Source organism: Gavia stellata, chromosome 4, assembly GCF_030936135.1.
Source record: "Gavia stellata isolate bGavSte3 chromosome 4, bGavSte3.hap2, whole genome shotgun sequence".
Classification (NCBI taxonomy): Eukaryota; Metazoa; Chordata; class Aves; order Gaviiformes; family Gaviidae; genus Gavia; species Gavia stellata.
The window spans coordinates 51649585-51793763 of NC_082597.1; the positions used below are offsets into that span (position 1 = coordinate 51649585).

At 39.0% G+C, this 144179-nt stretch overlaps 3 protein-coding genes across 4 annotated transcripts in view; 2 read left to right on the plus strand and 1 right to left on the minus strand.

Annotated features, from left to right (window-relative positions):
- Positions 1-9757: 9757 nt before the first annotated feature.
- VEZT (vezatin, adherens junctions transmembrane protein) lies at positions 9758-58988 on the plus strand. Of its 2 annotated transcripts, XM_009820687.2 has the most exons (12): positions 9758-9808; positions 16720-16854; positions 24214-24303; positions 26716-26891; positions 29704-29979; positions 35579-35728; positions 43490-43637; positions 46670-47001; positions 47650-47843; positions 52154-52254; positions 53452-53659; positions 57596-58988. In XM_009820687.2, exons 1-12 carry the CDS (start codon positions 9758-9760, stop codon positions 58162-58164), a joined length of 2430 nt encoding a protein of 809 aa, XP_009818989.2. In that variant the 3' UTR covers positions 58165-58988. The 2 variants fall into 2 exon arrangements, with proteins under 2 accessions (XP_009818989.2, XP_059672961.1); XM_059816978.1 differs by lacking the exons at positions 9758-9808; positions 16720-16854; positions 26716-26891 and having other exon boundaries at positions 24233-24303.
- Positions 58989-114432: 55444 nt separating this feature from the next.
- Positions 114433-132214, plus strand: METAP2 (methionyl aminopeptidase 2). The gene is made up of 11 exons (XM_059816358.1): positions 114433-114613; positions 115471-115572; positions 119408-119473; positions 119811-119913; positions 124516-124677; positions 126414-126595; positions 126680-126774; positions 126861-126957; positions 127467-127570; positions 130047-130162; positions 131424-132214. Exons 1-11 carry the CDS (start codon positions 114433-114435, stop codon positions 131674-131676), a joined length of 1461 nt encoding a protein of 486 aa, XP_059672341.1. The 3' UTR covers positions 131677-132214.
- An 8182-nt stretch (positions 132215-140396) lies between these two features.
- Positions 140397-144179, minus strand: part of USP44 (ubiquitin specific peptidase 44) — a 14824-nt gene continuing 11041 nt past the window's right edge. The window contains exons 2-5 of the mRNA XM_059816354.1: positions 142673-142871; positions 142094-142202; positions 141083-141288; positions 140397-140708 (exon numbers count right to left, since the gene is read on the minus strand). Of these exons, the coding sequence (XP_059672337.1) occupies positions 140509-140708; positions 141083-141288; positions 142094-142202; positions 142673-142871 (714 nt within the window). The 3' untranslated portion in view covers positions 140397-140508. The remainder of the gene's footprint in view (positions 140709-141082; positions 141289-142093; positions 142203-142672; positions 142872-144179) is intronic.

Here is a 144179-nt window from a genome sequence, read left to right on the forward strand (position 1 = left end):
TCCGCAGGGCGCCCGGAAGCGGGCCCGCGCCGTGCCTTCTGGGGGCTGTAGTTCCCCCCTGCGCGAGGCAGGGCCAGGCCGGGCGGGGAGGGGAGGGGCCGCCGGCGGGGCGGTGGACTCCGTTTCCCAGAGTGCCCGCAGGGGGTGGCATGGCGGAGAAGGATGACACCGGAGTTTGACGAAGAAGTGGTGTTTGAGGTGGGCGCGGGGGCGACCCGGGGCGGGTTGGGCCCGTGTCTCTCCGCCCCTCGCCGGGCGTTGCGCCGCGGCCCCGGGGCGGCGTGCGAGCGGCCCGAGGTGACCGTTGGGCGTGAGGCGGGCGCGGGGCCCGGCGGGGGGCAGCGCTTGCCGCGGGCAGCCGGCGGCGAGCGGAGGAGGGCGGGAGCCGGCGGGACGGCGTGGGGCGTCCCGCGCTCCAGAGCAGGCTGGGGACCAGTGTGGCGCCGCGCCCCTCCGCGCAGGCCGAGGGCGGGACCGCTGGCGGGAGAGGGAGCCGGTCCGGGGCAGGCTCAGCCGGGGAAGGGGCGATCCTTTGTGTGGCGGCCCGCCTGGGCTGCGCGGCTCGGCGGCTGCCGGGCTGCCTGTCCCCGCGCTTCGGGCGGCCGGCGTTGCGATCTCGGTGAGAAGGAAGCGCGGCGGAGCGGGAGGCCCGCGTCGGCGGGCGTTCCCTCAGAGCCGCCTGCGCCGCCCTTTGAGGACCGTTGGGGGCTGAGGAGAGGGGTGGACGGCCGGCCGGGGCGTCGGCGCAGTGTGTGCCGGCGGCACCTCCTTGTAACTGCTGGTGCAGGAGGCACCGTGCGCGTGTGAGGCTTCCCGCCGCTCTGCGCTGACCACTGGACTGTGGGATCGGGGGCGAAGACAGTAAATCGCTGTGTAGCTAATAAACCCTGCTTTTAAGTCAGTGTCATTCATTTAAAAGATACGTTTCAGCACGCACCTAACTGTGTAGTAAGTACTGAAACTACCTTATCTTTCTAGTGTTTGTATTACTTACAGGATTTGCATAAAACCTTTACAATTGTATTGCATGTCTTGTTAGATAACGGGGCTACAATACCATGTTGGCCTCATTTAAAACAATGGTTAAATATATCTGCTATTGCAGTTCAGTGACAAAATCAGATTGGTTTGCAGCAGGTGAATGTAATCGCATCTTTATGGAAGGTACACCTCTTTTTGCAGGTGTACAGAGAAAGTGGTTATAGAGAAATACTGTCTTTAAAATGATTATTAGAATAGTAATAAGGCTTCTCGTTCTACCAGGATGCAAAAAGTAGTTCTTCACAGTTCTTCAGTTCATGCAGCAGTTACCGTTTTGATTGAAAACGTTCTGCTTCGTAGGGCATAAAAGATCTCCCTGCATGTGCATATGCACTTCGCTGTTTTCTTTGGGTTTGGGGAATGGATTTCCATCACTAGTACAGTAATGTATCAAACAGCCTTTATCAAGTGTGTGTGTGTATATATATACACAGACACTTATAGGTATACTGAGTGACATATTAACGTATCTTTCGTATGTTAGGGTACAGCTATAGCATCAGATAAGCAACGCTAAGAAAAATTCAGGTTTATTTGGTTTGCTGATTGGTTGGGGTGCAGAGCTGGGTGAGATACCCACTGATAATAATGGGTACCTTGCAACACTGCAAAAATTGTCTTCAGAAGTGCTCAGGAGTGTTCCTGCTATTGTAAAATGAAGGCTTCACAGAGAACTATGCACATCCTCCACACAAATGAGCCAGAGATGGGAATTAGCAAGGAGTGGAAAAGCATCTGGGCAGTTAATGCTACAATGTATTTATTTTTTAATTACTGTTTTAATTTCTTTCTTGGGCCCCAAACTCTCCCCCTTAATCATCTGTGGTTTCTGGGAAGCGGATATGTTTTTTCTGCACCTCAGTAGGTCGCTTCCCATGTTTTTCTTCAGCGGTCACTGTTGCAAGGAGGCCTTCAGCATATAGACCTAGGTTACTGTGAGCAGCTATTTTCTCTGTGCTTTTGGAGCTCTTGTGAACAAGGTATCGTCGAATATTATAAGCAGTAGTGGTGTGCTAACAAATGCATAATCAGGAAAGAAGTGGTCCTTCATGCTTTTCATGCCCAACAGGATGGGTAGGAGAGGGAAGAGAAGCAAATGGGGTATGCTTTACCTGTTCCACATCACAGTAATGCTCAGTGTTACTTTCTGCACATTTTTCAGGGCATAGCTCTGTACAACAGGCCCTGAATACACCAATGACAGCTCTCTGCATTACAAATTTTGCAGCATCAAACAGATGATGGCCTGCTGATAGATATTTATAAGCTTCCAAGGACCAATCATTTTTCTCACTATCAGAGTATCTTTTACATTATCTCTGAAGGAAGGGAAGCACAAACATGGCATCACTGCCCTGGGAAAGCAGTGTTTTCCAGTTCAAGAGCCATTGCAGATCATTGTGATTGAACAATAATGAGTGATGGTCATTTTACTCTATCCAATAGGTGCTGCCACGCTTTATCCAGTTTATAAATTAATTCCTACAGCAGCCAGTGGTTTTCATTCACCAAATGCATAGTCCTCAGCACTTCAGTTCTTGCATTTGTTACAACCCATTGCTCTTGTAATTAAAATGCTACAAATATTGGGGGGAGGGGACAGAACCCAAAAAACACAGAGGTGCCCCTGATATGCTTGGCCGGGGCTCATCTGCCACCAGTGTGTCAAATTAAAAATTGTTGCAGTGTACTAAAAAATGGAGGAACAATGAATGACATTCTTTATTAACATCTGCCTTAATTTGTTAAGGGAGATCATGAGATACGAAATTTGATGTTAAGTTACTGGAGATCAGTTTTTTACAAAATGGGCTAGAAGACAGAATGCTGTAGTTACAGTGTAATGTGCACTGCAGTTACAAGGTACCCCAGAGTCCTCTGGAAAATTGCAGTGTTTTGTGTATTTTGATATGAGATTGGAATTGTGTTAGGTTTTGTTGTTGTTTGGACAATGAAGTATCTTCCTTGTTTTCTTTTTCTTTTTTTAATGTATAAATTAAAGAAGCTTCTTGTTCAAACTGGCTAAATTTCTGCATTGTTATTCCAGGACTGTGTCAGAACTTCATTGCTTTAATAGTTAATAACTGCCATCTAATTTCTGACTTGAAATTTATTCATGGCTACTTCATAGCTACTTGCACTTCTGCTAATATTGTCCATGAGTACATATAGTTCTTTTATTTCTCTGAAATTTATCTCTCCTAATGTATTCACAGAAAGCAATCTTATCCTGGCTGGGATTGTTTGTTTGGTTGGGTTTTGGTTTGGTTTTTCTTGTTCTGTTTTTTTTTTTCCCACATCTACTTCAGTTTGAGTTCATCTTTCTTTACCAGAGCTTGCAGCATGGTACTTCGCATTCTTGCAGTGGTCTTGTGCAACTATTTTCACTTGCTTCTGCTGGGAATACTTTGTTTCTTGCATCCTACACCTATGAACAACTTTTTCAAGTCTTCATACCGTTTGACTCGATTGTAATGTGATAGGGTAACCATTCATATCTGTCCTTATTTTTATCAACAGCTTCCATATTATTGGAGAGATTTTTTTTTTTATTAGTACCTCTGTGTAAGTTCTTGCTGTTGTCTACTGTTAAATTGCAGGCCATTATCAGTACCTACTCAAGGTGATCCAGTTCTTTTTGTATGATGTTTCCATCCTCTTCTGCACATATGATGTTACTCAGTGTTATTGGGAAATTTCATTAGCACGCTCTTTTGGTATAGGATAATCAAGGAAAATTCAAAAGCTTTAACCAAGGACTGATTCTTTAGGAACTCTGTTAGTAACTTTATTCTGATCTGACAGCTTTCCGTTCAGCAAAACCCATTGTTATCTCTGCCATCTACATATTCGGTTCCTTTCCCACCTTTTTAATCTTAACTGATGCGGCACAGTATCAAAAGTCCATATCCCATATGGCACAGTATAAAAAGTCCATATAAACTTCCTGCATTTTCTTTATCTAGAAAAATTAGCTGTCTTGTCAAAGAAGGATGCCAAGTGAGCTTGGCACAATCTAACTCTGGTGAACTCATGTGATATCTTCTTTGATGATCATCTGTTTTCTTCTTTGTCTTTGAATTTTGCAAGAAAGAATATTCTCAGTAGCATGCTGGCTTTTTATGAGATTCATGGGCCTGACATATTCCTGATTGCTTTTGTTCCTTGTAAATATAGGCACTATGTTTGCTTTTTTTCCACTTGTGAGTTTATAGATTTATTAAAAATCCTTTCTGCTGGGTCTTTGATCTCCTGTGCCCATTCTCTCAGAACACTGGGATGAAGGTGATCCAAACACTGCTCTTTAAATGCATTTTCAGCTCCCAGGTTCTGCTTCCAGCTAAGTCATTTGTCCTATATTTTAAGGAGCTTGTGCAAGGTTGATTTTTAACATTTGGGTAGATATTACAGCTATGCTGACAGAATCGCAGAATGATTGAGGCTGGAAGGGACCTCTGGAGGTCATCTGGTCCAACCTCCCTGCTCAAGCAGGGCCACCTAGAGCTGGTTGCCCAAGACCATGTCCAGACAGCTTTTGAATTCTCTCCAAAGATGGAGACTCCACAGCGTCTCCCAGCAACCTGTGCCAGGGCTTAGTCACCCTCACAATGAAAAAGTGTTTACTGATGCGCAGAGGAAACCTCCAGTGTTTCAGTGTGTGCCCGTTGCCTCTGGTCCTGTCACTGGGCACTACTGAAAAAAGCCTGGCTCTGTCCTCTTTGCGCCCTCGCTCTTCCCTTCAGGTATTTATATACACTGATAGGGAGTCTCAGCCTTCTCTTCTCTAGGCTGGACAGTCCCAGCCCAGTTGCCTTTCCTCATGTGTGAGATACTCCTTCATTCAGGTTTATCCAGGCGGTTGTTAGAATCTAATCCCAGAAAGTATTCCTGACTCTGCTATATGGTTCTGGTGAAAGGGCTGGAGCTGACTTTTCTTGTTTTAAATTCTAATGCTGTGTTTGCAGAAGAAATTTAATCCATGCAAGATTTTTCACCAGGTTGCCAAAAAAATGAGATTTTTACACCCTCAGTGTCAAACTGCCATCACCTTAGATTTTTAAGGTCTTTTTCAGACACAGATTGCAATAAACACTTCTCTTCATTTTTTTTTAATTTTACTTCAGAACAGAAAGTCTTCTTCACTTGAGACATTGTTGTAACTAACTCATGAGTTTTGTGCCATTCCTACAAACAGTTCTGTCCATATTATTTACGTAATGTTGCTATTCACTAGCTATTTCAGTACTAATGGAAATATACATTAAAGAATAGCCCCAATAAAGGTTGGCTTAGTGTCATGATGGTAGTGTCACTGTTGAATCTAAGCTTATATTCTAGATCTAGAGGATGTGATCATTAGTATGACTGCAGACTTTTAAAATCTGGGATTTGTTTGTCCCGTTAGAAATCCCAGACTGAAAAATACTATTTACATTGTATATGTGATCTTTCCCAACTTCAAATTTTATTTTATGCAAATGGGAGAATAATACCTAATGAACAAAATGAGACTTTCTTTGGTTCCCCTATCTGCATCAAATCTCACAGTCCATACTAATCTGTATTTAAAATGAAAACAAACTGCATATGAATGCGAAGAAAGTAAAAAATCTCATGTTGAAATTAAGAATTTTGTAACTATGTAAAGTATTGAACACACTTCTACTGAACCTAGAATTGGAACCCACAGCCTCAGAATAAAGATTTTTGGATGTGTATCAGGTGTTCTCATTTCACAGCGAGCCCGTCCTTGCTCAAGCAGTCATATTCCCATCACTGGGGGAAAACCCCACTGCACAGAAATGGAATTACCCTTTCTGCAGTTTGGAGAGACACGGTCTGTGTTCTTTGGCTTCTTGCTGAAGTGGAAGAAGCTAACATGAAAAATGAGTCCTGAAAATAGTGGAGAAGTGCTTTACAAGCAGCATGCCATGCTGAGAGAGAAAGGAAGCACCAGGGCTCAGCAGAGCTGGCAACTACATGGCACTGGGTCTGGCCTGTGTGGGGGAGAAGGAAGGAATGGTGGAGTCCCTTTAGGAGGGATGTGGGACAAAAGTGCTTAGGAAATATTGGCAACATCATACTGCGTTCAAATGTCAGGTTCAGAAAGACAACTTGCACTGCTTATTTAGGCAACAAGCCAAGATGCTGCTTGGTGCTGAGGGGCATGGAGGATGCCTTCATAAAATGTTTTAATATACAGATTTCTGTAAGATTTAAGAGAGATTCCAGCAAGAGGCACCACCCTTTCCCAGCATAATACAACTATATTCAGAACAGCCTTTAACTGATGTGTTCTCTGCATGCCTAGAATAGTAAAACATGTCTAAAATACGGTATTTCTTTGCTTGGAATACTGGTGCATCACTAAATTGAGATGTTCAAATCCTCATCTGAACCCTTTTAAACCAAATGTAGCTTTTATCAAAACACTCAGTGATGTTTGTTTTCACAAATGCTTTCACCACCCGAATTGAGCTGTTCTAAAATTATTTTGTTTAAAAAATGAAACAAAAAGAAGTTAAAACCCCAGGAAACCTAACCTCAGAAACTTTCTGTTGGAATGAAAATTCTAAGTCACATTCATTCAAAAACCTGAAAATTTTAGGACTTGCAAAGTAATGTGATATTTGTCAATCATCAGGCATGTAAATGTTGTATTCTAAAAAATAATGTCTCAAACGTTATAAGTTAGGAAAAAGAAGAAGCTGAGAAAGAACATTCACACAACTTCAATGGTAGTGTCAGTAATGGTCCCTCAACAGGATTTTTCTCACCAAATACTGTGTGGACTAAAGATGTAGTAATCTCATTTTATACATATGCATGAAATAAAGCCAGTTTTAAATACAAAGTTCTGTCAAAACTGCAGTTCACCTGTCGTTCTGATGAGCTCTGAGAGTTCTGATGAGTTCTGAGACTGTGCTTTGTCTGCCTGAAGTGTGGGCTGTTGCCAGAAGAGGTGTTGGGTCTTCATTCTTCTTTTCCTGCTTATTTGCATCCTCTGCCTTAAGCTGGCACCTGGATTTGTTGGTGATGCTGTAAGCTGGCTCCGGAGACTGATTTGACTATAAACTAACCTGGCTAAGAGAAAAAAAGAGATGGATTTTATTCTTTTTTTTACAATCAGATCAGTTCCTTGTTCCATCTCACCATTTGGCCCTATAAACATTACCATTAGTGTTCTAAAATGGTACTGCAGCTTTCATCTGCACCCACTGGTAATGGCAGATTAAATTGACCATGTAACAGCAGCCTGGGGAGATCCCTCTGCTACAAATTGCCATGTACTGTAAAGGAACCTGGAGTAGTGACGAATGGACTATTTTGGATATCTTGCTTGTCAGCAGTCTGCTAAGGGGAAGGGGAGGACAGGCAGTGCTCCTTCATATCCCATGACTGGGAGGCAGGTGATACTGGAGAGAAAAGAAACTGCAAGCTTAAAACCGTTTAACGAACAGTCTGGGTGTTGAGGAGGCCACGTAAACTCATCAGGCATTTTTGGATAACCTATCTGAATGCATGGATAAAAGTGTTCTATGGGCCGTATGGGGTGTGAACCCATATTGACTTTATTATTTTTAATAGAAAATTTGAAGACAAAAGTACATGATGGTCCATAGTAAATTTTGAGGCCTGTTGGTCCAAAATTTTTTTAATCCTCCTCTGTATTAATTACTCTGGGGTCATGTTTATGGCAGGGTTAATACTGCAGTACTGCTCTTACAACTTCAAGTCATGAATCAGCTTCGTTGAGACAGTTAAATAAAAAAAATGTACTTTTCTTCTAGTCTTTAGCATGTGACTGTCTCTTGTTTCTTGGATGCTTTTCACTTCAGTAAAGATGTTTGCTTACGGTGTATTGTCATTAGGAGTCAGAATTAACATGATTTATAATGGATAAACAAGTTAATTCTTTGGAGCTGGTGTTTTAAAGAGATTTCCAAAATGTTTCAGAAATACTCCACTAATTTACCAGTCAGATGCATTAATTTCATTAATTTAGTTTTGAATGTAAATGACAGGTAAAATCCGTGAGTTGTTAGTAACTGGTATAAAACAAACTGGTTTTCCTGTATCAGCCGAGTCCGATGAGCTGCATTATCAGTGACTTCCCACCCAACGCTCCAGGTACAGAGTCTGGCTGGCCTGTTACTCTGTCCTCCAGGGAAGGTAAAGTTTACTACTTCTACTTTCAGTTTTTCAGGTGTTTTTCATTTCTGTCCTTGTCAGAAAGGTCCTGCTCAGCTTTTCACCTGTATTTGCAGGTCCACTTTTGAACGGGTAAATAATCCAAAGCTCTCACTGAGTTTCAGGGCTTTGTCTAGTACATAATATTTCTTTCCAAGACTTTTCCATGGTGGCAGTAATGTACAATCACCTGCTGAAAATGCAAAGGAAAGAGCTTTCCCATGTCACATATCCAGTGATACAGAACTATACACAGGCTTTGAAACTTTACTAACTCTTCAGGACACATGGGTGCAGGCAGAATTAGATATATATTGTGCATCAGAAAATATCCAGGAAATCCAGTAATAGATTAATGGCTTCAAAGTAGTTCTTGGAGCCTGCTTCTAAATCAGATGATACAGTACTGCTGGAGAAATCAAGGTCTGTGCTCCTGTGGTGGTGAAAGCAGAATAGGAAATTTAAATTACTTTTTCGCTGCCTTGAAGTCATTGTCTAATATTAGCCCTGTCAAACCGTAGCTCTTTGTCAGTCAGAGCACAGGAGGAGGTAGTTACCAGCCAGGAGAATATGACCAAGGCTTTTAAATACTGTTGCTTGGAAAGTCTTATTAATGGCTGCATATAAGATGGATGTGCAATAATTCTTTCAAGCAGTATCTTTTTAAAAGCCTTTAGCAATCTGTCATCCTCATCTCCCTCCCCCCAGTTAGAAAGCCACATTAGTCAGGAGAAATCGCACGGTCTTGGGAAGTTTCAAACTGCATCCGCTGATGCCATCAGGAAAATGCTACTGTGCAGGAGCAGAGGTGCAATTACACAGACGGCTGCTTCTCGTCCTTGGCTCGGATCATCCTGGAGGGACAAGCGGAAAGAAGTGGGGAGGCGAGCGAGATTCTGTCAGGTGCATGGGAGCAGTACCGAAGAGAAAAATGGAATACCCTCTTCCAGGAGACAAAGATTGCGCTGTCTGTGAGTGTTAGTTTAGCTTCTTCAAATCTGTGTTTTGAGGGGGGGTTGATTTCAATACTGTTTATTTAGCTACCTGTTCAGCATATCTTAGCCTTTGCTGTCACTGTGGTAGAAATGCTTAATCTTTTTTTTAACTGATAATTCATAACTTGTAGTTATTTTGGAGGTGGTTTAAGCTCCCACAGTGGTTTTGGAACATTGGAAACCTCAGCTTTGGAAAAACATACCCGTATTTTAAGAAGATATCTTTAAACCTTTCATTTTGTGCAATGGCATTAAATATTATTTTTAAGGTTAATGTACTCCATTAGCTATGGTTGGAAACTAGACCAGGGGTTTACTAGGTAGTAAATTTTATCATAGTAAAGAACATTGGGTGTGGGAAGCTCCTGTCTCTAATGGAGAAATGCTGAGTCATTTACTTCATGATGCATCAGCAAAAATAATTTGGGTGTGGCTTTGATTTTCAGCTGCTATTGTAACAAGACTATGAAAGCTAACAGTGTCTTAATCTGATTTGTGTTTGCAAAGGTTTTTATCAGAATACACAGAAAATGCCTCACATATTAAAGTGCAATATCTGTGCTTGCAAGGCTGCAATCGATGTAAGTATTTGAGTAGATATCTATCAAAAGTAAGTTCTTTTCCAAAACTAGGGAATTCTCTGCTATAACAACCTTTCCATCACATAGTAGTAGGTAATGTTATATATGTTTGATTGTCTTTTAACGTTTGGCATGGTTTTGATTTTTTGGATTTATTTTTACTGTAGACTTACAGTTGCAAACACGATGTTTAGTCTTCAGTTTAGGTAATGTTTTTTTCTAACCAAGTCAGTGCTATACTGCAAGTGGCATTAAAATGCGCATGGGGAAGGGGTTAAAGAATGAAACTAATTTAGTGGACTGTTCTTCAATCCTGCATATTATGTCTTGGGTTTAGAATGAGACTCAACCACTTTCAACAATGAAAAAAGGAGATTTGTAATTAAACATATGTATGTGAGTGAAATAATTTTTAGTAGTATGGATCTAAATATATATGCTCAGGGAGTTACGAATGAAGAGGAAAGGATTTTCTTTCTTGATTCTGGAAACAGGAGTTAATATAAACCTATACTATACTATAAATGTCTAGTTACAATTGAATGGCTTTGCAGTATGACTGACTGTAGTGAATTAGAAAAGTCCTAGAAAGATAAGTGGTTTTTTTGTTGTCAGTCTCTGCCGAGTCTCCAGAAAACTCAAATTCTTAAAATTTTAAAAAAACTATGATCCTACTCAGTACCTTGCTTCACTTATTAAGAAGATTTTTCCATGTATATAATCTGTATGAAGTGCACCAAAGAGTAATGCCATTTTCTTTTCTGTCTGTCCTGGAACTGTTTTCAATTTCCAACACACATTTTTGGACAAGTAGCATAATGAAGAAATGCCCTGGCTGTAAATAAATGCCCGTCTCTTCTATCTGGGTGGTCTCAGAAAGTGACTTAGAAGAAGAAGAAACTTAGAAGAAACTTCAGAAATAAATACAGCATATTCCTGAAAAACCCTATCTTGGTATTGTCACTTACTTTAGATAGTATTTCCCATCAGTAAGTGGTAGTATGATGGTAACATAACAATAAGCTGAATTATTAAAATTTTTTTCTTCTCTACTTTGTAAATGATTCATTACCATGTCATTCTACCAGCGACAACTAGAAATAAAAAAACGAACCTGACTGTCAAACATGAGTCGTGCTGACTATTCTAGTTATTATCTAAGTTGAGAGTGGTTGAAAGTAAAGTTTCAAAAATACATGGAAATAGATTCCTCTAGAATAATATGATGCTGTATTAATAGGAAGATGAGATTTTATATTTTAAATTTCCTTTTCATGCCATCCACTGAAACAACCTTGCTGTCCCTTTACTTCACATTCTAACGTAAAAGCTTTCTCTCAAGCCTAAATTATATTTTTTTTAAATTACAACCTATTACTGCTTGCAAGGATAAACTATCTGATACGTCCTGAATTTCTTAAACTAAAAGTGTAGTATCTGTAATATATGCAGAAATGTAAAATCAGTTGCTCTTTGTTTTTTCTTTAATGTTGGACTGTTGAAGAAAGGAATGCATGAATTTTGGGCAAAGAAAATTAGGAAGAAAAAAGGCAGATCCCTCCTATTTTCCCCAACCAAGAAGTAGATTTTTTTTAATATTATCATGGCATTTGTTGGTGAAAACAGCTGAGCCAGACAATGCTGATGAATGACAGCATGAATTGAAACCAAGGAACTTTTCTCACAGTTAGAAGTGCATGTGCAAGAATATGTGCATATCTGTGATTCTTTTTTATGGGAAAGAAGGCATTTAGGAGTGAGAGGTTTGGATAAGGATGTGAACTAGAAATTCAGAGCTATAATTTGTGGGACATCAGACACATTATGAGATTTAATTATTGTTTTTAAAGCTTTGTGAAGATGAAAAATGTTTTGTAAGCATTAAGTATAATACTTCTGTCTCTTGTATTGAAACAAGCGGTATATAGAATAGGATATTTTAATGTTATCATATTGCAATTCTGTAGTTGCGTAATTAATAATTTTCTGTTTCTTTGATAATATATGAACTTTTATGTGAATGTTCACATACATAAAATCTACCCTTAAGCTTTTAAAAATTCTTTTACTGGATTTTCTAGTGATTACTTACGTATGTCATGGGAGAAATTTGCTATAGACTGTTGGAGACATCCTCAGTGAGTTATACAGACCACACAGCTTTACAAGTGACAGGCTTGCCAGTATCATTTAAAGTTGGGCAGTATCTCGGACATGAACTATAATAAATAAATAAATAGTGTGTGTTTTTATCTTAGCATAGGCTAATGTATGTATGCCATCAGTGAGATTTCTAACAGAAGAGGAGTGTAATCTTCAAATTTTCTAAGCAAAATGTAAAGCTGAGTGTGCTACACAAGAGACCTCACTTAATGGAAGAATTTTATGATCCGTTCATTAAGGTTCTTAATAATCTAATTTCACAAGGGCCTCTACGCACTTCTTACTCTGTGCTTTCTTTACTCACATCTTACATGCTACTAATGGATTCAGAAAGGTGGTTTTACTTATAGCATAAGAGATTTTAGTCACAGCATAGTTCTTGGTCATTTAAGTTAATAAAAAAATAGGTTTTCCAATGTGCACTTAAATTCTGCTAATAAACTTTTAGAAAGGAATGGAAAAGAGCAATGTGGAGTGAGAGAAATGTGTTAGAGGAGCGTTCTTGTGGCCTGAGTACTTTCTGAGAAATTTAAAGAGGAGAACCCTTACCTACTTGAAGGAATATGTGATAAACATTCAAGTTAAATTTTAATCAATTATCATTTGCTAACTCAGTAATCAGAAAACTGATTTCCAGTTCTGAGCAGTGATAAAAAATTGCAAATCTACCCATAACGAGACCCTGTAAAAGCCTTCAAAAAGTTGATCAGAAGGAATTTATGTAAAACTGTTGTCCTGAGAAGAGGGATCTCTACCCAGTGTGCAAGCCAACCCACACAGGGTCAAGGTATTTCTTTATTACAGATTTGTGCAAAGCCAGGAGCTAAGTGATATTTCACAAAGCTAGCTCTGCTCCATACAAAAAATACAGCATATTTATCCTGTTACATGATTAGCAGGAACCTGCCTGAGTTTACACTCATTGGTTAGTGATTAACACTACATTTGTTATTGGCTAGTCGCATTTAAATTAGCGCGCATGCCCCTTGAAGGTGTGTGAGGCGGTAAGTCAACTCGGTCTTCAGTTGCGTCGGTGGTTGTGATTTTCCCCCTACTGTCTTTACCTTTCCCCCAGTCACTGCTGATTTCTGCAGACTTTACACTTCTGTGGCAACTTTTCAGCTTTGTGACCTTCCAGAGCAAGAAGTTCCTCTTTATCAGCTTTCTCCGTTCCTCCTCAAGGGCTTTAAAGACAATCGAAGCTTGCAAGTTTATACAAGATAGCTAGTTTTACAATAGGCCTGTTGGTTTATCTTATCAAAACCTAGTAAAGTGCTTGTATTCCACTTTGATTACAAAAACAAATAAAATTATTCATCCTAGCTAGGGGCTAAAGTTTCATTAACATTTGGAGAGATGGTGTATTTTTTAATACTTCTGTAGAGTAGAAAATGTACTAATTAGAGGTAGATGGAAGGTTTTGATGTTGCCAAATACCCAGTAAGAGGGAAGAATTGGGCATTCTTACATCTGTGCAATATTTCACTTACTCAATGTAGCATTCAGGATTTTAGCTAATTCTCTCTGTTTTCAGTGGACAGAGTCTCTGTCTCTGTCTCTCTCTGCCTTTCTTCATCCATTTTTGTGAGGAAATGGAACCAATCTAAACACCATTAGACCTGTTTTCTTGATCAGCTTTTAGAAAATTATCTCATCATGGATCCCAAAGTGAGGTGCACCCTGAGATATTAGTGGAAAAACTCCTTGGTGTATTTGGGTTATTTTGCCAGTTGTCTGCATGTAAGTGAGTACCAATAAAGTACAGGAATAGTCATGTGTCAAATGATGGGTGGCCTTGTTTGTGAAAAGTATGATCAAGATGATGATCAAGATGATGGACTGGTCTGGTCAAGATGATGGACAGTTCTGCCAAGAGCCTAGATACGATTTCCTTGGAGGCCTGCCTGGAGTGAGCATCAAAACTATGATTTTGAATAAAACATTCTCTGTTCACCCACTGTTTTGTCTATGTGTCTTCATCTAAACGGGGAGAATTCTGGCTGGTTCTGACTGAAACCTCCATACTACCCTAAAGCCTCTTGTGTGGGGATGTTCAGGTTGTTCCAGGTGTGCTTGCAGTGCACAGCCTGGCTCTGTATGAAAAACATTTTAAGAAGACAAGGTTATGTATATCCATTCATATTCTGGGTTTTGTCCTGAAGTTATTAAGCCAATTTAACAGTGTCTTAAATAAGAGAAGTATTCTAGTCTATTATGTTTTCTTTTCCATTTTAATTAAGTAATTTTAGTAAAGTGGCATGTTCTACTTAGAGAGAAACATACTTTCTTTCCAGCCAGTCCAGAACAGCACATTGTTTAGTTAGAGTTAGATGCATTTGAAAAAGTACTCAACCATGGAGAAAGGGTACTTGGAAAAAAGATAGGACTGAGTTGTCATACTTGAAAAATTCCCACAAGGAAACGAGTCATTAACCTATCCTAGCCTTTTGCACAATCGTTGTCATTGTGGGTGAGGGGCATTGTCCGTACCTGTGAGTTGGTACGGATCTTTGAGTTTCAGGTGATGACTAGACACTGAATCTGTTGTGAGTAACTCAAGCAGAGCATGCAAAAGTATGAATTTGCATGCTTTAAATAGGTAAGAGTGATCAAAATAGCACTTTGGTGATGGTGTTAAAAAAAATCCCTAGAGGTAACAAGTTAATTTGTTTAGCTAATATGAATGATTGCTTCCAAGTTTTATTGTATGGCAAGCAGTCATTTGAGATTTGGCCATGTTAGTACATGGTCATAGTAGATGGGCCGCCTTCACAACTCGCACCAGCAAGTTAATGATAGTTAATGTAACAATTTGTAGTAGATGTTCTGTTGGTGGTTGTTTCTGCAGACCTCCACAACGGTGCATTATTTACTGTAAAGTCTTTAATTTTTATTTTCAGTATTTTTATTATCTCATTGATAGTATGTTATAATTCTTAAAATGGTTTGTGTTCTTCCTATGCAGTTTGCTAGTGTTCATATACTAGTGTGGGATGTTGATAAAATTTCTCAGAGGTCAAAATGAATCTCTAACTAACTAGCCTGTTTAAGACTGATTGCTGAGAGGTTTTCTTAAAAACAAAGTCTCTTTAGATATCCTGAGTAGAACTGGAGTTACCATAAATATCCTTTCCATCAAGTCTATCCTAGGTACTGCTATATATGTGGTTGTAAACAGAAAAATAAGAGCTAAGTAAATCTAGATATCTGATGCAGATGACAACAAGAAATTTCAGAAGTCTATAAAGATAAATATCTAAACATGTAAAAACTCACTCTCTGGCGATCAGAATTCCATACTTTCTCTAAGAAGTTTTATTAAGGACTTTTTGTATATTGGTAGTTTTGCCAACAGCTTAAAAAAGTTGTGATGGGGTTTTTTTGTTTCGTTTGTTTGTTTGTTTGTTTTTTACATAACTGTGATACTCCTTTGCCACAAGTGCTAGTACTATTCTTGGAGAGAGCAGAAGCCTTTTTCTAATTTGTTTTTCCATTTCTGTAAACCACTCTGTAGGTACCTAATCAGGTTACACTGAGGCTTCATTTATTGAAGTTTGAAAAGTGCTCTAGTTTTAAAGTTTGTTTCACTAGAAGTGGTTGAAAGTATAATCTATTCAATTTTTATAAACTTTAGGAAAACAGTGTCATTAAATGTTCTGGAGTCATACAGTAATATTTTAAAATATATTACCAAATACATAATTTATTGAAAACATGTGGGTTATAAGCTAAAGAGTCCTATCAGGTAACCTAGAAAAAATATTGCTGTGGGAAAGGTTGATTGGTTGCATGCTTATTTCTCATCACATTGTTCTGTATGTTGACTGTCTTGCAGCGTCTTTCATGATGGTGAGGATAAAACTTAAGGGAGATATTTAAAGCAAAATTTTGGCTTCTGTGCTATTAACTGTGGTGGTTTTTTTCCTGTTGTATAGAATCACAGAATGTTTTGGGTTGGAAGGGACCCAAAGGTCCCTTAAAGATCATCTAGTTCCAAGCCCCTACCACGGGCAGGGACACCTTCCACTAGACCAGGTTGTTCAAAGCCCCGTCCAACCTGGCCTTGAACACGTCCAGGGATGGGGCATCCACGGCTTCTCTGGGCAACCTGTTCCAGTGCCTCACCACCCTCACTGTAAAAACAATCTTCCTTATATCTAATCTAAATCTACCCTTTTCCAGTTTAAAGCTGTTTCCCCTTGTCCTGTCACTGCAGGCCTTGGTAAAAAGTCTCTCTCTGTCTTTCTTGTAAGCCCCCTTTAATTATTGAAAGGCTGAAATAAGATCTTCCTAGAGCCTTCTCTTCTCCAAGTTGAACAGCCCCAACTCTCTCAGCCTTTCCTCATAGGAGAGGTGTTGCAGCCCTCTGATCATTTTCGTGGCCCTCCTCTGGACCCACTCTAACAGGTCCATGTCTTTCTTGTGCTGGGGACCCCAGAGCTGGACGCAGTACTCCAGGTGGGGTCTCACCAGAGCAGAGTAGAGGGGGAGAATCACCTCCCTCGACCTGCTGGCCGTGCTTTTTATGCAGCCCAGGGTATCACTGGCTTTCTGGGCTGCGAATGCACATTGCCAGCTCATGTCCAATTTTTCACCCACCACTATCCCAAACTCCTTCTCTGCAGGGCTGCTCTCAATCCATTTGTTGCTGGTTGTGTGGTAGCTGTATTCACAGTTGTGTTTTGTGGGAAATGGGGAATGATTTTAACATCGTTTTTTCTCATTTTTCTTTTTTAACTCTCTTTCAGAATTCCCCACTCTACCAATATCTGCAGGATTTGGGACACACAGATTTTGAAGTATGTTCATCTGTGTCGCAGAAGACAGAGCAATGTGCAGCAGTGGAAGGCCAAAAAGAGCGGACTGTGTATGCTGCCCAGAAAGTGAGTGCTGTCCTGTTCCTGAGTATTTATCTTCTCAAAAGAGAACAGCATTATTTCACAAATAGGCAAAATCAGAGGGGATAAAGATAAATCTCTTATTGTATTTAAAAAAAAAAAAAGAAAAAAAAAGATAAAAAACACCCAACATATCTTGTCTGCAAATGTGTTTGGAAACGCATGGTTTGCTAGTATACTTTGGAGTGTTTCTTTGCACTTATGTAAGCTAGGGAAGCAAGAGACTTTGATAATGAATTTTTTGAGTGTTGTACATTATCTTATTTACTGGATATTATTATGTTAGCTTAGCATGACATTCTGGGAATAAACCCTGTAATTTTCTGGAGCAGAATATTTATAGTTCCCAGCCCTTCTCAGGCACTCAATTGCTAAATGCGGCTAACTCTGTGACAAAACATATTAAGAAAGAGGATTTCTGGGAAGTATAAATACAATAACCAATCTGAATGAGATAGTAGAACTGTGCTTAGATTATGGCAATTTTCTAACAGTAACAGCTGACAAGGATCATGAACTGATTAGCTCAGACTTATTATATCTTTATCATTTTAAGTAAAGGCTTGTGGATGTTTTTAAACATTTTGATATTAAAATTATGCTTGAGAATTTGGCCATTTAACACCTACTATGTCATACACAGTTTTTGTTTTCCATATGAAAAAATAAATGCTATTTTACTGTTATTTGTAGTGTACAGGCAATGTGACTCAGATGAAGAGTTGTAGTGTGGGTGAGGAAATTCCTCTTTCGAGGCAGCTAATGTAGGAATCTCTTTCCAACAAATATATTGAAAATTCAGTAGTTGGTCTGTCTTCTCCTTAGTACCTAGATGGAGCATGCAAAGAGCAGTTATTTTCTGCCTACCTCTTTCACTTCCACAGTGGAGAGTTCAATTTTCAGTGGACATGCTCCAACTATGTGCTAAGCCAGGAGGAGAAAGGCCTCTGTGCAGACTTCTCTGTCCTAGCCATTGCAGGCTGAGGTGGGCAGCGCCTCACAGGTAAGAACCCAAACCAAGCATTCATGAGTCGATGCGTTGCCTCTGAAGAATTACTATTTCTTTCTCCTCTCTCCCCACCATCTACGGTAGCTTCCATCTTTGTGCACCTTAGGTCACCTGATTCTTGCCTGCTGTGGCTTTTAACCTTCCACTGAAGCTTAGTTTTCCTGTTGTTCATTCCTGCTTTATACCTCTTCAGCCATCTTCAAATCAGAGGTTTACAAGCCCTTTCCCCTTGTTTGTAACCTTGGGTGCTTCCCTGCTCCACCGTGTTCCACCCTCCCAATTAGCTTGCAGTGAACTGGGGAGAGCATCCTATTTTTCCCAAACACAGGCAATATGATATGAGTGGCCTTGAGATCTCCAGAAGGTCTCCCTGCAGGTTTTGGTGGGTGGGCGATCATATGGCAAATAAGGAGAGCTGATGCTTTTCTTAGGATCTTTTCGCAAATAATGGCATCTTGACGTATATCTGCTACTCAGTTCTCAGATGCTTCAAGGAATTAGCCAAGTAGTAATCACAGTTCGTTAGGTTTTATTTCAACAAATTTTTTTCAGTTTTATAAGTGTCCCGCTTGTTCCTCCTTTGTTTTAGGTCAGAACTGTTTTTTTTTTCTTGTGGGGTTTTTAATCTGTTCTGCCCTGTGTAGGATCTTAGGTGGGGTAGTATTTGGAAGTGTATGAATTGATGTGAATAACATCAGTGAATGTTTTTCTGATCTGGGGGAAGAATGTGTGTTTTTTTGAAACATTTGCAATAGTATAGTTTACTTGCAAGGACTAACATGCACAGTCCTTGAAGTGGAAGTTTGGAAGTTGCAGCGTGAAGCTTATTCATCTAGCAGTATTCAGAGAAGTGTTGATGGGTCTTATTTTCATATAGTGATATTCATTTCAACCACTCTCTGTATAGACTATATAAGCTTCCTCATACACTCATGAGTCCATTTGAAAAGACAGGATAATAAAATGTGAAACGTTTTGCTTTGATCTTCAGTCCTGTTGGAGTCTGTCTTCATGGATAGATCGGTCATAGCTTGTGTTTACCTGTTGGGCAGGTGCACTGTGCACTTTGCTTCACAGCCTCAATCCCCAGTTTCTGAGACTTGTAGTCCTATGAAGTGTGTCATGTCTCCCTTCTCTCATGCCCCACTTTCTGATCAAAGATGACCATGTAGATACAATGCAGGGTTCATATACATTAAGCAGACCAGTAAGTACCACTGCGTGCCTAGCATATGGATTAGACAGAGCCTGTAAAAAATAGTCATACTATAATAAGAATCCCTAAGCTTAGTACTGTTTCAGCCATGTTCTTGTAGAGTTTACAGCTTTTCAAAGAGTTTAGCAATCATGTAGAAAAAAATTACAAAGGAGCTTCATACAGAACTCCAGTCTCGTGTGCTGAGGATTTGTAAGCCCCAAGAAACAGATTAACTGAGGGGAGGAGGAGAAGTGATTCTTGTAGTGTCTCCATGCTGCTTTGGCTGGTTTCTCTAATGTAAGATTATTTCAAATTTAATGAATAAATTGATTTCTAGTTACTATTGATGTGGATAGCTATTGCATTTGTGATAATGATTGCTTCTATCAATGGTCACAAGGCAAGGCTGAATTTAATTCACGGTTTAACTCACAATTTTTTATACTTTAATTTACACTACTTTTAAAAGTATTCGTGGAAATATTAGGTCCACTACCCTTACTTTTCAGAATTGTCAGCTGGCACTCAGCACAACCCTCAAGAACCCCCTGAAAATATATTTTCCTTTCAAAGCTATTGGCAGTTTTATGCTACATTTACATTGAAGATACCTATTCTGGCTTAGTGCAGTCAATTAAACCACTGTTAACTGAAAATTAGGGTGACATTTCATTGGCTGATTATCTGTTCATTGCTATGAAGTAATGCATGGACTATCGCTTGTTAGCTGCATTACTTTATTTTGCGTAATTACTTTTGTGGAAGTTAGTAAAGCAGTATGATGCTGTATTCATGTATATAATTTTCACCAAATTTGATACAAACATGCTGTGGGGTTAAGAACCTCAAAAGTATTCACATACACTGATTTTAAAAGCATCAAGTATTCTGTTTTTTCCTCTCCCTTCCCCTCAAGCATTTTACACTTAATTTTATTGTGTTGGGAGCAAATCCTCCAGTGTTGTGTCAGATGTAGAAGTAATTCGTCATGGTTTGCTTTGCAACATGAAGGGAGTGGTTGTGTGAAAATGGGCTGTCCATTTCTTACAAATACTAGGATGACATTCACATTGTCTCATCTCTGTCTAGACAAGGATATGTAGTGGAAATAAGGAAGAAACCTGTGTGTCATTTCTAGTGATAAAATGTCATAGGTTCTTCCTGCTGCTGTTCCAGTACCAGCTGGAGAACATCAACACTTCCCTTTGCAATCCAATGTCAGAAAGTCTGGTTTTGTCATTTGATTTCTGTGTCCCATCTTGGTAGGGTGTCTCAAAAGGAAAGAGAGTGAGGGAGAGGCAGCTGGCCACACATATAAAGAAGTAGACCGGTTTTAGGAGGTTCTGAGGCTTTGTATGACATACGGGCAAATCATTTACATTCCCCTTCAATCATTTCCTCATTTTTACATGAGACTATTATCACTTCCCTTCTCTCAGCCTTCGCTGGCCTAGTCTACTGAAATTATAAAATGTCTGGGAAACAAGTGGTTTCTGAGTCCTGAATATGTACCTACCCACAGTCCTAATATAAAATTATCTTAGTTGAGGCTTAGTGTAATGCGAAATACCATCACAGGGAGTAGATCATGTTCCATGCTGAGTGATGCCTGGTATGCGTGTATCATTTTCCTTCTGTTCTGAAAAGCAAGTTTGCATATGCCATAAACACTTTATTAAAATAAAAATAGAAAAGCTGCAGTATTGCTTTGTCTTTGACTTGAGAATGTTTACTCCTCTTGTATTCAGTCAAGTAGGAACCCTGTGCAGATACAGTCTGGTGACATGTAGCAAGATTTTGGCAAGGCAAAGATCTAGTTTGGGATCCTCAGGGACTGAAAAAACAAATCTGGAAAAAAAAGAGGTTCCTAGTGACTGATACAAACGTTGCTGCTGTGTCTTGCTGTCCTGCCAAGCAGAGCGTATGGTTCAGGCTTAATGAAAGGCAGAGGCATCAGCTGAATTTGAAGCACATCTTAAATAGTTCTCTGTTTGTGTGGTTTTGGTGGGTTTTTTTAATCGGAACATGGTCTTAACGAATATTGAGCTGAAAAGCTGTAGAGATGCTTCAAGGTTGTGTTCTGAGGGCTGATGAAATGCCAAACTCCCATCTGAGGGAGTACAGAGATGTGATCTAGCACCTTAATTATAGGTGCAGTGTTCCTGGATGTACCAATCTCTGGAGAAAGTTACAGCTGGAGTTCTGGTGTCATGATCACTTGATACTCAAAAGCACTGTTTGCAAGAGCTCCTAGACCTGTTTTCTGGAATTCAATTCCATTTGGGTAATTCTGCTTGATCTTTAAGGAATTTATTTCTTCCTATTTACATTTTTCCTTTCTCAGTCATTTTCTTAGACTGCTGTGCATATCTGAATGTTTAAATTGATTTTACTGTCACACCTTATGCCATCTTAGATGTGATAATAGATCATCACTAGAACAGGGCTGGTGCTGGAGGCAGCTACTGAGGATTGTGTTGGGGCTAGACCTCAATAGCTGTGCAGGTGTCCTGATGTGGAAAGGCAGAGGGACCAGTCCTTTGTCTTTGTCTAGGGCTCCCACCCACTTAATGCTAGCTCTGGGTAACTGGAAGGTATTTAATATGTAGCATTATCTTCTTTCTTAAGTGCACAGAATTGAAAGGTGCCAATGTGAATGATGATATTTTAGATACCTGCTAGTTTGCCATTTCAGGTTCATCCTGTACAAAAGAGAAATAGTCCTTAGAATTTTATTTTAGATTCAAATGAATGTACCTAAAATATGCATGTTCTATGCTATTTTTTTAAAATGTTAGGAGTTATACATCTTTGTTATTCAGTTTACAGAGAGTTTGACTGAGTGGTGTTCTAAAATTGTAAGAAGAATACTCCAGAAGCATTGGCAACATGACCTGACTTGTGTGTTGACGAAAGTTGTTTTACTTGTCAGTAGCACTCCCAATGGGAATGCAAACTGTGAGACACTGTTCCAAGGATCTGAATAATTTAATGTGTTACTGTACTCTACTGGGTCACAGCCCAAAACAGTGGGTTGTCTTGTTTTGTGTTTTCAAGCACTGACATGCCTGTTGAGTGTTTATGCAAGCTCAGATTTTTATTTTTAAACTAAAACACAGAAAATAAACCGAAAGATTACTTACATCGGACACTAGTGGGGGGGGGGGGGGGGGGGGGTTCAGTATTTCCACAGTCTAGTTTAGTCAGCTGGTAGCAGTTTAAAATTATCCTTGGTGTAGGTTTAAGTGTTCATGATAAAAACCCAAAGACTTATGAAGTCTGAGCAGTTGAAAATGGTAGGCTCCAAGAAGCATAGTTTTAAATAGTAAATGGACAATTCCTTCTGTACTCTGCTTTCAAAGTATGGGGAGAAGTACTACTGAATGAAGTATCTGTCTGCAACTCAAATGCAGAGCAAGGACCTTTGTTTATTTAATCTCAATTTTCCACAAATAGTAATCGGAAAATTTTGTTTTATTTTGCACCACTTTACAAAAAACTTGGAGGATAATCTAGTGCTGCAGTTTGTGACACTCTTCTCCTCTTTCAGCTTATGTCAGTGCCCTTGAGCAACATCAAAATACAATCACTTGGATTTATTCCATAGTCTAAGAAGTGTGGATTGCTGGGATAGCTCCTCCTAATAAGCCACGATGATGTCTGTGTATCGGGAAGAGCTATCATTATGAAACCCCTATTATTGGTTTGTCTCTCCACTGACCTAAAAACACTTCCTTTTGGCATAGGTCTGCAATTCTAACTGTACACAGAAAGATGAGACGTTTGTAAAGAAAAACTTTAGTTAGGTTACCTAAATGGACGCCAAAGTAAGTTATTTAAAAAATTGTTGAAGCATAAGGGCTTTAGGGTGACAATTTCTGATGTTACTCGAAGCTGTTCTCCCCTGGCTTGCTGCATCAAACTTCAGTCACACTGCCTTTCAGAGGGCTGTTAGGCTGATCACAGGGCTGACTGCAAAGCTCCAAGCTCCTGTTGCTTGGTTTTACTCTTCTATTTCCCACCTTATAGTTGGGGGAAAAAAAAGAAAAAAAACAAGAGGGGGGAAAAAAAGGGAAAAAAAAAATTGAGATAAATGGAAGAAGCTGATGTAATGCAAACACGCTTTATACATTAAGCTATTGTAATCTGTTTGGGTTTTTTTTTATTTTGAAACAGTATGCCACAAAATGTAAGTGCTCCACAATTAATTTTTTTTTGCATACATTTCGTTTGATTGTATTACATGTCAGCAGTCTGAAGATTAAGAGGTAGGGCCTCAGGATTCATGAAATATATGTAAGTAAATATTTTGAAAAATACTTCCTGTCAGTTCAGTCTGAGGAAAGTAGATATACCGTGTGTGTCAAAAGCTCTATTTTTTTTTCATTGAGTGGCTGCAGAGTGAAGCAAAATTATGCATCTATTTAATTATGATCTTTCATGCATTGTATTTTAGGATACATGAGCAAAATGTGTGATGACCAAGCGGGAGTCCCTCTAATTATGGGCGTTCGAAGTTATGTTTGCAGCTCAGACGAAAGTGTGGATTTAGGTTGCATGGGAAGCAGCATGGAGACAAAATACCTGATAGCACGTGCTAGTTGGGACAGGAAGTTTCTGGGACAGTTCCTCTTCTTACAGTCACTCTTCCCTGTCTCCCTTCACAACTCCTCCGGAGCCTTGTCCTCAAGCTGCGGTGGTCTGCCAAGGAGAGGTTGTTCCTCTCCTGGTCTATTACTTTTCTTCAGTCCCTGTCAGCCATTTAACTTCACTGCTTTTTTTATCCTCAAGGAGAGAGAGTGCCTTTCATATCAATGCAGTAGCTGCCAACTTGAGACCAAAGTAATTCTAGCTGTAGTTATTTTTAACAGTACAACATAACAATTCATTATGCTCCAAATAGGTGGGGTTACTGAAAGCTTTATTTCATGCTCTTGTGTACAGGCAACTGACGGGAAGCAGATGTTCCCTTAGCTTACTCTGAAGTTAGGCCAGATGCAGTAAGCGAAACTTCCTTACAGGTACTTGGGTCTGAGTTAACAAGAAAAGTAAATGCAGAGATAAAGGAATTGTCTGTTGTTATTTATTTATTTTTGGCTTTGTTTTTTTTAATTGGCATAATTTCTGTTCCCTTCAGCAAAGCATCCTGTCAAAACTAGTTGAGTTCTTTAGAAGTTGGTTTCCTTTTCCACAGTATAAGAAAAACGATGACATACTTCACCGACTGGTAAGTGATCACTTTTTGTATTTTTCCATTTCCTTTCCTAATCCACAAGTCTTCCTCTCCTCTGTACCTCATCCTCAGAGCACCATCTTTGGTCTGTGTTGTTGGTTTTGGCTCTAAGAGTTTTACTTATTCTTCAGATAATACTGATTCTGGTTTTCAGAGTTACTGTGCCAGGCAAATTGCACACACAAGAACAGGAATAATATCAGTAGCCAGGTTGAAGATGTTAAAAATGTGGAAGAGAAATTAAAACAAGTTGTGTGAGAAATTAAAGAAATCATTGAAAGCTGTTAACCTACAGTGTAGCTACCCCCTTCAGTGGAAGGCAGTGTAGAGATGCTGACTGAGAAAGTCTGTATGTTGCAGCCTAGTGCCTCGCAGACACAGCTCAAGACAGAAGGCTGAAGAGCTTCATCTGAGTATTGCTCCACCCTCTGTTTCAGCTTGTTAGCTCAGGCATAGCACAAATGCTGTGCAGCTGTTACTACCCCTGGACGCATCCTGGCCTATTTGTTTCTGCACTGCTGTCCACAGTGCTTCTGCATTTGGGAAGAGCGAAGCAAACTATGGCACCTCTGCTATAGTGCTTCAGAACAGTGTTACGCATTAAGAGCAGACTACATCTGTGCAGCGGTCTGGCTGTAGGGAGAGGCAAGAACAGTTCTCTGTACTACCTGTGTGCTCTCATCTCAGCAGTTCAGAAGCAGGTTGGGTGTCCATCTGCCTCACCAGAAGTTGTATTCTCCTACTCCTGGACCCTGCAGGAACTTTTAGGGCCCAAGTCAGCCTGTGTGGGATAGACCTGAAAGGTGTTAGTTTTACCCCAGATAGTCAAAAATAGTTTTATGCTGCCTTTACATCTGTTCTCTGCCGTGCCACTTTCTAGGCAGTTCAGTCTGTAGCCTGGGCTTGTTTGAGATTTGCTTTAACTTACACCCAGCAGCTTCAGGTTCCTAGTCGGGCTTGCAAATGTCACCCTAGTCAGACTGTTCCAGGATCTAAAAGTCAGAATTTCGTTTTATTTTTTTCTACTATGATGTAGGGATGATGCCTTCAAATGCAGCTTCAAAAAAAAAAAATGTTGAGTAACATGAGAAGTTAGGCGTTTCCATTTCTCAGAGAGTTCTGCCGAGTCCAACTGCTATCTCTTCGCCCTTATATCAAGAGGACAAAATTTCCCCTGAAACCTCTCATTATTGATCTTTGGTTGTCTTTTTTCTTCCTCCCTCTTCCCCTATGAATCAAAGGTATTATCTTAACAGCTTTTTTTAGCCTTACTTTCTTGAGATGGAGACACAGCCAAAGAATGTGGAAAACATACTTCTCCTGCTGCATGCTATAGTAGGGTACTGAAATGACACAGGATGCATCGGAGGAGGGCAGAGTTTCCTCTTGCACATAGTCCTGAAACAAATGTTTTCCATTAAAAGTAGAACGCGAGTTATCTCAAATGACATCAGTGAACTAAACAGATTTTGTACTGTGAAATGTCATACTTCTGTTAACAGCTTCTATTAGAGGGGTTTCAGAAATATCCTCCTTTCCCTCCTGTAATCTAGCTAGATGCAAAGATGCACACGTTCAGTGTTTGTTGGATTTTGTTATGACATTCTTAACTTGAAGTGTTTTGTAATTATAATTTGGTGCAGTATGCAAATTAAAATTTTAGGGGGCTTCTCTGAGGGATATATTTGTCTTCAAGAGCTGTGTATTTGTCTTGAAGAGCTATAGTTGTAGGGAAAATAATAGCAAATGCTTATCATGGGATCAAATCCACAAGTAAGTAACTCCCTGAAGTTTGCCTGGAGTTTAGCAAGTGTGAGGTCTTCAGAGTCCCATGCTGTTTCATGTTTGGATTGAGTTCCCCTGGAAAAGGCACAGAATCCTGCAAGAGAGGACTTCACTGCCTTGGCTTGGGGCTTGAGTCCAGTGCATTGACCCTACTGTTATTGAGTGTCCACAGGTGACTTTTTGTTGACTAATTTTATAATATCGCTCTCTTTCTAATTTTTGTTTGTTTGTCAATTATGTAAATTATGTCATGACATTTAAAAAAAAAAATGTATCTTCTGATAGATATAGTACCTCTCTGATTCTTACGCAAATATATTGGCATAGTATGTGGCATGTTTCCAGGTATTGTTACTATCTAGGTCAGATCACAAAGTCAGTGCGATGCATCCTGCAAGTCTGAACTGTTAGGTAGTATGTGAGTTTTTAAAGTTAAGCAAGTTTAATAAAAATGAAGTAGCTACTTGTGATACATCTGAAACATTCCTGTAGTCTTTGGGAACAGATTGTTGTCAGTAAAGTGTAGAGTGTCTGGGTGTTATTCTTGTTCTGCTAACTTAATTTTAAGAATTTGCAAATTCTTTACTAATGCCTGTTTTTCTCCTGCCCGTTTGTGGTAAGGATGTTGGATTTCGACTTGATACACTCCGTACCATCCTGCAACAGGAAGTTCTGCTGCAGGAGGATGTGGAACTGATTGAGTTCCTTGACCCCAGTATCCTGTCTGCAGGGCAGTGTAAGCAACAGGAAAACGGACAGCTTCCAACACTACGCTCCCTAGCAACTCCTAATATTTGGTATTGTACAGAGAATATCTACCACTATATTCACTGAGAAACTAACAAAAAATATATTGTGTGTTCTTTATATAAAACGCAGCAATAAAGTAACTACTTTTTTTCTCAGGTCTTTGAGTCTTTGATCCACTAGTCCCCAAATTTTTGTACAAGCCTGTTTTTTTCCTTGGGCATTTTATTCAGAGTGAGTTTTAATCTGAGATAGCTACATGAACATGAATGGATACTTCCAGACCCTAATATGTGCTATAAGGAAGAACTAACATGGTTGATTAATTAATTAATTTCTAAAGCTATACAATGGTGATTTTGATAAGTGAGACATGATTATGAAGACTGAACTGAAAAGTGTTTTCTTTGCTGTCGTCTTCATAAAATATGTTGGGGGAGGGGTGCACAATTAATTTTCGGATGTAGAATACCAGAAGAACAGACTAAAGAATATTTAAATAAGATACATTCAAGTCAACAGAGGCTGGTGAAATTCACCCTAGAATACTGAAGGAGCTAGCTGTAGCAGTGTCTGAACAGCTACCATCTGTATTTGAAAAATAACAAGTATGGTGGTTGTTCTGACAGAGTGACTTGTTCAGAAATGGACAGGAATCAGTACATAAAAATATCTCATAACACAGCCCAATGCTATGTTTTCGTACATATGTTAGGAAAATAGATAAAATTATTATAAAGCCACAGCAGGTTAAAACCCCCAGTTGTTTAAGTTGTAATATGTCATTATTGATGCTCTCTGTCCAACAAGAGAACTTTCAAACTAGATTTTTCCCAGTGATTTGTCCTGGTCCTAGCACTATTCATTGTTTATTTAATTGTTCAGATCATAAAGTACACTTACAAAATTTGTGAATATTGCTCAGCTTACAGATGCACCAAGTTTGTAAGTGCTTTGGCAGAATAGAGTTCAAAAGTAGCTTGGAGAAATATCTTGAAATCAATAGAAAAGTCAATAAAGACAAAAGTCTAATGCTACACTTGAGAAGGAAAAATCAAATTAACAAACACAAAGTAGTGAATAATTGGGTAGGCAGTAATACTTCAGGAAAGGATCTGCACATCGTTGCAGAGCATAAATTGAATGCATCAGAAAATCATTCAAAAAATGGCAAATGTCGTCCTGGTGTCCTTGTTATATGCAAGGGGGTTATGTAAATGGGGGTTTACTTTTCTGTCTGTTTCCCTAAGCCTTGTGTTAGACTGCAGCATCTGGTTTTGGATGCCACACTTGGAGAGGCATAGGTGATTTAGAGACAGTCCAGAGCAGCTCAAGAATAATGAGTTTAGAAAATACAATCTTTCGGAAACGTAACAGTGTGCTAGGATTGTTTGGCCAAAATGGAGAAAATTGAGGTGGGATGGAACAGTGTTACGATGTGTAGAAGGTAGTTAATAAAGTGGTGATCACTTGTTGTTTATTCTGCTCAGAAGAGGGAAGGATATGAGGAAGAACAATGAGATTAATTTGCCAATGATTCAGACTGGGCTTAGGGGAAATCTTTTGAACTCTAAGGATACTTACGAGTTGGAATAGCTACCTGGGTGGGTTGTGGAGTCTCCATTTTCTTCTTCAGTCTGTCTGTGGTGATCTGGATTAACCAGAAACTGAAAATGGGCAAAGTGAGCTCTTAAATACCTTCCAGTCTTTCATTGTTGTGATTCATTTTTTTGTGTGTGTGATTTTTTTTTTTTTTTTTTTTTTTGTACCAAACCCCAAGGAAGTTATAGACTGTGTGTCTGTCCTTTTTAAAGTTAATTACATACCTGGAATATTTTAACCCTGGACCTTTACTGAAACCTATCAGTAGCCCTGAAGAGTTAACACTTGTAAAGCTTGTTGAAATATGACCACAAAACTGTCCAGAAAATAGAAACCCAGAGATCATGTCTTATTTTAGAAATGGGAAAATATTCCTTGTGAATACTTCCAAAACTAAATACAGCATACGCAGCTTTAAGGGGTGAAGAAAGTTAATATTTTCCTTTCAAAAAATTCTGCAAAAGTAAAGTTGTTATACACCTTGAAGCCCATATCCCATCCATCTCTGTGAAGACTGTCATAATTTTACAAAACTACAACTATAAAACTATATATGAAACACAGTGTATTTTCTAGCAGTTACTTACTTTTGCTGAATTTTTCTAGATGAAAATAACAGCTTTATGAAGTTTTTAAAATGTCCTTGAGAAATAACTGAACTAGTAACTCTATTCTTTAAGGATTTTCAAAAGCTGCCAAATTATTTAAAATGGTTATTCAAGCCATCTTTATAAAAACGTGTTAAAAACTATTGGTGTGTTGGTGTCCAAGTTAAATGAGTCAGACTCTGGAAAAAATAAAACTGGCATTACTTGAGGGTTTTGTTACCAAAAGAAACATGCCCTTCCCTACTGTACTCTTGAACCTGGAAGTACAGATACTCCAGTTCGTACCCACCCTGACTTATAATGCTGAGTAGTCAGGTTTATTTCTTTTTCTATTTTCTTTTCTTTTCTTTTTTTTTTAAAGTCATATCTGTAGGAGGAACTGACCTTTCAAAGTGGTACGTTATTCTTTTAGTCGTGCCATAAAAAAGGCAGATAAATGTTTCCTTAGAGTATACTGACCAAGTAATATCATGTATGTATACATCTAAATCTGCCATTAGGAGCAGTTTTCTGTGTTTACAGCTCCCGTCAGGACCTACATAAAAGCCCCGTAATAAGATGTCGTAATCTCAAATGTAACTGAAAGCTTCATGATTTTCCCACTTGTTTGACCTCAGGAATCTGTGGCTGATGATACTTTCTCTGTTTGCAGGGATGTCTCGCTGTTGCTTGCCTTTGTAAGTGCACTGCTTATGCTTCCTTCGTGGCAGAAGGAATTGTTGTGGCTACTGTGGGGACTAGTTCTGCTTGTCTATGCAGTCTTTCGAGTATGGGGCACATGGAGGACAGCCAAGCTGCAAATGTCCCTGCGAAAATACTGTATCCAGCTGGAAGAAACAGTGGCGAATAGCCGAGCTTTTACTAATCTTGTGAGGAAAGCTCTACGACTCATTCAAGAGACTGAAGTAATTTCTAGAGGATTTACCCTGTGAGTCTATATTTCACTTCATTTAATACACAGATCCATTCAAGCCAGATGTCTTCTAAAATTGTCTTGTTACACTGTCTCCCATAACAAGTGGAATTACTGAAAAACATAATACTTACAGCTTTTCATTTACATAAAATAGTTTACCATTCATACTAAAAGTATGAATTCTAACAACTCAGTGTTAAAACCCTGCATCCTGAAGGAGAATTAAGTCTCACAAAACTTGTATGCTTTTGAAATCTCCTCCTCTGCTAGCAATGAAATACATGAAGAAATGGATTTTGAACCAATTTAGAATCACAGAATCACAGTATGGTTTGTGTTGGAAGGGACCTTAAAGATCATCTAGTTCCAGCCCCCCTGCCATGGGCAGGGACACCTTCCACTAGATCAGGTTGCTCAAAGTCCTGTCCAACCTGGCCTTGAACACTTCCAGGGATGGGGCATCCAGAACTTCTCTGGGCAACCTGTTCCAGTGCCTCACCACCCTCATGGTGAAATATTTCTTCCTAATATCTAATCTAAATCTACCCTCTTTCAGTTTAAAGCTGTTTCCCCTTGTCCTATCACTACATGCCCTTGTAGAAGGTCCCTCTCCAGCTTTCTTGTAGGCCCCCTTCAGGTACTGAACGGCTGCAGTAAGGTCTCCGGGGAGCCCTGTCTTCTCCAGGCTGAAAAACCCCAACTCTCTCAGCCTGTCCTTATAGGAGAGGTGCTCCAGCCTCCTGGTCATCTTTGTGGCCCTCCTCTGGACTTGCTCCAACAGGTCCATATCCTTCCTATGTTGAGGACCCCAGAGCTGAATGCAGTACTCAGTACTTAGTTAACTATTTTGGAGAGTCATTTAGAGGGTTGGTTGGTTGAGGGGTTTTTGTATCTTCTATTACCCAATCTATGTAAGTAAACTGACCTGCAAGTAATCATTCATATTTTAGAAAACAAGATGACATTGAAAACCATTCTATTTTTATTTAACAAATAACAGTCTGAAGTAATGAGAACACAGCAATCAGCAAAGGCCATCAGAGGTCATTTCCCACCTCAAATAAAGTTTACGTTACTCTGTGTTTAGATTCTTAAATTATTTACTGTTGAATTTGCCTCTGGTCCACTTAAGGGATGTGAAAGTGTTCCTGGTTATTTAGCTCTTGTAGCTATTTGATAATTTTTGCTTATTTGTTAACGTGAAAGGACATAAGAACATGTTCAGTGTATGCTGTGATCCCAAAGCCAACAGGGACGCTTCTGTGCACTCTCATTGCCATGTATGCATTTCCCTTGTAACAACCTATGGTTAGATATGTACCTGTGCCAGTTAGACTTAAGGTCAAAGGAGGTGGGAAACACCAACAGCTAAAATCCAGTCGACTTCTTTCTAAAAACAATAAAAAATTCCCTTGTGTGCACCAAGAAATTGTTTGTTCATGCCAGATTCTGCGCTCAGGCACATGTTTTTACGTGCAAGTTTGAAACTGTAGACTTAACATTTTGAATTAATTTTCTAGCTTGAGATACCTTCAGTATGCTTCATTAAAGAAATGTTTTATTCTCCCTTTGGAATGCATAAGCATGTCTTCAGTCTGCCTAGCTATGTGTTTTGTTTTGGTTTGGTTTTTTGCTGAAGAAGCATATAGTTAAGCAATAGGCAGTCTTATCTTTGCAAACGGGTTCTTAAAAGAAATTATTGTTAGGGCTTGTCCAAATTACAGATGAGAAAAACATTTGGATTTTTTCCTAAGTTTAAGCAAATGAACTTGTGGTCAATGTCTAAATTGCTGGTGCCTTGTTCTTTTACTACATATCTTAGATAACAGATTAACAAAAAACAGACTAGTATTTAAGCTGATGCTTGATCTAATAGCCTCTTTACTTAAAACTTTGGCAAGCTTTTCAAAAGACTTTGGAGTATGGATGGAGTGGGAGAAGTCTGACTGTGCCAGCATCCTTACTGGAACAATTGTTCAGTATGAAGAAGTCAGTGCTGTACAGGTTTTGGTTTGGTTTAGCCTGGAGGAAGTTCTAACTCTAAAGTGTCCTTTTTTGCATCCACATGTGCAAGACATGCTGCTGCACAGGGCACCATGAAATTCTTTGCTTGAGATAGTGCTTCATGTATGATCCAAAAAACTAGGTACCCCTTTTTTTCTTCCAGAATTTTGCTACAGTAGACCTTAGCAGAACAATTTTAGTATGTTGTCCTATAGCAACCTTGTCAAAGTCTTAATGCTTGTTCAGAAAGAGTCACATGGCAATAGAAATGTTGCATCTGAAAAGTTAATGAGTATCTTCTTGTATCATTTTACATCCTTGAAGGAATGGGATTTCAACCAGGTAGCACAGCGCCCTGTTCAATGATATGTATGCTGCTGTTTTAATATACTGCTAGCTCAGCATAGTTTGGACTGTGCATTAACCGTGTTGTGAATGGAAAGATACTGAAGCTGACATTTAAATAGTACTGAGTTCAGATTTTGGCTAGCTGTACTTAGCTGAACTCTGATATGGCAAGCCCAGGTCTGTAGCTTTTGCCTGAAGTTCCTTGCATTCCACCGCTGTTTTTTCTCCCCATTGCACCATCCATTGCTATGTTCTTGTGGCTAATTTACATACGCTTTAAAATATCTATGGCTTTGCTTTATTCTACCCTGTTTGCCCCTTGTTAGTTAATATTTGACTGTTTCTGTAAACGTTAAATTAATATTGATGAGGTTTTAGTCAGTTGTCCACTGGTTCACTGGTTTACTACTGTGTGGTAGTGACTGCTATATGCTTAACCAATTCAAGCATTGTTTTGCCTTCGTTCCACTCCCACCCAAAAAAACCCACAGCAGCCACTTAGTAAAGGAACTAAGAATCCTGTCAAGCCTCTCTCATATTAGCTGCTCTCAAAGTCAACTGGATATTCTGATTTCAGAATGGCCTTCAGAAGTGTTTAATGCTGCTGTTGGCATTTCAGGTATGTCTGCGTGGTACAAGCTCTGTGATGCAGAGATGGCTGAGACCTCACCAGGGTAGTTTGGATAACAGAAATTGTGTAGCCAAGGTAGGGCAATGCTTGACTCAGGCAGAATGGCAGCATTTCTGTCTAATTGCTTCATTTGCAATTAGACAAATGAAGCCTGATCATAGGTTGCAATCTGGAATTTCCGCTAGGTAATAAAAGTATGTCCATTGTCTTGCACATTATAAAATGAAAACTGTAGAAATACGTAATGAAAGGCTGCAGCAATAAGCAGCAAGTAGTTATTTCCTTGTCTGTCACTGAAATAATTAGCTTTTCTCCAAAATGCTCCCTTTCTACTATATTTTAAACTAGAATCAAGCTCTACGAGCACATATTGGTGTATATAGTATCGTTATAGAACTGCTTTCATGTTGGAGTGCAGTAATAGGTTTTTATTAATGTGTCTATACAAGTTTGTTAAAAGTTGAGAGCCTATTTAAAATTTGGCTTGTGAGATTAAGGGAGAAATAAATCACTGTTCTTTACAAGTAAAATGGGTTTGGAGCAGTAGGAAAGAGGAAATTCACCCTTAACCTTTTTTTCTTCTTGCTATTTGTGGCTGATATGCAAAGCTGATAACATTTTGTAAGTCCAATCAAAATATATAGAAGATAAATGGAACATTAGGAAGTTAGGGATATGGCATGTCTGGCACATAAACATTTATAGCAAGTTATACTAATCTAAGATTACTGGAATAAAGAAGAATTATTTTATAAAAAACACTGAAACAAGCCTTCCCAGAAGGAAAGCAAATTATTTTGCTGAATACTGGCAGTACATGCTGTGCATGAGCTGTGCTATATTTGTTCTGTATAGAAGCTGGAAATGCTTACATTCCTGTAGCAAAACATACATTTCTTTCTCTTTTTCACGGTAGAAAAATTTTGCTCCTTTTCTTTGAGCTTGCTTCTGACAATTCACCCAGGGCTTGAGTCTACAAACTGATGTGAGAGTTTGTCCATAAACACTTCCAGTTGTTACCTTCAAAAGCCAGGGAAACATTAGATTGGCATGTACTACATTACATGCTGTGTTCCCTAGTGAAACGTATGGCAAGACTAGCATTTTAAATTTACATTTCGAAATTGAAATTAACACAGCTTGTTTTTATTTTATTCAGATTTTGAAGTACTTTATGAGATGAAATATAAACCATTTTAGTATTACTCATATAATTTAATATGGGACGCAGATATTTTAATATGGTATTTCAGCTAGCATGTTCAATGTACTGCAGTATTTGGCATGACGCTCCTTGTGTTAATCATATTTAACATACTGATATGGGTCCAGCCTTGCTCACTGGGTGGGCTGCATTGCTTTTCATATTTAACAGTGAAGGTGATAATCTATTTCCCCTCCTGGTCAATGTGCAGCATGGTCCAACTAAGCACATGCAGTAGGACTGACATTATTCCAGCAGGATCAGGTCTACTGGCTTAGTCAGCTCTTCAGTCAGATGGGCTACAGAAATAGTTACCAATGCGGCAACCCACCTCAGTCTTGCCAGGTACCCTGTATACTTTTCCCTTTTAAGTGACTGTGGACATGAAATCACCTCCTGACCATGCCCTGGGAAAGGTGAGAGCAGAAGCAGGCTTCCAGTCCCCAAACAATTCATCACAATTCATTGTCCTGTTGTCCACACTACATCCATTCCTGAGTTGATTCTAGTAAAAACAGTCCCAGCAAGTAGAGTGCACCTAGGCTATTTTTAGTGTCTCAGTCATAGGTTTGACATCAGACTGTACGTGAATAGATATAACTGGATATTAACCTTTTTTTCCCTTTCTACAGCTTAATGTTACACAGACATGTTTAACATTCTCCCAGTTCACAATTCAGTTTATTTCCAGATGAGACAATTTCTTACAGTTCTAAAGCCATTCTGAAATATATTCTAATAGACAAATGGCACAGTTTCTTTTAAATGGTATATTCACCTGAATATGTGGACACCAAAATATATTTTCAAATAGGCTTGTATAGTTGCATACATTTCATGTGTTTACCTGTCAGAGACTCCCACAAACACAGGTGTCATTCATTGCATGATGATAAAATCTATGTCACCACACAAATATTATTTCTGTTGACCTAGAGAAGATTCTACATGGAGAAGGTTGAAGGAATATAGTGTTTTGCATGAAAAACAATATGTAGTATCACATTTTTTCTGCAAAAATTATTTAAAGAACAAATTTGCATATAAAGAGGTATATGTTACATATCTGTGCATTAAAACTTCCAAAGCTTACAGTGGGCTTGTGATAGTTTTTTATCAGATATAATGTTATGGCCTGTCTACCCTTAGTGTATCATTTTGGAAAACTTTGGAGAAAACATAATCTCAGGAGTTCTGCCATGGCTCAGACGAGAACAGAATCAGGCTGTCTACTGAGGAATCCTGGTTGCTTATCTGAAATTTTGATTGAATATATCATTGATATGATGAATATTTTTTTTGCTCTCATAGTTACTGAGTTTTTTTAAGAAGTTTTCTAAGTAATGGAATAAGAAATCTGATGTACTGTCTTTTAAAAATACTTTAGGACATCTGTACAGTTGTATCACATTTTACTTTTCAAGTTTGCTTGACAGGGTCAGTGCCGCTTGCCCATTTAATAAAGCTGGACAGCATCCTAGTCAGCATCTTATTGGTCTCCGGAAAGCCGTTTATCGATCTGTCAGAGCCAACTTTCGAGCTTCAAGACTGGCTACTCTTTACATGCTGAAAAAATATCCTTTTTGTAAAAACCCACAAGTTCAGATATTCCATGTTACCTACCTGTAATTGTGCCAATGTTTAGAGTTAGTATGTCTAGAAACATACAGCATCTAATTACATACCTAAACAAGATAAAGAAAGGTAGCATGGTAAATTGGGGCTTATGCTTGGTTTGGAACATTCTTAAATTTTTTGTCTTTTTGTGTACTGTGCAATGTGAGATCAGATTCGGTGCACTGAAAACATTGTCCCAGTTACTGACACCCACACCTTTGGTGATGATGTGTTTCAGAGTTCTTCAGGATTTTGTTTTATAATTCCTCTCAGCCATCTTTTTCCTTTGCACCAAAATACCCTCTCCTCTGAACAATATGGCCTTTCACTCGACATCCCCGTGTTCAAAGGTAAGTTGATTTCCTGCTTCAGACAAGCTGGGTGAAACTCTGATTACATTAATTAGCCAAAAGGCACATGTAAGAGTGAAGAGTTTCTACTCTGAATCAAAGCAGAACACTTAGTTCAGATTGCATTTTATGAAGTGTCATCTGTATTTCTTCAGTGAATTGTATAATTTCTTTAATGGCATTAGCATTTCAAGGGTTTTTTCTATGTTTATTGTACTTATTGTACTATATAGGAAATAACAATGTCTTCACCCTGTATGATAGCAAAAAATAAAACAGATATATTCCTGGTCTGAAAAAACACATGCAGGGAAGCAAAAGCTGGTGGTAATGCGAGTATTGAAAATCTGAGATGACAAATTACTTGTTTTGTCTTCCTGGAACATAATATTTGACTAATATATATTGCCTGGCAAATGGATGGATATATTGAGTGATGACATGTACACACACAGAGGCACATACAAAGCTACGACGGTGTGCATTCACTTTGAAGGAAATGAGTATTTGTTTGCAAAATAATTACTTGTGTAGGAATAGGCATCCTCATTCTGGGCTCAAGACTTCACCCTTAGCTCTGAGGGATAAGGTGTATTTGCTATGTAAGGAAAGTAAGTAATACTCTGACTGGTTCAGACATGTTGACGAGAGCAACTCATGCCTAGCTTGGAAATAATCAAGAATCGGTTCTAAGAACGTGGGAAGAGATCTGAAAATGGGATCAGTTAACATGGTATTCCCAAATATCCTCCAGCATGAAGAAAAAAAGTCCAGCAGTGGTTATGACAGGTGTGTAGATTGATGCTGTGGCTGGGGAGTTTGGAGGTTCAAGGAATATTGGTGTGTATTAGACTGTCCACTAGTTTTCTAACTACTAAACTTAAGGAATGGCTTTTAAACTAAGGAACAGGAGGGAAGGAAGTCTTTTGTTTACTTGGGATAATTTGACATTGAAATCTGTCTTTAGAAGATACTTAGGATGGAAGTTCCATTATACAAAATTATCATGCAGGTATGACAGTAGTAAGGGCCAGCAGAAACAAATAGCCAAAAATTTATTGAAATTGCATGTGTATAGTTTCTTGGCAAATGGAAAGAGTAGCATTATATTTGTGTGGAGCGTAGTGGCAAAAACAGTGGCAGCATGTGAGCTGAGATGTAGGCTGGGCCAACTCTGCAGTGCATGAAAACTGAAAGTAAGGAATTTAAATGTAAGAAAGGTGAGTAAAGGACTCTTCCTCCCCACCAGGATAATTAACAACAGCTATAAGGTAGTTCCAAGTTGCCTTAGTTTGATTTTTTCCCCACATATCGTGAATGCCTGAAGATGTTATGTGTATTATGTAGGCATTGATGGCAAGGAGCATCTTTCAAATAGATTTCACTGCCTTGTACAATTAAATAGTACTTTTATGCTGGAGGGGCCAAAGATTCCTTCATGCTGAAAGCATTCACAGCTGCCACTTGTGACAACTTTAATGCCCTTGTCCTCATCAAATTGTTAGCACAAATCTGGCCTACAGCAAGGAGAAAGAAGAACTGGAGACATTAAATAAAGAAGTGAGGTTATAAATTGAAGGAAAGGAATGCTGATAAATTAAAGGAAAGGAACTTCCATTCGAAGTTTGGAAATGAGTTCTTTTTTGTAAGCTGTGCTGTGGAGAAGATAGTCTCAACTTTATCTCCACTAGGTTATCGGAATATGAACTAATGAATTGCTATTTGAAATTTGCTTTTTCTGAGTATTGCAAGAGACATGAATCCAGTAGCATTATTAGTCATTTACACTGGCAACAGCAAAACAAAATGCTTTTTTTAGAGAAAAAGAATATTAGAGAAACATTCCAAATATTTAACATTTTTATTAATATTACAAAGTGACATAAAAAAACCCCAAACCCTATTTTTCCTGGTTAGTCATAATACTGCTTAAATAAACATTTTTTGGTTTACTGGATATTGCTTTGTTTCTTTGTAGCAGAGCAGATGCATCTCTTTATTTAGGCAAGTGAAAAATGGAATAATTTTTGCTCAGAACAATTTTGAGTAGGAATTTAATATGCAAAATGCCTCCTAGTCTCAAGGACAACAAAATTTTAATCTTCCCAGCTAATACACTAAGAATTAAAGTTTAGTACCATTTTAACTGATGGCTGATCATTCTGTAGGGCCATTTTTCTCTTTAAAGAATAAGGAAATAGTAATTCCTTAATAGTGTAAGCAAATGTATAGGACAAGCACTGCTTTGAACCATGGAGTGTGCATTTCATGGAAACATTTATGTATGTATAAATGGGCAATAAACTTCCATATTACAGTTTGCTTTCCATGGTTGACGGTATTCAGTTGATACTGCTACATGGGCATGATACTCGTCATTCAACAACAGTGGTGAACCTTTGACTCCAGAGATCCTTTCTGTGTGTTGTCCAGTTATCAAAGTAAGGTCCTAGTCTGTTACTGGGCTTCCTGAGTGGTATACTCGGTACAAAAGGAAGATAGTGTGAAGTATGCCCTATCTTCCTTCATCCTTGTGTTTCTTATAATGAACCTGGAAATTTGAGATTGAAATTTATAATGCAGTGAAGATAATTGTTGCCTTAAGGCTACGGTAAAAATGCCTTGAACTCAAACATGTCTATTATTACATATAATGGTTAAAGTAAGATAGAAAATGGTATTAAATTTACTAATGTAGTAAAACATATACTTTAAGTTAAGCTTTCATTTAAAACATTCTTATATATTCAGAACTTACTAGAAATATCTGTAGCTGAATTATTTTTCAATCTTACTATGTCAGAATATCCCTTTCAAAAATAATTTGCAACAAGATCAATTTACTCATTTGTGGCTTAATAAGGGCTGATAATTTTCTCTACTTTGAAAATATGTATTTATATGTGCCTAACAAAATCAGCAAAACACCCTCTTAAAGGAACTGTTTGCTAAGGCAGGTTGCATGTACGTAATGTTAAGTCAAAAAAGTGTTCAGAAATAAGCAAAATCTATCTCAATGGGGCAATTTTTTCCCAGAAAAAGTAATTTCAGTGAATACAGACATATGTTTGAGCTAAGTTCTACTGTGGATTTCCATACTTACATTGTTTTAAATTTAGACCTTTAAAACTATACAGTTAAATACATAAATGTTTAATCTTAAAAACTTTTACAGATTTGTATCTCATTTTGTCAACAAATGCAAACTGCAAAGCTTATTGTTGCTTTATTTTACACTGCCTTGAGAAATTTTTTTGTTAGTAATCTTAAGTAGGTTGCTAAACATATACTTCAATGTATTTAATTATTTCTGAGATAAGCATCAAATTCATACTTTGAATCAATAAGACTAATCCTATTGGAAGCCAAAGGGAAACTGCTTTGAATTTAAGCTGCTTGCTTTATGTGCAACTTCAAGAGAGACAAGGAAGAAAATATACTTGAGGGGCTGAGCTGGTAATTGTTGGGCTGAGTCTTAAAAACTGGCTAATATAAGTATTAATCTAATTGTAGGCATAAATGAGTGACTAAGTAAAAATAAATTAGTAAATACACCTTAAACGTTAAAGGATATCTTGATCTATGCTAATCCATTAAGTGTAGATTTTATAGCCATCAGTATTATTTCTCCTACCAAAATATCTGCAGCAAATTAGGCTTTTATGCTAATGTGTATCTCAAATGTGTTAGAGGGAGATCTGTCTGATGAACCTGTTACAGAGAATTAAAAATCTTAATTCACAGTTTCATTCATGGCAATACAAATTTCATAACCCTGATATGTTATCATTACTCACTTCAGTAAGACTAGAAGTTTAGCAATATTTGCTTGTGGCTAGCGTGCCTCCTTTTAGCTAGACAGCTCCTTTCAGCGAGTAGAATTAATACCGTCCTAATTAAAATTTGTTCCCATGTAAAAAATATACAGTTATAGTTTAGCCCTATACCAGATGGTTGTATCAAACTTGGTGGGCCAGTAATATTTCATGAGATGGAAAGTCATATTCCTCCCATTTTATGTGAAATGACAGTTGGGTGCTTGCAGAAACAAGCAAGCATTTTCTCATGCTGTTCTTACTCTGATTTGTTTGTATCAGGAAGAGTTCATTGCTCAGAATCATAGAAGAAGTCAGAAGGGAGAGAAGAAAAGAGTATTTCTCTTTTAATCTGGAAGATTAGAGTATAGCAGAATGCAATGGCTGAAAGGTTAAGCTAGAAATTAGATATTTTGGGTTGAGTATGTATAGGATGTTGTGCAGACCAGTGACTACTAGCTCAACAAACGTCTGCACTATACTCCATCGAATTATGTAATAACTCAAGTAATACTTCAGCTGGTGTGCTAGTTGCTTTATGTTTTATAGTTCAGAGCCTTGTGGTTCTGCGTCATGGGAATCTATGATTTATTCACTGATTTAATTATATTCAAGCTGGATGGAGGAGGTTTTGTAGCTTATGTTACTGGATGATGTTAATAGTCTCATCCTCAACTGATGCAAGATGGCGTGATACCCCGTTTCAATTGAACTGTATTGATAGGTAGGACCTGGAGGTTGGACCATATAAATGCAAGCAACATTAATTTCTTTGTAAGTGTAAGGTGTCATTCTCTGATGGCAAGGCATAGTGTTACAAAAAAAGACATTGGATAGCAGTATTTTAAACTGAATGATATCTTACCCCATTAAGGTGGAATGGATATAAAATGCATTCTGTGTCTTTGGGAAGCACTGAGCTCAGGGAAACTTACAAATGTCCTCTAGTAAATCTAGTAAAAAATTGTTCCTTCTCCTCTGTAAAAATTTAGTTATTGCATCATGAAATGTTAGAAAAACACATACCTTTTAACTTGGGAAAGAGAAAGCTTACACAAGAAAACAGTAAGCTAAACAAAAAGTAGTACCCTCTTTGGGTCATAAAAGCCTAAATCAGAAATCCAGTGCTGCAAGGTCTGAGTAAAGATACTTGGGCATTTTTCAGTGCAATGCTTCTTCCTTGACCAGCCAGTTCATCACATGCTTAGCTCATCATTTCCCACCTGCTGAGCAGGTAAGAATTTTATAAAAGACCAGCTTGGATTTCTCAGGGATATTGTGAGGCTCTGCTGTTAGATCTTTAGATGGGAATGTGCTTTTGAAGAGGAAAGTATGAATATTAAATTGTTACATACAGGGGTACGTTAGTGTTCTTGCTTTTCTATAGGTAAATAAGATTGGCCTCCTGACAGAGGTTAGACATTCACTGTACAGATATTTTATTCTGGATTCAACAGTTTATTATTAAGTAGCTTTGCCTTCTCTTCTTCCAGGCTAATAAGGAATGTAAGTTAAACAGATGAATGAAATATGAAATATTTTCACAAAGGCAACCTAAGGTTAGTTACTGTATTTTGGCTTTAATAGAAAACATTAGCACTAAACTAAATGCGTTTTAAAGAAAAGCACATGAAGGAAGTGTGTTTGTGTGTATGTGTGTGTTTGTGTGTATGTGTTTAAACTTTTTAAAGGTTTAGTCCTTAGGAAGCTAATGGGGGCATGGGATCAGTTCTCTGCTTTCATCTATCAGGTAGAAATGGGAGTGGGAGGGCTGCAACAGAGGAGGGCAAGGCAGGAGGTGCGAGAGTCCACCGAGAATCCCTTGCTGAGACATAGTGTTGATAAGTGGCTCCTTTGGTCAAACCACTCATTTGAGATGTTGTCTGGAATTTTTTTTTATCGTGACTTAGAAATTCACATGTGTCCAAACTGCTTTTTATGGTGTTCATGCTGTTGGAAATGTCTGTGGGCAAAGATTAACAAGGAATATAATTAGTCTCCTAGATAACAGGTCCTGAAGGGTTTTGACAGGACTTTTCAATCTCTGATGGAGTTACCATCCTCATCCCGTGTGCTCCATCTGCTGGCCACGCTGTCAGGTTAACTTAGAACAGACACCATTTATGTGAGGCAGCTGCTGGTGTCAATAATAATATTCTGTTCCTAATTAATTTGCATTGCACGTTTTTGTCTGAACACTTAATAGGCTTCTGTCTTCCTGGACTTTGGGGAGAAATTAGGGAGAAATGTATTTGTTTGTTTAGAGCCTGGACGCTTAGCATTGCTGTTTCCTGGGACACAATATTATTTTTTTGGCATTGCAATGTTCTTCTACTCAAGTGGTAAAAATTTTCTTGAGCAAATCACTTTGACAAGTTCAATCCTATGAGAATTTAGCATGTGGAAAATTTGGGAGTGAAAGCGGGTGGAACTTGTAGCTTCCCCAGAAAACACACTAGTTGGACAAGAGACAAGTGCTTCTAATTGGCTTTATGTGCCCCAAGAGATGAGAGCATTCAGTTTTTAAACTGAAATATAAATTGAAAAACCCATGGTTTAAATTAAAGCCTTATTTTCATGAATGCTTTACAAATATTTATATACATGTATATTTCCATGGAACAAATGTGCTTATGATCATAAGTTGTAAGTTTCTGTTTTAAAGCAAATTTTACTATTTTGTGACTGGATAACTATCCAAAATGTGTAGAAATCTTGAGCTGCACCTCCTCCCCCTTTCCCAGCATAAGATTAGCCTAAAATTAGGGCTATTTTAAAATAAATGATGACTAGTATATGAATTATTTTTATCTGCCTTCTGGTATCAGTTATATTGTGCTTGCTTCCTACTTTTTAAGCGTTCTTGAGGACTGGAAATTTTCCTACTGAGAATTTAAATGTGCTGAATAGTGTTGATAGATAACAGTTTGCTGCTGTTCCTGCCAAGATAATGGTGGCTTTACAGCGATGTAATCAGTAAAATTAATGGTATGACAATCAGGGAGCTCCTGTTCTTCGTGGTACTATCTGAAATGTCAAAGAGCAATTATTGTAGAGATCTCTGAGCAGTCTCTCCACAGACAGAACTCACAGGGAATTCCCATCATCTTGAGTTTGGTCTACAACATAGGCTACCTTTGAAACTTAAAATGGAACAATTGTTCTCCTCTTTCCTCTGTTAAATATATTATTTTTGGTTTAAGACTGACATCAGCTACTTCTTGGAAACTTACAATTTAAAGATGGGATATTTTCCTCAACAGAAAGGGATGCAGGGATTTTTCATCAATCTGTTTTACTTCTTTTTATGTGTTTGTATTTAGATGTAGGTGTTTTGTCGATGTCTTACCGCTCATCCTTCTAAGAACATTTAAAACTTGTGCTCTGAATAAGGATTGCAAAACGTTCAATTCTACAGGATTCAGGTGGATTTGGGTGGAATGTATGTGCTTTCATCCAAATTGCCAGAAATAAGAAATCTTATTAGGTTTTTTCCTTTTCTGTGTGTTTAATGCAAAAGTTGCTTTGTTAACCACCTTAACTCCAGCTAAACCTACCCTCTGAACTCAGAGAGTGACAATGTGACCAGTTACATCTGTGTAGTCCCCTTTAAGGAGCTGGGTCTGGGACTGAGTGAAGAGCAGGTCTCAGAAGAGGAGGCACACAATCTAACCGATGGCTTCAGCTTGCCTGCGCTCAAGGTAACCTCTCCTAGAAGGACATACGCATGGACACAAGCTCCTGGTGAAGATCTCTTTTGGTTGTTATGAAGCCCTGTGGCTTGTACGTGCTAGCCTGTTGTAACACAGTCAACTGAGGGGGAGATGTAATCAGTCTCATATCATGTGTTTCTACGTTTATTGGCATTTAGGTGATTTCTTTTTGCATGTAGTTGAAAAGAAGTTGCACAAGACAACATTAGGAATTTTTTCTGCATATCATGTAAATTCAAGGCAGTGTTTTATAATCAGCTTCATCAATCTCCTTCTTAAATGTGATTTTTTGCTCTCTGATTTCACTTGATCCCAGCTGAATAAAATAATTTCCAGATTTGTACTTACATCTTTTTTAGCTAATCTCTTGACTTGAATGAAAAGAGAGATATCAGAAGATATAAATTAGTTGTAATTGCCAAAGGGAATAGGTGCATTTAGTTACACTGAGGAGTAGAAATCACAAGCTTGGACCCCTGCTGCTGTGAGCCAGTGTGGTTCTTTGATCTTTGAAAAACAGGTAACTGAACAGAATGACAGCCATATAATGGCCTTTTTAGCTATATTGTTTTGAGATGTTAGGCATATTTAATTTGCATGAGTCAATGTTTGCAGTTGGAAAGAAGATCTAATTTGAATGCAAACCTCCTACACTCTAGTGGTTATCTGCCAAGGCAGTTCCCTTTTAACATTTTTTTAATGGAAAATTCCATTGTTATGTGACTTTTGTGTTTCTATGGGGTTGGCTCTTGTTGCATTTTATTCACTTAATTCCTAGACTTCGACTTCTTTTGTTCTGACAGTAAATGTTACCAGTAATAGTGATTGCTAAGCTTTGAGGCTTTGCCTGATTAGGTGTAAGCTAAGAGCTACATCGGATGTAATCTTCTGGGATTTTTTCCGTGCCTTTTCATTAGCTGAAGTTCTGATTGCAACCATGCAAGCCCACTGATTTACCCACTTCTTTTTAAGCACAAGAAGCCAGTCAGAGGTGCCCAAGCTTGTAAGCTAAGTCTTTGTTTACCTGCAGTTTGCAGGAATTTAACTGAAATCAGTTTTAGTTAAACTGGTTGGGATGCTTTATGGGTACAGTTAGGCTCACAACTAGTAAATCTCAGTTTACGTTAACGCAGACAATGATGTAGGCTGGGTACGGTTAGTTGAACCAAGCTAAATTAACATAAATCAGTCCTAAGCAGATTCCAGCGTAGATAATAAAAAATAAATACTTCGATAACCTTGGGATATATTTGCGTTGTGAGCCCTGGATTTAGGTGCGGTCCTCTTCATTTTTTTTTTTCATTTGAGAGAACTTGTCTTTATATTAAAATGCAGGTAGAATACAGACGTGTATCCAGATTTGGTTAATATTTTAAATTTCCTGCAAGCCCATGTCTAGGCCCTAAGACAAATGTAGCCTGTGTCTTTTGGCTACCTTGTCCTTGAACTAAATCAATTTAAAGAGTGAAATTTTTTGGCTAAAGAAAAAATACCGATTCAAGCTGAGGAGAGCCAGTTGGATATTTTGGGTGAAGTTTAAGTGTCAGTAAAAATCAACACAAGTCATTGGCAGAGCAAGCTATTTGCAACCCTGAATACATCTGGCATTTCCTTTTCTCTCAGCGTTGTGCCTTTTTTCAGGTAGGTTTTGGATTAGTATTATTATCAATTCCTGAAGTCCACTGCTTTTGTGTGCTACTTTTTCACTGCTTTTGCCTTGTGTCTGGTGGAAGGGATTGGTTTTCTTTTGTGCTTATTATAGCATGAGCTCTTGACTCTCTGTCCAGGGCACCACACCTTCAGGGACACTTGAGTGCTTGCTGCCCATTTGTTTGCTTCTTATTTTAGCACCCAGCCAAATCACAGTCTTGCATGTGTGCCCCAGTTGAATTTCATATCATTCTGTGTTCTTTCTTCTCATAACCATCTTTTGTAAACTGAGAAAATTTTTTTCTTTTGGAATGTTTTATCAGTTTGCGTCCAAGTATTTTTGATATACCCTTAGGGTATATCAGACCACATCTATCTGAAGGCATTTAATATTTTGTGTTACTATTCTGAATGTTTTGCTCTTGATTGCACACTGGAAAAAAATACTACTTGTCCATAGTAGTATGAGTACAAAGATGTAAATATATTATTTCAAATCCTGTAGATCCAAAATCTCAGAATAAGTAAATTGTTAGTCCTATTCTGTAGCTGAGAGGGGTGGAAAAAAGCATGATGAGTAATTACTTTGTTTTCCGTGGTCTGGAATGCTTGAGAACAGAGTTCAGACTATACCTCATAGTCATCTACAGTTCATCCCTTTTAATAAGGGCCAGTATTGCAGAGAAAATTGTCATAGCCTTTCCTTTTCATTTTAGAGATATAAGATGCTGCTGTTCTGTCATGGTCTACTGAGCCAACAGTCTTGTCTAAACTAAGAAAACAGGTTTTTTCATTTCATTGGAAGTGGAAGTTCTCAAGAAATCGGAATTGTGGTATTGGTGAAACTTCTCATTTTGGCTGAAAAAAATGAAGTTAGCAGCTCAGCTTTCTTCAGATGCAGAATGTTTTTTTGTTGAAGTACAGTGCAGTTAGACTCGTGTATCAAGGTTGGGTGTGGGGCAGTGCAGTAGTTAGTAGATTGTAGAAATGATAGCTTGGCGTTATAAAGGAAAAAATGTCTTTGCTGCCACCGGAATTTTGACAGCCCTTTGTGAGCTGTACGGTATGTGGATATTATAGCAAATAATGAAACTGCCTGATTAGAATATGAGTTTTCAGGCATCTGACAACCTTCTGAGTATAATTGTGTATAGTATCGTTCATGGAAGAATTAACAGTCACCTAAGGTTCACAAGACCTGAATCTCACATGGTCTGGGATACCCTTCAAAAACATTCAGCGTATTTTCGCACTTTTTCAAAGTTCCTGTTGCTGGCCAAGGGATGTTTTCCCATGGTGTATCTGTGCATTTACTTTGGAGGCTGGCTGTCTTCCCAGGTGCACAGAGCTAACCCTACCCTGTTTTGCAGGTTCTCTTTCAGCTCTGGGTAGGGCAGAGTTCAGAATTCTTCAGGAGGCTGGTGCTGCTCCTCTCCCCAGCCAACGCGTCCCCCAAGCCCTTGGTCTCCGCTGAACGGCTGCCTCATCATATCTTGTCTGATGTGACTCAAGGCCTACCTCATACACATGCTGCCTGCTTAGAGGAGCTTAAGCGAAGCTATGAGTTTTATCGGTACTTTGAAACTCAGCATCAGTCAGGTTTTGAACGGCCAACTAGAACAAAGCAGAAGTCAAGAGAGCTGAACAGTCTTCAAACAGCGGTACGCAGCTTGCAGCTTCATCTCAAGGCACTGCTCAATGAGTAAGTTTACACATGAATTAGGAGAATATGCCTATAGGAAGAAGGCTTCAAACTTGAGTTCTTTGGATTGTCAGCTTGTACCCCAAATTTAAAAAAAGGCAGATACGTATAGTTATCTATACCATAGGAGTATGTTCACATAGTATGGGGTCAAAGATCCTTGGTTCAATATGGAATCTGATACTGTTTTCTGGTTATTCTTTAAGTATCTATCTGGTGAAAATTCAAAGTTAAGCAGTGCATTAAGATCTTGCCTCGCTTTTGTCACTCCCTTGAAAAAATCTGAAAACATACTTATCTTTTCATTGATTTTGCAACACACCAAATGCTTTATAAGAAAGTTCAGCTCATAGTAACTACCTAGTAAATATTTTTAGAGATTCAGCACTGCTTTGGTGAAATAGTTGAAACTGTCCTACTCCTTTAATCTTATATCTAAGAATTACTATAATGAATGCAGGTGAGCAACTTATCTTGATGTGGAGAAAAGGATCTTATTTTTAAGATTTTGGGGCATCTTTGAGGAGTTGGCTGAGTTAAAGTCTTAAAACTTGAAGAAAATAACAGGATATTAAATTAAATACTTGAAGGAATGGTGAAGTCAAATATTTATTATTACTTATTTCTGTTCATCTCCTCATGACTTAGGGTAATAATTCTTGAGGATGAACTTGAAAAACTTGTTAGCACTAAGGAGACACCAGAGTTGACAACAGAAGCCCATCAGGTTCTGGAACAAAAACTGAAGTTTATTCAGCCTCATATCCAGGCAAGCAACAGCTGCTGGGAAGAAGCCATTTGTCAGGTGGAAAAAATGAGTGGAAGAAACACAAATAAAAAAGGTAAACGTGAGAGATTAATTTAGCAACTACTGGGATACACTTTAGAGATGGAATGGTCAAATGGATCAAAGACAGCGTTCAGCCCATGTATCAGAATTTTAGCTGTAGAAGGTCTTACAGTCATACACTTTGAAAAACTATATACATATGTCAAACTTTTTCATTGTGATGACCTTGAAGCTTTTGTTTCAGCAAAAAATGTAAGCTTGTTAACTCAGTCTGTTAGACCTGTGGATTAGATTGTTACATTTCCAGGTGTAGACCAATAGTGGCTTTTTGCCTTTGATTGGTGAATCACATGTGAAAGGGTAGGATTTTGATTAATCTTTCCTGAGATTTTCATTTATTTACTGCTTAAAAATTACATAGTTAATTGAAATGACAATGGTGTTGTCATGAAACTTTCTTGACAATGACATTTCCTGGAACATTTTAAATTGTAGAGGATGTATTGAGCATATAAACACCCGTTTACCTGCTCTCTCAGGGAGAGTGAGCTAATCTTCTGTGTGCTTAAAAGTCATACTGAGCACCATATCCTAACGTTTTGCCTTATGTCCCTCTCCTTAGTGACCTGTACTGCCCATGCTGTTCTTGTGAATCACAATTAGCTTAAATAATGGAAGTGAACTTAGGCTCTCCTGACATGGAGTTGAACCTATAATTTCTAATCTTTATTTTTTCCAGGAGCTTTTTTACTGTCCTAGGAAGGCACAGCCCAGCATCTGAAAAATGCTGGTAATGGAGACTGCATTAGGAAAATTATGACTTGGGGTATCAGCAGGTTACCTACAGAAATCCAAATTTGTAGTGAGCTAAACTCTTCATGATATATGGGTGGGGTATCCAGTACATGGATGAATATTGCTGTGGGTCTAGAGGCACACAAGCTGACCTTCCTCATGCTTACATCAGAACTGGGAGCACTGGGAGGCCTAATGCAGGCTCCGTGCAGGTCCAGACATGGTATAACCAGATTTTTGTGTACTTTGCCTGATACTCTAGTCTTACAACTTCTCTCCCAGTGCTGTGTAAAACAACCTACGAGGATATTAGATGTGGTCTGATACATTTGCATGTGCTAGCCTGTTGTGTTTTGTTGATGCCCTCCACAACCAGCACTTCCACTGATCTTTTTTCCCCCTTTCCTTAAATGTTCTTTCTAGACTACGTGCTGTGGTATTTTTAGTTATTTTAGTTTTATTTTTACTTTGTTTGTAAATTTCAGAGCAGGCAATTTTATTATAACTTGCTTCCTTTTAAAGTTCAGTACAAAAATAACCTAGTTGGTGATCTAGAAGGGAGGCATTGCGTGGGAAATAAAAAATAACAAAATCCTTCACTTTCACTTTTGCCCAGTGACTTGCCTGGAAATGTGCTGGGGTTGAATCTCTATTTTGCAACAAGTTTACTGAATTACTCCACAGGAGCTACTTTTAAATTATGTTGGTCATTGAAAACTATTTTTATCTGACTACATTTGACTTTCCTGATATAATTCTAAGCAGTCCAGCTCCTGTGAGTTGACCTTTTCAAGCTGTGCATGAAATCAAATCTAATTCTTCTGCCGTCTTTCTACAAATCTTAACAGCTGGTCTGTTGCTCATGATTATGTGAATTACTTCATTAAATTTGCTCAGTTTTTTTTCAATGCTTCCTGAAAGCTCTTTGGAAGAAGACACCTTCCTGCTTAAATAATACAGCAGCTAAGCACATCTTTCTTTTGTCTTTATGCACTATTATCCAAAACCAAATTAATTGAAAAATTTCTTCACTGAGAGAGTGGTGAAGCATTGGAACAGGCTGCCCAGGGAAGTGGTGGAGTCACCATCACTGGAGGTGTTTAAGGAACGTGTGGACGTGGCATTGTGGGACGTGGTTTAGTGGGCATGGTGGTGTTGGTTGATGGTTGGACTTGATGATCTTACAGGTCTTTTCCAGCCGTAGTGATTCTGTGTGATTCTGTGTGTGAATTTAAGCATGTAGTAATCTGCTGATAATTTTACAGACTGGAATACCCTTTATGGCTAGTTACAGTGTTGTTTTAATGATCTTTGAAATAATATCCTTCAAACTGTTTAAATTCCATCCTTTTTCCTTTTAAACTGTCTCTACCTTTGCAAATGTATACAACTTTTTTAGATATTTAGAAGAGCAAGGCCACAGTACTCTGCTGCAAGCTCCTGGATCTTGCAGTCCTTTGATCCACTGGAGAGGAACTAAAGCAGCAGTAGTTGTAGTTAAACACTGTGAATTTGTGATCTTGAAGCATATCCTTAGCAATGGCATCATCCCATATGGGTTTCAAACACAGCAGTCTGTACATATTAGAGCAGCTGGTTTACTCCTCTGATTTGGGACGGCGAGCTTTTAATTTGTAACTTCCATATACTCTTCCAAATTTGTCTTCATACCTTCAGAAGCATATTTCTATTATTATTAAAATGTGTTTATTACAAGGCAGAGTTATGGAACAGACAAGGGGGCTTGTTATTTATAAAATAAATATCTCGTGTTAATTTTCCACTTACTTCACATTTCACTATATGCTTCACTTTCTCTTAAACTTTGGATTTAGATACTTCTGGAATGTCAAATCTTTAGCTCAGCCCACGCAACTAGGGAATTACATACTTTCCTTGTTTGCAAAAGCAGGTAACTGAGCACCACTAAACTTGTCATTAATGTGAACTGTCTACTTTCAGAATACCATCCCTAAATATTCAATGTATAGATTAGAAATTGAAAATAGGGATAGGTGGGGCTTGCGAGGTCACCTAGCCCATTTCCCTTCTCAAGGGTAAATGGGAGTTTGTGAGTAAATGTTGTTTACCTGTTCCTAAAAACCTCTCTTTAGAGACATTTTACAGTGCTTCCAGGCATCTATTCCAGCACTTAACTCCATTACCAGTAGAAAGTCATTACTGAATATAAATATATCTTGCTGCAATTTAAAAGTGGTACTTTTGATCCACCCACAATGGAAATCCATTTCCTCTTTATAGCTCTTAAATTTTTGAAGACAGTTAATATGTTTCTTTCTATCTTCTCTACATGACTCTGTATCCTTCAGCTCTTCCCTAATGACTATACTTTATTTAGTCCTCTGATCATTTCCACTGTTTTCCTCTGGACTCCCTCTAGTTGGTCCACAATATTATTGAATGAAGGAGCCCCAGCCTGGGCACTGTGTTCCATCCACAGCCTGATCAGTGCCAGAGTAGAAATACAATTTCATGTGTCTAACAGTCAGTGCTGTTGTTTATATGTACTAGTATGTAGTTTGGCTTTTTACTTGCAGCAGGGTATAGTTGACTACTAGACTCCTCACATCTTTTTCTCAGTGGTGCTGCCCAGTCAGTTGTCATATATTTGTGCATTTGGCTATTCCAAAGCACAAAAATTTGCAGCCACTGTCACCAAGTTGCTGTATCTGAAATCAAATTCTTCCTGCACTGTATCACTGATTTTCCAGTATTATTTTTGATTCTAATTGTGCCCTTCAGTATCCTTGCAGATATCCCAATGTCAGCAGATTTAATGAGCTGAAACACTTTTCTTTCACCCATTGGAAATACTAAAGTGTATTGGACTTGAGACAAATCCTCACTCAATATATTGTTCCTGTCTGAAAATGGTAACTGCACTCTGATTATCCAAGAGACTGTTCTATGCACCAAATAGCAACTTCTCCTGACCTATGTGTTTTGCTTATGAGTATGGCATGACATGGTGTCAAAAGCCATACTGAAAACAAAATTCAGAACGTCTTTGGCTTCTTTATATTCATAAGACCTGTTACTGCATTGGAAAATGAAATTGGAGTGATTTGACATCTTCTGTTCTCAACAAATCCACAATGGCTGTCACTTATCTCCCTCCAAATAGCTTCCTGTAAATTTTGCTTGATGATTTCTTCTAATATTTTCCAAAGATTTGAAGCTGATTTGCCTATAATTTTACTCTTTCACTTCTCTTTTCAAACTTGGGCACCAAGTCTCTTTTCTGGTTTTACCAATTTTTCTTGCCATCTGCAGGTTTTCCAAGTCTACAAAAATTTTGAGATTTGTTAGTTGAAGTATTTCAAGATGAGTTTCATCAGACCCAGCTTACATCAAAATAGCTAAGTTATTTAAGTGCTCTCTAATACAGTGTTTGAATGTATTCTAACCAGCCTTCTCACCATTTTTTTCATGTGTGCCAGTCCTGCCTAATGAAAATGCCTGGCCCTGCCTGAGTGAGTCAAAAACATCATTCAACATTCAATCTTTTTCTTTTTTTTTAATCCCTTTTCTTCTTTTCCCCTAAAGGCAAACTTGAAGTTTCCTGTGACAACCTGCAGCGTACTACAGTACCTTTAACACAGCCTGACATATACATAGAAAACAAAGATCCAATCCCTGAAGAGCAGGTAAAAAAATATATAGGACCATTTAAAATAATAATTGGGGCTTGTCTGCTGTATCCATTCCTTTTTCAGTTGCTTATGCAGTGACCTTCTTGTCTTGCCAAGATAGGTCAAGTAGGTAGCCAGTGCCATTTCATAATTGGACTTATAGAAAAAAATTATGTCTATTCCTTTTGCTGTTCCATGGGGAGGTATTCCCCATCCTGGAAAAACAAGCACTAGCATTCACTTTTTCTCATATATATAATTAGAAATAAGTGACAAAAAGAGAGCAGCAACATGAGACAGAGTAATATAGAAAAAAATGTGAATTGCTACAAGGTGGTATATAAAATAGAGTCCTGCTTGCATATCGTTAGATGAACTGACACAGCTGCGAAAGGGACAAGCTCCAGAACAAACCAGCCTGTCTTCAGTTTAAGTAATCTCTACATTTTTGGATACCTACAGCAGACTGTGACACTGAACAGTTTTGTGTTTGAGGAACTCGTGTGTGATGGTTGGGCTGTCTTGAAGAGAGGCTGGCCTCCTCCATCCCAGAACTGAGTGGCAGATGCATTCTGAAAGCAGATTGAACACCCATGCTCTGCTCTATCCCTTCCTCACCTTCTCCCAAGCCTACTCCACATGTATTCTCTCTGGATTTTTTTCCACATCAAAGAGCTGGGATTTATAACTTCACTGGCTGTCTGTTATAACATAAATGGAGCTCTGTTTTTTTTTATTGGCTTCTGAGCCAATATAGTTAAAGTTGGAGGAGGAGTTTGCTATTCTCAACATCCTCTTAATAAGGATTTACATAAATTAAATTAGCAAGATGCCTGAGTGAGGAAGAATTGCTTGCAGTATAAATATAATAAAAAAAGAAACGCGCATCGGCATTGCTTATTTCCAGCTGTAATTATGGGGAAATGGACTCCCGTTTTCAAGCTATATCACTTGATCATACTTGTGTATGAAAGTAAATCTTAGATTACTGCAGTAATTTTAACTTTCAAAGAGTGGAGTTAACTTTCAAAGAGCTCCAAAATTATACAAATATAACTGAGAGCAGTGTCAGATCCACTGGCTCTGCTCAAACAGGGCTCCATCCTATTACTGCAGTTGGCTTGTGTTGAGATCACTTGATCGTGCATCATGTTGTAGGACAGGTTCTACACTGACAGTGAAGATCAAAATTTTTTTTCTTTCTTTCTTTAGGAATTGGAAGCATATGTTGATTATTCAGATACGGAGAATGAACACAAAAGGGAAGATTTTTACTGCTTTTCCCAGGAGGAAAGAGAGAGACAAGAACGAGAGAGACAGGAATCTAAGAGGGTGTTACAAGAATTGAAATCTGTACTGGGATTTAAAGCTTCAGAAATAGAAAGACAGAAATGGAAACAGCTGCTATTCAGCGACCATGGTAAGCATTGCTTTTGAAAATCAATTCCGAAGAAAGGGTCGGTGTCTGTTTGCCATCAACTTCTGACTGTGTTAGAATTCGGACAGTGCTTAGCTATAGTAGTGTCTTTGATAGAGCTGTTTGGCCTTAGTTTGCTATTCCATCTCTTAATATTACTCGTAGCAATCATTTTAGTATATATTGAAAAGAAATCAGAGAAATGGGAATTTGGCTCTAAACAAAATACTGAGCTAAAAATACTAAGCACACAAAATATTAAGACAGCATAAAGAGAACTGTCACGCTATAAACCACGCAAACTGAACTGGCTTTTTTTCATGGCTTTCCAGTAAATATGAATTTTAATCAGGGTGCATCAATAAATTACTTTCAGGATCTAAAGAAACCATCAGAAATTATCCCAGACTTACAAAAATATATAGGTTAAAGTGAAGAGCTAGTCTTCGAAATATTAAAGGCTCATAAAAGAGTAAGACTGGCTTTTGTTTCCATGAGAGAGTGAGTATACAGAATATGTTTTCAAAAAAAACCAAACCACCAAACCTAACAAGAAGAGTTCTTCCAAACTAGCCTTTACTGACTCTGAGGACTGCTGGGTAGCTCCATCCACTTGCACTTGAAGGCAGGAATATGAAAATTTCTCTTGTGTCAACATGACAGTCTGTTCCAGCAATTCACTGCTTGAGCTGTTTGATTTATTATCCTTAAAATTGGCAGTAATTTGTCTTTTCCTTTTTCCCTTCTTTTTCCCTTTTTCATTCCTTCCTCTTAAAGACAGGTTAGGAAAAGCCCTCTAAAAAATTTCATGTTCTGTGCTATGAAAAACAACCCTCAAGTCTGGCAACATATCCAAGGTTTCTGCCTCTGCCACTGTCTACTAGAAAAAAAGACCATGGATTGCGTCATTCAATAATTTAGTGGGAACGCACAGTAACAGACCATACCTATTTATTGGACTGTTTCTTTTGACACAAACCCACAAAAATACCTGTTCTTCACAACTTTTTTCTTTATGTCCATTTAGCTACAACTATGGTAAAAGAAATCACTTGGTCATTGGTATTGACTTCTCTTCTGGTTGAGTTTTAAAAAACTAAGACATCAGATTGCATCAGAGTCTGATCAAGAGTAGGATTTCTGTATTATCCTTCTGCTGTTAGATGTGACACCACGCAACTCTTCACATAAATCTCTTCAAGTCTTCCTTTCCCCCTGTTGAAGGGAGAAGGAAAGAATCCTACCTCCAGTTCAAGTCTTGACAGATCTACTGACTGCTGCAGAAAGAGTTCTTGTCAGGAGAGCTTGCATAGGATATTTCCTTGTCTTCGTTAGCAGCTGATACCTGTCCACATCAGTATACCCTCAGGCCATTTGTGGCTGCAGCTGGAAAGAGTCAGCTGACTCCTGTACTCTTCAGTAACTGTTCACCTGAAAGCATTTGTGGCTCATGTTGCTTCCTTTCCTATCCATGTATAGATATTACATTGTTTTAGGATTAGAGACTCAATGGTGGGGAGGGAGGCAAGTGTGATTTCCTCCAGCTGCCTAGGACTAATCATTGATTACTTCCATCCTGTACAAAACTGGAAAACATGAGGGCGGTTCATGAAAGTAATTAATATCATCTACTCTTGGCTCAGAAACTGTGTGTCTAATCTGAAAGACTGATATGTACAGCAGACATAACATCTTCTGGTTTTTAAGGAATGTCTTCATTATTTCTTCAAAAGAAACACAAGTCAGTTAAATATGACATAATGGACCCTGACATATTACTGCTGCAGACTTTAATTTATCCATACTCACGAGTCATAACTTAAAGAAACATTTTTGTGAGCTGTGCTTTCCACATTTGTGGCTTGCTTTATCTTGAAGATTTAAACCCAGAAAGGTTCATATTCTTGTCTCCATTGGCCCAAGCTGATGGATGGCTGTGATATCACACTTTTCCATAGCCCTCTTAAATCTTGCTTTTACAGGACAATCATATTCCAGAAATTCTATGTTCTCCTAACTTGTGATTATTGTGAAAAAAAGATCCTGAAATATTCAAAGGCTTTAATCTGTTAGTTAAGGCAGCCAGGAAGCCATTCTGATTTATTGGGGTTTTTGGTTCGTTGAAGGAGGGGCTGGTGAGGGTTTCCACATAAAAGAGGTCAAATCCAAACAAGTTGGTATGTCTAAAGAACACAGCATGAAGTCAACTGGGGATGATAGCTTGGATTCCAGAAGAAACATGTCATCTTTGCAGAGCACCAGACTAAAGCAAATTTGCCCAGGCCCAGCACCATGGTAATACTGCTTACAGTCTGGGCAGTAGGTAATTTATGGGAGCATAGGTGAGCTTATATTTTTGGTCCTTTGGCATCCTGTTGAGCCAGTAAAAGGGAAGTGCTTTTGAAGAAGTCTGTGAAGTTGTTAGTGGCTTCGTTTTCATTTGTCAAACATTGTATAACAACTTTCTTCTGGTGCAAAATCACTTCTAGCCTTTCCCCTAACCTCTGCCCCCGCCAAAAAAAAAATTCATTCTGTCAGTGATTGCATTGTACCCAGCTGTTTCCCCTTCTCCCACCTTGTCCATGCAACAGTTCTTACACAGCTGTTTCTCAGATTTGGAAATTTCACTCTGAGAATTGATGAATTCCACCTTGCTTATTAACTAATCAACTTAGCAAATTGGCCAGCTACCAATCTGAAGTATCTATTTATTTTTCGAGAAATGTAGGCTTTGGAAGTATTCTTTGGAGGAAGTAGGCAACAAGTTTGCTCCCAAATGATAAGACTACTGTGCATATTCCTGCCTCTTCAAGCAAATGGGCAGAAATAAGCAGCAGCCTGCTTTTTACAAGATGGGGAAAGAACTACCCCGTTAACAATTGAGATTAGTCTGATGCAGTGCTCCTTCAGTATATAAGGTTTTAAAACAAACAATAGAGTACACATTCAAAGCCACAGTTTTTCAGTGTGCTAATGACAGTAATTATCAATGTGACAACCATAATGATGCGCCTGCCTTCAGCTAGCTAAAGTAAATATTACTGAAATAGGATGCGATGGAAAAATCCTAATGCCGTAAATTTTGTTTCCCATGAAAAGTTTGTGTATTTCCCAGAGTTATTTTCATCTCTGCTTACAGGGGTAAAGTCAGAATGGAATTAGAAAGGGAAATGCTACTTGGGAATCTGCTGTTGCCGCTCTCATTTATGTTCGTGCTGCTACTCTAATGGAGCTACTGCAGTTTAGGGAATCTGTTACTTGGAAATGGACATTATATCGTTTTCTTAAAAAGAAAGACGTCTGTTCTTCAAGAAGTGATTGTACCAAGTTATACTAACCCTTAACACTGGGAGGAGAGACTTCCTGGCAAGCATCCCGTTGCTGGCAATGGGACTCGCTGCTGCTACTAACTTCAAGAGAGGCTAAATTAAACCACACTTTATTTGTGAGGACACCTTATCTGACTGTATGAACACGTGTTGTATTTATATGTTGTGGTGTATGAGATCAGATATTGCCTATAAGGACTTTTTCATGTATCAGCTGTCTTTATTGGATTAGGTAAACTGTTGTTTAAAATGAAGACAGTTCAAATCTGTATACAGTGCAGTAGTTTTACTTTGGTTTTACTTTAACATTGAATGCATCATCCGTGTTTGATGCCAGTTTTAAACATGATCAATTTTGTGCTGTCTCTTTACGTCATAGATTTTAAGGAGTAGTTACAACAAGCAGCTATCACATTTCACTTCAGCTTTGTGATTAGAAAACACTGTTTTATTTTAAGTTTTGTTTGATTGTGGTTTTTGTTTCTGTTGTTTTGAGTTTTTTTAAAGCCATTTTGACCCTTACAATCTTTCATCTTTTCAGACACAAATAAATTATTTATATATAGCAGCTTGCTTTTAGTTATCATTTAATTTTTTCCCCCTTTTTAAGCTGCAGTGAAACCCTTGTCTCCTGTAGAACCGCTGAAGCTACTAAATAATTTGGAATCACATATGAATTCAGACACAGAAAAGCAGGATTGCAGCCAAAGTTGTGATGAATCGGAAGAAAAAGACTCTAATCCAAAAGTGAATGCTGCTGATAAAAGCAGGACAGAATATTTGTATGAAGATGCTGAGATGGAGAAACACAAAGACAGTACTACTGATGAAGGTATTTCTACAGGGGCTGAAGAAAGAATGTGTTATCAGCATGAAGGGGAAGTTGAAGAACTCAAGCCGAGCAGTATCGGTGGAGTAGAGGTTTCACAGTCTCCCTCTAAGGATGCATTACATTCAAAAATCAAGCATAGGCTGGCCCAGCTCCACATATCAACAGATTTAAACTTCACATCTGGTCTGGCTGCACAAGTTGCTGCCAGGTCTTTTGCCTTTACTACAATGCAAGAAGAGACTTTTGGAGATGAGGAGGAGGAAGAAGAGAAGACACAGGAGCATGAAGACCTTGTGGAGGACTGTGAGAATGAAGATAGAGGCTCTGAAAGCGAAGGAAAGGTATAAGTCTGAGCTGAACTTTGTTAAACCAACAGCAGGCAATTTGATGGAAAAGACTAAGGTGGGGCTTTGAAGCTGAAAATACTGGATGGAAAAAAAGGAGACCTAAATATAATACATCTTGTTCCCTAAGTCTGATACACTAAATAGGACTTCTAAGTATATTGAAAATTTGCAGGTAAGAGAAGTTTAGGCTGCATCCAAGAAATAGTTGGCTGTTGCCTTTTTAAGATCCTAGTGGTGGGTTTTGGACTTTACAAAGTCTTTCTTTACAAAGAGAACTTTGTGTTTTCTGTTTTATTTATTTCTATTATAATGTATTGTGGTTTTTTTTCCTAAAAAGAAGGAAAAACAATGTCTTGAATTACAACAGACTCCATTGTTTTGCTCTCAGATTCTGTTGCCATGGTATCAATATTTGTTCCAACAAAAAAGCCCGGACATTTTTTTTGGAATAACCTGAACTGTTCCCTGTGATCTTCCCCCACCACTTTCGTTTCACTTCTTGTGTCTGCAGTGTGTTGGCTAAGCCAACGTAGGCATTTGTGATTCTGTGGCTAGTGATGTGGCTCCCAACTAAAATGTAGATTTTTAAATAAAAACTGGAAAGAGCTAGTATTTAATGTGTCCTGGGGTATGGGGCTGAAATAGTATAAAGTTAGTCATGCTTCATATTAAGGTTTATTTAGAATTTTATGAAGGGTTAATAAATGATTCCTAGATGTTGTAATTCATGTTAGAGAAATGTGTAGTATATGTTAGGGAGGGTTATAAGCACATCAGCAGGAAGTGCTATAGACAGCTAGAAGCTATCTGTTGAATTGATAATAGATGAAAATTAAATACCTATTTATTAATACAGCTATTAATTATTTGTTAACCTTTTGTAAATTGAACCTTAATATAATTGTTTGATTTGATATAATGATTGATTGTACATTTTTGTTTATGTCCTGAAGTAATTTTCTTAAAGCAAAATTACCTGCGTGCTTAACAACATACAGTATTTTGTTTAAACAACATACTTGCTTTTCCCTAATGTTCTTTCATTTTTCCTTAGATCACAACTATAAACTGTGTAATTAAGAATCCATGAGAGAACAAGAATGGTGTAGTTTCTAAGGTGTATCTTGTAACTTAGTTGACACTGAAGTCTGGATGTTTGGTATGAATCACAGAATCACAGAATGATAGGGGTTGGAAGGGACCTCTGGAGATCATCTAGTCCAACCCCCCTGCCAGAGCAGGTTCACCTAGAGCAGATTGCACAGGGATGCATCCAGGCGAGTTTTGAATATCTCCAGAGAAGGAGACTCCACAACCTCTCTGGGCAGCTTGTTCCAGTGCTCTGCCGCCCTCAAAGTAAAGAAGTTCCTCCTCATGTTTAGACGGAACTTCCTATGACCAAGGGGTTATGACCATGAGGTTATGTGGGTTAGTTTTTCCTCTGTGGTGGTGTTACAAGGAGCAGCAAACTGATGCTCACCTCACAGAGGAGCTGGTTAATGATTTCACTACCTTCTTTTCCTTTTGCCCTCTGACACAAAATGAAGCAAAGGTCTTATGTCTCTAATGGAGAGAGAGCCGCCTCTCTGTATGGAATACTCTACTTGGACCTGGATACATTTCCAGTCACAAAACACCTCATCAGTTACTTGGGGTATTTATTGCCTCTTGCTAATTCTATAGAATAAAGTGGGTTTTAGATGCAAGTGGTTCAGAGCAGTAACTTTCCTAGGGTGCTGTTGTGGGAAGTGGGAAAGCTAATGAAGGTCAGCAGGTTAGGGTGGAACTCTTGACCATAGATCAGAAAACAAGTGTTTTCTTTCAACCTCCTTCTCTTCTATTAGTGATTTTGTATGAATGCTGTTAAATATGTGGATTTTTTCACAGACCATAAAGAGGTAAATATAAATCGTTAGAGAAGGGACTATGTGACTTGTACTGTTCTTTCACAATATAATGTCTGTCTTCTCCCTCACACACAGATTTTGGGAAGAGAATGTTTTGCCATTCATTAACAAGTAACACTGTGTTCTGTGCCCTTAATTTTGTGTAAGTGACTGGAAGCTGAATGGATAATGTCTTGGGGAACTTAAAAAAAAGATGCCTCTCACTGTATTCAGAAGCTAAGCCTCCTCTTAGTGGTAGAATATAGTCTTCTGTAACCTGTAAAGGTTAGGCTAAGATGATGAAACACTGTTTTATTTTCTCTGTGGTAAGCAATTATTTTTTATCAAGTCTAGAACAACTGTTTTGCATAAATTCTGTTTGAAGCATTGTCCATGCTTCTGAAAAAGAAGTCTTCCTCATCCTTGACTTGAGATCCTTGAGTTCACGAAGTGCCCAGATATTTTTTTGTTCCTAGTTAATTGTTCTGACTGCCTAAATATACATTTCATTAACATTTTTCCATGAACTCATCCACCAGCATCTCATGATCTGATGCTGTGTATCCCTGAACTTTTCCCATGGGATCCAAATCTTAGTTTACAATGTGTACGGCTATGATACCAACCTGGAAAAATGATCAGATTTAGGATATGAATTATCACTGTCCTCACAGTTTTGGATGAATTCAATAGTACCTTAAGTGCTTTACATTGCTACTACAATAGGTTTCAGATATCACATTTATAAAAGTTGCTAGTTCTTTATTCCTTTGCTACAATCCTTAGCAAAGGACCTGCAGAATCTACTTCGGTGGTTCACTTGGGACCTGCTTTTATAATACACTCGTCTTGGTGATGAAACTGGCCTAAGAAACTCCATCCATCATTAGTTGTTCATTTTCACCCATCAGCTGGGTCAACACAGGTTTTTGTGGCCATGTTGTAAATCAGCCCATGAGTCCACTTGGGTCAAAAATCCACCCTTTCTAGGGATTACTTTTCACTGTTCCTATTGCAGTGATGCAGTTTACAGCATTTACCTCCAAACAGCTGTATCAGCACATACTGTGTTGCTAGTGTGAGACTCAGTATAGCTCACATTTATGTTATTGGCAAAGATGGTGTAGTGTGAAATTGCAGCCTTGACATTAGACATGGGTATGATCAAAGGATGACTTTTTGGAGCAAGTTCTGATCCTACTTTGAACAAATAGATTTTCTACAACCAATTTAACTGATTTCCATGGTCTTACTTAATGCAGTCTTAGAAGCTGCACATATGAACACCTGGGCTCACTTGCTTTCCCTGCCTCTTATCACATCTATATATAACAGCCATCAGGTCATTTATTTTTATTTATTTAATATTGTCCCTGCAGAAAAATATGGCTAACAGTGTGAAGCACACAAAGCATGGCTTCCCTTGATTTGATAACCAGGTTCCATCTACATATTATATATGTCTGTTAGATTCCAGATTTCCTCATAATTATGTCATGTGAAAGGACTGCACGTACATGCTGTAGATTCCTTCAAGAACCTGACAGATTTCTTGGCAATCATAATTTATTGTTGCATTTAAAATAATATATATGACCACACTGAAGTGTGCATTAGCGCTAAAGAGTTGTGTTATATTGAGCATGTTGAGGTCTGAGTGCTGTCCTGTGTTCTTTGGCTCATTACCCTAGATAAGGTTTTTTGTGAAAACAGAATATTTACTTCTTAGAGCTTTGTCTTAGAGCTTTGTAACTTTCTGAAATGTGTTAATCAGGAAATCCATGCTACATAATGGGTTATGCCAAAAGATATCAGCAGCCAAAATTCTTCGTGAAGAGCAGAGCTAACAATAAATGCATTTTCCCTATTCCATTTCCAATTAGCAGCTCTGGGAAGTTGTCAAGAAGCAAGCAATTATATAGGGTTAAATAATTTCTTCTCCTCCTGTCCTACCTGGAAGGCACTCCAAAGACGATATTTGCTTCTTAGGTTGGATTGCAATCTAATTGTCATTTCACTTTACAGCTAAAGATCTAGGTAAAAGCTTAAATGGATGCAAAGATCTGTGATAAGATTACTTGTCCCTTTTTTTAAGTGTATGTCTTCGTGACAGAAATGAAACAGTGGTATAATGGAAGCAAATTCTGAGAATTACGGATAATCAAGCATCTTTCAAATAGAGTCAAATGTGCCTGTGTCAACTATAAGCAAAATTCGCAAATGTGAAGGCTTCTGCTGTCAGTTGCAGTAATGAGACTGTTTTGCTCCCGACAGAGGATTACTAGACATCACTGAATCTTGCACTTAGTTTTCTAAATGCAAGATGGAATCTGGTACAGTAGCCAGTTTTACTGAGGTTTCAGACTTTGTCCTGAGCACACCTATCTGTGTGTGACCTGACTGTTTACAGTATTGGAAATTTTATGTGTATCTATCTGAAGTGCAGAATTTGCAACTGTCTTATTAATTGCTTTGGTAGTAAAAAAATATCTAAATGGTGTGTAGAGTTGTTGGCCCACACTGAACTTTGTAATCTTGTATTCTATCCCTTTTTTCTTTTTTTCCTTTTTTTTAACAGAAACAAGGGGTTGAGTATACTAAACTGCCCTTGGTTTTTAAACTGTTTAGTGAAGGGCTGCTGTTGCTCTGCAACTGGCTTGTTCCCGGGGCTAATCACTCTTTAGAATTAACAGGTTTTCATACTGTCTCATCTGAAAAAACGGGCAGAGTGTGAGAAAGGCACTTGGTCAGTGTAAAGGGTCAGGCTGTGACAGGACTAACAGCCGATGCTGAGGGAAGAGTATGAGAAAAGGGAGATTGTGTAGTGATGTTTCCCCAGGCTACTCCCCAACTATTTGTGGCTCAGGGACTTCTTGAGCCGGTGGTGGTGGCTGTCAGCTTAACAGGTCCCAATAGAATTCTCTTCCGTAAACCTGTTGCGTCTCATGTTTGGTCAATTATTACTAGTCCCAATGCCAGTATGCACTCATCTTTATTACGGTCTTTTACAAACAAAAAGATTTGTCAATAATGTTTTTTAATTTTCTTTTTTAAACTGAGCAAGCCCACTTCTCTCAGCAGTCATATTTTCCACCTTTTGGTTGCTTTGCTTAAAAATCTGTCCAGTTTTTGAAGTATAATGACCAAAGTGTGGTGCAATACTCCAGACGTAACCTCAGCAGAGCTGAGTATGGAGTAATAATCACCTCCCATAAAACACTGAACCATTCAAATATATTTGAGTCCATATAGGAAAAAAATATTTTCAGATTTTTACCCCTAGCTATTAGGATGACAAATTAAAATATTTGGTCTGATGGAGGAGAAATATTTATTCACTGCCAGCAGGATTTGGCTGGACAATGTTTTTCTTTGCTAACAAAACAAAAAATTGTTAAATCAAAATGATCTTCCAACAGCTGCCACCTGGTCTAACACAAACTAAAGATGCCAAACAACACTTGTTTAAATTTCAGCTTGACTTTTCAGAGCTGTTCCGGTCTCTGATGAATAAGCATGTGTCACAAAATATATTATCACACAAGAATATGGATATGTGGATATCAGAGATCAAACTGAATGCTTCTGTGGCCAATTTTTAAAATGCTTGGAGGTGTGCTTTATTCATATTCTCATGCTACTTAATTCCCGTATGTATGTGTTTTTATTTTACCACCTTGAATTTTAAATGCCAAAAAATACACGTTGATTTATTTGACTTGGAAATTTGTGCAGTAATCAGATAAGTGGTAATGGTACTGTAACTGTGATAATAAGACATGGTCATAGGTAGAGGTAAAATCTACCTACCATGAACTTTGCTTTCTAGATGGGTACAGCAATATAGTTTGAGCTACAGATCAGTATGCAACTGTTCTTGATATTCTGCCTCACCTTTCACACTGCCATCTCTTAAGTCATTTGCAAGCTTGTCAGAATAAAATTTGACCCAACAACTTGAATACTCTGTTAGCCCATTTTACACTTTATGAGTTGAACATAGGATTCTGAAGAAGTGACTGTAATTTAGTAGATGAGGAAAAAGGGTTTGTTTCTCCGTTACAAAGTGGCTTATTTTAAAAGGGTTGAATAAGACCAAAACTTGAATACTTTTACATGATCAGCATATTTTTGACCTTTATACCTTCTCAGCTTTAAATCTGAAAGGTCTCACAGACAGTCTGCTTTAGGGGATGCAGTTCTATAGCAGCTTCAACCAATCCAGGTCCAGGCTGCCATGACCCTGCTATGGCCATGCAATCGGAGTCCCTCCTTTAGGCTGGCTCTTGTAACCACGCAGTGATTTCGGACATGGATCTGGCTGAAAATGCACCACTGCTTTAACTTTCACCTGCCTCCCTCAACTTATTCATTGTGTGGTTGGAAGAGCACTGGTAACATCTCAGGGGAGCAGGAAGGAATACGTGCCTGGGTGATGAGGAGGAATGCCATAGCTCAAATTTAAATCCGTTTGAATTAATGTTTATATGCTGTCAGTTACATCATTAGTGTCTGTACTGAAGTGGGATAAACTCAACTCCGTATGTTGCTTCCTTCATCTCTGTATTTCCTGTTGATTGAGGATGATGCCACTCAGTATTTTCCTCACTCATTTTGACTCCTCCATTTTTGTTGTTCTTCAGGCCTAGGCTGCCCAAGACCTGTTGTGTCTTACTCCATAGAGTCTCTAAGAACTGTTTATTATACTGCCAGTAAAACTGAAATTATCATGCATGTCTTTTTCTCTTTTCTGCTTACTGTTTTCACCTTTCTGGTCCCTGTGACACCCACAATCCTCTCCCTTTACCACCACTCTTAAGAGTTTCAGATTTTAAAATAATGCACAGATTCTTTTTGTGTGTGTTTGTAATACAGCTTGATTCTTCTACATCTTCAGCATCTGAATGACAAGATCTAGAAATGTATACTGACTTCCCCAGCTGGCTTGAGAACTGAAACAGAAGGCGGACACTATAATGGGGAGAGTACTACAGTTAAAACAGAAATAATAAAATATGGCAGCTCAAATTTATAGCACCCTTTTGGTATATATTGGCCTTTATAAGTAATTCTGGCTTACTGAAAAACACCAGTTGTGTTTTAGAAATAACTGCAATTCTAGTACAAGGTCCCAAAATAAGTGTCATTAGTTGGCTTGGTTTGTGCTCAAATCTCAATATTTAAAGACTTCCTCCTGACCTTCTCCAGCTTCATGGACGATAACTGAAAATAATCTCAAATTTCCAAATAGAGAGTGACCAATGCTTTCCGTTACTTTGTGCTATTAAAAAGAGGTCCATTCCTAAATAAACAAAGAGAAAAGTCAGCGCTTAATATCTTCTGTGATCATTACTAACAGAGAATCATGCATTTGATCTCAATAGAAGCACCATAAATGAGGGCTGGTTATAATGTTTGAGATCTGTGTTTCAATAATAATAATAATAATAATAATAATAATAATAATAATAATAATAATAATAATAATAGGCTTTAGATGTATTGTGGGATAAAAGCGAGAATTCTATGAACTGTCCTCCAGATCCTTCATCCAAAGCTGCAGCTGGTCAAATTTAAATAAGTTCATGCTCTCTGTTTCTGCACTGCTCAGTATGACATTGCACTCAAAGTTTTTAATGTCCTAACGTGAGTGTTCACACACAGTCTGCATGCACCTGTGTGCTTGAGGTCTGCAGAGCTTGTAGAGATCATGGCACAGTGCTGAGTGAAACCTATATAGGAGCAGGATGCCTCAGAAGGATTTGGGGTTTATTGTCTCTGTATTGCTCTGTTGCAGCATCCATGCCCTATGCAATACCACTTACAACCTTTTTTCCTTCTCAGCTTTCCTCTTCATAGACCATACAAACTAATTGTGGAAGACTTGTGTTTGTTTGTTTCTCTCCTAGGTTACTATCATATAATGCACCAAGTCATATATTTCCAATAGAAGCTTAAACGTTCGTGGCCCCACTGCAAAACACGGGGGCACACAAGGGCTGGAGAAACTCTTCTGGTTTGACCACTTCTGGGAAGGGTTGTGCTGAGGTGATTGACTATGGGGATGCTGAGCTAGGCTCAATGACTCTGCAGAGTCATCTTTCAAAGCTCCAGTTCTTGCTAGGTCTGCTCTTTCCTCCGGTGGTCTCTCTCTTCCCTCTTAGCAGTCTTCAGCTCTTCTCCAGCATTCTGCTGGCAACTCTTTAGGAACTTGGCCACTTCTTCCCTTCATTTCTAAACCCATTGTCTAAACTTTATGAAATGGCAGGTTAGAGGGAATCCACACCAAGGCGCTGCTGCGCATTCCCAGTCATAAACTCATAAACAGAAGGATTCTCAGGGCTGGTAACTTGTCTGTCCTGACTTCCCTTCTAGGGAGCTTTGACCTACCTTTCAACCTGGCCCTCCTATTCCTTCCTGGACTTCAGAACATTCACTTCTAGAAATCTCCCTCCTTAAAGATCATAAGATGATAATGTCTCCTTAGCAAGACTGATCCTTGAACACATGTTCCTCATTACATGAGCTTTACTTGTTCTTCCCAACAGAAGGGTGGCACAGTTACAGCTGAGTCTGCGTTCCCCTAAATAAGCTGGCTTCTTCCTGCAGTAGGGACTGAAAACATGCTCTCCAGCTGCTATGCCAGTGTGCTTTGGCTCCACAGCTGGCTAGCCTTGAGCTCTGGAAGCTCTGGGATCTAGCAGTTGTGCTTAAACCTTTTCCATTGTCAAAAAGCATGTGTTTTCAGAACACAGTTACTACTAAATCTCCCCTAAATTGAACCATTTTGAATTTTTATTAAGCAGCATTAATGGATTGTTTCTTAACTTGAGGGGTTTGTGTGAGTTTTTTAGACATGTGTGTTGCCAGGTATCACATTGAAAGCCTTGTCTAGCAAAGAGGTTGTATTTTTCTCATAAGAAACTTTCCAGTTACTTACTCAGAATGTAAATAAAAACTTAATTCTTGCTATCTAATGGCAAAAGAACTGAATTCTCTTTTACCAAGTAGGCTGCATGGAGGTATTTATAATGCATGCTGATCTTGCACCCTTAATTAGAAAAGCTATTTAACCTTGTTTTCTCTTATCAAGACTTTGCACCCCAGCTGCTGTGAGTGCCTGTATGCCCACCTGCCCTGTCTTAAACATGTAAACAAATACATGTTCCTCAACATTTCCTGCCTGCTAAGTCTTAGTGTTTCCCAAAACAGGGTCTAAGGGCAGGATAGATTGCCAAGGAAACCACAGCGAAGGGAAAGAAAAGAATCTTGATAAGCTGCTGTTTAATTGGTTAATAAATGAGAGCTAAAATATAAGAGGAAATGTTTAAAAGAACAAACTGCAGCAAGAGACTTCTGGCAGGGCTACAGAGGGAAATCGCATGTGATACACTCTGAAGTTTGCAGACACTGGGAAGGATCCACAATTTCTCTTCAGTGTGAAGTGGAGACAGGAAAAGTTCACCAGACTGGTAGTCTTCAGCAGTTCTTAAAAAAACCTCTATTTTATCTACATTTCATTTCCAGAGAAAGACTCAGTCCTTCTGTGCTAGTATATCAGCTGTATGTAAATCAGTCTCCATATCTCTTCCTTTAAGCTCTGTATGACATCAGTCTCTTCCTTTAGACTGCACTGAAAACCCATGTGGTTTGGCTCTACCGGGAGCTGCTTCTGCACCTACCATGCCAGTTGCTGACACTGCTTTAAACACAGTTGATTAGATCAGCCTCAAGCAGGTTTAGATCAGCAGGTCTCTTTAAAGCAGGTATGAAGCCTGGTGGCTCTCGCCCATGTTAAGGTTCTATGTAGGCAGTAGCAGGAAGACGTTCCTGGGTTATGTCCTTTCTTTGTGATAGAGTTTCTTACCTGAGGTATTTTCCTAAACCCTTTTCTTTCTCTTTTTCTTACTTTCCCACTCTACCTCCTTCCTTTTTCCCATGAATATGAATCAGGACCTAAAGTCTTTTTTACATATTTGATGATGTGCATCACCAGGATTATTTTTAAGGCATTTTTAAAAATTTTTGGCTGGGTTTCCCCAGTTTCAGAGTTAGTTTTCTCAATGGCAATGCTAATCACTTTCGAAGTCTTTTTGGTTGCTATTATTTCTTCAGCATCTGTAGTAAAATTCTGCCTCACTACTGCATGCATCGCTTTTTCTCCTTATCCTGTATCCCTGACAGCCGCCTAGGTGGCGTGTGGATGTGGCTTATCCATCCTTCAATTAGTAATGATTGAGTGGAATAGGGCATGCTTTTACAGGGATGCATAAATGCTGTATCAGCACTTTGTTTGATCTTTTATACAGAAGTTTATTTATAATTCCTCTTTCATCCTGAAGATGAAATTAATTTTAAGCAATCCTGGCAATAGTTTCTGCAGTGTATTTTGCTGGCTCCTTAGTACAAGCACTTTAGTAATGAACACTGGTTACTCTTTTCTAAGTAAGTGATGACTGAAGAACGAATGTTTTTCTGTGTGTCATATGCTTCCAGTTGCACCTTCCCATCATATTTCAGAGACCTGTATGCTGTGCAACCATGTGGCAATTATTGGCAAAATCCCTTTGAGAATCACATAAATGACTAGGTAGGTGGGGCTTTAGGAAGAGAATAATGTGTCAGCTGAGGAGACTGGTAGCAGGTTGATCTTTAACCTAGGAACCCGGCTTAGGTGCTCTGCAGCAGGTGTCTTCTACTTGTCTAGCTGTATGACTCCAAAGAAACAGACTTTCTTTGTATGCTTCGAAAGTGCCCAAATAGTGGCAACAGAACAGACTGGCTCCTTTTATCTGAAGCTTTGTGGCTCCTTCATAATACTTAAATTTTATTATCAGAACAAAGGCTGTGTTCTGCTGCTGTTAGGAGCTGTGGCTGATGCACACCTCTTCCTGTAAACTTTCCCTCTATTGGTTTTAAGGTTAACAGCTGTGGACCACTCTTCTCACTTAGGTATGACTCACTCTCACCTAATTCATATCCCTAGGAAGGAAAGCCTAGAGATGACTGGGAAGAAGGGAAATAATTTGAGCTTGAAAGGCAAGGGGAAGCTTGGAGTATTTATTCTTATGTATTGAACCTTGCTGCCTAATCAGTGCGTAATTTGTTGTGCAGTACAAAAGGTCTTGCTTATTCTTTGCTATTTCCAGGTTGGTTTGTTTGTTTTCATATGGAATACTGAACAGATCCAATTGCTGCTGTTAGAAGGAGAAGCCTGTCTACCAAGAGGGGTCCGTAATGTTTTCCTTTACTTGGAGATTTTTTGAATATAAATTGCCTGTGTGTAATCTTCATAATGTACCATATGGAAATATTCTTCAGGAATTGATACTACCACTTCAGACAGTCAATATTTTCTATGTAAGATCTGTATGTTTCCTATACTGCCAAGAATGTATATATATCTATGAAGACTTATGATTGTATCTTTTTGAGCAAGCCTCTTTCTTCAACCATCTGAAACTTTCTCCCTGTTTCTCGAGTTCTCTGCTAATTTATTAGACACTTGTGTTATATTGTGTACCTTTTTGTATCAGCTGTTTTGCTGTATTTTTCCTTTCTCTCATTAAAACCTGTTCTTCTCATCCTTCTACTGTGCTGCTTCATATTGGAAATATTCACACTGTATCAGGTAACCTGGTCTGGTGTAGTGGGTCTGGCTGAGATGGAGCCAGACCAGTCCTAAAAAGCCAGTCATTCAGACCTCTGTTATATTGTTGTTCCACTGATCCCAACATGCAATCAGTTTTACTGCTAGTTTACTGTATTAAGCTTCCCTAGGGTTATTTTGCAGCGTAGTCCACACTTTTATAAGATAGTGAAGAAGAAACCTAGAATGTGATATCCATGGTATAAACAAATGGACAAGATACAAAAAATGTACTGAGAGATGAAGTCCGTAAGTCTCATGGATGGTTGTTTCTGCTGACATGCTAAGAAACCTGTGGTCTTCCTGAGTGAAGCAAGTTTTCAGGAGCGATTTGGAAGAGGAATCTAAGAGCACTTTTTTCTTACAAATGTGGCCTTCCACTTAAGTCAGTCAGTTCTCTATGCTGTCTCCATGCTTAACTCATCTTCCAGTTAGATGAAGAGGAAAAAATGAATTCGCAGGGTAGGACCTGTTTGCTTACTTCCATTAGAGAAACAGCTGATTTACAAACAAGAAAATGCCATCTCCCAGGAAATCACTCCATGAACAGATAGAGAACTGATGGTGCTTCTTTTATGCTCCCAGTGAAAAGCAAGATTTTCAATGTTTCACTGATGCTAATCCCCATTTATCAGTGCAGGATCTTCCTTGACCTACAGCCGTACTGTCAATATTACCTGTTCTACAGCATGGTATGCAAGAGGAAAGAGTTCAAAGGTCCATTACAGTGCACCCAAGGTATTGAAATAAAGTAAGTGAACAGAACATGCGCATGCACCTGTATATTAAGTATTTGGCTGTTTTTGAGGTTGGGAGATCAGCTGGCAAGAGGGAAAATACCAGGAGCATCTGCTCTTGGAGAACCTACTGTTTCATCTGTAATTAGACACTTACTTAAGGATGAAATTAATCACCTCTTTAGCACCACCTATATAATTATAGTAGTGTATATGGAAATAGCTATGTCACCTAGCCTTGGTTTTCTCTTAGACTCCTTATCACTCTCTCCTTCATTAAGACTGTTTTTGTGCCCCTAGTTGCACCTGCTCACAGCCTGTGCATGGAAAAACCTGGTGGAATGTCGCAGTGGTAGCATTAAGGATTTCTTGTCATGGTGCTGTGGTAGCAAGGAGCAGAAACACGCATGTAGAATAACCGTGCTGGCTCTGACCACGTGTGACATGGGTTACACTTAGATTTAGGTTAGGCAAATGCCTGTCTGTGCGACTACATACGTTTGCTTCTAAAGTTGCATTTAGGGATGATGCCAGAGTGGGAAATATTTAGGAAAATTCTAGTGTAGAGAAGAACCAGCACAGGGAATTCCACAAGCCGGTGCAGCCTTTCCAGTCACTCAGAGAAGCATTTGCAGAAACACACAGCCTAAAGCTAAATTGACCTGACTGCAATCAAGAAAGCTTGCCACTGACTTGGAGGGAAAGCACGGTATGCCAGTAATTAATGCGTTTGAAAATGCTACTGTTAATTACCTGTTGTATTTAATCCCTGACTTCTCTATTACTCCAGTAATTGTTTTGTGTACACATGTGAAGTGACAAGCTTCCTTCAGAGAAGAATAGACTACAACTATAATATGTGCTGTTTTCTGTTGTTTTTCAATATGAATGAAATACATTGTTTTGTTAAGCTAAAAAGAAGTACAAGAAAGGAACAGGCTTTCTGTGAACTGTCAAAGCTAGCTAAGAGCAGCTCAGCAAAAGACTGCTATTTTGGGCTATATCCTGTGTTCTTCTTTGCTGTCAACTGATTCTCGGCTATTAACAGTAGTTTAATAGATCATCATCATCATCATCACACCCTGCAAGATGTATTGGTAAAATCAGCAGTGCAATGCAGTGGCCTTTGCATTCATACCAGGCACTCTGAAGTTCCAGTTTGATTACTGGTTTGCAGCACCACTAAATTACAAATAATGATAGGGTTCCCAAAAGCTATGGAATAAATACACTGCAAAAGTTGCAATTATTTCCCCTTTCTGCCTGTCTTTGTTTCTGCTTTGGAAACTTCTACAAGAGAGCTAACTCTTGCAGCATATGCTTTAGCTCCTGGGACTGCTCCCTCCATGAGCTGTACTCTCAGTGTGCAGCTGTGCAGTATTTGACCATCTGCTGCTATTTCTCCAGGTTATGCTTCTAAAGCTTCCCTGCAACTATTAATTACATGAAGCAGCTAGTTGCCAGAAGACACGTGACTAAAATAATTGGTCCTTTAATTGCAATTAAATTTTTATGGATGGTACCAAAATGTAAATATAACAGCCCATAAAACAAGTAAGTCTGAGTCAGACATGCAGAAAAGAAATGGGGGATGTTCCCAGGACCTTCACCTCTCTTTTCTTATTTCCTCATTGCCGGTAACTGACGAGATTGGATCAAAACGATTCTGTAGCTCAGCAGTGAGGGTTAGATAGCCCTAGCTGCTGAATGGGACAGGAAAGAATATACAAGGTGGAGAACTTATAAACACACCAAAAAGGTGCAAATACTTTGATATTGAGACTGCTGTACTTGCTGCTCTGAGTCACAGTGCTTTATATTTAAGAAACTGAACAAAGAAGCCAAAGGTCTCAGAATGAAGTAATTCAAAACCATGATGATGGAAAGTGAAATACCTGAACTTGAAATCACTTGGAAGACAGTAACCCATGCAATAATCACTCCTTGTCTTAGCTATTTGTTTTTGAAGGTCTTTAGTTGACTTGCTGTACCCATTGAAAATATAGTTGGCAAAGAGTAGCTTTCCTTGAATGTACATCTGCCAAAGAAGTGAACAAAAAAATGCAGAATTCACAAAAGCAACCTCTTATTCTAAATGAAGATGATAGATTGAGAAACAAACAGAAGGTTGTTAGGTAGCCTGACTTACAACTTTATTATGGCTTACAGCTTACACTTTCATGACTTTGTTATATAAAATATTTTATTTCATTTAAGAAATTAAAAAATAAAACTCAGCTTTTTCTAGTCCCTCCAAGATTTCAAAACACAGCATACTGGACTGTATAAAACAACATTTTGCATGCTGCTTCATGGATTACCAAAACCCACAACCATCCATCCCAGTAGTATTTCAGTTTAGGTATGGCATAACATGACATACTTGAAGATGAACACAGACAAATATGTTAGGCATAGGAAAAAACAGCTGTTTGGGTTTTTTTTCTTTTTTCATATGTTAACTAAATATTTTTGTTTGATTTTTTTGTTTTGTTTTTCACTAAGAAGAAGTCGTGTATCCCACTTCTATACTTTTATAAGTAGCAATGAACTTTCCTGTTTAAATGCTGTATCTCATTGGAAACAATTTTCTAGAGAAGAAAGGTGACCAAGGTCATTTGACAGGTGATTGTAAACCTACAGGTAAACCTACCGCTAGGCCTGATGTTCAAAGCCATAAGGATTCAGAATGTGGGCAAAATCTGAAACTTTAGCAATTTTCTCTCCCTGGAAAAGTAAACCAGGAGACTAAAGCTAATTCAGAGCTGTTCAGAAGATCCAGAAACATTGTCCAACTCTATTTCCAAAGTTTCAAACTTACTTTTGATTCTAAAGTGTATTTTATGATGTCTCAATCATTTGCATGTTTCCCAAAGCTGACATTTATAGATTACTCTTTCATCATCACTAACAAAACAGCTGAGTTAAAAGCCAATTTCTGGTTTGTGCTAGGGCTTAGAATTCTTAAACAAGTCAGATTAATGATGCGTTTTGTAGTAAGATCTCAACAACTGAAAGAAGGTGGCCTTCTGGATTTTTAGAGTATTTCTATTGGGTTTGGATCAGTTTGTTGGGTTGGGCCTTTTGGTTTTAATGTCCCCAGACTCAAAATTACCAGAGCACATTCAAGAAAAAATAATAAATACTTTTTCAACATGTTGCAAAGACTGTTCCACACAGATGTAACATATGGATGATCTCAGAATTAGGGCTTGAAGAAAAGCCTGTTGAAATATTAGATATAAAAAGAATGAAGGTGAGAGCATCAGCCTTTTCTCAGTCAGTAAAGAAACAGTGACATAGTTGGGCCAAATTCTCACTGACATGAAGGCCTGTGTCATTGTTCTGGCAGTATAAAGGAACATTTGTTTAAGTGAAAATTGGCTTCACTGAATTTAAAACTGTAAGAATCATTTAAGCTGATGTACTATCCAAAGCTGCTTGTGTTGTGGGATATTCCCAGTGTTACACAACTGGAAACATCTGGCTTATTTCATGAAAGCTCTCAGCATGCAGGACTCCAAGTCAAGGCTCTTTGAATACTTCAGGGTAATGCATATTCAAGTAACAATGGATGTATTCACTAGAAGGAAATCCAGAGGACCACTGAATTGTCTTCATCTTACACTCACGCCAATATGTATTCATCTGTAATATAACCAGTAATGAACACGACGTAGAACACTGCTTTTACTTAAGGGTAATTGAGAGGGAAAAAACCATTTTACGTCATGTATTTTTCAGTTTTATAGGCAAAAGTTATTATGATAGCACTGTTTTGCTCAACTCCAAAACATTTTTCTTTCAGTCAAGTAGCTTGTTTCATTACTATGAAAAGCTCTATATACCTGAGTGTGAGAGGAGCACTCACAGCAGTGCATATTTGAAAGTGATGAACAGTTTAATACATGTTACACTATGACACAGGTCCTCATTTCTCCTCTCCCTTGCTTAAATCCGATGTGAGCAGTGTCAGCATCATAACGAACGGAATCCTGTAAGCTCTCCTTGGGGTACAGTTTATGTCTGTGTGTTTTCCCCTCAAGGCAAACTCTTTGCATTCATTTGTTCTGACTTGCCTGACTCTCTCTTGATTTTCCTATTCTCATTTCAGTTTCTTCCTCATATTTTACTTGTACATATGTTTCTTTCCCTGCTTCTTACTTTTTTTCCTAATCAATGCCTCATCTTGTTTCCCATAACTGGTCTTACCTCCCCTTCCCTATCGTATTTCTCATTACACAGATGCTTCTGATACAATGTCCAGGCTCTCGTACTTCTCCTCCGTATCTCTGTTATCCTTCTCCTTCAATTCTGCATGTTCTTTCCTTGCCTATGGTGGGAGCACAGAGAACAAGAGAAGAAGCCTCCAGCCACCTACAGCCCAGCTTACTGCCTCTGCTCCATGTGCCAGGAATTTGTGCCTTGGTTTAGTCACTGCTCCCTGGTCTGTTCTAGCCTTTGGATTCCCTGTACAGATAATCTGAATGAGCTTCTTCTTGCTGCTGCAAGTCCTTACGTGTTGTGTTGTCCAATTTAAGCGCCTTTCACTGCCACACAGAGAGAGAAAGCAACACAGAACACTCCTCTCATCTTGGTTTTGTTTAACCACTGGCATTGTCCTACTGCCAGAATGTGGTGGGGTGCATACCAGTTTTGTTATTTTGTTTAGAGCTCTGACTCTGTTTCATTGTGGCTAAGGATGAAAACTAGAACAAGCAGATAGGGAAGGAACCTGTTGCCACTGCAGGATTGCCTACAGAATGCTTTGAAAATAACACTGCTATTCTCTGATACCTATGTGTTCTGTAATTGTACAAAATGAAGAGGCTGACAGAAGGGGAAGATAAATCTATGCCAAAGATGATCTGATGCATGAATACACAACACATTGAAACTTTTCTGAGTGAATATAAATGAGAAGGCTGCCTCTGGCAATCACCATTGCTGTCAGAGGAATGTAGACCTTTCCATTACAATTCACCTGGTTGATTCTGTGATGGTATTACATGGAGGAATTTCATTATTCCTTCCACCACAAGCAATCAATTTGTGCCTTCAAGCATAAAATTCAAGTATGCTTGAAGCTTTGCTTTGCTTGCATAATACGTAAATGTTACCAGTCAAAGTTTTCCAGTGTTTATCAAATTCCTGTCACTCTCAGCATGGTCTTCTGTAGCATGTGACTTTCACACACATATTATGGCATGAGTAAGAATTTTATGATGTTCTGTGGGGTATCTGTCTGGCTTGGTTCACGCCTAAAACACCAGGAATTTGCAGAATAAGAAGCAGCTCTGAAGGTCAGCTTTTCTCAGTAGGTATACTGGCATAGGTAAACTGGCATAGCAAAGCTCTTTTACCCCTACTGGGGTGAATTTAACCAGAGGGTTTTAAAACCCAAGTCTTTAGTGAAAGCCAAGAGATAAATTTGGATGGCGGCATTTTGGAGTGGGGGGGGGTGGGGGTGGTTCTTTCTCCTTTCAGAGCTAAACATAGTTCTGGCAAATGGCCTCAGACTGAAATTCTTGAGGGAGTCATAATAAGCAAGCCAGGGCAAAGAGGAATGTTTTTTCTCCCTGACTAATTCTTCCACATAAAAAGGTGAAAGGTCAAAGATAAACTTTCATACTAATGAAATTCTGAACTTCAGAGCAGTAATATATCGGAACATTAAAAAAAAAGCCAAAATAAAAAATGTTTTATTATTGGCAACAGTAGGTTGGTTTTATAAGCATATGTATCTCCATCCCGATTCCTTTTAACCTTTGGGACAAGGGGAACTTCTAGATATTAAACACAGACATTAAGCAATCCACAGTAAGGGTTTTGGGAGTTCAGCCCATACTTTTCCCCTTATGTGCCTTTCTGCATCTTTCCAGCTTACTGAAGGAGTAAAATGGGGCTGTCTTCAAGATATCACAAGTTCACTTCACCCGGCTTTTTTGACCGAGACAGTCATTCTTGAGGATATTTTCCTTCTTCCTTCTGTCTAGGAATATTTCATGCAGATTAGCAAACTTCACATGTCATATTATAGAAACAATTCTGTTCCTTCAAACCACGCCTTAAAGAAGCAACCTGACAAATTCATGTGTATATGTGCATGTGCATTTAGATGTTCAAGTAAAAAACATTTGGTCATGCCAAAGTTCATTTAAATTTAATCACCAGAGTTGAAATACATTTAATGAAAGCTTTGTTATCTGTTTGGGTTTTGTAGTGCCACCCTTCTTGGGCTGGTAAGGTACAAACAAGATGGTTGAGCTGTCCTTTTCCTGTTGTAGATTATCTGTGGTGATGGTGACATACAGCTATTCCTCACTGTGGGGTGTGCAAATAGGAATCTAACCTGTGAAATACAAAGTATAACTTGTAAGCTCAGCAGTGCTGGAGTGGCCAAATATGTATGAACCAGCAAGAAACTGCAGGAAAGCAAGGGGAATGACCAGAGCTCCAGAAAATATGATCTATAAAGAAAGATTTCATAACCTGTGCTTGTTTAGTATACAGACGTGAAGACTGAGTGTGGGAGTACACTTATGGAAGACAGAAGGGGCATAAAAATATGACCTGCTACAGAAAGGAGGAGAATGGTCTGTTTTCCATGTCTATGATAAACAGAGCAAAAAATAATGGGCTTTAACTACGAAAAGAAAAATTAAATAGGAAAAGCTGTCAATCAATATGAATATAAAGCATTCAGATATATTTTTGTAAGGATATTGTGGCTTCTCTATCACCATATCTTTGTGAACAGGTTAAGCAGCAAAAGTGGAATTCACCTCACCTGTGGCTGAATCCCACAGGAGAGAAACAGGCATTTCCAGCGTGTGATTCATTTGACCCACTTCCATCATACATTGGAAGGAGATGAATTGCACTGTGAAAGTGCCTGTTTCTTCTCTTCAGGGGCTGTGAAAGACTTCAGAAAACCAATTCAGGTCCAAAGGACTGTTTTGTAGAGGTCTAAAGCTCTGTCAGGACCGTACCGTCTCTTGTGTCAGTCATAGCACTGATGTAGTTGATTTTGTACTGGTGGAAATGGCGAGGCTAGATGACTTATTGACGTTGTTTCTAGATTATGAAGGAAATGAAGAACTGTCATTGCAGAAGGTCTGCCTAACTAAAGGACTAACTGAAAACAAAAGTTGCCTGTTCAGTAGGACGACAGTAACAAAAATTTGTTACTGTTTGATGGCTGCTTGGCTGAATAATTTGGAATGAGATAATGAATAATTTAATTGTTAATAAGCAAACAAGTACATTATCAGCACACAATGAACAAACAGGCATTCTTATAGTCAAAGAAGTCAAGAGTAGAAGCATAGAGACTGATTATCCTGTAAATTCCTGACTATGGCCTTTCCAGAATAGCTTTTGTGAAATAGAAATCTGTACAAACAGTTGCTGGGTGTATTGTTAGGTTCTGTGTATAAATAGAGGACTCCACATCCTGGGCTGATTTCATAAGCATTATTTTTACTGGAGAAAAATGACTGAAAACATTGTCATCTTCATTATCTGCTGCAGAAAATGGCAGAAACAATTTTGAATTATATTCCCAGCAGACTCCCATTCAGCTCTTGAATACAGAGAAGTTCAAACTCACTGAATGGCCTGATAGAGCACAAATTCCTTCCATGCTGTTGATAATCCGCAGAATCAGCTCAAATCGCTCAGCCTGTATCGTAATGAGTGCACTTAAGAAGCTGGCAAGGCTGCAAGGCAAATGCAATTATAGAACCCAGCTTTCCTTTAAAAAGTTTTGGATCTTGGATCAGCTGGAATGAAATGGATTGGTGTGATTTTCCCTCACCTTTTTCAGGGCAGTACTCTATTTTTCAAGGGACAAGAATCATGAAAATCTCATCTGTGAAGTTTCTCATATGGATAGTTTAGCTTGACTTGTACAACCCTTATTTTCAACCTGTAGTCATCTATGAATGGCAATAAAAAAGTCACCAGTGGATTTAATGAAAGTTTTCTTACATTTCCCATCCCAAACCTGCATGCTAGAATGCTGGCTGGTGATGGGGAAGTTTGGGATAGATTAAGGTCAGACTGTGGTTTCACCTGACCTTTTCTGGAAGTCTTGTGCATATCCACATCCTGGGGCGGGCGGGGGGGTGGTGTAGAAACACAGATTCTCCTGCTCTTCACCCCAGGCCTTGCATCTATGCTTGGATGGTTGATTTCTCCACAGATGTCTGTTTATAACTGTGTATGAATTTCACCACTACTGGCAAATGCAGCAGGTGTTACTGAGGGCAAGCTTTCTCCCCTTCCTGCTTTGTTTCCTTTTTATTTTTCCTCTTCTGGCTTCCTTGTGCATTTGGGGGACTTCTGTCTCTGTTTCACACTTAGCAGATTACCAGTGGCACAAACCAGGCACACTGCTGCTTGCTGGAGAGGCCAGTTACCTTTGTTGTTTGGGGTAAACAGAGAATCTGGACTAATGGATTGAAATCTAAAGCTGCTGCGTTCCATCTGTGACTACATGGCCACACCACGTGAGAGCTATGTGAACGTAAGTAACTTTCACAGCTCATGTTGCATTCTTCAAGTGCAGGAACACATTTCCAGAGCCATGACTCTGGTTTTGACCTCTAGTTGCCTTCTCCTCTCTATTGCATCACAGTGTCAGTCTGACATGCTCCAGAAATTGGAAAATGAAATCTTTAAGACTTGTGCTGCTAGCGCTCAGTCAGTCATATCCAGAGATGATTATAAATCTAGAAATGTAATCATTCGATGCCAGTTTCCCTCAGCTAGCTCTCATGATATTTAACCATCATTCCATGTAGTACAGCACTGATGGACAAAAGCAAGTATATTGGCTTAAGTTCATTCTTATACTGGAATGTGATGATCTTCCATCAGTGTGTGTTTGCGTGTGTGTGTGTGTATGTATGTAAGCACATCCTGCTTCGTTATTGTTAGGTTCATATGTTTGTTATCCTAGTAATTTTTTCACAAATTATGTATTATTATAAATTTGTAAACTACACAGAAAAGGCATCCACCTTGGAAAAAAGAGGAATGAAAATCCTATGGGAAAGAAAACAGCAGGAATGTTTGGTGTTTCGTGGTTGTTTTCTTTTAACTCAGCACAAAAAATGCTTTTGAAAAGCCACTTCTTGCAAACAAAATAAAAACCTCAGTTCCCTTCTGGCTCATGCCTCTCAAACACACAGCTCCCTAACATTTTGAAGACACAGGAATTAAGTCCTGGCTGAAGATCTTTAGATGGTGGGTAGGGGGAGAGTGGGGGATTGTCCATATGGCAGGAAGTACATGCCACGATCAGAGAAAGGCAACTGGGAGCAACTGCGTTATTGTAATGCTTCTGTAAACCCATTTCCTTGAGGCATCTGAAAGACTATATAGAAAGCTGTCTAAAAGCAAATGTTTAATATCATACAACATTTCCTTCTTGCCTAATACATTCATTAAAACTTGAACTTAATTCTTTTTCTTTGAAGCCATGAATTCCTTCTCTTAAACTCACTTGTATTTATTTAGCTGAACAATAGTTATTTTAGTAGGAAATTAAGGGTGGACTCTGTCCTCCTAAGTCTATTAAGGGTAGTCTTTTGATTCGTTAGACACAGAGGACAATTGTGTTTCATTTTGAAGTTTTTTTCCTGATCATCTGAGGAAATTCCCAAGGACCAGAGGAAATTAGTTATCTACCTCAAGAAGAAAGCATGTAAAATTAAGTGAATTTTTAATCCTACTTTTACACAGTTTGAAAGAGACCTTCCCCTTCTGGGAACATTAATTTTGCTTTATTGAAGCTTTACAAATTAAAATATATACAAAATTGTTTGATATATGTAGCTGAGGTTGATTTCAGAGGCAAAGAACCTTCTTCTCATGAACTCCGTGCATTTTCCTCCCCTAATCCTTTTACTGAAGTTGTACCCAAATTAAAGCATACACTGGTGTAAAAGCAGCTGCGCAGGATTATACCAAAGGCTCATCTAACCCGCCCAGTATCCTGTCACTGCGAGTGGCTGGTAGCTGGGGGAGGGGTAGAAGAGCATTTATAAGAAAATCCTATACTTTGTGACCCATACCAGCCGTAAGCAGTTAACAATTCAGGGATTTCCTCAACCAAAGATTGTGTCTGGGCTATCACATTTGATAGCTGCCAATGGAGCTAACCTTCAGGGTTGTATCTAATTCCATTCTGAACACACTTTAACGCTTTTGGCCTCCATAACATTCTGTGGCAAAGAGTTCCACAATTTAATGATGTGCTGTGAGAAAAAGAACTTCCTTTTGTTTTAAATCTGCTGCTTATCTCTTCATTAGTGCCTGATCATTCCTGTGTTTTAAGAAACAATGAATAATTATTTCTTATTCCCTTGCCACACCATTTTTGATTTATAAAGCTTTCTTGTATCTCGTCTTAGCCTCTTTTGTAAGCTACCCTATTTAGTCCTTCCTTATACAAACAGCCATTTCACATTATATCCTTTTTTGAGATGTGCTGAAGACAGTCATGTGCTGTGTACCAGAATCTCAAGAATGTTTTATTTACCCTTTAAGTAACATTCAGCTTGCATTATGACCCTTGCAGAGCACTGATCAGAAGTTTTCAGGGGTATGTCAACAAACAATTCTTAGATCTCTTACTTCAGTGCTAAGATCTATTGTGTCCATCTTTGCCTCTGTATAAATAATTATGATTCTTTTCCCCCATGTAAAATACTCTGCACTTAACTGACAGTGAATTTCATACACCAACTGATTATGAGTTACTGAGCATTGCACAATCCTTCTGGAACTCTCTTTGATCAGCTTTGAACATTCCAGACAATCAAGTCTGACCTGGAATTTTGTCATCTCTGACACATGACTGATTTTTCAGAACTACAAAAAAAAAGAGTTGTATTCTACCCTACATGTAGTGACTTCATTCTTAATGATTATTACTTCTAAACTGCAATCAGGCCAGTCCCAGTTCTTCAACAGAAGTTGTGCTGTCGTCCAACGGAAAAGAACCATAGCCTATTTTAGGTTCCAGAATTTCTGAATATTATTTATTATTTTGCTTTTGAGCTGCTCCAGAAATTACTGTGGCCCCTTCCAATTTGGGACTTCTGGTAGAGTTGCATTTGACAGCTTCTTATCTTTCTCCTGGTCTTTGCAAGTCACTACTGTACGCAGATAACATAAGGAGAGCTGAAGCTGCTACGTCTGGCAGGTTTCCTTCATGCCCCCGGGTCTATAGAAAATGCCTGTATCCTGCAGTACAGCTTTGGTCAAGCCTTGCCCTTCAAAGCCAGTCCTGTGAAACTGTTCTGAATTGCTACTGCTCCTGGTAGATAAAGCTGTTCTGGCTGAGGGGGGTGAGTCTGACTGGAAATTGCTTGAGGATGGGTTGAATACCTCCCCGGAAACAGCAAAGTAGGCTCCATTTGTATAGGGTGTTCACTGTATCATTTGAAAGGTTGTAGAGGTTGCAACCAGGTGAAATAGGCTCATACCTTTAGGACTTTTTGTTTGCTTGGACTGATTATTTGTCAGCTGAGAGACCTTAGGAGTATTGATAGCAAGGACTATTAACACATTCTTTCTAAAAACAAACTCCGTTCTTCCTGAAACAACGGTTAGTTTCTTGTTCAAGCAAAAGAACTAGCCACCTTGCCTTTATCATTCGGTTTTTAAAAACAGTAATTAAGACCACGCTGACAGGCTAATTAGGTTTCAGGTTTTACTCCTCATGCATCTTTTGTTTATATCTGTCTGTATCTGGGTACTGACTGAAACTGAGCTTGTACTGGTGGCTAATCTTTGTAGCAGTGAATTACAGGTAAAGGGAAAAAAACAAACAACAAAACACCCAATGCTGCACATATACCACAGAATGTCTTTAAATTACTTTTTTTTAAAGAGTCGTTTATAAGCTGTTCAAAGGATAATCAGTTCATCAGCCACAAAACATTGCTTGTTATCTTGATTTTTCTTTCAAACATAAGAAATTATTTCCATATGGGAATGCAAAAAGTTAACATGGAACCAAATCAAAGTGCACTTCTGTAATTGGTTACCTGAGTTCCTCAGAGCTGTTAACAATCATTTTCATCAACTGTGGGTCATTCATACTAAGGCATGTCATCTTCATCTTCTTCTACAACAGGCCCTCAGTTCATTGTGTATTTTACAGACTATTTTCCCATTTTGTCTCCTTCAGCTTTGTAAACTACGTATAGTAGGTTTGGAAGAAGTTTTGTTTTTTCCGCATTTTGTTTTTCCTATTTATTTATATCACTGTGCCACCAGAGAGGAAAGAAAATGTTATTAATATTACCAGGAAAAAAGAAGCTGTGTGATTAAGAATTTAATCTCCAGACATGTGTTCTGTGGTACTATACACAGCTAAGCAACTTGGGATAGGCTGCTGGTGTCACCCAGTGGACAGAGAAGTTGATCACAGATGGGTGTGGTGTAGAGAAGGGTTTTTTCCTGCAGGAATAGCTCGTTCCTAACTGACAGAAATAGCCTTAATTTTACAGTAGTTGAGACAATATTTGAAAGGTCCTCTGTTCTAATGCCATGGTCACTACTAAAAATGTACAGAGCAAACACAGGAAGCAGTACTTGTTCCTCACCATTATTAGGAAGTAGACAAAGAATAACCAAACAATAATTAGTGGGCACTTTCTCCTGCTGGGAGAAAGTAACTAAAATAACCAAGTGAAACAGTGTTTGTGCTTGTGTTTACAGAAAGGTGTGGGGATTATTAAAATCCAATTACAATGCAATTCTGTGTGATGCAAAACAAGATTGCATTTTCTTAGCCTAATAACAGCTTGAGACAGAGGTGAACAGCTTGTCAATAGAAGTGAACAAGACCTGGAGAATCCTCTCTTCACGGTGTAACAACAATAACGTATTTCAAAACATGCAATGTATGCTTTACATGCAAAACTTCAATAGAGTAAGTCACCTATGAACTAATCTCTTACAAGAAATTCTAATGTTTCCAGACCACATATGAAAACTGTACAAGTACTTTAACTTCAGTGCATGTTTCATCTTAGACTTTTTCCTGATTTGCAAAGAGTACTCCTTAGACTGTTGGAAAACAAAAGGTTTTCTTCTTTTTTTAAAGACTGAAACATACTGTTGTGTGATGTGCTTCAAGACTTTTTGCCACAGATGAAGCAGAAATGGGCTTAAGTGCATATAGATGGCTAGATCTAACCTACGAAGTCCAAAGGAAGAAATCACGTTCCTTTTCTAATGCTGTGCCAACTAGCATGTGCTTCTTGCCCTTTGCAGGTAGAATGAGAATAACCTGATGCGTTGTAAATCCTGAACTGCTAATAGATAAAGAAGAGTTGGGGCTGCTGGGATGACAGTCGGTACTCCTGAAGAAGGAAGATTAGCATTCCGCTCCCCTGATGGCTCAAATACTCATAACATGTGGCAATCCTGAAGTCACTCATTTGTAACCAGATCACAGTAATAGCATTAAAAGTTAAATAATTGGATGTAATGGTTTTGACATACCAAAACCACACCAGGAGCTACATTATGTCTCTTCTCCAATAAGGAACCCTTATGATCTGTAAATGCATCTGCAGAAGTGGTGTCATATTTGAGGAGGCGAAAGGAATCCAGACAACCCTGAAGCAACAAGGGAAGTACAATTATATAATTAATTAGGTGGTAAATTTTGCCTGACCAATTAAGCTAGTAACATTCTTTCTAAACAGCTCCTTATGAACTCAACCAAATTATCTTTCTCTTTCATACCAGGTAGCAATGGTCCTTTACACAGTAAGTTTGATGACAGAGGCTTCTAAGTTTCTCAGTTTCTCTTTGTGGGTGTATTCCTCTCATCTTAAAGAAACAGCTCCTCTGATTTATAAAACTAGACTTCATAGTTGCGAGAACAGGGGCGGTAGCTAGTCACTGTGCAACCTCCTTATGGATTTGTCATAATCCTCTGGAATCCTGGCTTCCAAAAGCCTTGTGCTCCTGCCATTAGTGGACAGGGGCCAAATACAGGACCACACTGTGAGACAAGGAGGCAACACAAGCCTTTTTTCCACTGATTTCCCAAATACGTTTTTGGGTCAGGCTTCCAGGAGGAAAGAACAATATAAAAAATTAGGTCTAAAACCACCCTTACTTTCTTCCTCTTTTCTTTATATAAAATGTAGATACTTAATTCACATTTAGCCTCTGTTTCTTGGACTAAAAATCCTGCTGGTGCTGAAATGCATGTGAGTTTTCCCAAAGGCTTCATGAGGGCCAGAACTTGACCCCTTCTACGCTAACTTTTTCAAATGCAAATCAGAAATGATAGTTGCTGTGTGACCAGTTTCTAAAGGAATGGATAAATAAGACATAGTGAAAGACGTAATTTTAATGCCTTAATTGGTACTGAAGCTGCATCTATGCAGACTCAAATCCTCTTAACATTTTAATTTTGGTGCAGCTCCACTAATGTCTAGTAAAAAGTGAAAGATTTTGAATACAGCAGTCACTGAGGTTTACTGTTGCGCCCACTATGTCAAGATGATAAAAATGCCTGTTGAGTGTCTACTGCCGCTTCCACTGTTAGCTTTATTGAGAAATGTTCAGGTAATTATAAGAATGGACAATGTCCAGGGGACACTGAAACAAAAAAATATTCCTTGTTTTAAAGTGTTTATCATATGACCTATCTTTTGTTTTTTTACCCTTCCAAACTTTAACTTACTCATATTTCCAGTCCTTCTAAATACAGACCTACACAAAGATGCTTTGTGCTGTGTATTCCCTTAGTACTTGGCTATGTGAATGTGAGGACAGAGTCTTGTATTAAATCACTACTCAGTAAGTTTATACTGTAAGGAAAATCAGCTGGTCTGAAATGTTCTAGCAGCATGCTTCTGTGTGGAATTTTTTTCATTTATTTTTATTAGAAAGGGCTGATTCCTGGAAGTCAAAATGTTTCAATAAAAAAAGATATTTTGTCACACTGCTACCAAATCACAGATTTCTGCTGAACTGATGTAATAGATTGTTGTGATTACTAATCCTTGGGGCCTGCAATGCCACAGTAGCCACAAACACACACCCTACCTCAGGGTTTCCTGGTACTGTGCCACAGAGCTAGAAAGCCCCCCAAGACTCAGTTCTAGGGATTTTTGATCAAGGTTTGAGGTCTTTTCTCTACATCAAGGGATTGTTCAGGGTTATTCCCTCAGCTGTTCGAGAAAAAAGAACGATGTGAGGAATTCCTCTAAGTTGAGTATAGAGATTTACTCCGTCTTCAAAAATATGGATTCAAGTAATAGTTTTCAGAAACAATTTGCTTTGAAATGCCCTTTTTTGTAGGAAACACAAGCATTTCTAGACTTTTTTCTACTTTGGAAGTATTTTTTCAATATTAAATTTCCTGTAGAATACATATTTGGAGTTGGTGCCAGTTAGACATTTCTGGTGAGAAAACTTCAGATATTTTAGCAACCAGATAAACAGAAAATCATTCCAAAAAAGACTCTTTAACATTTTCAACCATGTGTTGGAAAAATTATCTACTGTCTGATAAAACCCACCTGACCACAAGGCATACTTCTGTTCTTGTTCTTTCTTTCATAGAGCTGCTCTATCCTGTCTTCACTAGGATCCTTGCTTGTTTGTGAAGATGAGACACAGACCACTATGATCTGTTCCTTAAAGGACATCTGATTGTTAATGAGGTGATCATATTCCAGGTCTGACACATAGGGAATCCGATGATTACTGCACCTGCATCTCTTCCCTTCCTCTCCCATCGCAATTCTTCGAAGCACAGCAGGACAAGCAGCCTGGGATGTGACGCACAGCTTGTCCCTGTCATGAGGAACAGAAAATACAGGGGAAAGTGTTAGCAAGTTAGATTGTCAAATAAATCAAGTGCAGATTGAAGAATAATTTAAAATAATCTCTGTAAGTGACAGGCCTGGGCCCAGTCATCTCCTGTTATCTGAGGCATGCAGTCGTCTAAATGTTTCAGGTATTTCTTAAGGTCTGATGCAACCACGAGTGCTGCGGAGCTCATGGCTTCTGCCAAAACACAGCCTCTGAAACCAAGCTGACAGGAGAAAGAGGGATGTGCTTTAACCAGATGAGCTAGCCAGGCAGGCTTTGGTAGCAGCCAAGAGCAGATTTCAAAGGCTACTCCCTAATTATTTGACGGTCTTATAGGCACCTCTTATCTCTGACAGCTGATTGTAGTATATTCATTTTATAATCACGTGTATGTGCTATGTGTGTTGGTATTATTTGTCTTTCATGACTGTGGTAAAGACTAATTTGTTTGAGAAGTCCTTTGACATTTTTGGGGAGATTCTGTAGGTTGTTTGGTCCTGTAGCAGCATGCAGCAGAAGTGCCAGGTTCCAGAGCCTTATCTTCACACTTCTAGTGAAGACATCATGTCGTCAATAAGAACCTGCTGCACGACTCTATTTGATGGTATCTTTTGAACACAAGTTCCTCGTAGTGAGAGCAAATCCTATGAAAGGTTTGGACTAGGAAAAAAAATAGAGAGAGACTCTAAAGCCCACAGACCTCCCCTGTGGCCTTCTGAAGCTAATGGAAAGATTGTTGCTGTATTTGGGAATGCTGTGCCAAGAGAAAAGCATTAAAACAGAGAGAGCTATGGGGAGGACTGGCCTGAATTAGATGTTTGCTGGGGGTATATTGTGCTGGAGGGAGCAGAAGAAAAAAGGAAATAAGTCTAAAATAAATGGATCAGGGAAAAGAGACCATAAGTGATCTCACAGACAGCAGGAGAATGTGCAAAATTTTGATTTTCAGCTTCATATATATGTAAAACAACATTACAAATTCAGCACACTAGGAATGATAATAAAATACTTGAGGTTTATGGTATTTTTACTTTATTAGTTGAGCTACAGACTAGTCATATGAAATGAAAAGTACTTTGTTCCTTTAATTTTGCTCATTTTTAGACATAATTGAATTTGTAAAAAAGAACTGTTGCTATTCACCTGTAGGAAAGGTATCAATTAAGGTACACTTGCCTCAAAGACACAAGGGAACCTGAGCCACCAAAAATACAGTGGGAAATCCTGTCACCTTGTTTTCCTGTTACGAAAAACTGCAGGCACAGCATGCATGACACTTGTGGATTACTTAGGTTTGAAAAGTTACTACTGCTTTTGATCCACATACAATGCATCCTGTGCAATGGTGTAAAGGCTTGGAGGCATAGGTGAAATACTTAACCATATCCAGAAATGAACTGCTAGTAAACTACTACCATCAATGTTTACACTGGAGCTATCATTGTCCAAGCTTTGTTTAGATTTCCTTACCGTGAATTAATGGTAATTCAGTACATTCCTTCTCTTATTTAAATTGGACTGAGGTGTATGCAGCTTCTGTGATTCAATATTGCTATTTAGTAAAACAGAAGGAGAAAATAACAACAAGTCAGTGGAAGTTTAATGGCAAAACAAATCAGACAAGCATCTTGCATTAGTAAGATGTGCCATGGATTGAAGTCAGGTTTCAGATAATTGCTAAGGATATTGCAAAGCTCTTTGCTTTAATGGATTGAATAAAAAGACGTTTGTCTGAGACTAGCAGATAATTTGAAATCAAATACAGTCCATCTTGTACTTGAAAAGGCAAGAACTCAGGAAGGATGCTGAAAACAATATTCCCTCCATTTCTCTGACTTCCCTTACGCATTGTTAAGAAGTGAAACAAAGTAGTATGACTATGATTCTAAACAAACTCTTAGAAAGCAAGTCTGAAGCTCAGATATTCTATATGTTATACTTGGCAGGTGGTGGCACTTGGAAGAGCAGAGCATCATTCAAGTGTATGACACACAGGGCTTGCATCTTCATAAATGCTGGTATAGAGAGGCAGTGCTCCCAAACAGGAGTTTTTTGGATGATTCTATCACAAATGTGGCTGATAATAAGAAAAAGTTAATCTTATTTGCTGAAATAGTATTTAAAGATCTAATATGAGCATTTTTCCAAACCTTGGCAACTGCTGCTTCATTGTTGTTGCTGCTTTTACAGTATCATACAGGGATATATGAAGGCTCTGAGGTACTGATAATAACAGCTCATGGAAAAAGAATGTAAATTCTTACTGTGTAGCAGAAGTAAGCAACCATAAAAGAACCATTTAGTGACCTGGGGGAAAAGCAGTTCTTTCATTTCCTCCCCTTGTCCCCCTCATTTACCTGAGAGGATAAGAGTATGGTTCCTGCTGCATGCTGTAAGGAGGAGCCGACTGCATTTGATCTGGAAGGAGAGGAATTTCTGACTTGGGAGCTTGCCTGTTCTCTTTCTTCTTCCCTTGTGATCTCTGCATACCCGAGGTAATTGGGAGAGCATCTGCAGATGGAATTATGCCCTTCCTTAAGGGTCGCAGAGGAAGGTCAGACATTTTCTGAAGGCGTATGCGGTCAATTCCTGAAATACACCACCACTGCTGAAATCAGTGACAAAGTAGGCCCTGATTTGGTAACTAACAGTGTTTTTGCACTTATAAACGTAACTTATCTGCTGTGTGATCCAAACTGGAAAATTAGTAGTGAAAGTTAATCACACAATTACAGAATCACAGAATGGTTGAAGTTAGAAGGGACCTCTGGAGATCATCTGGTCCAAACACCCTCCTCAAGCCGGGCCACCTACAGTCGCTCGTCTAGGACTGTGTCCAGATGGCTTTTGAATATCTCCAAGGTGGGAAACTCCATGACCTCTCTGGGCAGCCTGTGCCAGTGCTCGGTCACCCTCACAGTAAAAAAGCGTTTCCTGATGTTCAGAGGGAAACTCCTCTGTTTCAGTTTGTGCCCATTGCCTCTGGTCCTGTCACTGGGCACCACTGAAAAGAGCCTGGCTCTGTCCTCTATGTACCCTTCTTCAGGTATTTATAAACATTGACAAGATCCCTCTGAGCCTTCTCTTCTCTAGACTGAACAATCCCATCTCTCTCAGCCTTTCCTTATAGGAGAGATGCTTCAGTCCTTTAATCAACGTCACGGCCCTTCACTGGACTGTCTCCAGTATGTTCATATCTCTCTCGTACTGGGGAGCCCAGAACTGGACACAGTACTCCAGGTATGGCCTCACCAGTGCTAAGTAGAGGGGAAGGATCACCTCCCTTGACCTGCTAAGGCCAAAGTCTTAACTCAGGTGGTAGATCTTAAATCTGATCCTCACCCTTTTATACCTCCTTCTTCCTGCCCAGAACCAGTTCTCTACTGTCAGATTAGGTATACCTAATTGGCAGGTTGGCAGTTTTTTCTGATGGTTAGATTATAATCCAGAAGAAAATATGATCAGTGTTGACAATGATGTTGACAAGGTAGAAGAGGGAAAATGAATCCTGCCAAAGGAACATGGTGATGCTCAAGCTGTCTTCCCCGTAAGAGGATTCCAATATATGGAATGTATCTTTTGCTAAAATAATCAGCAAAGGCACAGAATTCAGGCAGTGCCAATTTTACTGAACCATCTTCAGTAAACCAGAGCATGTTCTTACAGCTTTTGTTTGTATTATTAAGGAGGCTTTTATGTATCAAGCACTCATAGAATGATTCCCATGGCATGTAACACACAAGCATAAGCTCTCTAAATCAATTTCATTCCATTCAAGGCTGAAATCAAGTTTATATTAGCCTTCTGCCCAGGCCTGGCTTTCATGCTGTCAGGATTGATATGACCCCACCATGGATTACATTATCAGATAGTTCATTTAAATGTTATAGCTAATGCATATAAAATAACAGTCTTCAAAAAAAGGGGTTTAGTTACTACACACTCTTTTTCCTCCTCTTTTCCAAACCTTTCTTCCTCCACTTCCGCACTCTCATAGAATCATAGAATCATAGAATGTTTTGGGTTGGAAGGGACCTTTAAAGGTCATCTAGTCCAACCCCCCTGCAGTGAGCAGGGACATCTTCAACTAGGTCAGGTTGCTCAGAGCCCCGTCCAACCTGACCTTGAATGTTTCCGGGATGGGGCATCTACCACCTCTGTGGGTCAACCTGTGCGAGTGCCTCACCACCCTCATTGTAAAGCATTTCTTCCTTATATTTAGTCTAAATCTACCCTCTTTTAGTTTAAAGACATTACCCCTTGTCCTATTGCTACAGGCCCTGTTAGAAGTCTCTCCCCATCTTTCTTATAAGCCCCCTTTAAGTATTGAAAAGCCGCAAGAAGGTCTCCCCGGAGCCTTCTCTTCTCCAGGCTGACCAACCCCAACTCTCTCGGTCTTTCCTCATAGGGGATTTGTTCCTCTCTCTGATGATTTTTGTGGCCCTCCTCTGGACCTGCTCCAACAGGTCCGTGTCTTTCCTGTGCTGAGGACTCCAGAGCTGGATGCAGTATTCCAGTATTGACACGTGGAAACAAACTTCACAACTCACAAAGAGTTATAAAGCAGGCATGTTTTTTGTGGCGCCAGGTGCAAGGGTATTTCTCCTCAAAGCTTGCACACCGGGTTAAAATCATGACAGGTATTTAAAACTGTTAACAAAGTTAGTTACGCCTCCTGGTTCTACCCCTTAATTAACTACTGGTTAATACTTTTCTTACTTCATCTTAAAGTTACAGTTCTCTCTTAATTCACCACCCATGCTCAGAGAGTAGGGGGCTTAATTGGGTTGGGGCTTTTCTAGCTAGGAGGTGTGTTCCTTAGTATTATAATGAGATTATAATGAGACAAGTTAACTCTAGGGCACTATTTTGGCAGTCCATCCTATTTTTCTAAGATTCGTCCTTGTGCTAATCGTTATTGCTAGTTAGCAGAGAGTCAGTGGAGACAGTCTTTATCTCTAATATGTCTAAGTGCCAGGCGCAGTTGTTATGAAGTATCTTCTTTACATTCTTCTTTCTTACTTTTAACCCTTGTTTCTCAAGATGTCCTGTAACAGAAGTAATCAGTCTTTTAAGTAGTTATTGCTAAACAATGCAGAAGCTACCAAAAGAAGTTGAAGCAGGTACTTTCCTCCTCACAAGCAGCATATCATTGCAGTGCTTCTCATATTAAATTCTCTTCTCTGCTCTAAAGGGTCCCTATTTTCTCTGCTCCCAAGGTAAACTCCAGAGCTATTCATGGGGTTTCAAAGAAAGGCACATGTAGTTTACCTGCCTTGAGGAAAAAAAAAAAAAAAAAAAAAGGGACTCAGAGCTATGAATGGAGAATGTTTACTAAACACTGCACAGACACATTAACCAAAGAGCAAACGTTAATGGGAAAACCTGGGAGCAGAATGAGAAGCACCACACAGCTAAAGCTATCCCAAGCACTTAGGCCTCCATCAAGGACCACAAGCCCTGAGGCTGATGATGGCTGTTGGATGAGTTTCCCTCCCCCAGGTAGAAACACCTCTCACTGCGCTGTGCTCTCAGTCTAATAAAAGCTGCAGTACAAGGGAAGTAGGGAATCAGACAGGTCATTACCTGTCCTGTTGTCCCCAGTAGTTTCCTCAGTACAGGACTGGAATCCACTGTCTGTTCGGCCCAAATATATACCAAAAATCTACACAGGGCACGTCTGTACGGTGCAATGTACCTCACTGCAGTGATCCCCGACCAAGTTGATGTGCTTGGCTCAGTGCAGTACCATGCAGAGGTATTAGCCTGGCCCTGGAAACAGTACAGTGTGTTAACATGCTGCTATGTCTGTGCTAAATGGCCCAGTACCTGTAGGACTGATCAGTCCGAATGCAGTGGCACTCTGATGCAGCTCTACCGCTGCAAGTTGTGGAGTGGGCTTCTTCAACACTTGCCTGGCAATTTTAATGCCATGCTGTATGGAAACACTCAGCATAGAAATATCTGCTGACCTCAGAGGAACCATGTATCCCAAGTACCTACTCACTAATTTGAGTAACAGGTCGCCCATTGGCCTCCTGTCTAGTTCAGTGTTCAAGCCAGCAGTGTCTGCATTCTCTGATGGTCAGTCTGGGGCTGACTTTCAGAGGACTATTTAGTCTACTCTGGTACCTGCTGATATAGAAACAAGCTCATAAAACCACGTCCCCAGCTGTTTTCTGACCATGCCTGACCTAGGGCTGTGCGATAATACCACAGCCAATCATCCACAATGCTCCAGATCTTCCTCTGCAAATTCCTCAGTTCTCTGGCTGCACTGATGTCATTTACGTGGCTTACAGTTGCCTCTGAAACTTTGTTTTTCATCAACAGCTCTGTCAAATTTGGCTTTAAAAAATAACAATGGAAAAACAAATTAAAGAACTTAATGAGTCTGTTTTGGTGTTTAATAGTGCTGATACTGACACAACACTATCAAATGTTTCAGAGATACAAATACCTTCCAAGTACAAGTTATTGACAGAACGAAGTATAATTTAAAAAGAACCTTTTTTAGCCAACTCAGCCATCACCGGTGAATAGTTGCAATAGTGAATCCTACTCTTTTCTAGCCTGGACAAAGGAGACTACAAATACTGAAAAGCAGAGTAAATACTCTTACTATTTGTCTGCTTGGCTGGGCTCATGAAAACTCCAGTGGCGAAAGAAGGTAGCACTTTGCACTATGCAAAAAAAAAAGCATGAAGCAGATATGACTGCTAGATTTTTCACTGAATCTAGAACCATTCAAATCTTTGCATTCCAAACAAATGCTCCATCTTTAATTTGTTCTGAACATACACAGTAATGGTGTGATACATGTAATAACATTGTACAAACAATAAGTGATACATCAGTGTATGTATGTTGGAAAAAGCCCTTGATAATTAAGGAAAATGAAAATGAACAACTAACAAAGTTAGGCCCCTCTGAAAAATAGAAATGTAACCTCAAATTAATATAAAATTAATTCCACACAGAATATATACTTCATACCTTAAATTAAATACTTTTAAACTAAAAATAAACATTTTTAATATTGTGGTGCTTGAGATTTTTTTTTTTTTTTGCAGACAGAAGGTAGCTATGGCAGGACTGCTGTGGTTTTATTTTTGTTTCCATAATTCTTCAAATTGCAGTAGATACTAGGTAACCCACTCTCTCCAGAGCCATAGGATTCTCTCCAGTTAAGATTGAAGTGTATTTTTCATTCTACACGGATTTTGGTCTTGTTAATTTCTTGCGTAAATCAAAATCAGCCTAATACCTGCCTCTTTACTTGTTAACCTTTACATGAAGGTTAATGTAACTATTTTTTATGTCTTTCTAACAAAATCTTAGTTTGCGTGCCAATATTCTGTATTCTCTAAAAATGTTACAGATTTTACCATGCCACAGTGTGACCATTAATTTAAGTCTACCTGAAAATACTCCTCTTTCTCTTTCAGATTTGCCCCTGTGAATTAGATCTTACCTAGCCCTTTCAGAAGAAATGAATACAAAGTCTCTGTGGCTAAACATATTTGAGGGCTAGAGAGAAAAAAATCAGAAGAATTTTCTCAGAATGAACTCTAATCTCTAAATTTCACGTCTTTCCAATAGTTTGTTCAAATTATCTCAGCTTTGAAGAAAAGAATTTTCTGCTGGTAGAAAATATAGATGCAAGGGAACTACTAAGCGATAGTTAGTGGCAATATGTCTGGTTTTAATGATCTCTGATTATGCTATGCTTACTTAGAGCAGAAAGAATTGAGAGGATTAACTGGTTTCTAAAGGTGTAGCCAGCAACAGGATATGGATTATGTTGTCTACTGCCTAGCTCCTCGTAATGAAGACCATGTCTAGTGCGAGAGAGTTCTTGGGATGATGAACCTTCACAGAGAGCACAGACTGATGTGAAAGTGGGTACTAATGGGACTCCAAAAAGAATGGTATTAATCTTAGAATCTAGGACTTGAAGAAAGACAAATACCCGGTATGCTTAACTGGCTTTAAAGAGAGTATTCATCACTTCTGCTATGATGATTCACAGTTTTCATTATGTGCCATTTAAATATTTGTTGTTTTATGAGGTTTTACTGTGCACTGTCTTTAATTATTTGGATTGCTGACAACTGAAAAAAAATTAGAGCTATTTTAATTGCTATAAAAGGAGATTATTTGAGTTTTGGAAGAGAAAAAGAGAGAGAGAGATTCTTGCTGACTATAAGTAAGAAGCACTGTTTAAAATTCAGGGAAAAGATCATTTTCATTAATAAGAAACAAAAGGCAAAGTACAAAGACAAATGATGATTTACCGCAAAGATTAGACCATTTTTGGTGTTGTCAGTTAATCTATAATGAAACAACAGGTACAAGTATTTAAAATGGCACTAACTACAGCTGATATTCTGATGTAAGCAAAAGCCACCTTCTCATATCCATTTTTGAAAAAGTCTGACCTTTCAAAATAATTGTTTCTTTTGGACCAGTAGTGTTTAAAGTGACATAAATCTGCTTGGAGGACGGAGGACAATAATATTGCGGAGTACCATATAAATCTGGTGTTTGTTGCTGGGGTCTCTCTTAATGAGTCAATGTGGAGTCTTAGAGAGCAGAGACCCATAATCAAACTAAAATGACTCAATAAAAGCTTCTGGTCATAACTTCTTTATAGGTTTTTACTGACACACCCTCATGCCAGTAGAGTAAGTAAGTGAAGACACAGGTTCTCTCTGACTCAGACCTTAGCTGTCTGCTATATATTTTCTATAATTTTTTTCCAGGTGGAATTTGCTATGTCAACTATTTAAAGTCAAATCCTCTTAAACTCAAATTCTCCACCTCAGTGCTGTGTCAAGGAAAGCTTTGTGTGTAAAGAAGTAAGTCTGAACTCAAGAGTGTGAATGAGCCAAAAGACTTACTCCTGCTAGACCAATTCTCCCTGTTTCCTTGTAGTCCCTCAGAGCAGTGACCCCTCCAATTTCACCAGGGAAAGATATCCAGTGAATTCCTCATGGTGCTTCATCTTCCCTAGTTCTACTTTGAGAGAGGGTCCAATTCTCCATTCTTCTGTACAGGAAGCCTTGTTCGGGTGGCATTTTAGATGGCAGTCTTAAAGGGACTCAAGAGTAGCTCCGTTACTGTTATGGCCCAGCCATTTCTAGAATTAGAAGGAATAAGGTATTGTTTCTCATCTCGATGTTACAGAGGGATTACAGCTTATTAAGGAGGTATTAAGAGCTTCTCAATCTTCTTTAATCAAAGAACTGCCAAACTGTTTAAAAAAGCCTAAGGTTTAGCCTATGAAATGTAGATTGAATTTTTGTTTCCAAACAAATAAAAAATAGGTTAGATTTTTAATACGTTAATTTACTACTTTTATCTTCCCTCATTTAGAATGTTTCCTTGCCCACATAAGCAGAAAGGTGTGCGAATGGGGGTTTTTGCTAATGATGGTGATGTTAGTTGTAGTAGTTTCACGGACTGTGTTCTAACATCTAAGCCTACACATTGTGAAACTCTTACAAAATGTCATTTAATAACTCTGACAAATTTGATTTCTCAGAAGTTCAAGAGTTAATCTAAATTTCTCTTAAAATCAATGAGACATGTATACATGACTCTTACAGACCTGCAATGTGTGCTTTTACATTTTCTAGGCTAAATGCTTTCATATATAACAGGAAGAAGGAAATAAACTCTGAAGAAACAGAATTTTATTTTTGTTTTACTTGGATCATAGATTTCTTCTGCTTTTCCAACAACTGTTTTGTAACTATCTTTTTCACGACCCCCAAATCACACAAAAAATCTGTTTTACCAACAGTATATTTCAATTCAACTATAAGACAGCACTTGCCATGAAGATGTAGGGTTTTGGCTGGATGATTAACCTAGCTGGATGGCCAGCTCACTGCACGGAAGTGAAGACCAGAAAGACTGGGATCAGGATTTCTTGGGGCTTCATTCGGTACCCGCCACCTACAGCACAATAAATGATACCTACCTCAGAATTGGCTGTCAATGAACATAGTATTCTATCTGGTAGACGAGAGAATTCTACATAAATTACAGGTAATATTTAACCATCCTTTCTGACCAAAAATGAAGATTCATCTGTGTTCTAGCTGCACCTATAGAGTAAACACGGGATGTAGGGTGGTAGACACTTAATCACCAGAATTTGTGAACAGGGAATACATTAAATAATTAAGGAAATCAGCCAGAAAAAAAAAGGCAGAAATGGGAACCTAAGTACATAGAAATAACTGTCCCTTTAGGGCAGACCTATAGTAGGTGGACATTGGCATAAATCCACTGGAGATTATATTTAATCTCTAGAAGCTCTTACTTGATCACTCTGTGGCATTGCATTTAGCACACTTAAAAGAAAATAAACTTGGCAAGTGTATTTTATGGGAAAGCGCATGAATTCCAGAGTTCAAAGAGCAAATAATATTTTTAAAGGGCCTGCATAAAATGCAATACTGTAGCAGTTACGACGTACCAATTCTTCGGACTGTGGAAGAGCCGCACCCTGCAGCGGTGACAAAGACAAGCACCCACTTTCATGTTGCCGCTTGCAGATCAAGCTAATTGCAAAGCGCCCTGCAATCCTCACTGTGATGTATTCATTAACCTGAAAGAGCAAAAAAGGAGATTCACTAACTCCAACAAGTTTTCGTATTTATGTTTGGATGGAAGAGGCAGACTGAAGTCTCAAAGGGTTATCCAAGACAGTTGGTCATAGGTGAGGGAATTACCAGTTACTCTAAGCTTAAGCCTACAAACAAGTTTTAGTGCTGTCACTCTCATTTGAATCCTGCAAAGTTAGCTTGTAGCATAAGAACTATGGACAGAGACAGCTCATAGCCCTTTGGATGACTCCTGCCCAAAGCGAATGTACTGAGACTGTGCATGTTTTAGAAGGTGATGCCATATAGCAGGAAGACCTGAGAGACTCTCCCACCTCTCAAACTGCTCAGGAAAGCATGCGTACTTCCGAGGCAAAGGCTGTGGAGTCAGACATGGACAGACTTGGGAAGTTCTAGTCCTTGCTTGCCCTTTAACTACTGATGTTGGTGAGAGTGGGCAGGATTTGGACAATGTTTAGCCCCCAGTAAAGAGTTAGCACTTAAAATCATGGTCACTAACACCTTTAGCATTGTCTGTGCACACAGACCATGAGGAATGCCCTGGTGACACCAAGCAGGGGACTTGGAACCACTTCCATTTAATCCAAAAGCCAGTTTGCACCAGCCTTTTCAGCCTTTTCCAGCCTCTGACACTCCTACCCATTCAAATAGTATGTTGCAAAAACTAACGGCTATACTAAACTCATTTCTATTTTCATATGGCTCTTGAAGAAAGTCAATTAATTTGATATGGCACATAATTCACATTCTATAATCTGTAACATTCTATAATCTGTATTTGATAACCCAAACTGTTTCAATAATTATCTGCTTTCATTTTTACAGATTTTGTAAAAAACAAAACTGCAGATACAGCGTGATATTTTGGAAGTCTCAGACTCTTGCAGATTTTACAGAATAAACAAAAGTCAAAATCCAACTCCAAATAAGAATGTCTGCCTATATGAAACAGTCATTGCAGCTGTAAGAATTTTATTGCCTTTTGTTTGAAGTGGTTCCTTCATGTCAGCTGCCAACCTGGTAGTATGAGCCAAGTAAAGAGAACCTGGTATGGGTTTGGCTACCTGTAATTCTGCCAGGGCCTTATGTATGCCTTGTATAAAATACTAAGCATGATGCCAGTAGCTCTGTATTAGGTAGCAAGGAATGAAAAAAACACCTGATCCAACCCCTGTAAATAACAGGTGTGTTTACAAACTCCGTGCCTGAAGACATGCTTACTGACTTGAGTCACAAATGTTTTACCTTTGTTTCAGGTATTTTTGCAGTATGCTAGGCCCAGCTTTGGTAACAGCAAAGCAGTGGGAGACTTTTCATGGACTTCAGTGGAAATTAGATCAGCCCTGAAGTAAAGGCAAACAACTGTCTGCTACTGAACATGCCCAAAAGAAAAAATAAGGAAAGGCTCACCCATATTCCCAAGCTCAGAAAAGACACTTCCAAGATGCTTCCAGCAGGGAGGATGGGGCTCTGTTTTACTGAAATCCTGAGTTACAACAGTTCCAGGGAATTTGCTTTTCCTTCTTCTTGGTAAGATGACACGAGTAAAACAGCAGTAAAGATATCCACTCATGTAGAAGCTCTTAGGAGAGCCATTCTTTGTAAAGAATGTGTTAAAGAAGAAGAAATGTAAGCATTACATTCCTTGCAATTAAGACACCTCAGAGGGACCAGAAGATGCAAAATTAAAAAAAAATGAGGTAGGAACAACAGTAAGAAAAGTAAAGCAATAAATATTACCTGTGCCGTAACTGGCTGGGCAAGCTTGCCATCCCAAAGCCATTTCCATTTTCTGACCATTTCTTCATCTTTATTAGTCACCAGACCTCCTTCCTGATTAAACATCACTGTTACAGTGTTGCTGTAAACAAGCAGAAATATGAAACCTGTTTTTCCTGGTGTATGTCAGTAAAGCCTAAGCAATCCAAGAAGCTCTCTTTGATCTGTGAGTCTTTAATTAAAAAGCCACTTTGCATATCCACTCCCTCATGGAGCTTTTCTCATGCTACAGGCCTGTAGGGCAGGTATAAATTATTATCCCTGTGATACAGACAAAAGAGTCGGGTTAAATTCTTGTTTTAGTAATTCAAATTAAAAAGAAACTGGTATCAAATTGTGTGATTTTAATGTCATTTCCACTTGCTAGTACATTCCTAAGAGTTCTAAAACACTTCAAATTCTATTGTGAATTTAAAGGAAGAAACAAATAAGGTAAAAATGGCATGTAGAGGCCATTCATGTATAAGCCTTCAGTTGACAGTTTCAGGAACATTTTTATGTCTCTATCCTTAATATTTATTAAGAATAACATGCATTCTGATGCTTCTTTTATCTACCCATAAGCAAATAACAATTGGTGACCTGCAGAAAGACATAAATTTTGGAACACAGAGAAAAGGTCCTCAGATCGTCAAAAAAGTTTTTTAAAGTGGATTCTGTGTGTTGATGGTCTTCCCTGGAGACAGGGGATTGGAGAATTTTGGGGTTTATTGTTTAAAGTACCAGGGATAGTCCTAGGTTTGCTGTTTTTTCTCACAACTTAACTGAATGCAGCAACTGAGTTTTGAATAAAAGATATGTTTTTCTTGAGTTTCCAGTGGGTTTTGAAAAATAAATACATAACGTACTAACAAGGACAAAGCAAGAAGCACCAGGAATATTGAAATTTAATGCTTGCACTTTATATTTTCTATATATTTTTTCTTGCTTTTCTATAATGTAAGGTTGGCCAGTGTAGGTAAATTTGCTTGGTTTAATTTTATATCCTAATTAAGAATTGTTTAAAATGGTTTTTTTTAATATTTTGGACTCCTAGACTTTTTTCTTTATAAACAAGGGTCAGCTCCTTTCACTTGCTATGATGGCACTGAACTCCTTTTAAAGTCCTTTTATACAAGAGCTGAACAATCCTTCTCTGCACAGCTCCAGTAAAACATATTCCTTCAATCCCAAGAGCTCATTCAGCATGGTAAGCCAATGAACTTGACTTCTTTAAAAATGAAGGCAGCTGCAAGTTAATGTGTCCCTCATTTTTAGCTACTGTTCCTCTCTGCAGAGCATGAAATTTTGATCCCAGATGTCTTGAGTACTCCAAAGTCACTAAAGGAGCATAAAAGAGGAAAACCAAGGAAAAGACTGTGCTGTAAGTAGGAATCAATGATAATCTTTGTTGACATCATGTAAAGGTGCAGAGAACTACACAGAGAGATATAAACAGATAGTAACATTACCCAGAAGAGAACTGTTGATGTTCAATTTACATGGTCTGGTGGGCCTGAAACTTCAGAAGAAATCACGTGTGTGCTTACTTTTCACAAGTGAGGATCTGTTCTTTACAACTGCATTTGAAATTGACACAGAGAATATTGAGAATATCAGTGTTCATCCTTTGTTAGATAGGTTTTTAACAGACCTATCTATGCCCCTTTAGATAGGGGACACACCCACAAAAGGAAGTCTTGTTCTTTATCATGTTGCCGAGCCTTGGAAGCTGTTAAGCTACACATTAAGTCTGAGTCTTGCCCCTGTAGAAGCCCTCCCACTACGTCTCACACTCTTGCTAGAATTCACATGTGCTGTGTAAACAGAAAGGATATTAAATGAAAGATGAGCCATTGTTCAGCCCATAGTGCAGTTTTCCCTGTGCTGTGCCTCCTTTCTTGACCACTGGGATCTGAGGCTTGCCATACGTCAGCTCTGGTGTGACAGTCATGCCAGTCTGAACCTTCCATGTCTTGGAGAAAGTTTCTTCTCCGTGATCACCGTAATGCTGAAAAATAATTGGTTTGTCAAACCCCACTTCTTTCAGCTTGAATGTTTGCTCTTCTCTGTTTACATGAGGGAGGAAAAATATTACACCTCTGATTAGTTCTTGCTAAGTAGAATCCTCAGGCAAGACTTCCATTAATTTAGAATGAAGTTTGACCAAAGCAGAAAACACACCTTGATTTTTGAGTTTCTCAGCTGAGATGATAGACATTATCAAGTTTACTAGTTTAGCTAGGAATTCAGGCAGCCTCGCAAACATCAGCAAACAGCCCCATCACCTGTTGAATTTGTTACAGACATTTCAGTGCTTTGTCAATGGACTCAGCCAATGAGTTGCAGTAGAGCGTGGAGGTTCAGACTTCTTACTGATCAGTATGGCCGGCATGAGTGACAGTGAAAAATTTCTGGTTTAAAGTCTCAGCTACTATACACTCACAATTATCTTAGCAAGTCACTAGGTTTACATCCTCAGCTACAGTATGAGTAAAATGTGGCCAAATGTTTGTTCTTCTCTAATCTGTGCCTTTCTACTTAATGCAGAAGAACCTGCTGATCTCCCAATTCCCTCCCCAAGCAATATCAGCCTGAAGTGGCAGATTTCTGTTTTGTTTCATCAACAACCTTTCATTAGGACCTCTCTACAGCTAATGATATGATTTTGCACTCTTCTAAACTGTTTTTTGTGTGAGAACCCTGAGGAGCTTTGTAAACATTGATGATACTATTAAACACATTACTTTCAGATAGAAAGGGGTCAAGTAAGTTGCCCAAGATCATGTAAGTCACCTGTTGTTAAGCTGGCACTAGAACTGACTGCACCAGCCCTCTACACATGTACGTAGCAGAGATCCTTTGACTGTGAGGAGCAGTCAACTTTACCACTGTTGAAACTCTGTCTACCTGATTTTTTTTTCTTCACTTTCACCATCCTGTATTCCATACACCTATTGCACTACTCTTCATTGCTATTGCTTACTTCCCCCTTCTGAGAAAGACCATTACTAGATATTTAAAAATTCCTTTATCTAACAGCCAAATTTATATCTATTTCAGTTCTAAGAAAGAAGCAGAGAGAGTTTGATGCTGGCTAAATTAATCCAAACCTAGGAGACAGCTATTTATTCCTGCTAGCCTTTGGCTGACATCCTTTTCAATTAGATGTTCTGCATGTACTGTTCTACATGTATATATGAGCGCATGCATCCATACTTTCATCTGTTAGTCTTTAGGCAGTTATAAAGGTGTGCAGGTCATCACAGTAGTATTAGGTAAACAAAACCATTAAAGGAAAAAAATGAGTACAAAAGCTGGTCAATTTTGAGGAAAGCTAATTATGTAAAACATCAGCTGATAGAAATCAAAGGAATTTTTTTTGTCTTCAAGCCAGTATTTCTTGCTGTTTCAATTTTGCCTAAAATATTGCTCAATATAAACTTTTTCCTGACCAGGCTAAGCATAAATACTCAAGAACACTAAGCCACTCATTACATTGACACAGGAATCTGGTGAGAGCATCAGGGTACTGCAATATGAGGGGCATTTTACTTCCAACCTGATGGGCCAACAAGGTTTGCAAATCCTGCAAACATGCTCAGGTCCTGTGAAAGGGAACACTTCAGTTGTAGGGAGACCTTATGACCCTATTCGTGGCATAAATGTTGTCTTCAATTAGATGATTAAATCAGCTGACTGCAGAGCTTTTGAGAACAGTAGACTCCGGAATAGTTGCACCACAGACAACCACAGGTATCCCCAGTGTTTGGGTGAGCAGTTCTTAACAATTGCAGGCTAGGGTATATCAAAACCCAGAACGCAGGAGGATAAATGACAGGTACATTTCAGAGTGTTCTCTAAAACAGGTAATTCTAAGACGTGATATGTCTCATGGATGGGAAGACAACAGCGCTTATTTAAATAATCAGAAAATACGGTGTTTCCAGTATAAGCCTCAAATATTAAGCTTTTTTGTTGCTTTTCTTTTTCTTGGCTTTGCAAACACATTATATAGCTATTGGAGGGTGACATACAGAGGTTGGTCAAACAATGAAAACTCCAGTTTATGCTGGAGCATCAGTTCTTTGGGACTTTGGGCTACTCAGTTCCCCAAGGAATAAAGCAGTGATAATAACCCATTCCACAATGAATAATACGCTAGTGTACTATATTGTACAATGTACAATACATTGTAGAAGATACACTCTTACACACTGTATATTATTATGAATGATGATTTTTGACCTAAGATACAATGCTGATTTTATTAAATCTGAATGTGTTTATAATTTTGCCAGTGTGAACTGTCAGTTAAATAGCGGGATATGTAACAGCTGAAATTCAGAAACTGTGCTGTAGATACAAAATTATACAGGTTAACTTTAATAACTGTCCTTGTAAGTAATTAATGCTTACAATTAGTTATCAGCAAAGATTTTTTTCATTTAAATCTAGCCTGCTTTATAAATTCCAGCACTTCTTCCTCAGAGAATTGATCGGGCAGGGTAAATCTTAAATATTTCTGACATCTCCTCCATCCCTTGATACTATTTTAGCACTACAGTTGGTACTCAGAGGATGGCTGCTGTATCTGAAAGCTACCATACATTTTAAACACATGGCCAGTTCTCTATGGGGAGCCTCCAGGATGTTAAGGCTGTGTGCTATGTAAAAATGGAAGGCTTAAGTATAAGCAGCATGAAGAAGTCTAAAGGCCTGAATCTGGCCACAATATCTTACAGCAATCTTCTTTCAGGCCCCAGCAAGGCAACAGGCTACAGATCACAGCAAATTATCAAAATGCAAAATGGTTTTCATGGACCATGGTTTCTTTTGCAAAAGATATTAAAACAGTTTTTCACAACTATTGGAAAGGTTATCTACAGATTAATCATAATCAGAAAATATTGTCTCACCACTAATCCCTGAAAATGTCTCTGTTGAGATAATTCTTTTCTTCTATTACCAGTAGTTAAAATAAAAGCATGTTCCTCTTTCATGAATAGTGAAATGTTAAGCAGAACTCTAGAAGTTTTCAGAGTAATAACACTCTCCAGACTAGCATGTTGATTTGGTTAAGTGGTCTCCCATAATCTGTATTCTACACCATGAAAACATGGCCATTTATTCTAACTTTGCTTATGGAAGTAAAAACCTCAGTTTGTTACATTTGTTTTTGAATTTGTTGTAGCCTCTCCAGAGTCCACACGTAAGGCAGCTTCTGGTGAATATCTTCAGAATTTGAGCCAAAAAGTCGGAAAATCCAACCTACAGAAACAGAACGAGAGAATAGAATTAGATGCATAAGTAAAGACTGTTAATGTCAGTCCTGTTCTATGGCATCTGTCAATAGAAAGTAAGGTTCATTCATACGAATACAAAGTACTGAAGCTTTGGGAATTCTCTTGTTAAACATATTAAACAGATTCTTTGCCTTGAAGAATACAATGTGAGAAAGAGGGAACATGCATTGTATGTGCCTTCAACTGAAAAACAGAAAATTATGTCTAGGAAGAAGATGGGCGTCCAGAAAAATGGGTTATTCAGATAAATTCCAAGTTAGACCTTCATATGAACTACCTTAACTTCCCACATCAGTCACAGTCATTGATTTGTCTATAGCCCAGGATCGCTGCTGAAAAAGGATGCAGGTAATGCAGACTCTTTAATTATTCTCAGCAGCAACCTGGAGAAGTAGTTGGAAAATTATGCCATGCATCACTTTGAGCAGCAGGGGCACAGAGTTCTTTTAGCATGCATTTCTCTAAGACATGTGTGGTTGCAGCTGCACTATGGCAGGTATATTTTACTTAGTTCACATTTGCAGCATTTGTGGATGATTTCAGAAGGCGTGTGGAGGAAGAAGTTTGTTAACTTTTGGCGATTTTCAGAAGGGAGTGTGGAGGAAGAAGTTTGTTAACTTCTGGCGATTCTCAGTTATTCTCACTTAATTTTCTAAAAAAGGTGAAACGCCCAAGTTGAACAGTCAGGGTGTGATCTCTATTCAGTCTGAACATCTTCTGTTGCAGTGGTTATTATCAAGAAATCAGATTGCTTGTTATCAAAGTCCAAATGAGGTGATAAAGAATGGCTACAGACACAGACTGCTAGTGAATGGGCCAAGCAATTGTTAAAATTAATGCAGGGAAGATCAACTTCCCTAGATTTACTGTTTCACTATGAACAAATTGAAAAGCAAGTTAGTCAGAAACAAGAACTCAGAACTGCAGTCATAGAAATGCATGACCTGCTGCTGGGCATTTTCTTCACCAAACAAAAAATAAACCTGTGATGAAAGACCAAGCAAATGGGAGCTCCCATGAGACAGGAAAGGATAGAGACGGTTTAGTGGAAGTTGGTTGTCTTGACCCTTTAGACTTTAATCTAGGATTAAGGAAACTCCAACAGCTGCCTGACTATACAGTGCACTAGCAGATCCACAGGTGGAGTGCTGAAGGGAAATGTGCATGATCTTGAGATAGCTGAGACAGAAGAATAAAGAGGCTGCCTGTGAGCCCAACAAGAGCTAAAGGTGGAATCAATACTCTTGCAAACTTAATAGCCCAGAGACACCAAGAGCATGCAACTCTACAGCAAAGCATTTCAGAAGTGCTGTTGCTTTGTTACAACCAGAAGAAATGGGATGCCACATTTTCAGAAAACAACAGAAGAGGGTATAATTCCCTCTAATGCCTACATATTTGTTTATGGAGCTATTCCTCCGTGCTAGGATGCTGGGTGTCACTTTTAACCTTCACCAGTCAAGGAATTTCAGTTCTGCAGTCCTGGTGGCACCTGACCAACTTCATGGCCAGGATTAGCAAGAAAATGCACAAATGCCTTTTTTTTTTTTTTTTTTTTTTTAACATGGCAATGTTCCTAAAGAAATCCAACAAGAGGTGCAGAGTAAGCAGTTCTTCCCTTCAGATCATCGAATTTATCCACATCTTAGGCAGAACTGGTATAATGCCTTGTGAAGAACTTTTCAGTTAGTGCATTAGTGGTCTCATTCAGAGCAAAAGTTATTAAGTCAAATATATGTGGTCAGACAGTTTCCAGTAGGGAAAGGCTTAAAATAATATCCCAAAGCAGTTATTCACCCTGTATTCTGCTAGCAATGAGTAGTGGACCTGCAGTGGCTATGTAGAAAACCTTGTTGGCAGATGATCAGAGATAATCAGAGAAGGACTGGGTATTTAAAAACAGATTGTATCCAAAAAGCAGGGGGGGGTTCTTGCTTGACAATTACTCCCTTCTCATGCTAATCCATACTTCAGTTAATTCAGGCATTCAGAACTGGACAATTCTAACCACCTCTGCTAAGCACCAGCAATCCAGCTAGGCTGCCTGCTGCTCTTACCTCTTTGCTCACAAATGTTGGATGAGAGTGAGAAGCTGATTGCAACAGTTGACTGGCCAGCATCATTTTGCACAACAGGAACTAGACAGGAAGAAAGCAGAGTGCAATGCTTATGATCATACATGCAAGGCTGAGTCAGCTTTCAAGATTATTCTTTTTTTAAAAAAAGGAAGACTGCAGTAGCACCTGGAGAGCTGGAACAGGCTTGACCCCAACCTTCTGCACTGAGCATTACTGACACTTGCTGAATGAAATGCTCTGGATGCAAATTATTTTTACTGGCGCAATATGTTATGACTCTATCACTCACCTTGAAAGAGGAGACAAAATCCTTTGATAAATGGCTTGAAACATTGCCCAGTTTCACCGGCTTTGTTCTTCTAAGTGTTTGTACCTCTTGCTTCAGCTGCAAAGCTATTTCATCATGTCCTAAAACAACGCTTTGCAGAGAACTGCAGTATAACAAGCTATAAAGTGGAGCATGTTGGCCTACCCAGCCAACAGAGAGTGTAGTCTTAACGGAAAGTGCTTTTTTCTCTTTTGCAGCCAAACATTACAACAGCACATTTACACAGCATGACCTTACCTTTACTTCCTACAGGCATGTTTGATGCTGTCTCAGGTTTTCTTTTTTCCTTTGTAGTGCAAGCTGGTAGAGCAAAGCTCTTCTCGTATCGTTCTTTTCTGATGGCAGTGATTTCACGCTCTGTACATTTGGACCCTGGAGCACCACTCTTAACCCCCTCTGAGGCCTTCCTTCTCCTAGATCTCACAGTTTTGTACCCTAGTGACTTCCGGTGCCATTTACGGTAATCAACCCCCTCAGTGAGTTCTCTCCAGCTACTGGTTAGCACATTCACAAGTCCCTGAGGGAAACCAGTCTCATACTTACCAAGGAGCTGCAACTTCTCTCCAAGTTCCTGTAACGTGTTGGCAGCCACAGACTTATTCAACATGTTCAATGGTGAGTCCTCATCTGCTTGTGGGATCAAAGATGTTTGGGAGATCTTTGGGTTTGAGTCCTCCGTAGTGGTTTTACACAGGGAATGACAAGACATTTGTTGCAAAACTGGATATTTTTCTTTTCTTGTTGTATCATCATTTAAGAAACCATCTTCAGGCCTTTCTGTATGTTCACCTGTACAGATGGCACTCCTGCCTTCAACCGGGCTGAGGAGAAAGAAAAGCTGTATCATTAAGTGAGAGCAGTAACAGTTAAAGAACACAAAAAAGAGTTGTTAGCTTTGCTGCCTGAAACATGTGTGGATAAGCTGGCAGTGCTCCCTTTCACAGTTGAGACTGAGCCACATTTTCTCCCAAGACACTCCTAGATCAAACTCAGAAATACATGTGCAGAGCAGCATGAGGAGATTTAGTGCAGCCATTGCCAAACCAGGGAGTCTCTGCACTGACAGTGTATGCTGTGGACTATGTCTGCTGAAGTGCAATGTAATGTAATATACTGACTGATTTCTTCTCTCCTATGTAAAATTATTTTCTCTTGCCTCAGTAAAATGGTAATCAAATAAATCCAAAACTTTGCTTTCTTAGATGTGACATGCAAAGGACTTTCAGATGTAATGAAACTCTGAGTGTCTAAAGAAGTCTTCTCCAGTAGCTGCTGATTCTATATACCCTATTTTGTGATGGACTTTTTAATTTTTTTTCAGTTTGGGAACTCTGATCTTCCGTGGTTATGAGAAGACCATCTTTATTTTAAACTGTAACAGTTTAGAGGACTGCCAATGTGGAAAATTTATTAACAAGTTTTAGGAGTTTTAAAATCTAAAATACAAAGAAAGTTTACCAAAAAAGTCTTAGTCCTCAAGCTTCTAAACACACACAAACTTAGCTGTAACCACATGGTTACCCCCTGCAGTTTCAATGGTAGCTTCTTACACTCTAAGTTGCGTGCAAACAAACATGTTCATAGACTGAAACAATCTGGAGAAAATTTCTGAAATTCAAAAGCAAGTTAGGCAAAACAAAGTTTGTCCTTCGAATAAAAATATCAGTTTAAAGCAAATGTGACGAAATCTGAATTTAAAACCCAGTTATCCATAGGAGTCACACCCCAGAGGAATGCTGTGAACACCAGCTCCCAGTACATTAATCAGCACGCATGAACTTCATGAAATCCAGAGAGCTCTGCAATGTGCCGTTGTTCAGTTCATGCCAAAACAGTAGAACAAGGCTATTACGTGGCATTCTTTAACTAACCGCTCAAGGTCTGTATTTTAAATGTATTAAACTCATTAAATGTTGACAGCAGAAATTAATATTAGGTACTACACCTCAAGGAATTAGAGTTAGGTGTAGGACACTGTCCTCTTCCCACTTGTCTCCCTCTGCTCACACGGTGTGTCAGAATGTCAGTTCTGGTCTCGTGCCTCCCCCATCTCTCCTGTTCTGCCTTGGCCACATCTACCTTGGGACTCCTTTTTGTGTCTTCCCTGAAAAACTAGTTGACAGAAACTTCCCTGCTCCCACCACTACCGGCATCACACTATTACCTCAGAGTAAAGCCAGGGGGAAGATCTGTAGTGAAATATGAGGACAGTTCTTCTGGTATTTTCTTGCCCCTCTCTTTCATTCTAGTTTTCATCTACAACAAAATTAATGTTTCCAATTTAAGATTGGAGGAGGTGTGAAGGGGAACAAGGAAGTAGAAGAAGGTCCTGGATATAAAAGAAAATACCTGGTCAAAGAAATATACAGGTCCTGCCTCCAACGCTGCAGCTGTAAACATTGGTTCCATTACTCCCTAGAATGAAGAAGGGGTGGAGCACCCCAGAGGAAAATAGTTATGTCACTAGGCTGTGAGAAAGAAAATGTTTATGTTTTTTATACTAACAGTGAAGCTGAGGAATTACTTTCTGTGTGAGGCCTTGAAAATCTGCTTCAGATAATACAGGAACCACCACTGTATGAATGGGAGTACATTAATGCATCAGTGGATTAAATTATATTAAATTTATTACAAAACTGAAAATCAAAATATCAGATTTTGATAATTTAGGTTCATACTACTCTAAACTAGTGTTTTCATGAGATATGACCTACAATTATTTCTGATGATAGGTAATGTCTCTGAAAAAGAAGACTGACTGCATCTGCAGTTATGGCTCAGTGAGTATGTCAATAAATACGCTTCTATTAAAAAAGGGGGTTTATGACTCTATCATAAATATAAAAAAAAATATTTGAAAAAGACCAGTGTGAGGACCCCTGACTCTGTGTAGCTTTCCATCCCCTACCAAGACTGCACACAGGCACAGAGATGTGCTGTCAGGGAGTCGCTCACTGTAGCACATCCTAACGCACATATCTGTATACATGCCTAATGCAATAGCTCCTTATCACAGAAATACAAGGAGTCTTTTTGAAGCACTGGTCCAGACAATGGCTTGCTTTGTTCATGTGAATTTTGTCGCTTAAAAGCAATTTTAAAAATGAGCTCCAGAGGAGGCAATAAACTGACTTATTTTTATATTTCACAGCATGCATCTATTCATGCAAACTGGAAAGTATTTGCTTTGTCCCAGTCTGAGTGCACAAACAGTGGTCTGTGCTTCTCAAGGTGACTTTCAGCAGTAAGAGAGATGAAATTTGCTTCTTTTCAGAAGCACTTATTGCATCCTTTGAAAATCTATCCTCCAAAGGTCACAGATATTGTGACATTAGCTGATGCAAGCCATTATGTTTGGATTACGGCTGACAGGCTGTAATCAAACTAGTGTTTGGTGAAAAAAAAAAAACCAAATTGCTAAGGAATGTGGAAAGTGAACAGTGTTAAATGTGAATTCTTTGGTTGCTTTTGTCACTTTTAACTTTGATTTAGCTACGTCATCTAGGTTTTAAGTAAAATCTTAGAGAAGGAGTGTTTCAGAATTAAGGAAGCCCTTTATCCTGCTCATGCTAAGGAAGACACTTTTTGGTGACAGCTATCATTCCCATAGTAAATGCTATGGGTGACCATGGCTGAGGAAGTACAAGTGTCCTCTGTCCTCAGCAACTGGTGAAGGGGAATATCTTTCCTTCTAGAGTTCGTAAGACATATTTGCTCTCATGCAAGAAACATTATCTTTGTCTACATCCAGCCTTTAGGCCTGATATTAAATCTTTAGTCATAAAAATTGTCCCATTGACTTCAGTGGATTTTTAGAGCTAAGTAAGGACTATGAGTTTTGGCCCTAAGCTAGGGAAAAAAGAGTATTAAAGTGTCATAAACACATAAATAATGGCATCAGTCCCAGAAATAGAAACAGAAACAAATATAACATCCCTCTGTTCAACTTTTCTTGGGACTGATATAGGCCACTTACTCCCTAGTCATCCTTCCTCCCCCTCTTCCCAGGATTAAACTGCAGCTGTCAGCGAGACAACTCCCCCACTCCATTCCATGCCATTTCTTGACACTTACATACAGCTTGAAAAGAAAACACAAAAGAAAACGTAACCTACCCTGAAAGAAGTCTTTTCCTGAAGATGGTAACTTCTTTTGCTAGGAAAACAGTGCAATGGGAGCTGCCTCCTTGGAAGAAAAAGAAAAAGAGGTGAGTCTCTGTGTTGTCTTTCAGGAAAGGGTTTCAAGTCCTGCTGCTTAGTTACCACGTGTTTTGGACTGCATTCAGCCCTTCCCTTAACTCCCCAGCCACTGCCTGCCTTTGTCTGGGAGGCTGGTTAGGAAAAAGGAATAGCCACTGTGAGAAAACAAAAAACCCCAGTATCTTTCTCCAACTAAAAATGGTATTCACATGTCTCTTCTGGCCTATGGCCTGTCTGATACTGTCTTCTTATCATGCTGCCTAGTATAGCATGAAATTGGAAAACGTAGCATTCATTAATGTAATGTGTATTAAATGCTAGAACAGCTGACCGGCAATAACTGGAGAACAACAAAAAAATCTGAGCTGGTAAGGTCATGCTACAAGATGTGGCTCACTCTCTCTGCTTCTAAGAGACCAGATCCTCTTAGAAGCAGCCAGATGGAGAACATGGAGTCCAGTTGTCAGTCTGTTCATGTTATTGTTTTGTTATTGTCATATTATTTGCTTTGTTAATGCAGTCAGTCCAGCTTCTTACTCCCACTTTGCAATTTGTTTCATACAGCATTCCTATTTTTGCCCATTGGTTATCATGCTATTACCCTGTTGGCTATCTGTACTCTCTGACATAGAGTAGAGCGCTAATTCTGGGGCTGGAAGCAGTGTAACCTGGAAGGTGCTTAACTTTGCTTCCTCCAATGCACCCTCTTCTCTGCAAGCCTAATGAATACAGCTTATGGAGTGTTCCTGGGTCCAGTAATAACACCTCAAACTGTACAGACACATTGTTAATCCTGCCTCTTCTAGCTCACTGCCAGTTTTCTTTGACTCAGCTAGGTTTTATTCACATTCTTTGTTAAGTAAAGTGTGACTCCCCTCTACAATTTATTTTCAGCCTACTTTTTTAAGGAAAGGAGGTTTATGCAAAAGTCCAATTTCAGCCAGATTTGGCAGAATAACACACCCAAAGAGAATGATGCCTGGACAGACTTCGTGAAATCAGCAGCTGGGTAGATGATAGAGGCCCAAGGAAGTGTCCCCACCTAAAGAGAGACAGGCCAAACTCTGCTGAACTGTGTGGCAGCAGTCAACTGGCCAACCATGCATGTATCACTACAGTGCAAGCCATCTCTCTCTCTCTCTGTTGGGGTATCACAGTGATTATGAATGGTGCTGGAGTCATTCTGGAGAGAAAAGAAACAACCCTCTGAGAAAACTGGCTTCATTAATTCAGCTGATCACAGAAACATTTGTTCTGCTTGTTGCCCTCTTTCCTCTGATGCCCTTATTTCTGTATCTCACATCTGCAGCCTCTGCACGAGATGTATTCTCACATGCCTTATTTTTCCTTTATCTATCTCTGGTCAATATCTCTCCTTCCCTATTCCCTGGGCTTCTCTAGACTTTACAGCCTTCTTTATCTGCGACTTTAGTTCTAGAGTCAACAAAAGCCATGGTCTGGCAACTTGTCTGTTTTGACACACACTAGAGTGAAGGGACCAGGAACACAAGCTAGTAACACTCTTTTTCAAGCTGTCAAAGGCACCAAAGGGCATATAGCGAGGGGTAAGAACAGTCTGGTATATGAGAGACTAATGGATTAATCAAACACAAAAGTAGAAACACTGCTGTAGGATCTCTTGAGACCATTACAGTGCCCAGCTACAATAAATGTACAACAGGAAGATCCAAGATGACTCAAAATGGAGAATTCAGGGAATTTGACCCCTGATGTTCCTCCCCCCCCCGCCACCAACACAAAAAAACCAGTTCTGTAGATTCCTCTTCTACCTAATTAGAAAACTAGAATGGAATAAACAAAAGGTGTTCTAGGCAACATTAGTACACATGCTTTTGTCACCCATTCTCAGTATGAGAAAGCGCTATTCCTCCGTGGCTCTCTTCATCAGCCTCAGACAACATCAGTTCTGACTGAAGTAGAAGCAACAGAACAGCAGGAAAACAGCAGTGAGTGTTAAATGGCTCACCTGCTTTATCCTGCAAGGTTTATTCTGCTTTAATCATAGTAATAGGACCCTCCTGGAGGTGGTCCAGTTGTATTAATTGACACCAGCATGTAACAACGTGGTTTAAAGGGGGAACAAGTGGTAACACAGCAGTTCCCAACTGGTCAGGCATTTTCACTGCTCTGAACATGCCTTAAGCCCAGGGGAGTCAGCTTCCCTGCACCCAGCCTGGTCCTGTGAAAGGCTCAGCAGGATGTTTTCATGCTTGAGTGTTCTTACAAGCAAAAGCACTGGAGAGCATGCTGCTGTGACACCTGCACAGACCAGGATGAAGTTCGTTTGATCAGTGCTAGAGCATTAGCTTAGTCGTGTGAAGCCTTGTGCTTGCTGAGCAGGCCAGGAGTGAAGAGGTGCCAATGGGTGTGAGTCAGGGGAGCAGGGACGGGGACGAAGTAAGCAGCCAGCCTCAGTGGGGCCGAGGGGGCAGAATTTGTGCCTCAGTGAGGTACAAGGCGTTACCAGTTTTCCCAAGCAAAGACCTGGCTGCATAAGCATTTTAAAATACAGCTATGCAGGATAAGGCCCATTTATAACCTTTATATGTTATAAATTATCATGACACTATATTATACTGTACATGATAAATGCATCTCAGGCAAGAGTTGTTAAAATACACCAGTAAGGGGGGGGGGGGGGGGGAGGTATTTTTAGCCAGCATGGTTGTATGAGTAGAAAACCTGTGAAAAGCGTAAACTCAGTACAGGAATTTCAAGAATTAGGCTGATTTAATGAACAATTAGTGGATGCTGGTAAAACTATTTCTCCTTTGTTTTCTAGATACTGGTGGAAATGGGACAAGGCAGTGCCCTTTACTATGTATTAGAATCTTCCCCTTTTTGCTCCATTGGACTTGGAGCAAGTTATTATTTTTTCTTACATTATTTTTCTTCTGTACATGTTCTCTCTCTCTCATGTGACTGTTCAGTGTTCTCAAGTTGTAAAATCTTAACAATCCTAAACGCTATAAAACCTTTCATGGCAGCTGTTCCCTACTGGGAAAGGACTGCTTTGGTTTAGCAAGATTTTCCATTTTTTATTTTATTTCCCCAAGAAGATAGCTGCTGATGAAGACAGAGAAAGTCTCTGCTGTTGGCCCTCAGCCTGCATTTCTGAAACCCACCTTTGTGATGGCTACCGGCTTGTCACCTTATTCCACTGACCCTCTCCAAACTGAAACCCAATTATGTGAAAGTGGTTTCTGTCATCCGAGCAGTTTGCATTGGACTGCTCCAACTCCAGCCCGATGGAAAGTGCAGGAGACCAAAAAGGGCCTCTCCAACTCCAGGGCACACGCTCCCCCCAAAAAACACTTACACACGGAAGACGTCACCTAGTCACAACTCCACGTGTCAGCGGGGACTACAAAAAGGAAGCACGAGATGACCGGGCATAGGACAGAGGTTAACAACGACGCCATCGGCACCCAGCGGTGCCCCACGACGCGGACCGGTGACCCGGGGGCAGGCTGCGGGGGCCAGCGGGGCCGCGGCGCTCCGAAAGCACAGCCACGCTGTGCCGGCGGCGAGTCAGGCGGCCAGGCCCACGGAGAGACGGCGGGAGCCGCAGGCAGCCGGGCACAGCCCTCAGACCGGCTCGTGCGCCCACAGGCCGCCGGCCCGGGCGGCCCATGGCGAGGGAGGGACGAGCTCGGGACGCCTTCCCGCGCCCTTCCTCCTCCCCTTCCTGGCGGAGTCCGCCAGCCTTCCCGGCGTGCCCCGCGCTCACCATAGAGCGGAGGGCTGGTCCCGCCGCTCGCCAGCTCTCGCTCGCACCGTGTGTGGGAGGCGGCGCGGCCGCGGCGACATGGCAGGCGTGGGGCAGGCGGGCAGCGCTGTCGCCGAGGCGGAGAAGCACCTCAACGGCGAGCTGCCGCCGGAGCCTGAGGACAAGGACGGCGCGGAGGGCGGCGCGGCGGGGCTCGGCGCGGAGGATGGGGCCAAGAAGAAGCGCAAGAAGAAGAAGAAGGGCAAAGCGGGCCCCGCGGGTAGGGGCCGGGCCGCGCCGCGCCGCGCCGGGACCCTCCGCTGACAGGCCGGCGTGGCGGCCTGAGGGGGCCGCGACCCGGCAGATCGGGCCTCGTGCGCGGCAGCGGGCGGCCGTGGGTGGCTAAAGGGTCTTGCCATGCGGAGCGCGGGTAGGGTGGTGGGCGCCGCCGAGGCCACGGTCCCAGCCCGTGGCGGCTGTGTGGGCTGAGGGGGATCCCCTCAGCGAGGAGGGGGCTGGTGGGTGCTGGGAGGATGCTGCTGCCCTTCAGCGCCAGGGAAGCTGGGGCGAGGGAAGTCCTCCCTGCTCCGGTGCGCGCAGGAGAAGTCACCCCTTCCCTCGTCCCCTCCTATGCCCTGAGGGGGAAAAGGCGTAAGACTGCTGCTGCAAAAGTCATCCCGCATGATGGAGTCTGTGTACCCCTCCCAAATTCTCTGAGAGAGCCGGAGCAAGTCTGGGCAAATAGTGTAAAGGAACTACGGTTTGGGTTTCTTTTAGCAGGCTAGCAGTTAGCGATGATCATGCTGTGCATTTATAATTATCTACTTCACGCCCATATTATCTCACAAGAGCAGGCTGCTGCTATGGCAAGAAGAATTAGTTACCCTGGCAGAAAACAAGTAATCAGAAGTGTCTGGAGGATGCTACCTTTATATGCAAGTTTCAGTAACAGTACCTGTCACTGTAGTGCCCTACAATCTTACACATTGGGTCTGCTTTAAAAAAAAAAAAAAAGGCAGCATGTGCTCGGGTATCTGTAGGATGAATACCGCAGATTTCTATAAAGTTTTGGGGTCTGTTGTTTACTAATGTGGAGCTATCCTTTTACTGTAACTCATACTTTAATTTTACAAACAGGACAAGAAACAGATAAAGAAATGGAAGGTGCTCTTGATGATGTAGCAAAACAATTGGATAAACAAGCACTGGAGGAGAAAGAAAAAGATGATGATGATGAAGGCAAGTATAACTTACCTTTTCTCTTGACATTTCCAGTTTCAACTTCTTCCTAGACTCCCATTTTAACAAACCTTTACAGATGCCTTTTGGGTTTTGGCTTCTTTCCTTCCCCCCCCTTGGGAGAGCTGAGATGCAACTATATATACATTTTACTTTTTTGGCAATAACGTAGCAGTCGCACATGCGTATATATAAAAAATATCAGGGATAACAGCTTTGTTAAGGCTTCTTGTTTTGAAGGATCTTATTACTGCAGGGAAATGTTGAGTTTAAGATAAGGAAAGCTATAAATCATTCTCACTTGCATCACCATGGTCAGTATAAATTTATGTTCCAAATAATGTCTCTTATTCTTGGCTTAGAACAGAAAATACAGAGGAAAATTTTAAGGGAGCATTTTAATTAATAAAAGGTCTTAGAGTCTTTACCAGACTTGAAACCTGTTCATCTGTAATCCTAATTTATCATTAAAACTGAGCTGGGGAGAAATTAATACACAAGCAAGGCATAGACCTTGTGTGTTACTTGCGCTACGCAGCTGATGTTCTAAGCAAGTGCCTTGCAAGTGTCTGGTATCGAAATCCATGCTGGATGCATCTTTTCTGTAGGAATATCAGATAAAAATGCTGTATTTCCTTTGTTTTGATGAGTGATACTCAGTAGAAATGGACATTTAAGAAAACCCATTTCTTAAGTTAGTAATTGAGTTTCCTTCTTGTGAATTAGCATTTAAAATCGGTTCAGCACCCTAAAATGGTTCTTATTGTTCTGCTTAGAAATCTTCTTAGTTGACTTGCTGGAGATCATAATTCCAGAATTTAATTTAATAAATTAGCTATAGAAGTTTAAAAAAATAAGTGTGCTGGGATATATAAGATTGCAAGTAAATTTTTCTTTGAACATTATTAATCTATATACAGCATCCAGTTTTATGCAATTACTTTCCATAGAAGTATATTCTGAGGGATTATTGGTTTTACGGTACATTTCAGGTTATGGAGCTGAAAGATAATTAATACAATATGTACTTTGCCATCGTTGCTACTAAAGTAAGAAGTATTGTGGAGGATAGTGAAAACTTTTATACAGTGAAAAAAATTATTTTAAAATTATTAGAATAGTTCCATCTCAGGAGAAACAACATTGTTAGTTGCAGATCAAGCGCTGTGTTCTTTCATGCTTTTTACAGTATTAGCAATTAGTATTACGTTATTAGTATAAAAAAATGAAGTGGAGCTATCACTGAAATAATAGTCTTCCTTTTTTCCACATACTAGACTTGGATATGTTTTTAGAAAAACAATATTTTTGCAGAAAAATAAAAATTGCTGTAGGCTTTTTGATGACAACTGTGTGTTCTTGCCTGTACTGGTTCTCACCACTTGCCATCTTAATTGTGTAGCGTCAGAGGTGTTGCTTAAGACGTTGTGCTGCATTAGATTAAAACCAATAAAATACCTACAACACCTCCCCCCCCCCCTTTTTTTTTTCCCATTGATAAGCCCATAATTGTGTGGCCTCAGAAATGAGACTGTATACCTTTTGAAATGTGGGAGAGATCAGAATCACAGAATCACAGAATCAGTACGGTTGGAAAAGACCTGTAAGATCATCGAGTCCAACCTGAAAAAAAAAAAAAAAAAAAAAAACAACCCACAAAAAGAAAAACCACAAAACCCACGCCACACAACAACAACAACAAGCCACAACCCACCCAACACCACACAGCACCATGTCCATCAAGCTACATCCCACAATGCCACATCCACACGCTCCTTGAATACCTCCAGGGAGGGTGACTCTACCACCTCCCTTGGCAGCCTATTCCAATGTTTCACTACTCTCTCAGTGAAGAACTTTTTCCTAATATCCAGTCTGAACCTCCCCTGGCGCAACTTGAGGCCATTTCCTCTAGTCCTGTCACTAGTCACTTGGGAGAAGAGACCAGCACCCACCTCTCTGCAACCTCCTTTCAGGTAGTTATAGAGAGCGATAAGGTCTCCCCTCAGCCTCCTCTTCTCCAGGCTGAACAACCCCAGCTCCCTCAGCCGCTCCTCATAAGACTCATAAGATGAGGAAGTGCTCTTCAGATTTCCATTGCAGTGTTAAAACATGCCAATTGATAATACTTTTGCATGATACTAGGCCAAGTTACTCAACAGCTATACGAAAATGGCATAAGGCTGGGCTTCAGTTTTGCAAAGATCTGTAATTGCTTATCTGGTGAAATTTTTTTTCATTACCAGCTAAATAACCTGAAGACAAACAGGGTATTAGTCAGATGCAGTAGTTATGTTTCTGGCAGCACAGTTAGTCTGCAGCAGTCTTCAAGGACATGAAAGCATAGGCCCAGTTAGTTTGGCTTGCAGTTGGCAGATTCACATCCAGTGATGTATGAAAAAGCCACAATAAGCAGATTGCAACAGTGACAACATTTAAGAAATTCTGTACTTTTTTTGCAGTTTAGGCCTAGCGTTTAAAAAAAAATAATAATAATCCAGAAATCACTTGGTGAATGAATTGGAGTCACATCTAATCCATTTCTTGATGAATGATTTGAGCATAGCTCAAGGTCAAGAGAAATGTGGCAAAGTTACTGCATTTTAAAGAAACTTATATGCATTGTTAAGGATTTTTGGCTGCCTATGAAATACGGATTCATGGAGAATCTGGTAGGCTGGACTACGTTGTAGTTACAAAGTATTTATACTTGCAATGTTTTACAAAAATTTAAAGTAAGATACTTAAGGCCAAAATGAACTGGGGAGGGACGAGGGTGACACATTACTGAAACTTGCCCCAGCTGTCGGATTACAGCAGTCACTATGGCATAAAAATGCGGGTGACGCTGACCGTCTTGAGAGGCTTGAAATCTAGTGACTGGTACAACTGGTCAGTGTTTTGGTTTGGTTTTGTTTTTAAATAAATGAGCAAATACAAGTTTCTATATAAATGCATTCAAAATGGCAGTGCTTTGACTTGATTCTAAAAATTCTTTCAATTTTACTTCTTGCTTTAAATAAAAATAAATATGTAAATGTAGATGACTAGTACTTAGCTATTTTGAAATGAACTTGTGGTTAGGTCCAGGAGGTATAGTTAGATGGTATCACATTAGGTAAATACTTCATTGTTTATGAAATAACTAAGCATCAGATGTAGCCAAATGTGAAGTTCACATGTGGGGTTATTGTTAACTCCCAAATGTGACTGTAACATGGTGTGGCTGATTCTTGGTTCTTACATGCTGTCCTCTCTGAAAGCCTCCCACTGCTATATCCCACACGCAGTGGTTTTGCTCAGTGCTGGTTGTGACTTTCCCTGTTATCTCCAGATTAAACTCATCCTGACCTAAGTGCTGTCAGCTTTACTTGTTTGGGATTTTTATCTTTCCAGATGCATTAAGTTCCTTTAGCTGAAGCATCAGAAGATGGGTTTGAAGCAGTAGTTCCTAGGTTTTTTTGTTAGCTGTTGTGTCTAATACAGTTCTCTCTCATGCCCTCCCCCAACCTCAGGCATCTTTTTGGGTGAATTGAGAATAGAGGAATTTGAAGTAGGACTTTCTGAAAACTCTTTCCCTGAGCTGCTTTTTTTCTCTGTTTGGTGATGTGTTTAAGTCATCAACGTCAGAAATATTTTTCTTAGGTCTGTGTTTGGTATAGGGACTGAAAATGCTAATGGTTTGGTGACAGCTTCTAGCTGTCTCGTTTTAATCTATTAAATTCTGCTATGAAAGAAGTGTTTCCAGGTAGTCCAGATGGTTTTGAGTCTCATTCAAAATTCCTCGGTTCTTTAAGGTTATTTTATGTTCACCTGAATGCTTTCTTTCCTGTAGATGGAGAGGGTGAAGGAGATGGAGCAACAGGGAAGAAGAAGAAGAAGAAGAAAAAGAAGAAAGGACGTAGGTATCAAGCACAAAAATAGAGATAGACTGTATTTGGTTAAGCATATGTAAGTGCTGTTCTTGGCAGTTGAAACAAATTTCGGGGTGCAGTTTGGGTTTGTAGGCTAAGTCTGGCTGAGTTTTGTTCTTTGTGGTGTCCCTGAATGCCACCTTGAGCATTGGCTGAATAAAATCATATGAGGGCTTTGTGATATAGTGATTTCTTGGTAGAAGCCCAAATTCTAGTAAGAGGATCTTAAAAAAAACTTGTGCCATTTAACTTTTATGGTTGAAATAATATACTTAGTATTTCTAGTATACCATATGTAAAACTTTCTTAAATTATACTCAACAGCTAAGGTCCAGACAGATCCACCTTCTATTCCGATATGTGATCTATTTCCCAGCAACATATTCCCAAAGGGAGAAGAATGTGAATACCCACCAACACAAGATGGGTGAGTGTTTTAAGCTTGAAAAATAAATGCTGTCATCTGGACGTGCTGAATTGCAAAACTGTTAATGTGCAACTAAATGGACAAAGTGAGTTGTAATGTGTGGTTTTCCTCTTCTTTTTTTTTTTTTTTTTTTTTTTTTAAATAAACTGGATCATCTAAGAGCTTAATGAATAGAAGTCTTCAGGCTGGAAACATTCCTCTTTCCCTACCCTTTTAATTAAGGTGTAGCCTGTATGAGCAGAAATTGCCATGAGGCAGGGGTCCTTGAGACCCAGAGGACCAACAGGATTTCAATAGGCAGCTTGTAAGAAAAATACCGTCTGAATTAGAACTGTGTGAAGGTTTAAAAGTTAGGGAGATGAGACACTGTTATGCAGCAGTTTTCGGGGCATCTAGATGTCAAATTCTTCAAGTGTTTTTTTTTTTTGGTAGAGATAAGTGAGTCTCAGAGTATGAGACAGTTTAATTTAAAAGCCTAAACAGTATATTCTGCACTTTGCTTCTCTTTGTATGAATATATAGTTATTATAACCTAAACTGTTTTTTATAATTCATAGTGACATGGAATAGTGTGCAATTTTACTAAACAAGCAACAGCTTCTGGTGGTTTACTGGAATGGAGATCTGCATTCTTATGTTTTCACAGGGTACTACTATTTTCTTATGCTTTGTTAGGAACTAGGATATACTAGCTTGACTGAGTTTCCTCATTTTTCCTACATGAAGTGTTATGGAAGGTCATGTTTTACTCATATGGGGTGGGGGTGGAATCAGCTTGAATTGCATGTAAATCTGAATGAAAGGATCAAGTATTACTGAAAGCTTCCCAGGAAATTTTGAATCAAAACTCTGAAAAAACAGGCTAAACCAAAGAGGGGGGGAGTAGATAAATATTTATATTTCTGAAAGCACTGTTTAGTTTTCAATGACTTTTTTTTCAGAATCAAATTATTTGAAACATTTATTGGTTGTTTAAAGTCAATGCCTGTTTCTCATAGTGTGTAAGCAACATAGTTAAGAGTCTAGTACATCCTATAAATTGTGTTCAGATATTCACAGATAATATGGTTTCATTTTTATGAGATTAAAATTTGGTTTTGAGGAAGGCTTTTCTTCTTTTTAATGACTTCAATTTGATCACAAGTTGTGCTCGTATTTATTTATAAATGAATGCCTTGTTTGTATGCACAATATTAGCATGCTAATGAAGGACTTTCATAGGGTAGTCCTGGTGGGCTGATCCAAGAGTGATTCTTTCATGCTTAAGAGTTAAGTGTTTGCTTGTATATGCATATGCTACGTTCAGAAGGACATGATTTAAGCAATCCAGGAAATTAGACTATAAACATCTTAAGCATGTTCATAGTTTATTAACAAATGACACACTATTTTTACGCCTCTGTTATGTGTCCAGCTATTGAAGATTAAATGTTTTACTCTAGGTTTGCTACTATTCATTTGAAAAGGCAAAAAAAAATAGCCCAACAAAAAACAAACCACCTTTTCTAACAGGATTTAAGTGGGTCATCTTTTCTGTACGAAGACTGTTCTGCTACGAAAAAGAATATACTCTTCTAAGGAACCTGAAATAGTTTATTTATATAATTTGCTTAAGCAAATACATGCTTAGTTTTGTTTCTAATTTAAATCTTATTATGCTACTTTAGCCTTTCCTAACATAAGCAGCTACATGAATGCCAGAATATTTCCTATTCTGAATAGTAATTTTGTTTCATATATTGGTGTAGCATTTATATGCCGCTTCTCTTACTTGTGCTGAGGTCAGTAGGGTTTTGTCTTTGATTTTTTTTTTTTTTTTAAGAGAGTTGCACTTATAATCTTAACTCTTGATGTCACATACTTTCTAAAGTTACCTCTCATCAACGTAGAATTGTGTATTTTGTTCGGGAAGTTGAACTAGAAGTGGGTATCATTCAATTTTCAGGGGAAAAAATAGAGAGTATCAATTCTTACATAGACAATGACTAACAGCTTTGGTATTTTTATACCTTGGGTATTTAGTTCTGTTTGAAGGCTTGCGGTTTTTGTTGAAGACACCTGAATTTGAAATGATGCAACAGGGAGTGCGGAAAAGCTATAAGCAATATTTCGTGATACACTGATTTTGTTAAAGTGGGATTAAGGAATTCTTGTCCCTGTCTCCTTGTTTCTGCCCCTGTGCTGTTATCTGGGTTAAAATAATCTGAGGGAATTTTTTTCTGGAATTCTTACCTTTGATCACTAAAATCTGCACAGCACAATCCTATAAAGATTTGTACTAGTGAAGGCTGGGGGCTGTGAACTAGAGTGAAAAGATGGGAACAAATGGCTTGGAGCAGGAGGTGAACTTCTTAAGCTGACTTATGTGGTAGCCAGCACATAGGAAACTGTCCTCAGAAAAGCTTGTTAGCTCATGTACCTGTCGGAGGACTTGATGTTTGGTGTGAGACCTTTATATGATCCATTGATTTTTCACATGTCCTGAAGTGCTTAGGCCCAAGCAGGATTTCTCCTTTCCTGAGCTCCCAGGTGGCAGTGGTGTGGCTTTGGCAGCAAAATGGTTTAGGTCTGATACAGCATTTTAAATGGAGAGGCTATTTTGTCCCGCAGTTTTCTTGCGTGGAGTGACTATATGCTGAAATACAGTAGGATAGAGCGAGGACGGCTTCGTGGCAGTTTGCTGGAGTTTGCACTTAAGTCTGTGACTGATGGCAGAGCAGCTGCCCAGACTCTGTCAGCAGCTCTTGCTACCGGAGGGTGTTCCCTGCTAGAATCCAGAGTAGTCTGAAAGGATCCTCGAGTCCCTCTCCCCACTGTTTTTCTGCAGTACATATTTTCCATCTTTTTGTGTCATGACTCTGCTGGCAGTAGTCCAATTTCCAAGTGCAGTAAGGGGGCTCAGGTGTTGCAGCCTGTTGCTTTGGGTTTGTTTTTTTGGTGGAATTTACCAGTACGAAGGCAAATTCTAAGAGTAGTATGTGTGATGCTTGCTATTGGAGCAAGAAAACTGCTCAGAAAAGTAAGCATGGGATTTCTCCTTTGCACTGTTTTTACTTTATCTGAAAAGGAGCAGGAAGTTCAAGGGAAACAAGCAAAAGGGTCTCAAAATATTTGGATGCTCTGGCCATCCTGAGAAAAATCTTATGTAATAGCCTATTACCCTTCTTTTACCTTTCCAACTCCACTTCAGGATTGCAGGCCTCTTAACGCTGTATATATAGTTCAAAGTGCAGCAAAACTGCAGGGCATAGTTTTTTGACTTACTCATACGTGCTTTTTGGCTGTGAAGGAAAGTCTTAGAGTGGAGCCAAGTTACATGTCTATGAAACAGGTAAGTAGCTACACTTTAGGGTTTCAAAAAGTAATCCTTTAACTCTGCATATTCTGTTTGCTTAGAATCAGCTCACGTACATAAAAGTAAAAGTTAATGTCTACATTCGGAAACTTTGGCATAGTTCAGCATCTTTGGTCTATCTTGTCCATCATCCCTTTTCTTTTATGACCCACCTACCGGGATGTGCAGCCTAGTAATGTTCTTAGTAGTATTTGTCCTGCATAGCACGTATGGAGTTCTTTGAGTTATCACTAGGGTTTTTTGCATCCTTACAGGGCCCCAGCTTCACCATTTGAAAGGTATCTCTACCTTCTAGTCAGAAGAGTGGTCTTTTAGTTAAGTTCTGACAGTTGCTGGAGTGCTTAAATTACTTTTTTTGTTTGTTTGCTTTCTTGGAACCTTAGTTGTATGGTTTCTTGCATAATAAAAAAAATATTCAAAACTAATCTTATATTTAGTCTTGTATTGAAAATTATTCTTGTATTTGTTCTATGAACCTACCACAGAGCCAATATGAGTGGTATTCTCCTAGAACAAATGTTTATTCACCATCCAGCAAATTTAGACAGTAACTTCCTGGCATGTGTCATAGTTACTATGCACTGTGTTAGGTGTTATTACCTAAATATTCTGAGGATAAGCAAAAGTAATATTGGAAATGCAAGCTCTTAAATTTTGAAGCAGCTTATTGTCTCTGTGTCAGTAACAGTTTCTGGGCCAAGTAGCTACACTACAGTGCTGAGATTCTTCTCCATACCAGAAGAGCACTGTTCGAATGAGTAAGATTGTGCAAAAAATAAACTTTTTGCACGAGCAGAGCATGTTGCAGTGACTTGCCCTGCTAAACTCAAGGTAGAATTGCAGGCTTTGATATGAATTTTATATGTCTGTTCTGTTTTTTTGAAAAGTGTTATGCAGCCGTCAAGCACACTTCTTCTCTGGGCTTTCGGGAGGGTTGAGATGTAAGGCTTTTGAAAATGTAAAGGGAGTAAAATGGTTCATGGTCTAACTGAGTTAAATTTCAGTGTATATATAATTTATTTTTTTTCTGCAGTGTTAATGCCTTTCACAGGTGCCAGTTTGTGGTGCTGATAGATTTTTATAGGCTTCCTTTATTCTGAAAATATTATAAATCAGGATCTTTTCCATTGCACAGGAGAGTGTAGGCCTGGCTGGTTAATAAACACTTTTAGCAGGCTTTAGACAGAAGTTGTAATAACTAGTGTGATTATAGTAACTTTTCATGACATGCTTTATTTATTTTGAAGGCGAACTGCTGCTTGGAGAACAACTAGTGAAGAAAAGAAAGCACTAGACCAAGCCAGTGAGGAAATCTGGAATGATTTCCGGGAGGCTGCAGAGGCACACAGACAAGTGAGGAAATATGTTATGAGCTGGATAAAACCTGGAATGACAATGATAGAAATCTGGTGAGGACACAGATCTTCTCAACGACCTCTGTTGTAGATTTTTTTCTTTTCTCCAGAGGGGGAGGGATTTAGTCTCAATTTTATGTGCTTAATTCACTGTGTCATGAGTGTTGGGGGGATTTCTGTTTGAAGTACGCAACCGGTACCCCTAATTATTTCCTTTATATTTCCTCTTACAACATATTCCTAACTTATGCAGCTTTACAGGGCCTGGGGTCATAGTGAATTTCAAACTAAGCTTTCAGTTATGCTCACTTACTTTGAGCACATGCTTGATTTTAATGTTCTGTGCCCTGGCTACTCTTGCACATAAGTTCTGCAAGCAGTGCTGAGAGAAGCAGCAATAGCAGTAGTAAACATCCTGGCTTTTGCCAAAATTATCAGTGAAATGCTGTGTGGATGAGCAATGCAGGTGCAGTGTGAGGCTGGGAGTGGGTGAAGAAGCATAAAAACAGCATGGCTGTGTACTCAGATCAGGGGAGGAAGATTTTGTCTATATTTAGTCTTCACTGACTGATGTTTCTGGAGAAACACAGTGTTTCTTTGTGTTGTTCCCAGTTGATAATCCATTTGCTCAGTTATTTCTTAAGATAAACATGAGTGTGATTAAGGTGAAGTTTAAAGAAATAATCAGCCTGGACTGATTCTCTTGACTCTTCCAACTCTTCCTTTTTCTGTCCTTCAGTTTGTCTAGAGTGAATGTCTACTGTCCAAGTACTGCACTGATCCAGGACAGTTTAGCTTCCAAAATCAGGTGCTTTCAGCCTGGTATGACTGAGGACTGTGCTGACAAAAGTAGGATAGTAAGAAAGTTAATCAGAGCTGATCCCCAAGATAACTGTGCAAGGGTAACAGAAAGAAATAATATACCATCAGGGAAGGTGGAGGAAAGACAGCTGCCTTAATAATCACTAGTCTGGCTGAAACAAATCTGTCTTACTGAATTATACAGTTTGACTGTTACAAGCAATAATTTTCTCAAAACACGACTTTTCTTCCTAAAGTACCTCAGGCTATGGGGACTTGCCTGTTAAAATAAGCTCTCTTCTTTTGCCAGCTTGCTCTGAGCGAATAGCTTTCTTAAATAAAATCAGAGTATGGTGTGCTGATGTGAGCTGCAGTTTACATCATTGACTGCCACCAGTATGCACTGGTGGACATGTATCTGTAGCTTTCCAGTACCTAACAGCTTGAGAGTAGACAGAAACCAAGAAAAAGTGCTAGTCTCATAAGGTTTTATTTTATCACAGTTACCACTTAAATTAAAAAAATATTATTATCCTTCTTTAATTAGATTTTTTTTTAATAAATGAGAGGACTATATTATTGCCTTTTTGCTTTTTTTTTTTCTTTTTAAATCCCAGTAATTAGGGAAATTAAATGTATTTTTTCAAACTTCAGTTGTATAACCTTTGCTGAGGAAGAATGGGTTAAATGTAGCTTGTAAAGGATGGGTATTTTAAATTTAGAGTAAAAACACTAGTGGAGTACTCAATTTTGCCCAAGAAAGGGTAGAAGAAATGACACCAAGAACTGAAGATTGTTATGTTGTACTTACGTTTTCCAGTCTAGGGTCGCCTTCCAGTTAGCGTACAAGTAGTGTAAGATTTTAAATTAAAACGCTTGCTTGAATATTTCTCTGAGGTTTTGTTCTTGCATTGATTTATTTGAAGTCATCATAAGAAATATTAATGACAACTGTTGGTTTTTTCTTCTCCCTCCCCTCTGCCTTTTAGTGAAAAACTTGAAGACTGTTCACGTAAGCTGATAAAGGAAAATGGTTTAAATGCAGGTCTTGCATTTCCTACTGGGTGCTCTCTGAATAATTGTGCTGCCCACTACACTCCCAATGCTGGAGATCCAACAGTCCTGCAGTACGATGATATTTGCAAAATAGATTTTGGGACACACATTAGTGGTTAGTTTTCATTTATGTATTAAAACTTTGAGAACATTCTTCAGTGCAAAGACTATGAAGCTAATTAACTTCTGCTGATTTCAGGTCGTATTATTGACTGTGCTTTTACAGTCACGTTCAATCCAAAATACGACAGACTATTACAAGCTGTAAAGGATGCCACAAATACTGGGATAAAGGTACGATCATTATGTAAGTCATTTGCCAAGTCTTTTACAGTAAACTTTGCCATTATTTTCCATTTATATTTGCACTTTATTTTCAGTGTGCTGGAATAGACGTACGTCTCTGTGATGTGGGGGAGGCCATACAAGAAGTTATGGAGTCTTACGAGGTTGAAATTGATGGCAAAACATACCAAGGCAAGTTTTTTTTTTTTCTTTATATAAGGATAGTTGCTCTTAGAGTATATCTATTTCTACAAATATTGATTTATTTGTATTATATTGAAAAGACCTCTGTACTAGAAGTATGGTATGAGTGACTTGCATAAATACGTGTTTCTGGCTGGCTTGCCATTCCTCTGGAGGAATGTTCTTGGCTTATCCTTCCATCTTTAACAGATAAGATGAAGGCTAAACAACTGTTTCAAAATGTACAAATGATTTGATACCTGCTGTTTGGCTGTATTACTAAACTTTTGTTACTGTTGGAGTTGCTAGTCTCTAATAATGAAGTTTTGATATAGCATACAAAACTAACTCGTGTCTTAGCTGGAATTTGTACAAGATGTGTGGATAGTTTTGTGTTTAGTTCCTCTGCACTATGATGACTCACTGTTGTACTTTCAGTATGGGCTAATAAGCCAAATTGCTTTAAAGGGTTTAACATATTAGGAAATTGCCTGTAATACTAATGTTTTCTTCAAAAGTGAAACCAATTCGCAATTTGAATGGACACTCAATTGGGCCGTATAGGATACATGCTGGAAAAACGGTGCCCATTGTGAAAGGAGGAGAAGCCACAAGAATGGAGGTAAATGGAGTTCTTAGATCTTTCTGTTAAGTTTCCTGAACTGTCACTGCAAGAATAGTATTTCCTGTGCAGTCCTAACGTGTAGTATTTGTGATCCTGGTGGATAATAGCAGCAGAGGGAAAACTTCGCTGTACTTTGTAGTGTTCCTGTAAAGGAGTGATCACTCTTGTTTCATCTCAGTGGCTTCTACATTTCTCTGTGGAGTGTTCTGGTAACTAACACTTTCTGAAATTGAAGCCTTGGAAGCCTTTAAAAAAAAAAAAAAAACACCAAACAACAGAAAAAAAAACCAACCTTGAAATCTGAATGGCCTTAGTGATGCTTACATAAACTCTTGCATATTTATTTCTCTATGTGTACTTGTTACTTAAATGCAGTGTTGGAATGTTTTACTTGGGAGCAGGGAAAAGGACAGGAATTCAGATTTTGGGCTGAACTTGAGGGACCAGAGTTTTCCTGAAAGGTGTTTGGACTTGCCAGTCCTTCACACTCTCCTTGTTTGTTCAGTCTGTAATTAAAAAGACAAAATAACATCTTCTCTTGCTCAGGTAATTCTTGAGAAATACTTCTGTAGTGTTGTAGCTTTGGATGACTTCTTGCAAGTACAGTTAGATATGATATCTTTCTTGAAAAGCTTCCAGTGCAGTTTTGTTTGCAGATACAAAATAAGCATATTTCTAGTTAATGTGAGAGGCTAGGTGAAAGATGTTGTTTGAATAGCGTTTTGGAGCAGAGGAAGAGAAATTGCTGTACATGATGTGGCAAACTATACCAATCAGGAGGGCAGTATTAAAATATGTAACCTGAGATTTAGCCACCAATTTGATGTAAGCCTCTGTTCTAACAAGATAAGAAGGCTTATTTAGAAGATCAGTAATGAGATAAGAAGCTTTTCATTTCATTCTAAGTCTGATCACTGATCAGCAATGATCACTAGTAAGCCTCTCAGAGTAAATAAGACTTACAGGAGCTGAATAGCGATAGGTGTGGTCTGGACAGGATTGTTTTTTGAGGTAGGCTCGCTCTCATCACCCAGAACTTGTATCATAGTTGTTGATCACCTTGTTAATGATGTGAGCAAAAAGACAAAGTTATAACTATCATCTACAGGAGTGTGCAAAGGGATTAAAGAGTATTGGAAAAGGCAGGTAGAAAGAGCTTGTGTGTCCTTCTTGTAGCTTAGTGAATGGTTAGGTCTTGTATATCATCCATCGTAAGTGTATATTACTAGTATAAAACTTAAGTGTTCTTTAAGCAAATCTTACTTAAAGATTTCAGAACTTTGAGGTTGTTCTAATTGAATATCCAGACACTGGGGAGAAGACATTTTTTATAAATTTCAGTTTCTGTAGGTTACTTAGGACACAATCCTACATCGTTAAAGACAGTGAGTCTTGCCAGTGAAGAATGTGGAGCGTAGCCAAGCTCTTACTGTACTGTGCTAATTATAGTATCAAACTGCAATCCAATGAGTTTTTTGTGACGGAGAGAAATATAGCCTCTGACGATCCTTATTCTGAAAAAGTGGGTGTAAAGTGAATTTTTTTGTGGCATTGTGTGGGGATTTTTGTGGTTTTGTGTTTTGGTTGTTTTGTTTTTTGTTGTTTTTTTTTTTTAAAAACTAAGTCAGTTGAATATTAGGGGACATGTTTAAGAGTTTGTCTTGAATTTGAAGCCTGTGTTACTGCTTTTCATATGGCTTCTGATTTTTGGGTTGTGACTTTCAAAGTAGCTTAATAAAACTGAAAATCCCAGCTCCCACTGTCCGTTAATGTTTGATGCCCTATCTTGTAAAGTCCCTTTCACAGTCCTACCGTTAAGGATATGTGAATGCACTTGGCAGAAATGAGTTTATATAATGGCATTTCAGTATGTTCTTGGCTAGAATTTTGATAATGCCCTTGCAGATCTATATCACCTTCATTTCTTGAAGAAATTCATCTTGTGGAGTGGAAATGAGCAGGTTAAGGGTTTATACTAGCAGCTGTTACCAGAAAATTCTTGCAGAAATTGGGCAGAAAGTTCTTCAGTGCAGTAAGTCTCTGTAATCAACATCTATTTGCTATGTCTAAACTATACATTTCCTGGGACTTTATCTGAATAGCAAAGGAGAATTACTTCCACTTAGCAAATGTTTTGCAGCAGAATGTAGTTTCTTAGCTATGATAGATATATGCTTTGACAATGTTTTAACTGCAATGACTTTGAGAAATTGTGACTAGGCACGTGCTGGTATTTACGGCTTGAAACAAATAAAGTGGTACTAACATAAATAGCTGATGATTTGGAGATGTCTGTAACTTTACTGTGTGAAATCTCCGTATTAAATTTTTCTCTACATTGATTTGGTGATTGAATCTGTTCAATTTAATTACTTGTATACAGAAGTTGTTGTACTGAGTTTGTTATATCAGAATGTCCCGATGTCACTTACTTTCATATTGCAACACGTTTCCTTTTTTTTTCTCTCCTTAGGAAGGTGAAGTATATGCTATAGAAACCTTCGGAAGCACAGGAAAAGGTGTTGTTCATGATGATATGGAGTGTTCTCATTATATGAAGAACTTTGATGTTGGGCATGTGCCAATAAGGTTGGATTTTGTTGTTTTTTGTTGGTATATTGTGCTAGAGCTACCACCCTCTTAGGGTTCAAATTTGATACAATGCAGGTTCTTCACGAATTAATAAGACTGTCAGAGGACTCAAAGGGTGGTGTTAGCAATGTTCTTGTTATGAAATATGCTCTGATTGTAAATCTGGAACAATATGAAATTACTCCAAAGAATCTGGAAATGGAGAAAATACATTATTATGTCTTCAGAAATATAGATTTTTTTTAAAAAGAATCTTCCTATCATTAGTAAATTTTTTTATAATTAATAATATATAGATTATGTTTGTATATTAGTCTGTATATTAAATGTATAGGTTGTTTGGTTTTTTTTAATCAACATCTGTATTATGGTTGTGTACCACAATCTTTGTCTTAGTGCTGTTCCCAGAATATATCAAGCTATTCATGTCATCTGTTTTGTTTGTATAGCTGTTTTGTGGGTTTTAAGTTCTTGTTTCAGCATATTGCTATAAAATGAAATAGATTATTAATTTTCAGTTTTCACTGGGATTGCTTTTTGGCATTTCTAGGATTGCAACACGTTTTCTGAAGTGAAGGCTATTATGATTAGAAACAGCAGGCAGACATGCTTTTCCACATAGTTCTATTTGTCTCCATAGAACTATCTAGTAATATGAAAAAGATGAGGGTGTGGAGAATTAACCTAAGGGTTGGAAAGGGACTGCTTGTGTTTGGAAATAAACTTATTTCTTAGGAGATCTATAAATCTCTAATTTTTATGCTTATGTATTGTAAGAAGGATGAATAAAAAGCGTAGCAAGTATTTGACTTCAGAAGTAAAATTTCAGAGTTTTAAGCCAACAAGCTTACACCTGAATTAGTTCAGATTATTAACAGCTTTGGATCAGGAAGAATTCTGGTTTTCTTTATAAAATTATTAATCCTTTTATTATTTAAGAGAATTATTCCTGTCACTGCGCTTAGTTTTGCTTGCATAGTTAGATGCAGATATATTCACAATCTAACCTCCCCTATTTGAAATGGATGGCCAGTGTGTTTGGCAGCATTCAGATTTCTTTTGAAGGATATGTTTTTGCAGGAGGAAAATGCACTTTCTTTTGTGAACAGAACACCTGATTGATGGAGAAAGACATCCCAAGATGTCTTAAAATACCTTGAAATCTAACCTTTTTCTTAATCGGTGTGTTTTATTTCTGTAGTGAATGCTTGCTGGTGATACCTGTTTCTTCTCAAACATGTTCATCTTTTTTCTGCAGACTTCCAAGAGCAAAACACTTGCTAAATGTTATCAATGAAAATTTTGGTACTCTTGCCTTCTGCCGCAGATGGCTAGATCGCCTGGGAGAGAGTAAATACCTAATGGCATTGAAGAACCTGTGCGACTTGGGTATAGTGGATCCATATCCTCCTTTGTGCGACATTAAAGGCTCATACACGGCACAGTTTGAGCATACTATACTGCTGCGCCCAACGTGCAAGGAGGTTGTCAGCAGAGGAGATGACTACTAAATTCAAAGCCACCTCAGCACCTTTATATTCTAGGCTTTGTTGGAATATACTATACCAGAATTAATTTGCAACATATTGTCTGTTTTAACAGTGGACTGATGTAATACTTTCCATATTTGGAAAGGAAGGAAATTAATCAAAGGCAAGTCTTCTAATGTAACTAACCAAGGAAAATGCTTTCAGGCCTTTAGAAATATTTCAAAAGTTACTTATTTTTTCTGTTCAGGGAAATACATGCTATAAAGCTCAATTTTTAGTTTGGAATGAGTTATACATTTTGGTTTGAACATTTATGATAAAAGATGCTTTTCAGATATTTATATTACCATATTCCTACTTGAATGCTTTGAATGACTACACCTGATTTCTGCGCCCAAGTCCTCTATGATATTGCCTTTTAAACTTCCTGGAATCCATTTTGTAAAAATTAAAGACAAATTTTCAGATCTAAATATATATATACTTTTTAGAAGTCTGGTTATGATTCTGGTCAGGAGTCTGCTGGGAAACTGCTCTATTAAATATTTTACAAACTTGATTTGCCATTTCTTGTCTTGAAACTGGACCTGTCTTACCCTTAACACGAAATTTTGTCTTTTAGTACTTATTTAAATAATCTTGTCAATGCTGGGATACAGGGCAAGAAGTCATTAACTCTTTGCAGGACAGAACATGACTTCAGTAGAGATGCGTGTTGTGTTTTTTGTTTTTGAGAGTGCCAGTCTTCGGCTTAGACTTTAGCTGTATTTGGAACATGTCAAACACGTTTTGTGGTCTCTGTTGGTGTTACCAGCAACACGCAGCTTTGGGCTGAAGTCGACTGTGAATATTGGTATATATCCCTACATATTCTTTTGCCATTGGCATGCCCTTTTGTACAGAGTAAAATTTTCCTTTGTGTGATTCCCAGTCTCCTGTAAGTACACATTAGATTGGACAAGTTGCAGGGACAATGAAAATGTTAATTTATTTTGGAGTGTGGAAAGTTCTTCCATACAGGCAAACTAGTCTGGAGTATTTCATGTTTTCTTGACGTAAGAGGTCATTATCTGTCTTCCCACTGCAGCGAATCTGACTGGTAAATCTCATTTGTACAGGTGAATTAAATACCATGGGTCTTCAGGCCTAGATGCCATATGTCTTCCAGTGCTGTATATTTACCTCATGACGCACATATTAAAATTTGACATAGCGGGTAACAAAAACAACAGCTTCTTTAATAGGTCAATAACAGTGCCTTAAACTGCTTAGGAAACACTTCACCTGCTCCTTTATAGTGACAGCATGTGCTTATTTATAGAGGAGTTAATTTATTAATTTAGAAATAATCAGTTCTTTCCCCCCTCTGTCTTCGGGTAAAAGCTGCAGTTTGTCCTTTAAAACTCCAGTATGTGAGCTACAGTTTAGAGAGGGGAGCAGTGTTATGTACTGCCTACAGTTTAAAAATAATAGACATCGGTGTGTTTTTTTCCTGTTTGTAAGTATTATTTAAACTTCGTACTGCTTGTAGATGTGGATTTAACAGGATACTGAAATGTGTATTTCTGTTGTTGCTGTTTGGGAGTCTTGGCATCCCAGCAATGAATTTAAGTAATTTATGCAGCTGTGTGGGCATGTGCATCTCTCTCAACTTCAAAACAAACAGTAGCTAGTGTATGGGCTTGTGCATTGCAAAGTAAAAATTGGCACTTGAAAGGATCTGTGCTCACTTACCCTGTTTTGGTAACAAGCCTGGTTACTACAATTCTGCTAGAAACAAGTAGGACAAATCTGCTTTCGTTCTCAGCCTCTTACCCACTAATTCCAGACTTCTGTCTCTAGAAAGAGTCTGTTAGTAGCTCAGTGACATTTGATACTGTTCCTACAGCTTCAGGCTTTTTTATCTTCACTGGTGGTTACTTCAGAAACACTTAGTGTTACAGATCAATGAGTTGTTTTCCTCCCTTTGTCTTTTCTTTTACCTGAACATAATAGGAAGATCCAGACTAACAGAGCTCCTTTGGACTGTGGCCTAGTCTTTTAACTTTTTAACTTACCAAAGCTGATAATCGTGTATAACGAATTGTAGAGGAAATGCCTCGGAAAAATACTTGCAGACAATGATGATTATTTGTTGCCATTAAATTGGGTTCATCTAGATACGTGCTGCCTGTGCTGCTGACCATCCTGCATTTACACCTGTCAGTATAAAAGGGAAGCCCTATTTCCACCTCCTCCTTGCACCTTGCATTTAAAAATAAAAAATAAATTCTTCTACTGCTTTCACGCTCTTTAGGCTGCCTTTTCCTGTTGCTGTAAGTGTAGTTATAAAGTCCTGGCCATGCTGTCTGATAACGGGACCATACTGTCTTGTCACTTGACAAAATCAAAGTTTGTCAAAGACTTTTGAGCCAGATACCAAAGTCTGTCTTCCTCAAATACCCAGAAGATGGGGATCGTCTTGTTTCTCGAGTACGTGCAGCACCAAAAATGGCAATAGTTTTTGTAGAGAGTACATTTATTAGAGGTGCCAAAGTAGAGAGTTCAGAACCTACTTTGCAGGGTTTTTCCTTCATGCAGACCTTGTGAGACACATGTCATTAGAGAATGTACTGCTGGATGTCATGATCTGTCCTTTTGATGAAGGTATGGCCTAAGATTTTCCTAATGGGGAGACTAATTTTAGATTCAAATGACATACTTCTCTTCTTAGATGTGGGGTTTGGATTGGTTTGGGGTTTTTCTTCCCTGCTTTTTGATCACCTGTTTGAATAAGTCTTCAACCTAAGTCTTCTGTTAGTTTCATGGAGCCTTGTACTAGTTTTCTGACTGTAAAATAGCAAAGTTAGTTTGTCTTGTGTCCAGCTGTGTTAGCAGCACTCCTAATGCGGTGCATGCGCTCACTGGGGGCAGCAGGCACTGTTAGTTTGCAGGAAATGTTGTTGTTGGAAATGTTCAAAGCCTCCCGCCTTTGCCTGCACGAAAGCAGCAGGATGAGGCAGAAACTTCTGACTGCAGCTTGCAAAAGCAAAGTGAACTTGACTTTGTCCCAAACCAAAAAGCTCTACTGCGTTAAGAGTTTAGGTGAAAGCCTCTAGCAGTTGCCAAGAAAGCGACTGCCTGCAGCAAAGAGCACGTGCTGGAGATGCCCTGGCGCTTTCCCTTGGGCAGCGTGCCCCTTGGCTGGAGCTGGGCACGGGACCGCACAGCGCGGGAGGCCCGTGTTGAATGCCTTTTGTAGCATGGGACAGGGAAAACGGGGCTGGTGCATAGAAGCACAGTCAGCCATAAGTGGAAGTCTTGCATGAAGGGATGGGTTTGGTCATTTTTCAAAGCTTCTACAGCTTGGGTACTTTGTAGAAAACAAAAAAATTTTCTTAAAACTAGAGGGGCTTTTCTTCTGAAAGATAGATTTTAGTGCTTTTACTTGAGTCAGAGGTAGTAGTAGTCAAAGTCACAGGTCTCCTGTTTAAAAATGTCAGCTTGTGTATTGATGGTAGATTTCCTTGGAGTTTTGCACTTCACATTTTGGCCTAAAAATACCACCTTACTAGAAAGATCAGTGGCAGATTTTATTAAAAATGGAAATAGACTTGGTGCTAAGTAGCAACTGTAAGGTATATCCCTAGGGACATACTCTTTGACTTCAGACTCTAGCTTGTGAAACAACGAAGCAGTTCTAGCACTAGCTTTGTGCAAGCTGCTGTGTAGCAACCTGGCTTGCAAGGGAGCAGGCATTTTAAGGGCGAGTGTAACTAACTTTTTAAAGAGGAGGCCAAAGTAGGGCATCTAGGGAGGGAGGTAAAGTTGCTGTTAGTGAGAAAACTGCTGTTGCATCTTCCAAATTCATTGTGTCATGTTACCTTCAGTAAATCAAAATAATATTATATAAAAGTAAAAATATATTACGTTTCCACGATACCATCTTACTCTGGTGTTATATGTAAACATGACTGAAATTTGTTCATTTGATTTTTACAGGTGGTGTATGGAGGTAGAGGAACTTTGCCAAATCCTACTTATTTCAAATACTTTTTTCTTACAGGAAGGAAGAATACAGTTAGGCTTTTTATAGCCAATCATTTGCCAGGATTTTGCACTTGTTGGTACTCTACATTTCGTGGAACATCAGTCAGCTGTCCATAAACAAAGGCGGGCAGTATATTTTCTTAAGTCCATTCACAAAGTAATGTTTCTGCCAAATGGTTTTATGAAGGTGTTTAGAGATATGTAATTTAAGAACAGCATAGCATGCTTTGAAACAAGATGTTATTTTTATGAGAATTTTTTCAATAGTACGGTCTTTTTTCTACTTGGATTCAGGAGGCAGTTCTGTTTTTACAAATTGAAATGTTTGAATACATTTAAAGTAAATGAAAAAATAACTAGACAACTGTGCTGTGATTCAGGATTTTTGGTTGTGTTTTTGTCATGGCAGCCACCCAACTCATGTAACTAAGGTTGAAAGTCACAGATTTTTAGCTTTGCTTTTAAACTGATGCTGACTTCTCATTTTGCAAAGCTAGTGCTTTTAAAAAAAAAAAAGCTATGTAGACTAGTCAGCAGTTACGATGAAGAGTAAGCCTTTTGCCTAGTTGTTTTTGAGCTTTAGATGTCTGCTTCCCCAGTTAAAATTTTTCTCAATAAGGTCAAATCTCTGAATCCCTTAAATTGGAGAGAGGTGTATGGAAGCCTCATTAACCGCTAGATAAAAGTGAAGACACATAATCCCACTGCATGCTGTCTGGATGCTTGTATCCATTACCACCTGGGACTGGAAAATCTTATTATTTTTCAGTTTAAGAATGGGCTACTTTGACTTGTGTAATGTGTGAGTGCGCTCTCAGATGCCACAAGCCCAGGCAGAGCGCCTGATAGACCAGAGGGTCTTGCTGCCACCCAGATGGAGCTGGACAGGCTGGGAAAATGGGCCAACAGGAACCTCGTGCAGTTCAACAAAGGGAAATGCCTGGGCAGGAATAACCCCAGACACCAGTACAGGCTGGGAAGCAGCTCCCCAGAGAGGGACCTGGGGGACAAGCTGACCATGAGCCAGCAACGCGCCCTTATGGCAAAGCAGGCCAACAGCCTCCAGGGCTGTGTTAGGCAGAGCATCGCCAGCAGGTCCAGGGAGGTGATCCCTCCCCTCCACTCAGCCCTGGTGAGACACAGCTGCAGGGCTGGGTCCAGTGCTGCGTTTCCCAGTACAAGATATGGACTTACTGGAGTGAGTCCACCAAAGGGCTACAAAGGTGATGAAAAGGCTTGGAGCATCTGGCCTGTGAGGAGAGGCTGAGAGTGCTGGGAGTGTTCAGCCTGGAAAAGGGAAGCTCAGGGAGATCTTACACCCTTGTGTATAAACACCTCATGGGGTGAGTAAAGACTGAGCCAGGGTCTTCAGTGGTGCCCAGTAACAGTACAAGAGGAAACGGGCACAAACTGAAACGCATGACGTTCCATTGAGACAGAAGAAGAAATTGTTTTTACTGTGAGGATGGTCTAGCACTGGCACAGGTTGCCATGAGAGGTTTTGCTGTCTCCATCCTTGGTGCTTTTGAAAACCTGACTGCACACAGCCCTGAGCAACCTGTTTTAGTTGACCCTGTTTTGAGCCAAATTGGAGTCTACAATCTCCAGAGGCCCCTTCTACAATCAACAGTTTTGTGCACTCCCCTCAAATGTACTTGGTGACTAGTCACAGCGCAGTACCGCTTCCCTTGTGTATCTATCTGGGGAAAAAATTCAGCCTCTCTCCTGAAGGGCTGAGGAAGGGCGTCAGCAAGTGAACTCAAAAATGCACATACAACTGTAATTACTGGAAACATTTCTGTCATCTTGAGTGATATAGTCTTTGTGCACGTTCACACTGTGGTTGGCTGCCAAATTACTACTCATGGAGCGTTACCGTGTGTGTGAGGTGATCCTGAACCCTTCACTAAAAATCATTACTACACAATTGCTTTACCAAGTTCCTACAAGCACTGATTGATTACTTGTGCAATGAGAGGAAATTCAGCAAGGGCAGTGTATGGAGCTCTAGGTAACAAGGTAGCAGTTATCCGAGTTGGAGACAGCTCACCAAGGTAGCAATGGAACAGAACCTTCCACCTGAACCTGTTTATCTGAATGTAGATTAAAATGAAGAGACAGGGGTTATGGCTTCTTGAAATGCTTTCACATGATTACTCTTTCATGGAAGGTACTTGGCTACCAGACCAGCTCCCTGCTGATAAAGGAGGGAGCTCTGGAACCATCAGGTGTGTTTGCCTGGGTCTCTTCTGTTGTAACAGACGACTCCACCTAACTATACTCCCGTTGCTGACATAGGTGCTGGACCCTTGGCTTTGCAGCTCTACAGAACTCCTCCAAGTGAGTTGTGGAACCCTGACCCCAGGAACAGCTGTTGCTAAAATGGGGCGAGGCGGTGGCGTTTGATCAAATAGCTGTCTGGTTTGCTAGGGCCTACAGCACGATGTAGGCTTCTGCACTGGCTGCAGCATTTCTGCTGATTTTGTCACTGGTCCTGGACCTTGCCACTTCCTTGGCTCTAGTTAGAGCTCTATTTTAAATACTTACTTGAGTAAAGCAAGGCAGAATATAAGCACATCCATAGACTCATGCTGCGCTTAAACAGAGCTAGATGCTTATGAACCAGAAAGTATTAAGAATCAAAGCAGAAGCTGTTAAGAAGCGTACCTGAATTAGCTCATCCTTATGCTGGACTGCAGAAATCATCTCTATCCTTCCTGCTGCTTGGATTAGGACTACAACTATGTCTGAATGTGTCCTTTCTCCTTCCTTTCTCTTGTTCTACCTCAGAGAGCACCAATGGGAAGAAAGCAGAATTTGCTTTTGCTAAGCTAATGATGTCTTTCTTTTAGAGAAAGCCTTGAAATTCAGTAATGCTTGCTACGGTGAGAGGAAATGCCGAGGAAGAGCCACGAGCACAGCCTAGGCAATCCTTCTAGAAAAGATGGCAGGATAAGATTCTTTCTAAGAAGTGATTTGAGTATGTGCTTAATACTGATGATTAAGGCTAATGAACTCCCACCCTCCCATCGCTCTCTACAAGTCTCAAGATAGACTCTTCCATTAATGCTTGAGTCTCTTGGGACCCTTGCGTATCTGGTTGAGATGCTCTTCAGGGAAGAAAAAGAATCAGAATTCTGAAAGGCAGTTAGCACAACTCTTTCCCCTTCCCTTCTATTCCCCTGAACTACTTATAAGTAGAAGTGTTTAAACTACACTCATTTCCTCACCAGAAAGGACAGCACAGAAGGAAAGTATTTGAAAGACTGCACAGCCATAACAAGTAGATTTGTCAGATCACCTCACTTCAGCAGGTGGCCCCCTTAAAAAAAAAAAAAAAAGGACCAAACTGGTTTTGCACACTTATTTAGGATAAGCATAAGGTGAAGACAGTTTGAGATTGGAGCCCATTATGTGCTCACTATAATATGGAATCTTTCAGAAACATAGATAGAAGTGATAGGAAAAGTCATGAATGAAACCAGCTGTTAAATCAGTAACAGATGGTCACTGTAGTCTTATAGTTAATGCCTTAACCCATGTTAGACAAAGTTTAAAAATAATATTAAAGACTGTAATGCTAATGTAGGAACTAATTCCAGTAGACACATGGTTTTCTCTCCACATCAAGGCATTTTATTGAGGTATAAACTTTGCAGAAGATGAGGTAACAATTTGCATAGCACTTATGCAAAATAACTTCACAATTAAAATTTACTCGGCATTAACTGCTGTATGTGGAGAATGACTGATAATTCCTGCTTGTTGGATTCTCCTCAATGCACAGTTCTGTTAATGCTAGTGGTAGGACCATAGAGAAGGTACAGCAGATGTAGCTAATGAAACCAGTCAGATCAAAGATGCTTTCATACGAATCTTAGAGCTTCTTTTCAGTGGTTTGTGTTAGAGATTACTGAAACAGACACCACTTGCTACAATGTAAAACAAGCTTGTCCAATGCAAGGAAGGGGGTGTTAACATTCTTGTAGCAATGACAGTGGGGTGGGTGAGTGTGGTTTGGGGTTTTTTTGTTTGTTTTTTTTTAAAGGAAGCTTTTAAAATTACTGGAATAAAAAGCTCTTAGTTGTCAAAGTTAGTACTTTGAATTTGACACTTGAGTTTTAAGTTGTCAGACTTCTTTAAGGCTAAAATATGGAAGTGTTGGTAAAGATACATTCTTGTGCTATTAAATGCTCCTCTTGCATGCTTTCATGAAAATAAGTACAAGCTCCGTTTCCTAAATTTCAGATTTTAAGAAATTCTATCAACGTATCTTCAGGCTCCTTTGAAGCCTGTAAAATAATTTCACTTTAGTCAAAGAATATAAAGTTTCCTACGAAATTTCAGTTACTATTTGACATGTAAAGCATTCCTTGCTGGTGAATATTAATATTCTAAGACCTAGTAGCAATTCCTGCAGACAGTAAGAATCATGATATCATTAGAACTATACTATAAAATGTACACAAGCATATATAGAAAATTAACCAGAAAAACATCAGTTGCCCATGGAAAGTAATTTTTCTAAACCAATTCAAAAAGATTATCAAAATACAAAACCAGCTTAAAAAAACAGCCTGAGGTAAGAGTTAAATGCAAATAGCAATCTTTTTCTTAAAAAAATAGCTGTATTGAAATTCTGGGTACTTACTGTCAATAAAAACTTTTACTAACAATTGTAAAGAGTACTTTAACTAATACAAAATATATAAACGTACACAGATTCAAAGTAAAAAAGTACAATACTGTACTTTCATGTCATTGAAAAATATATAGTTATGACAATTCAAACTTTTACAATACACACAGTTAACTGGCTTTGGATTAGTTGCTACTGTTGTCCATGGAACAGTCAGCTAATTCTGTGTGCTGCTGACTTTCAGCTGTGCTAGGACATGGTATTTTACCACGGCCATTTGCCTGAGTAAGTCGTTGGCTGTAAAACAAAATGTAAGCTTGAGCCTTGCATACTTCTTCCATAGTGCACATGTTGAGTTTCGAATCATTGCAGTGTACCCAAAATCCTGCAGTGAAGAAATACACCAAAAAAAGTCACTGATTTGAGGTAACTGCATTGTATTTAACAATTAATTAGTGAGTCCCATTTAACAAGTTGTATAGAAATAGTGTACTGTTTCAGTTGATCTAGTATATTTGCCTCTACATTTTAAAAGCCCAGTGTAGCTTCCTCAGATTTATGAGCGTTTATAGCCAGAACACATTTAACAAGCCAATACAAAAATTGAACTGTTTTGGTCTACAGAACCGCGATTCTCATTCCAGGCAGTTCAGCTACAAGTGACTCCCTTTTGTGTTTGAGAAAAGACAGTAAGCTTATTGGTTTGGAATTACAAACATCCCTTTCTCCCACACTCCTTATTTCACAGCTGGTTCCTACCTCCTTCTGAATTGTAGCAGTAGGCAGTGTAGTGCCCTGAGCCAAATCCTTTCCCGTGATGCATTACCACAGCAGACAAGTCGTAGATAAAGCAGTCAGGTAGGAGGTACTTGAGGGATTCTCTGCAGCAGTAAGGCTCCATGTTCAGCATTTGATCAAAATTAACATGTACGCCAATCTTCTCACGATGATTGCGTCCTGACCATCTGGAAGGTTAAGTCAAATGAAAACTTACGTTTTTTTCAAGGAAGGAACACAGCATTCTGAATTATGTTTTAACATAACAAGTATTATCTTCACTATTGTCTTTGTGCACAAAATAAATGCTAATTTGCACACTTTTTTCCTAGGCTTCCTCTTTCACATCTCCTTTATTTCAAGGCTTTTTAAAATGCGTCTATGGTACCTACTATTACCATCTTCCGAAATACCCATCTTAAGATCTGTGTAATGGTGAGTGGGAAGTACTTCCCATGTATTATATCTCATTGGTATTTCTCATTTATTCTAGCTCATTTTCAGCTTCCTTTGTATTTGGGTCAGACTCTATACTAATGCATGGACTAAGTTCACAGAGATGCAACCTCCACTTCCTTACTCTCAGGCTAATGCATTAATATATTTGGTCATATGAAGGTTATGTGAGACTTCCACCGAATACAGTCTCGGTTTGTACATTAGTGAAGATGAGCATTTATGCTACCTGAAGATAACACAAGATTAATTTTTACCAGCAGAGTTCACAGCAAGGTTAGTAGGTTTTGATTGAAAAGAAGGATGAAATAATTTTGGTATTAAAGTAGCAAGCAATCGGAATCCTAAAGGTCAAATCTCTACTTATAGCATATCTTATTGATGTTTAAATTAAACAAGAAAAAGAAGTTTCTAATAACTATTTCTCATCATACTAGTAAAGGGAAATGAAACTGATGCTGAAGAACATTGATCCCAAACAATGGAAGAGCAGGACTGAATTGGTCAGTTTGCAACACTGGTGGTTGTACTACTTACCTAAACCGTTTAAGGTGTAATCTGAGAACCTGAGGTAGTCGACACACCATAAGCTGCTTCTGAGCTTCTGTGAGTATAACTGGTTTAGAAGAAAACTTCCTTCGTTTTGCTGAGGCCAAACACACAGTTACACAATACAAATCTCAATAACAGCCTTGTATTTCAGTCTAAGATTTATTCACCAAATTTGTGTGGACCTAAATAGCTACTGTCTGTGCCTCCTTAAAAAGGATACACTCTGGGAGCCATTTTGCAAGGATTATTTTATGATGCAAGTATAAAATACTTGTGGTCACTTAGGTTAGTCAAATTAATTTAAAAAGCTGATGGGTTCTTCAGCTGTGAGTATCAGAATCCCCATTAGTGTGTGATCAGACTTTATCTAAGAGAAGCGTTACACTATAAAACATCCTTTGAACAATTCCATCTTCTAGATGGTAATAGCTGTCAAGTGACCTCACCAGGACTCTGTTTGCAACATACTTCTAAGACTTCTGGTATTTTCCTTCCACACTTTCACAGTCAGTTTACATGTTTTACATGAGAACATATGCATGAGTACATACTGCCTTTACTCACTGTTGCACTGATCACACGCATATATCCTTCCTTCCAAAGCTTCAGTTTCTGTAAACTTGGCCAGCATTTCTGTCAGCAGACATTGATACTGAGATGACATCTCCTTGCCGTTGCAGTGATACCTCTCAGGAAACTCCAGGGACAGGTCCCAGAAAGGTTCTATGGTATTTGATTTATTGTCACAGGCAAGACATGTAACCTGTAAAACAATATTTCATCAGTTGCTTACACTCAAAAACTTACTTTGCTAGAAGTGTACCATAACACAGCTCTAAAAAAGTAAAATAATACATTTTTTTTTCCTAGAGATAACTGATGCAACCAAAGACAAGACATAGTCATTTAACAAAAGAAATTATACACCTGGGACTGTTCAAGAGAAAGCAGCTGGTGGAGTCTCGGGAGTCTTTTTTCCAAAAAGAAACACTCCAAAAAGAAAATTTACATGAAAGAGAGAAACTATAGTTTAGGGTAATTTAAAAAAAAAAAAAAAACAGCTGGGGATTTTAAAGTCATATCCTTCTTACTTTGTGAGTCTTCCAGGGAAGCCTGGATTAGGAAGCACACTTCTTCAGAGAAAAAATAACAGGTAAAAATAATTTTTATTTCTTCTTTCAGTAAGTGGATCCATCGTCATACTAGGGAAAGGACAAGCAGTAAAACAACGTAAATAAAATGTCAAGAAGTAAAGTGAGTCAACTTGGAAAATGCAGATAATACAGCAGGTGACAATTAATTTATGATAACATTCAATATTTAGGAAAGTAAGTTAAAAGCTGCAGCTCTTCTATGCTAGAATGGCAACACATTAGGAGTTCATTTGCAATGTGGTCTTCTAAAAGCCAGCTCAAGCTGTTTATAGAACAGCGTCGCATCATTTGAGTCTTCTTCCAAAGGACCCCCACCCTTCCACGATCCACGTGGATGGGTGACTTCTACTAGTAGCTGAACCTCTGCAGTAGTGAAACTCCATTTAGCCTGTAACAATCATAGTTGATAAAGGCCATAAAGAAATACCAGTAAATATCAAGTGTGTGTGTGAGACTAATGGTATGTTCACCTTGGTATGTTCAATGCAATGAAGTACAATACAATCCTGAAGAGTAATTACCTGAGTTTTCTACTGTTAATGTATTTATTGACTTATAAGTTGCAGTTGACCACTAACTCAAGCAGCTCTAACCTCACTGCTCTACAAAAGACACATTCTGAAAATAAGTTGAATTTTAATTGGGCTCAGATAGATAGCTTTGACAGAACTTCCATAAGCATCCAACATGTTCCCACCCCCTTCCCCAACAATTAAACTTTCTGTGCTGGTTTTGGCTGGCATAGAGTTAATTTTCTTCATAGCAGCTAGTATGGGGCTATGTTTTGGATTTGGGCTGGAAACAGTGTTGATAAAGCAGGGATGTTTTAGTTACTGCTGAGCAGTACTTACACAGAGTCAAGGCCTTTTCTGCTTCTCACACCACCCCACCAGCAGTAGGCTGGGGGTGCACAAGAA

Coding starts and splice junctions, on each gene's coding strand:
- METAP2 (XM_059816358.1), top strand. CDS start 114,433: ATGGCAGGCGTGGGGCAGGCGGGCAGCGCTGTCGCCGAGGCGGAGAAG. Junction 119,914..124,515: donor TACCCACCAACACAAGATGG/GTGAGTGTTTTA, acceptor TTTATTTTGAAG/GCGAACTGCTGCTTGGAGAA. Junction 124,678..126,413: donor ATGACAATGATAGAAATCTG/GTGAGGACACAG, acceptor TCTGCCTTTTAG/TGAAAAACTTGAAGACTGTT.
- VEZT (XM_009820687.2), top strand. CDS start 9,758: ATGCCTCACATATTAAAGTGCAATATCTGTGCTTGCAAGGCTGCAATC. Junction 9,809..16,719: donor CTTGCAAGGCTGCAATCGAT/GTAAGTATTTGA, acceptor ACTCTCTTTCAG/AATTCCCCACTCTACCAATA. Junction 24,304..26,715: donor ATGACATACTTCACCGACTG/GTAAGTGATCAC, acceptor GTTTGTGGTAAG/GATGTTGGATTTCGACTTGA.